The following is a 119,984-nucleotide window of genomic DNA, read 5'->3' on the forward strand; positions in this document are numbered from 1 at the left end:
ATTATCGTTGTAGAATATCTACAAAATATTATATTTTAATTTGTTTAATAATTTATTATTTTTAAATAATTATCATTGTAAAATATCTCAAAAATATCATTAAGAAATTCATAAACATGAAATTAACATAAACTAAAATTAAAAAGAAAAGAAAAGAAAAAAACTAGATGATCAATCCACAGCCTCCTTAGCCTCCTCTCTCAGTCCAGATATCCAAGAATGCCTTCTTCCCTCTCAATTACCGTCATTTAAACCTAATTAGTGTTTTGTTAAACATGAAATGACTAAAACGCCCTTAATTAAAAATCTGCGTTTTTCTCCTTTTCACACACATCCTGCGGTTGTAGGACACTATTCTTGCGGTCGCAGGAATGCTCTAGAAATGCAAAACTCCTCTGAAGCTGCGGCCGCAAGACACACTTCCTGCGGTCGCAGGAAGTACTCCGAAACACATTTTCCACCACTTTTTGTCATTTTGTTGATTTTTCCACCATGTTTCCACACCTAAGTCACCTAAGTCCTTCGACACCTGAAAGCATACAAAAACAAACGTAAAATAGAACAAAACAAATCAAAACACCTAATACTTTACCTGAAAAACACATAGATAAATGAGTCTAAAACTCATTTATCAAACTTCCCCAAACTTAACATTTGCTTGCCCTCGAGCAAAGAAAACAAAACTTAAGAAAAACTAAACAAACAAACAAAAACACTAAACAAATGAATCAAGATACCCACAATTTTTAAAGCCTCAAAATTAATGAATGACAAGCATATATAATTTTCGAACAATAACTGACAAGTAATCCAGATTTTCAATCCAACCACTTCTTCAACTTACCTTAACCCATTGGTCTGTTTGTCTATTCAATCATGAACAGTAAATAAATCATATTTTAAATAATTTACACATGCTGAACTCTCACCATCAATCCATCAAATCCCAAATTTCCATATGCTTGCTAACTTATTATTCTCCACTAATATAAATCAATGCATGTTCAAGAATCAAGAGGTCTTTTAAAGCTTGTATTGAGAGGCTTAGGTACCGGTAGATAAAATAGTCATTTAGGCTCATATATACCATAAGCATATAATCCAAACAAACCACACCTGATATCCACTTTGTAATCCAAACAACCCCAAATTTCCCTTTATTTTCCAAGATTGAGAAGAATTCACACTGATTGTATCTTCTTCTTTTTTTTCCTTTTTTTTTCCAACTACACTTCCCCAAACTTATGTTTTTCAATGTGAACAAACAAAAGAAGTGTAATTTATTTTCAATCTTTTTTTTTTTCTGAATTTTCCTCTCAATCTTTTATTTTTCTATTGTCACAACCAAATCAAACAATAACACCAATTACAATTCAATCCCCATTTATACAGGATCTTTATTTATTTTCATGTATATCTAATATTAAACAAATTAATACGAGATAGCCTAAAACATGTTTCTAAAATTGAATTCATAGAGAAACAAATAATATAATACTTACAGTATACGCAACAGAATTAAGAGTCATTCCTTCAGTTTCTCTAACTCTTGTATCCTTTCTATCGCAGAGTATTATCAAGAAACTGAACGATCTTCTATTTTCTTCACAATCTTCCAATGTATCATTAGAACCACCTAGATTAGTGTAGGCAATTCTCAACATATGAGATAAATATAGAGAGAAGAAGAGAAAATAACAAAGAGGCTTAGAAAATGACTTGTGTTTAGAGAGAATCTAAAACTATCCGAAAATCTGACTTGTGACTTATCAAACTTCTGTTTTGACTTCTCTATAAGCATTCCTTTTATAGACTCAATTAGGTCATTTTATTTAATTAAAAAATCAATAAAATAACAGCCATTTTGAAGCCCTAGGTCGAAATTATCATGGGCTATAGGCCTGTGAAATTTCTCATTTGATTATAAGCCCATTGGACTTAAAATCAAGGCCAGTATTATTTTCTATTGATTTAATTAATTAAATAATTATTTAAATCATTTATCAAATTAATTATTTATAATTTGAACCTTGATTTAAACTTATTTATTAATTTAGATACCAATTTATCTTAATTAATAAATCTGCCATAATTTCTCTTTTCTTCTCAAAATTACACAACTCTGTGAAACTATCCAAAATTGACCTGGTCAACTTTGATAATTCTAATTGATGATTAAATCAATTAATTGAGACTATCTAGATGATTTTATGCAAGGTACAATGGGGACCATGGGCCTATGAAATCAAGCTCCAATAAGTTATCATAAATCTAACAAATAAATTTACTAACTTATTAATTCCTCGTGATTCCACTATAGACTTGGAATTGCACTATTGAATTCATAGAATGCTCTATAACAAATATATATACGCTATTAATTATCCATTGTTACAACCATAATTGTCACTCAATCCTCTATAGGCGGTCTACAATGAGATAGGACTAAAATACCGTTTTACCCATCATTGTATTTTATCCTTAAAACACTTAGTTCCTTGTAAATGATATTTCAGTAAACTAATTTAATTACTGAAATGAGATCTCTATCATTTAACACCTTCAACCAAACTAAAAGGAAACCATCGTTTCACTTCTTCATCAGAAGCTATAGATGTTCATATCTATGATTAACACTCCCACTCAATTGTACTACCGAGTTCCCAAGATGTAAGTATGGGCTAGTCCGTAGGGTAAGCTGGTAACGAACAAGTCAAAGAACTCAAATAATACAATCAGTTAGAATACTAACTACTCAGAATTGAGATTGAATTGAACTATTGTCAACTATATGATATGACTAGAATAGATAATAACGGTATGTTTACTTATCTTATCAACTGTCAATATCGGTCATGTCCGATGTAACAAATACATCCGATCTTATCTACTTTGCTAATGTTCTAGAAAGAACATAACACTGTAATGTGTAAGTAGATCATATCGTAGATTGACAAGTCAGTGTAAATCCGGTGCACTGACTAATCTTAGGACTAACTTATTTTGAACATATAATCATATTTATATTCAACTGTGATTACGTCACTATAAATAAGATTAGCTATATGCTCGGGATTTAATAGAAGTTTATATTAAACAAATAATCATAAAAATAAAACGTGTGAGCAAAGTGATTGACCAAGTCAAAAAATGATTTCTATTCTTTTATTGATAATAAAATGAGATTACAAAGAATTTGAGTTTTAATTAGGGCATAAAACCCCAACACAGGCCAGACCAAGGACCTTAACCTCAAGCTTCTACTCTGACTCTCCTTGAGTTTCTTCTCCAAAAGACCTCAAGAACTGATGGAGAAAAGCCTAAACCGACCTTGGAAAATGCCTTGTTTTCCTTTCCCTCTTTCCTTCTCTTCTTTCTTTTCTTTTATTTCCTTCAGACTCTAGACTTTTCCCACTAAGGCATAAAGCCTGATAACACTTATCCTATAAAAGCCAAATGACCAATCTGTCCTCCCCTAAATTCTAAGCCTTTAAATGCACCTAGGGGCATTTTGGTAATTTCACCAAATTCCCGCTAATTCTTCAAATGTCTCTATTATTTACCGCTTAGGTCCCAATACCTATCTAGTTCCCAATTATATTTCTCAATATCAAATAATCTCTGATATATTACCTAAATTCCCATAAATACCCCTAGGCTCGCCCCGAGCCGGGTATAAATCCCCGACGTGACTTTTTCGCTAACTCGCTCACTAGGATCGCCTTGAGTCACAGATTATAAATATATCCACATAATGATGTGGTCTCATCAATTTATCACAAATATTTACATTTATGCCATCGACGGGCCAAAATTACGAAAATGCCCTTCTAACCTAATTAGGGCCTACATGCATACTAATACGCATAGTCATGCATTTACTTCATTTAAATTACATATAATCCCAGTATGCCCTCCCGGCACACTAATCAAGACCCTTAAGCCTTATTAGCAAATTTGGGTCATTACAATATTATTCAAGTACATTTTGGTTACCTCCAAAACTCATTTGTAGACATCACAATATAGCAATTAGTTATTTTTATATTATATTATGATATTTTATTTTTTTAAGATACATTTTGGTAACTTGTGAAACTCGTGAACCCTTAGTTCATCCTGAAACTGGTGAAACTCGTGAACCCTTAGTTCATTTATCACAGTTCTTGGGATTTTACATCAATAAGAACACTAAGTGGACGTAGGTTATTACCATTTATTGGGGCTGAACTGCAACGCCCTACTACCTAGGGACCGTTACGGTGTGCATTTAAAACAATGCTAAACTCGCTAATCGAGTCATTTGGGCATAATCGTGTAACTAAGTATGATTATCAGTTTAGGGTTAATTTTTTTTGGTTAAGATACAACGTTTCACTAAAACGTTTACTGTATATATTGGGATCCCAAAAATGAAATTTAAAGGTTAATTACAACAAAAGATTTACAACCAGCCGACCTAAGCGGCAAAATAGGGTTTAACCCTTGTTCCTCTTTAAACCCTCGGCCGTGGTGGTCGAGTAGCCGCATATGTACACATTATCACCTAAGCTCTCCATCTCAAGGATGATCCAACTTTCCTTTGCCTTTACTTGCACCACATAGCACCCGTGAGCTGAAGCTTAGCAAGAAAACTTAATATGCTCATTAACAAGTAATAACATGTTACTAAATCATAATAGACATGCTTAGCAGTAATAACCCTACTCATGCATGCAAGCAGGTACAAATAAATGTTTGTGGAGTCCTGCGCTTTGAGTAGATAACTAATAAGTCTCTCGCTCTGAGGTAGATGACTAATAAGTCTCTCTGAATAGTTGACTAATAAGTCACTCTCTAAATAGATGACTAATAAATCTATCTCTGTATAGATGACAGATAAGTCTATCTCTGTTAGATGACTAATAAGTCTGTCTGAATAGTTGACTAATAAGTCACTCTGAATAGTTGACTAATAAGTCACTCTCTAAATAAATGACTAATAAGTCTATCTCTGTTAGATGACTGATAAGTCTATCCCGGTCAGATGACTGATAAGTCTTTCTCGGTTAGCTCGAACAAATCCACATTATAATGTAGTCTTATTCATAATTCACCAACATGCATGAAATACACAATTACGCCCTCAACGGGCCAAATTACCAAAATGCCCTTACGACTAAAAATGGACCCATATGCATGCATTTATCATCATATAATAATATAATTCACATAAACATGCATATAATCTTTTAATGGCATAATAAATCAATTATGGCCCTCCCAGCCTCCTAATCAAGGTTCTAAACCTTATTAGGAAATTTGGGTCATTATACGAAGCACTACAAATATTTTTGTGTCATTTATCTTTTTGTCTTGATTTCTTCTAATTTATATCGTTTTACTTGACTTTGTGTTGTTGACCAATTCAGTGGTCAACAAATACCATATGATATCTTTTAAATGTAAAATAAGAATATAAATTTTGGTATATTAATTTTTTTTTAAGTTTATAGTTTAGTTACTTTTCGGTTTACATAATATGAAAAAGAAACTAAAAATTTGCTTTTTTATTATGATCATCTTCTCCAGTGATGACGAAAAAATATATGCTTACCACATATTAAAATGACTATCTTGAATAGTAGGTCGCGATTGTACCACTCTTGAGCCCAACCGATTAGTAGTGTGATCGGAACAAATTTTGAAGTTAAAAAGAAGAAAGAGAAAGAAATAAAGCTGGAAAAAAAAAAACTGACAAAAAAGTACCTGATAAAAAACAGTATAAATGTAAATTAAATTAAGGACGGTATTTTTGTAATTAAATTATAAAAAATGATATAGAGTGTAAATTGTGTTTGGTAACTTTTATTTTTATTTTTCGTTTAAAAACTAAAAATAAAAAAAACATGTTTGGTAATTCATGTTTTTATTTTTTATTTTATAAACTCAAATAAAAAAAATATATTTTGTGATTATTATTTGGTAATTTAAAGATTTTTTTTTATATAAAAAAATGATTTATTCTATGTTTTCTCTTTTACATTTTCTCTCCAGATTTTGAAATTATAAATATACAAATTTTATTACAAAAATTTATATAATAATATGGCACAGGTAGTGTAAAAAGATGACTTTTGGGTTTGTAGTAAAAAGATGTAAAAAAAAAATGGAATTTGGTAAAAGGAGACCAAGTAATACCTGCTGAGTTTGGACATTGTGCACACGGGCTTGATGTGTGATTGAGTTTGCAGAAGTTAGGGGCTGGGTCGCTGATCACACGCATGGGCCGCATGAGAGAAGGCACGGAGCTGGGCCGAGGAAGGGAGCAAAGGAGCCAAGCGGGTTGTGTGCCTGGGAAGCAGGGAAAAGGGCCTAGCGGTATTGGGCTAAAACTTGCAGGAAGGGATCACTTGCTGGGCTGTGTGGAGGCTACGTTCGTGGGCCGCACGAGTTTTCTGGGCCGAAGGAGGGAGCTCGCAGGCTGGTCCGCAACTGGAAAAACGGGCCATGCGCAAAAAGAAGGGAATTTTTAAAAAATATGGCTTTTATACCATTAATGTACAAAAATATGAGTGTTATATTTTTCTTAATTTATATGGGAAATTTATTAAAGAAAAAGTTAAAGTATGGGAAACACAATTAGTAGCTAACTAAAATATAGAAATGTCATATTTTTTTTTATCATAATTATGTTTTATTTGATTTTGAAAGTAATTTTTTTTTTCTATTTTTTTTTTCCTTACTTGTTTTTTCTTCCATTTATTCCTTTTTTTTTTTTTCTACAAATTTTTTCCTTCATCTTTTTTTCTTTCCATTTTTCATTATTCTTCTTTCATTTGTATTGTTTTTTTTTCTTCATATTTTTTCAGTTTTTCTTTTCATTCTATTTTTTCTTCATTTTTGCATTTATTATTTTCTCCTTTCATTTTTTTCTTTTTTCACACATATGAGCTTTTTTTCTTCTTCCATTTTTTTTTCATTTTTTTCTACCAATTTTTTCATTCATTTTTTTTTCTATTCATTTTTCCATTATTTTTCTTCTTCTTCTTTTCATTCTTATTTATTCATCTATTTTTTTTTCATTCATCAATTCTTTTGTTTTTTTTTTCATATATTTTTTTTTCATTTTTATACTTATTCTTTTCTCATTCTGTTTCTTTTTTTTCATACATATATTTTAACATTATATAATTATTCTACTATTTTATTTATTTATTATCTTTTATTATTGTAATTTTTTTATAATTTTTTCCACTATATGTAAAAAAAATTCAAATCAATTTTTTCAGCATTTTCTTTTTACTGTAACACTTATAGGAATACCAAAATTTGGAAAAAAAACTAATAAAAATATGAAAACGTGAATAAGTAACTCGTTACCTTCACATTTTTTGTGTGTATATTTCTGAGGGTAACTGGTTACTTTCACGTTCTGGTGTGTGTATATTTATGGTTTCTTTATGGTAACTAGTTACTTATGTTACTAAAATCATAGTTACTTCTTCTTCCTTTTTTAATGAAGTGTTCTTCCATTTTTTTCCTTTAAATTTGATGTTTTTTTTTCATATTTAATATTAGTAACTCGTCACCCCTCTTAGGTAACTGGTTACCCCTCTTAAGAAAGAAAGTTACTCATCTCAGGATAACTGGTTACCCCTTCTGTTGCATGTTATTTATCCTAGCTCTAAGATTTTTTTTTAAGATCAATCAAGTAACTGGTTACGCTACCCAGGATTTGAAAAAAAAAACGTACAATCTTAAAAAAAACATGTTTATAATAAATAAATAATAATTATTAAAAACAATTCATATTAAAAAAAAATTGCAAAACAACCAAAGAAAAATTTAATATAAAATTAGTAATATAAAAACAATATTAAAAAACAAATAACCTAAAAAAATAATATTCAAATTACAAACATACCCTTTCAAATTTGATTAAGAGTAAAACTATGGTATAAACCAATTTTTATACAAAAATATGAGAAAATAAACTCATAAAAGTGAAAATTCTTAAAAAAAAAAAGTCATATTTTTGAACATTCTATTAAAAATAATTTCCTCCAAAAAGAAAAAGAAGGCCGACGGCCCTGTTGAGTATCACTTTTTAATTTTTCTTTTCTTTATTTTTTCCACTTTTCCTCCTCTCAAGTGCAAAAAAAAATGAAATTTATTTACTATAGATCAATTCTATTCAAACATGACGATGACGATGAGTAGCACTGCTAGTTGTACCACTTCTGCAAATAATAATAGTACTGTACTGATGTTATGACAAGTGATACACAACGAGGGCTGCTCAACCTCGACCTCTCCATTGTCTTTCGCCAATAGACAGAGGCAGAGTACCTTTTCAAGCATGAGTTAGTCAAGCATGTCTTTTCGGATAGATAATAAGATTATTATAGTCTATCACATTGAATCTAGAGAGATTTTTAAATTAGGATAAATATATTAATTTATATATGTAATTAATACTGATTCTATAATACTTTGTGATTTTATACTGAGCTTTATTTGTGATTTTATACTGAGCTTTACTGAGAAGTGGATCCTACGTAGATTTTTGGTGGCTTTTTAACAAAAATTGCCAAAATTGCCACTACTTGGCAATGATGCTCGTTGTTTTAAAAAAAAATAAAAAATTGTGATTAGCTACTTTTAATAAAAAATTAATATATAATTTTAAGAAGTAATTATCATCGATATGGTCTAATATGAACTAATGGAAACTGACTTGCATGAAACAATGTGCAAGTGCCATATTAAATTGCCCTTAGCAATGATTCCTACTTTAATCTGACTTTTAAGTCTTATTTGAATTTTAATGAATTTTTTTATTATAAAAAAGATATAAAAGATTATAAAATATAAATATATTTAAAAGTAGAATTACTAAAATACCATCAACGTTCCTACTTTAATATGTTTAAATTTAGTCTATAATTTTTATTACTAAGAATTTTTTTTATTTAAAGTTATATAAATAAAAATTATACATAGAATTGAAGAGAAAAACAAAGAAAGAAATTTGTTATAAAATTATATATAAAAAAAGTATTACATGTCAACGTATTTCAGATATAATTTTTAACATTATATACTATTTTATATTATTTTGACAGCTACGAAATGTTATTACAAGTAAATAATAAACAAAATTTAAAACAATATAATTTTAATAAAATAACATATTTAAATAGTTACTACTAACTAGATATATGATAGAACTTTTTTATATTCACGTACTCTTAATCCAACACATTATTGAATCTTCTTTGTATATTTTTCTTTCAATCTAAAAATCTAAGTGGGAATTCTTGTCCACAACTCAATGATCGATGTATAACATATTATATATAAATAAAAAAAACATACATAAAATGTACGTACGTAAGATCTATCAAGAGTTTGTCAATTTGTCAAAATAAAAGCCAAAAAAGATACATCATATACCCTATGTATATATTATTAAACACTTTATTATATATATATATATCGCTTCATTAACTTCAGTGAACAATAATACAGAATATATGATATATATTTGTCAATGTATTATATTATATATATATATATATGTTTAGAGACATTAATAATGCTGATTAATTCCATAAAATATATGCCAACACCATTACATTAACCAGATATATAGAGATCGATAAATAGAGAAGAGAAAAACAGCTTTATTACTATTATTCTACTAATTATATATTTCAACATTGCTAGCTATAGCTTTCCAAATCTTCTCCTCCTCAACAATATCATCATCATCATCAACATCACCATATATATCATCAGATCTAAAGCACAGAAGAAATTTGATGATGAAGCAAAACCAAAAACAGTAAAGAAGATCAAACACACCTTATATATATATATATAACTTCATTGAGTAGCATGATGAAGAGGAAATGGAGGAGGATCATGAGCACTACTTGTTTTTCCCCTTGCGTTCCCCTACAAACACTTGTTGAGCTGTTGGCCACTTGTTCTCCTGATGATTCTGATGATTCTTCTTTTTATTTTTATTTTGTTTCTTCTCATCACCATCACCACCACCTCCATTATTTTTTTCTGACCCTAATATATCTTTTGGATCATGAGAAGGGTATGTAGACATTTTCGATACTCCTTAGGGTTGGGTTAGGCCGAACTAAAAATGTTAGTGAAGAGAGAAGAGTAAGCTAGCTATATATATATATATATATTGTTTAAATATGGCTAGCTAGGGCAATTGATAGAAATAGAAATAGATTTTTTTTTACAAAAGATGTAGACATAAAGAAAAGAAAAGATAACACAATAACAAAAACAGAAGAAGAGAACCCAATCTTAGATGGGTTTTTCTCAAAACAGAAAATCTAAAAATGGGCAGTGAGAGATTTGAGGTGTTAGAAAATAGAGAAAGAAGAAGAAGAAGAAGAAGAAGAAGTTGTGATGAAATGGAAAATGGGATAAGAAACTAACTTGGATTGAGTTGTTATATATAACACAAATAATAATAATCGAAGATGTAACATGTAGTATATGATATGTTATGTAATATGTAGTATATGATATGTTATGTAATATGTAGTGACATTGACAATATCACTACATATTACATAACATATCATATGTAGTATATGGCATATTATTTTGCCTATGACAATGACTTTTTTTTTTTTTTGTAAGCGTGGCCACTGCCACTGCCACTGACATTGACACTGACACTGCCGCCACCGGTGAGATAGGCTTTATGTAATATGTAGTATATGATATGTTATGTAATATGTGGTATGTAGATGATTGTAAGCATCGTCACTGCCAGTGACATTGACACTGACTGCCGCTAACGGCGTGAGATAGGCCGCTTTGGATCGCGTATTTCCCTAATACATCTTTCGGATCATGAGAAGGATACGTAGACAATATCGATACTACTTAGGGTTGGGTTAAGGAAGCGCCGAACTAAAAATGTCAGTGAAGAGAGAAGAGTAAGCTAGCTATATATATAAGGTTTAAATATGGCTAGCTAGGGCAATTGATAGAAATTGAAATAGAAATAGAATTTTTTTTACAAAAGATGTAGAAATAATGATTATTATTATTATTATTATTATTATTATTATTAGTAGGTAATACATGTGAGGTGAGAGAAAAGACATACTGCATATTACATGTGAGATGTGAGAGTGTGAAAAGGAAAGATGACATTTCTCTCGTCTCATTCCCCCCGCGACGTAATGACGTTCGAATTGTGGTCGTTGAGAGCTTGAGCGAAAACTTATTTATTTATTTGGAATGGAAGCAAATACTAAATTATTTTATCATATTTGTTAAAACTTTAATAGGAAAATTATAAAATTAACCAAATTATTAATCCCTATATAAATTCAATTATCATTTTAAAACGTAACCATTATTTTTTTATATCTTTGCCTTAATCTAATTTATGACCTACTAATAAAATTGATAGACAAATAAACCTGAAAGAACATATATATATAAATATATAGATGATTGTAAATATTAAAATTAAAAATGATCAAATTGAGACTAAATTCAAATTATAATTACTTTTTCAAGAATAAAGTGACGTTGTCGAAATGCATTTTATTGACTCGTTTTGTTTTAACAATATAATTATAAGTTAAATGGATTCGGTTTAAAGAGTTAATATAGTGGAGTCATATGGGCTGCTTTTTACTTTTCATCACGAGTTTAAAAATAATACATGTGTTGTGATTTGAGAATATATATATATATATATATTCTTTACGTTTTTAATATTTCGCTTGAGCCTAACATCAGCCATGAATGACTCAGTTTTAAAAAAGATGGTGCATTGTCGTTACCTCATTATATATATATATATATATTTTCCTTCTTTCTCTAATAAATTAAACCAGTTAAGATGATTAATATAATTATCGAACGGCATTACGTCAGCCAACGGCTTGAAATGGCAATACATGTGTTGTGATTTGAGAATATATATATATATCCAGTAAAATCTCTCGATAATAATAATAATAATAATAATAATAATAATAATAATAATAATAATAATAATAATGTTGGGACCAACATATTTTATTGAGTAATGATATATACACTCAAACATTATCCAGAGTGACGTGTCATTGCTTTTTAAAATAGTAGGTCCCATTTTTAATAAATGTGATTGGCTAGAGAAATCAGTCATGTACGTCACTGTGTGTAATGTTTAGGTACATATTTTTGGTCCACATATCATTACTCTATTTTATTACTGTTATCCCCGTTTCTTCCTACATGTACGAGTCCACACTGTAAGTCCATGGCCCGCTTTGCTGAGAGTTAAGGCCCAGTCCGGGCCCATTAGGCGAGGGGAAGACGGGTATTGGCAGCCCAAGTCACGGAAAGGCCCAAAGGGTTACCGGGAGAGTAAGCTGAGACCATTGTCACGGCAGGTTGTATAAACCCGGGACTGTATACTGAGATGTTCCCTGAGGTACGGTAAAGGAGGTCGCGGCTACCAAATCCAAGATTGGGCCGGGATCTCCGTGGATGAACCCGGGTCCTGGTAAATGAAACGGGAACCTTGGTAAACGGACTGGGATGGGTTGTCCGAGTTTGGCGAGATAAAGTGTCCGAGATACTGACATCGTCCCATGAAGCGTGGGGTGTTGTCCCCACGCTTCACCTGCAGAAGAGACTACCTCGAGATTGTACGCCGTTGGTTCAGAACTGCGCCGCCACTACTCTGACTGATCTTGTCTCCCAAATCTTCCTCGTAGCCCATAACACCCAAACTGAAACACCAGTCTGTCGCGTGTCTTAGAATAAGATAGTATTTGGGCTGGCCCAATGGGCTTTGATTAATATATGTTTCATATTTCAATCATTTGTATTGAACTCCCATGAGAGAAGCCAATGGTATTTACACCCTTATTGGGCCTTGATTAGCCCGGCCCAAGCCCAGTGCACTCATGTGCCTATAAATACGAATAGTGGTGCACTGAGGAGGGGATCATATATTTTGATGATAAGCAGTTACTCTGCTCAAACTTGTAAAATTGTCAAAAGTTCTCTAAGCTCTAATACAACTGTCTCGTGGAATAAGGCTCATTAACACTCCAACCACGTAAAAAAAAACGCTGTTTGTATGGAAATATAATATTTGAGTGTTAATTTTTTAGATTGGATTAAATAATTTGAGTGTTAGATTATTAGATTGGGTTAATAAAATTTGATTATTAGAGTGTGTTTTGTTTCTTTTAAATTGAATTTTGTTGTTGTTGTTGTTGTTCTTATTTTTTTTATTCTTAGTGTTGATGAATATTGATACTTTGTTGTTAGTTTTTAGTAAAATTATGATATTTTGAATAAAAAATTGAATAATTAATAAAATTAAGACTAATAGTTATAAATTATATAGTCATTTGTAATATATATGTATTGCTTTGTATATGTTCTCGGACTGGATATTTTTTTTATGTGTTATTTGCAGGTTTTTAAATTTTGAGATATATGAAAATACAGTTATTATGCTGCCAAATTTTTTATAGAATTAAAAGTACTCAATAAAATTTATAATTTAATAAATAGTGAATTGATAAGTAAAATAATATATTTTTAATTATGATTAAATAAAATTAACAATAACATTAGGCAACCAAATTTTTATAAAAATAAACATTAATCTTGAATATTAATTAAATAAGTAATAAATCCTAAAGTAATTAAATAACTTTTAACCAAATCTTAGAATTTTTGTGTAAATTAATAAAACTATTCAATAAAGCATAAGTACAATATGTAATTTAATAAATACTGAATTAATATGTAAAAAATAATATTTGTTAGTTCTGATTAAATAAAATCAAAAAATATAGTATTAGAAAACCAATTTTAAATATAATATTAATAATTATTAAAATTAATTTAATTGTAAAAGATTAACCATTAATTGTAATTAAAATTAAAATTAATATTTGAAGTTAGAAAAAAAATGTCAAATTTAAATAATTTTAATAATATTTAGACTCAAATATATATTATACTTAGATATCATAAAACAACATAATTAACTTCAAAGAACATAAGACATTATAAAAACAATATTTATTTTTATTTGTTTTTCTTTGGTAATAAGAAATTATTACCAAATATACGATAGTGTGTTATTATCACCTAGTGATAATTTTTTTATTTTATTATTGTTCATCACAAGAAGCCTTAGACCCGTTCGGAGAGGGTGAGTCATTAAAGACTCTTATACCCGATTCTCTTATTGGTAAGCATGAAAGATATGGTGGCCAAAAAAGAAAGCATACAAAAGAGTAAGTTGGTTGACGAAAAAAAATATATATTTTTTGAGCTCCCATATTAGGCCAACATAATGTTGCGACACAATCTAGATGTTATAGTGATTATTTAAGTGGTAATTTTATAATATGTTGAAGTAATTAATTTTAACAATAATTGATTATTATAGTTATTATGTTTAGTATAAATGTAATTTTAATATCGATTAATTTGACAGATATGACTGATGTTATTGCTCAATCTCACAGGGGTGATGGTGGAGATAAGTACCAAATGCCACAAAATCGTTATAGTGGTTGCACAGATACGTAGTGGCAAAAAGCCATTGAATTTTTTCGACGCCCATAAATTATAGTATTAATTTCTTGCTAAACTTAACTCTTTTAATTAAATATATTACTAATAGAAATTTTTGCAGAAACGTTCTGGGGTCAACAAGTAAAATAGGAAGAAACTAAAAGAGCTTAGTTACGGAGGTTCTCACTCAATTACAGTGTTGCGCTATAAAAATGTTAGTTAATTAATTCTTTTTAAGTTAGTTTTTCTTATTTACATTTAATTATTATTTTTATAGAAATATATGTACGTGACAGTACAATTTAGAGACTGGGCAACTTGAGCCTATCCTGGATAGCTAGATGGATACTCACCAAAAATCAGGTCAGGCACAGGGTGGGGCTAATTTATGAGCTGGGTTTCGAGGGTTTTGCTTTGGCTTGGAGAGCTCTGCTTGGTACTTGTGAGGGTTGTACGGATTTGAAGCTAGCAAAGATTGCAGCTGCAAAAGTGATAGAGTTGGAGGGTGACAAGGGTTATGCCTACATTGTTATTTCTAACATGTATGCATCTTATGGCAAATGGGACGATGTTAAGGCAGTGAGGAAGTTGACAAGGGAGGAAGGAGCAAGAAAAGAAGCTTTTTATAGTTGGATCGAGGTTGTCCCTTACTCACCTTCATAATAATGAAACAATTACAAGAAATAGTCATAGGAGTTTTTAAGAATTAGTGAAATTGTTACTTAAAACCATTTTTACTAATTTACCATACATGCCAAGCCTGGATGTAGCATACAATTGAGAAGCCAATCGCTCCCATCACCACCATAAGAAAAAAAAGCATTGTAAAAACCAGTTTCGGAGAAAAGAAAGGTTGTTTATTCAATTAGTAGTAAAATTGAACAGCACAAACTGAAACATTATTTCTCAATCACAAAATATCATGTGTTAGATGAATTTTGAGCTGGAATCATTGTAGCTACATGGTAAAAAGCTGGAGTTTTACTAAGTAAAAACTATAAGAATCTTTTCTTCTAGTTCATCATTATAGCTTCTTGTCATAGTGAGTCTTCTTCACGCAAGTCACCTTGGAACCGACAAACTAAGCTCTGATCAACACAGAATGATTTGAGTCAGAACACAAGAATTAAAACACTGTTATAATGCAACATTATGCATATTACAGAGGTCACGAATCAATCTCAGTAAGAAAATAATGTAAATCTTGTCGTTTCTCCATGATATGTTCTAAACATTTTTTTAAAAGTAAAAATAAACCCTTTGGATCTACAGCAATCGACAGTGCCATCAATTTTAGTCCAATATGAAGCGTAGATGACAGTGTTCACCTCCAAACACACACATGTCTCACGTGCCATTAATTTCATCTGGGGAAAACTCTATTCACTAACAACTGAATCACTCTTTAGTGCTAAATGTAAGCCAAAAATCTGTAGCAAATGTATGATTTTGTTTAGTCCTCAAATTAGATTCACCTTGCTGCATCAGCTTAAAACTTGTTCTAACTAACTAGTTATTTGTCTTGACTTATTATACTAAAATGACATTTGCAAAAAACTTTCTATTAAACATTCGATCAAGCTATAACCTCAATGAACAGAATATTATTAGAACCCTCAAAAAATACCTACTGATGTCTATCATTATGCTAATCCTATACTAGTTTGTTCGAAGTTCTAATATCCAATTCATGGAAACTAACAGGGCAATGTTGAAAAATGTATATTTGTTAACATTATAAGAATAGTAAGGGATTCAAAAATAAAGAGAAAAGAAAGCACATGAAAAACACCTTTCTGGATTTTCAAATATTTGGCAAGAAGCATTATAGTCCATTTTGAATTTATTTTTTTAGTGAATACAGAAATATTTTGATAAGTTATGGATTCGAGGTTATTTTCACTGTTACATCAGCTAAGCTCTCTGGCAAGGGTCGGTCATGTCACAACCTGAAAATTTTGTTCAACAGGTTGAAAACAGAGCTGAAAAAAACTCTCTTTTACAAACTTTCATTTCATTGGGAACGTTTTTTTGCTTGATCTATGGAAGATTTTGCTATGCTTTCTTTAATATGGTTATTTCTGAATTATTATAGCTTAAATTAAATTGTTTGAATGCAGGTGGTGATGGCTTTCGTTGGAGAAACTAGAGGTATTCAAAAGTGATAGAGTTGGAGGGCGACAAGGGTTATGCCTACATTGTCCCCTATTCACCCCCATAAAATGAAACAATTACAAGAAATCGGAAAAGGAGTTACTAAGAATTAGTGAAATTGTTACTCAAAAAACATTTTTGCGAATTTACCATATATGCCAAGCTCGGATGTAGTATACAATTGAGGAGCCAATCGCTCCCATCACCACCAAAAGAAAAAAAAAGCACCAAGATCTTAAGTTGTAGTGGCAAGAATCAAAGATAGGAAAGATTGTTTTTTCAATTAGTAAAAAAATTGAACAGCACAAACTGAAACATTATTTCTCAATCACAATATCATGTGTTGGATGAAATTTGAGTTGGAATCATTGTAGCTACATAGTAAAAAGCTGGAGTTTTAATAAGTAAAAACTATAAGAATCTTTTCTTCCAGTTCATCAAAATAGCTTCTTGTTATAGCGAGTCTTCTTCACGCAAGTCACCTTGGAACCGACAAACCAAGCTCTGAATCAATACGGAATGATTTGAGTCAGAACACAAGAATTAAAACACTGTTATGATGCAACATTATGCATATTGCAAAGTTCATGAATCAATCTCAAAAAGAAAATACATCATCCATATGAATTTGAAAAAATAATGTAAATCTTGTCACTTCTCTCAATGATATGTTATAAACATTTTCATCAAGTAAAAATAAACCCTGTGCCTCTACAGCAATCGACTAGCTTTCACTAGATAGTTAGACACGGACTCCATTAGCAGACGAGACACATTATCTAAAGCAGTTTGGTTGGCCGAATGTTTTTAATCCAATATGAAGCATAGATGACAGTGCCCACCTCCAAACACATCACACATGTCTCACGTGCCATCAATTGCATCTGGGGAAAAGGAGCAACTATGTTATTAGGGTGTAGTGTACTCTATTCACTAACAACTGAATCACTCTTAAGTGTAAAATTAAGCCAAAAACTTGTAGCAGATGTATGATTTTGTTTACTCCTCAAATTTGAGTCACCTTGCAGCCTTGCTACATCAGCTTTGTTCTAACTAGTTATGTGTCTTGACTTATTACCAGAATGGCACTAGGAAAAAGCTTTCTATTAAACATTCTGTCAAGCAACAACCTCAATGAACAGAATATGAGAACCCTCCAAAAAAACCTATTGCTTTCTATCATTATACTATCCTATACTAGTTTGTTCAAAGTTCTAATATTCAGCTCGTGGAAACTAACAGGGTAATGTTGAAAAATGTCATATTTATTAACTTTAAGAATAGAAAGGGATTCAAAAGTAAAGGGGAAAGAAAGCACACGGCAAACAAAAGCAATAGTAGGTCGTGCAAACAATGAAAGTGCCAGTACAACTGTACAACAAGGAATCATTTTTTCAATCAAGAGATAGGAACGAATAAAAATTTCCAAACTAGCATGAGTTAACTAATTCTAAGGTTTCTAAGGGAGAAATCATCGATTCATACTTGATAATGATGCAGTGGGACATTTCTAGCAGGTCTGGTAAAATCCCAAATTTTTTCTTTAAGGCCTATAGGTATTATGTGCCTGCAGGAACAAATAATCCAGTCAGATAGAATACACATTTATCCCGGTATCACATTGCCTAAACTTATGCTAATGTCAAAACACAAGGTTGTTGAAAATTCACAGAGGCCCACTAGCACTAAGAAATATTAGGCTTTTAGAGGAAAAAAGGGTTAAAGAAAGAGTCTTTTCAGGACTAATAGGTTCTAATATATAGGTGCCTGAACAAAGACACTTATAATAGGAACTATTACCCAAGTTTGCGCACCAAATAAACTATCTTCTTCTTCAATTTCAAACATAAATTAAGAATTGTTCATATTTTTATTCTATTATATATGTGCTCGACTAAAGATACCATCTTTAGAGTTGAAATATTACCCAAGTTTACGAACCAAACACACTCTTTTCTTAGTCAATTTCAAACATAATTGAAGGGTTTCAAATAATTTGATTCTAATTTCATTTTTTGATTGAAAGGGGTGAAAATTAAGCTAAAGGAAAAATGTTTAGAAGGAACAAGGATATGCATAAAATGCGTTTATGGGCAAGTGTATGTGTATGTATCCACTCACAGTTAAAAGAAAGAAAAATGTGATATTAGAGGCCGGGATAGGTGCAGCAGAGTGTACCCTGTGAGAGAGCACGGCAGCTCCGGGAGGTTGTGCTGAGACATGCCGTCAATCTGGCCGCCGCGACCGCGCTGTGGAATGGCAAAAGTGACTGCACGCATCCCAGTTGCGCTGGAGGCCTATTGGGACAATGAAATTGATTAGAAAAATGAAGAAAGATAGAAGAAAAGAACCATAATTTGATATTAGAACAAAGAAAGACCTGGATAGAGAGAAGCGGTTGAGAGGAGTGGTAGAAGAGGTAGGGAGAGAGGAAGAGGGAGGTTTGCGGTTGAATGGAGTTGATCTTATGGCGGCTCTAATGGACGAAAAGGATGCTCTGTTCGCCAATCGGTTGCAGGCTGAGGCCATTACTGTCAGAAACGCGAAGACGAAGACGAAGACGAAGGAGCAGCCGAGATCTCAATTCTCTGTCTCAAAGGAAAGAGATGAATTGAAAGGGTTTTGGGTTTTGGTAGCTTCGGCTTTACTACATATCCACACCCACTTAATTGGGCCTATTGTTTTGGGCTTCCTGTTGGGCTGGGCTCCACTTTTACAAGTGATATAAATCCATTTAAATAACAATAGTTGTATAATTCAATTTAGTTAATTTATTGAGGAAAGATTACATAACTATGCGTTGTAGTGTGACATTTCTCATTGAAACGTGAGTCTTTGGGCACTACTGGTGCCCAATATTACAACATTTGAATTGAAAGGTTCTCACACATTTGAATTGAATAAGTATTGTGATGTATTACTAACTAATCATATGGTGTCACCTCATGCGGTGTTAGGCACCTTAAGGTGCCAAATCGCAACACTCGTATTAATATGTATTGAAATATTAAGTGGTGTTATTTGGCACCCTATGATTGGTTAGCAATATCCTATAATATTTATTAATTTTAAATGTGTGGGACCTGATATTGGATTGCACCAATAGCGATACACCACTTTCTTGTGGTGTGGGCGCCAATAATGTCCCTTAACAATTCTCCTAAAATATTACATATAATAATGTGGTAATGCTTTCTAAAACAACTAATCTTGTTGAATTTTTTTTTCACATGATTGCGTGTAAAATTTTGGTGCATATTTGAGTAAGAGAGAAGATAGAAGTTGGAATCACTGAGTTTAATAAAGTACTTGTGAGAATCCAACAAATCTTAGTTCTCAAGTTCTAAATGTTAGCAAGATTCAACATTACTTGATAAAGGTTTAATCTTTTCATAAGAGGAGATATCAACTCCATCATGTTTCTTCCCTAAGAGTGTTACTATTTGGCACCTTAAGGTGCCTAACAACACATGAGGTGGCACCTCAGGATTGGTTAACGATACCCTATAATACTTATTAAATTCAAATAAGTGGGACCCAATATTAAATTGCACTAATAGCAGTATGCCACGTACTTGTAGTGTTGGGCACCGGTGGTACCCCTTAGCAATTCTCTAACCAGAATGAAGAAGGAATATCACGCCTCCTTTTTAGCGAGAATTTTTAAAAATCCTTGCTAATAACCCGAGCAATAGCGAGAATTTATGTCTCTCTTACCTTCTTTGTTGTAGTGAAAATATAATTAGAGCTAGATATGTATTATAATGTGTTTAAATAAAATAGATATAAATTAAAGTCTATAGCTTTGACTTCATCAAATTTGTGTGAGGAATGAATATAAAGAAATAACAAGAAAGACTGAAGTTAAATTTGTTTACTAATTAATTAAGTTTACTATAAAATTTGGGGGAATGATACAAAAAAGAGAGAGAATCCCATGAGGAAGAAGTACTAGTACTGTTAATAGAATTAGAACCTCCAAAGAAGGTAGCTGCGTCATCAAATTGTTGTTCCTGATGTTGATGATGGTGGTGAATATCATTTTTGTCATAAGTAATTGCTGAAGGATACTGCACCATCATCATCATTTCTTCTTCTGAATCTATAGACAAATTATTATTATTATTAATGCTAAGCACTGATGGTGATGATGATAAATTCGAGGCATGATGATGATGATCGGATGATGATGATGTAGCCTTGACATGATGAGTAGTGTTGTTATCAGTACTATGGCTGCTGACGATGGTCGACGGCGGTGGTTTGTTGCTGGACCAGACCCCACTCCACGATGAATTATGATCACCGTGCAGTTGATCATGACCCTGCTGCCCACCATGGCCTGCAAGGCCATGATTATGATCATCCAACACCACACTTAGTTGATCATCAGCCGTATTAACATTATTACTCATCATATATTGATTCTGATGAGGTGGTTTGGCCGTGAAAGGGAAGAGTAGGGCGGCGGCCTTGGTGGTGGGCTTGGCTTCACCATTACTATCCAACAACTTGGCTTTAAGGGCTCCTAGTAAGCCCTCTGAGGCTGCAGAGCTAGTAGGCGCACACACTTGCTCGAAAGAAAAGGGCTCCAAGTTGTTGTGATCTTGATCATCTTGGTTAGAAGACGAGGCAGGCAATTGGAAGTTGGTGCGTGCGTTGGCCCCACGCAAGGCGCGCGCAGCATCGTCGTACGCGCGCGCGGCGTCCTCGGCTGTGTCGAAGGTGCCGAGCCAAAGTCTGACCTTCTGTAGAGAGTCCTTTATCTCCGCCACCCATCTGCCGGAAGGTCTCTGCCGAACTCCGACGAATTTTTGGTGGCCTCTGGTGGTGCTGCTCGATGATTTTCTTCTCAAACCAGTTGTCACCATTGGCGTATACAGAGATCAAAGTGGCTAGAGTTGTGTACATATATGCATATATACTTATAGGAAGGCTTTCCATATAGGCATATATTATTCTAGTATATATGTTAAGGTATCTGCAGTTCTTTGCAAATGGACAAACCACAAAATACAAACTCAGAGAGAGACTTTTTGTTATTAAATTAGCAGGCCTTGGCCTTCACGTTATTGTTTGTCATCAGCTGTAAATATTTTAATTAGAGATATTTTTGGGACGAAAGTAACTAAATTATTATGTTTGTAACAATTAAGTATCTAAGTTATTTTTTTTACGATAAAAGTATTTTTTGTTCGTCCAATTTAGTGCACTTGGTTATTTTGAGCCTATGTGTTGGGAAATTTATTTATAAAGTACTGCAAAAATTTCTTAAATTGGTTATTTTTGCTGCAAATATATATTTAATTGGGTAATTTTCCTACAAATATTTATTTAATTGAGTACTTTCGCTGTAAATACATATTTAATTAGGTATTTTTGCCTACATGTTACAATCGAACTTAACGGTCAGAATTGACGGTTATACAAATTGCACCAAAATATGAACGAAATATCCTTTTGTCGACAAAAAAATAACTTAAATACTCTTATATACTTTCACCGCAAATATTTCTTTAAATTATTAACAAACAAAATATATACAACTCTTTGTATACGTATATATGATAATGAAACAAAAACATCATTGACCATGGATAATTTTACTAGTATATATATATCATGTCATATTAATAGTTTATTTTGTCATCATCCCTAAGCCGCACGATTAATATATTGCATTATTTAATTGATCGATGTTTCGTATATCTTCTATAATTGATCATAATTTATTTAGAATATGTAAGAAGTAATTATGTTATTGTCATCATACTTTACTTAATTATCTACTCCCCTAAGCTATTAATTTTCTTAATACCAACCACTCCACTAAAATTTTACAATTTCGTATTGTTAATCATTTTTAAGAGTATATATCTTTTTTTTATATATATATATAACATTACAAAAATATATTAACTATATTAAAAAATCTACACACAAGATTGTTTCTCACACCACATATAATATATATTTTTTTTTTAAAAATGAACCACAAATATAATTAAAAGAAGAAAAAGTCTAACTATATTGGAGCTAAGAGCATATAGTCATAATTAGTAGCTTAAAAAATGATTTATTTCAACAATCAATCGATAATAACATAAGAAAAGTACTAGGAAAATGACCCTTTTCACAGTTAATATCTACCAAGTGATGATTGTTATTGTTTTTGGAATATTACCTAAGCTTATTAAGTATTTATATATATATATTGCAAAATTTGTAAAAAAGGAAAAAAAGAAAAGAAAAAGGTTAGTGTGGCAATAGTGTTATTATTGCATTGATGCATATAATAATTGGCTCAATATATGTAGAATTATTAAGAAGTGGATGGGATTTATTGATTGTATGGTTGAGAGTAAATTAAATTATAATAAGAGTTGTATGTATATGTGTAGTGCTTTGTTTGGATCTTATTCACTGCGCGTGTGAATGATAGAGATGTTTTCCAAACTATTATTATATATGGTATTTTAATTGGAAGTACATAATCACACTTGTTAATTTTTTCCCTGAATCTTCTCTCCCAATCAAAATCCCTACTAATATTAATATAAAGAGACTCACGTACTCATGAGTTTTCACTACTACAAAAATATTTTTTTATGACACTTTTTAAGACACTCATACAGATGCGAGTCCTAAAAATTTGATTTATTTTTTTAATATACACATCTTGAACTTTTTAGGATTTCCGTTGTGAGTTCTTAAAAAAATTTCTTTAGTTTTAAGACTCTCAAATAGAAAATTTGTGCTCCATAAGTCTTAAAAACTTTTTTAGAGTACGCAAATCCTAAAAGTCTTTTTTTTTAGTAGTATTTGTCTGTTGTTTTCTTAAACTATAATACCATATTATAATCACATGGATCATTTGAATGGAAACCTTTGTGATCAGACTTTGTCAACCCCAAAAACTAAAAAGAATGGTAAAGGTGACTTTGTTGGAAAGATAATTGAACCATATAGTATACCATATTCTTAGATAGTAAGCAATATATTGGTTCTATTCCAAATGTTCAGGTTTAGCATATTCTCTTGATTAAATTTGTAAGGCCAATATGATTGGCTAATAGGGTTTAGTGAATCTGAATATATTTCAAGCACTAGAATTTAATACCTCAGCTTATTTTGTTGATTTATCCATTGACCCAAAACCCCACCTTTTGATTTTTCTTTTCCCTTCTTCCCTTTTCATTAGTTTTTTATTCTCCTATTTGAAAATTCCACAAAAGACAATACTTTTGGTCTTTGAAAGTGGCTAATACGTTTCACTATTTCTTATGTCAAATTTTTTCAATACAAAAGGCCTAAACATATACTTATACTGCCAAAAATACATAAAAGAATTTCCTTTACTTTCTTTGACTGTAAATATGAATAATTTTGAGTATATAATCATCAATGTGAAAAAGATGAAAAGAAAAATAAGTATTGTTGTAAGTAAGAAAAAGAGAGTAAAAATAATAAAGAGAGCTTAGAGAGAGTGATTTTGGATGAAAAAGACTGATTATAAGAGTTATTGTCATCAGACTGTAAAAAAGAGCTGAGCTTGAAATTTGGATTGGAGCCATACAAGGCCTGAACTCCCTCAACATCATCCATTTTCAGATCAATCTTCTTACTCCGAGGACTCAAGCTCGGATACATAACAGCCTCTTTCACCTTCGAATGCCCTAACCCTAACAAGTGCCCAATCTCATGAGTCGCCACTGACTCCAAATCGATCGCTGACTTTGACTTTTCCCTCTGAAAATCAACGCTCCACGACTCCGCCGCGTCCAGGTGGAACCTCCCGTTCTCCGGTGAGAAAGCGTGGGCCAACACTCCCAACACCCCATCGAACGGCTCTCCGTCCCCGTGATCGCCTCTGTAAAACCCTATCTTTATATCGGCCGAGTAGTAATCCTCGATTTCCGTGAAGTTCACCGGAATCACCGCCGACCACCGGCTGAAAGCTCGTCTGAAGACGGTGCGGACTTCGGTGGAGCTCAGGGATTTGAGCATGGCGTTTGGGGAGAAGCCGTAGGAGAGCGTCACCGGAGACGTCCTCTGCCATCTCGGCTTGCCGTAGAAGTAAGCGAAGTGGCGGGTCTGGTGTAGGGAGACGGCGGCGCTGGGGTTGGTGTCGTCGGCGACGCCGCACCTGGGGGACATGATGGTGTGGATGGTGTCGGAGTCGAGGTTACCGGTGACCGGCAAACCCAGGTTTTTCTGGTAGAGGATTATGGCGGATTGTAGCTGGGGATCGAAGGTGTCGTCGCTGCAGTTGTGGGCGGCGGTCAGGTAACCGAAACGCTGCAAGTACTTTTTGAGGTCGGACATGCCGCTGACGTGGCTGCCCTTTTGGGCGTCGAGGAACCTGGAGAAATCATGCCACGTGGCGTTGAGTGTGTCGGCGGTTATTACCGTTACATGGTCCGGTAGAGTTCTGGCGGGAGAAGATGGAGGAGGAGCCAGGACGAGGAGGAATAAGAATAGCGTCAAGACATGGCGGTTATAATTATAACTGAAAAAAAAGGGAATCATAGCTTTGAATTTGTTTTGTTGTGTTTTGGCAGTTGCAAAATTCTTTGAATATAAATATTGTATTTGGGCATATGGGCAGGAAAGGGAAACATTCAAACTACATATGTTGGAGGATTTGATTTTTTGAAATTATTTTTTTTTGCTTCTTTATAAACAAAAAAGGGAAACTAGTATGACATAATCAAAAAAAATAAAAAAATGATTATTAATTACTAAAGAGTGGAAGATTGATTTGGGGAAGTGAAATTGAAATAGATGAGAAAGGCTAAAAGGGGTGAGGAAAGCAATGAAGATTCTGGCGTGCCTGCCTTTCATTTGGGGATTCTGACTCTTATTTGGTCACCTAAGCAAAGCTAATAATAAATCATGTTAAATTGTAATGTTTGGTTGATTTGGTGGGCAAACCACTTAAACATAACACATAGTTATATATATATATATATAAATTTATGTGTGTGTGTTCTACTTCCATCTAATTATGAACCAGAAAACTAATATGGACATATGTGCTCTGTTTCGTATTTGTTGACCAAAACCAAGTTTAATACATGTTAGACTACAAACACACCGTGTTTGAAACTCCCACGCCTCAGTCTACGTCAATTGCTCTGCTAAATACGTAAACATGAGAAAGAAACATCTTATATAATATGTGTATAGCGACTGTTAAGGTCCAAATCATGTGTGATTTCACTTTCGAAAGACCTCATCAACTTATCCAGATGACCAATCATATACATATTCATATGTGTGATGTGTCATCATATATAGGATCAACCAGTTTGCCTGATTCCTTTCATTATGTACAGTTCGTTGTTAGCAGTAGCAGTAACTGATAATATTGACTGGAAAAAAAGATGTGAAGTTTTGAAAAGGGTAACATGAAAGTATTGGGTTAAGTATTATTAATTACATCGAAAAAGAATTAGATGATGACAAGTTAGTAAGTTGTTTATTGTGGTTGGAATATTTAGTTGACTGAGAAATTGACCCAGTTGGAATACTAAGTTGAATTCATTAATGGAGCTTCTCCAATTTTGATGTTAAGTTACCAACCCATAATCTGGAAAGTGCTTATTCATTCATTCATGGGAAAGTACTCTATATATATATATATTCCATGTTATTTAATACTTGAATTAATGGCTAGTTGAACTGGTCAACTATGTATAAATATAATTATTTTGATATAATAGAAAAGTGATTTAGCAAGAAAGGAAGTTCAACTTCTTCACCAATATTTCAAACAAGCTTAAGCTAATTTACGTAATTGTTTTGTCTTTGTAACATTAGGTAGTTTTATGTTTTAATAATCAAGTTTTAATATATGGACATAGTTACAAAGACAAATTAATATAATGGTATCAAAAAATTAAGACCTTTTCTTAATTTCAAACCATACAAGCCTAAAACAACTTAATAATATCAGAATCAGCTCACGACTAATAGCATCAGTACAATTCTATTGACAACCCAATTCTATTATTATTATTATTATTTCATTCAAAAAGAAAAGAAACAAAATTGTCCCAGCAGCAGCTGATACAAGTGAAAATGGTTGAATTCTGATTCAATTCGGAAACAATAAACTGTTTAACAACGACAAAAAGGTTAAAAAAAAAAAACGATGATAATGCATAAACACGACAATAATTTAAAAAAACGACAAAAATATCAAAAAAAGGACGATAATGTATAAAACGACAAAATTTAAAAAACAACAAGAAATTATTAAACGACGAAACTGATAAAAACGACAAACATCATAATAAAACGACGATAGTATATCAAACGACAATAATTTTAAAAAACGACAAAACTATCATAAACGACGACGGTGCGTAAAACGACAATAATTTCAAAAAACGTCGACAATATAAAAACGACAAAATTATAAAAAAACGACGATAATACATAAAACGACAACTTTTTTTTTGCAGAAAAAAACGACAATAATTTTGAAAGCCACAAAACTATCAAAAAAACGACGATAATATTTAAAACGACAACAATGTATATAACGACAAAACTATTAGAAAGAATAGAAGAAAGTAAAAAAACGAAAACGACTACTGTTAAACCGACATAACTGTATAAAAAGGACAGAACTGAGAAACAATAATTTATTTTAAAAATGACAAAACTGTTAGAAAAAAAGAAGAGAGAATTAAGTAAAAACGATGAAACTATTTATAAACGACAATGAGAAAAAACAAGAATGAAATTAAAACGACCAAAGCTCTAAAAGCGACAATTTTGGATACGATGAATAGAATTTAGAGAACTAAATCTAAGTTTGAGATGTGGTCATCAACTTATAATAATTAATTAGTTATCATTTCTTCAATCAAAGGCATAGAATATTTTTTTTTACTTATTATATATAAAACACTATGTATATACATATAATTCTCCAAATGACTTTATTATGATGTTAATATTATTAAATATATATATATACATAGGTTTTAGGTGGGAACAAAATTGGTATGCTCGTGATGACCACCCCATCCACCATTAAAAGCAAAAAGGTAACCGCACATTCCATGGATATTGTTGTTCAAGACAAGCAGAAAACGACGACGTTCAGAAAATCCAACTACTATTCTAATATATATATTTTTGATTATTAAAGAATCTAACAACGTAGATATTATACACACATATATATATATATATATATGCATATTCTCTTCTCATGAGATCTCACGTGCAAATTAATAGTTATAGTAACATACTAACAGTTGGTTGTGCTGTGGTCTCCACATGTTAGACTATTCTAGACCTCTCTCTCTCTCTCTCTCTCTATATATATATATATAGACACACACACTAAAACGGTTTGTATATAATTATATCACAGTCCTGAGCCACTGGCCCAGGTGAACCATCTCAATAATATATGTAATCATAATTTTTTTTTTTAAAAATAGAGTGGAAATAAGTAAATAATTATGAACTGATGTGAGTATGAAATGAAATGAACTGTCATGGACAAGAGCATATACTTATGAATATATATATATATATATATATAAAGATAATGTATAATGTACTTATGAGGTGTTAGTTGGGGTTGGTAAGTTGATATTATATGATATGTAGTATAAGAAGTTTGTGTATATCTTATTCATATATTTATTGTCAATTATTGAAAAGTCAATTAAAATAGATGGAGTAAGATTCATAGAAGTAGATATAACTCTTCGTGTATATATATATATGGGTATTACTAGTGAATATTTTTAATTATTAACTATAGCTATTTTTGGTACATAAATAAAGTGAATATTTTTAATTATTAACTATAGCTATTTTTGGTACATAAATAAATGTAACAAGATAGTGTATAATATAATTACGTTTTGAACTTCTCACAATTTTTTTTTGGAAATATTGAATAATTTAGGATTTTGTTGCATGCGTGTTTATTTCAATATTTATACATGCGTGCACTAAGTTATTTAAATCTTGATTTTGACATCCTAAATTATCTAAAATTTCTTTAAAATTTATGAGAAATCTTCTGTAACTATATTATACATTATCATGTGAAAAAATAAAATTACAATCTATTTATATACCACAAAAAATATTAAAAATACTTATCGGTAGTGATTAAAAGCCGTTACTATCTAAAAGTTTTCCGATATTTATATATTTGATCAATGATACAAATATAAAAAAGGAGGAAATGTGGTGGTCCAAGCCAAAGAAGCCAAGAACTCACTAACACAATGAGATTTAGAGCAAGGAAAAGGAAATCTAAGGAGCTGTATTCCACCTTTTGCTTTCCATATCTTCATGGCCAAACTACAAAAGAAGACACTTATATACATACAATATATATATATATATGTATATATAATTTTAAGGCCAACTTGAGCGTTGACATTAATACACACAATTTTATAAAACCCAATCTCATGATGTGTGAAGACAAATGAATAATTCTATTAATACCCAAATCTTGAAGTGTTGTTGGTCATTAGTCATTAGTATATATAAACAATTATTCTGACACATTCAATATAGAATGGGTCTATTTATTATATGTATGAAAAGAGTACACGTGGAGAGTAATAGGAGTATTTATTAGTGAAATTTTTTTGATAGGCTGCAGGGGTAGAATGGGAAAGACAGAGCTGGATTTGGGACTCGAAAACCCCCACCGACCGTCCCTGTCAAGCAAAAAGTTTCATTGTTTTGTTTTGAGTTTCAAACCAAATACTGAAATACCCATTTTACCCTCATTTTTATTCCAATATTCCCAAATTGACCCCAACTTCTCTTAATAATACCGTAATACTTGCTAACTTCTCCACAAACGGAGAATAGAACAGATCTCGTTCTTTCTCTTTTTCTCTATACGAAAATATTCTTAACTTCCATTTCTCAAAATTATATATATATACATGTATTCTCGTATAAATTTCAACTTTTTCCTTTACGAAAATGGAAAATATTTAATTAATAATTTATAAATAAAAAAATAACAATCCGAAGAAGACGACCGACTCTCTCTCTCTCCTTCTTCGTTCGACCTTTTTTTCTGTTTTGCAGAGACTCAGAGCAAGAAAATGTGATGAAAATGGGAGTAGCAAAGGCTTGGAGGTTTAGCTTCATATCGCCCAACCTGGCTGTTCTCCACACCCAAAAACCTCACAATGCCACTGCCACCGACACCGCCACTCCCAAGCCCCTCGCCTGCTATAGATCCCCCAATCCCTCGCCCTCCTCGTCTTGGTCACTCGTCTGTGGCCTTATGCTCTTCGGCCTGGGCTTGATTTCTCTCTTCACCGGTCATGTCGCTTCTCATCTCGAATGGTACTCCAATCGCCTTGGCAAGCCCTCTATCTACTCCAAACTGGTATAACTGTTTATTATTGTCGTTGTTGTTCCTTTCTTGTTGTTTAAAAATCACTACTTTACTAATATTTTCTACTGATTTTGTAGGATTTCGGACGTAGGGCGGCGCCCATTGATATCTGGAAATCAAAATACTCCAACCATTTCTATGGATGCAGTGAAAGAGGCCCTCGTTTCGCTCGTGAGTTCTTCTAATCTTATTGTATTGCCAAACAATTGAAATTTCTGTACTTTGTTTGGCTGCAAAGATTGTTCGATTTTAAATGCTGTACTGTGCTAACAAACAGTCAACATCACGATTGTGTATTGTTATGCAGCCGCTACTCGCCAACGATTCTCCAATGGCTATTTACTTATTGCAACTAGTGGAGGGCTGAATCAACAAAGAACAGGAGTAAGTGAAGATTTTTATTGATGGGGTTGGGCTTTAGTCAAATTTTCCATACAGATTATTCATAGAATTATCTTCATTGTACTCTCAGATAACAGATGCTGTGGTTGTTGCGCGAATTCTTAATGCTACATTAGTTGTGCCAGAGTTGGATCATCATTCCTTTTGGAAGGATGATAGGTGATTGATTGAATTCATTCTAAATCTATAGCATTATGGTTCAAATGTTTTAAAGCGTGATTTTTTTCACAATTGCTTCACAAATTTCTTTGCTTGCAGTGACTTTGTTGACATTTTTGATGTCAATTGGTTCATTGCTTCTCTTGCTAAAGATGTCACCATTGTTAAGAGAGTTCCTGATAAAGTTATGCGGTCAATGGAAAAACCTCCATACACTATGCGCGTTCCTAGGAAATCTGCCCCTGATTATTATCTTGAACAAGTGCTGCCAATACTTTTGAGGAGACGGGTAAAGCTACTTTGCCACAAACATTTGAATATTTGCAAAGACATCTCAATATTAGCAAACCCTTTTGTATTTTAATTGCATTAAATTCCTAGTTAATAATACATGTATTTATGCACAATGAAATTTTGTCTTGATTTGTTTCTAGTTTCTTGAGAACCTTCAATTAACACTAGGAGATTTGCAGGTTGTGCAATTGACCAAGTTTGATTACAGACTTGCAAATGACCTTGAAGAAGAACTGCAAAAGCTGCGCTGTCGTGTCAACCATCATGCTTTAAAATTTACAAAACCTATACAAGAACTTGGTCACAAACTTGTCAAGAGAATGCGAAAGATGGCAGGACGCTTCATTGCGGTTCACTTAAGTTATGTCAAACTGCTGGCATATATATACACTGCATGTGTCAATACATAGTATGCTGACAAGTACGCATATAGGTAGTTGGGATGAATGTAACTGACACCCTTTTTTCCACAGGTTTGAACCTGATATGTTAGCATTTTCTGGATGTTATTATGGTGGGGGTGACAAAGAGAGAGGTGAACTTGGTGAAATCAGAAAGCGCTGGGAAACATTACCTGTGAGTTACTATCCTTTTCTAGTTCTGACCTCTAAGCAAGTGAAAAGAATAATAAGATCGTAATATGATGCGTATAATTCCTAGTTTCTTTTATAGAAGTATTCATTTTGTGTTTTTCTGCATTTGCACGATCAACATATTTGGAATGCCATGCTTGTAAGGCAGTAAAATTTATACCATTATGTGTATCTAAATTGATGTCCTATTACTTTTTCTCTTTATGCAGGAGTTAAGCGCTGATGGAGAACGAAAGCGAGGAAAATGTCCACTTACCCCTCATGAAGTTGGTTTGATGTTGCGAGCACTTGGTTTCGCAAATGACACATTTCTCTATGTTGCTTCTGGTGAAATATATGGTGGGGAAGAAACTTTACGTCCTCTAAGGGAACTCTTTCCCAACTTTTACACAAAGGAGATGCTTGCAAATGAAGAGCTTAAACCTTTTCTTCCTTTCTCTTCACGATTAGCTGCCATTGACTACATCGTCAGCGATGAGAGTGATGTATTTGTCACCAATAACAATGGAAATATGGCTAAAATTCTGGCGGGTCGAAGGTTAGTCATCTGGTCTATTTGCTTATTTCCTTTTTGTTATAGAGAGAACTATTACTTGTTGATTTCTTTCATGGGTACACTACACAGGCGGTATATGGGTCATAAGAGGACCATCAGACCAAATGCAAAGAAACTTAGTGCTCTGTTCATGGCAAGGGATAAGATGGGCTGGGATACTTTCTCAAAAAAGGTAAGGTCTTGCCAGAGAGGATTCATGGGCGAACCAGATGAGATGAAACCAGGGCGTGGTGAGTTTCATGAATATCCACACAATTGTGTTTGTGAGAAACCGTTCAAGGATTTTGAGGACAGGGACCATGTAGATAGCTCAGTTCACGTTGGAATAGGTTCAACAACAAAAGTTGAAACTAGACATAATGGAGATGGAGTCAAGGTGACAATGGGTTAAAAATGCTAAAAAGTGTGAAGTTGGGGTCTCTGAAAGGGAACAAGGAGATGGGGTGTTTTTTTTTTTATTTTCTTTTGTTAATTTATTTTTTACCTGGTACAAAAAGCATCATGAAATGGTGGCTAGACTCATATCTATAGAGTGATTGGAAATGATGGTGAGGTTGCACCTTTAGTTTTGGCAATCCTTCATCACACGAGCTTGAAATTTGGAACAGCTCGACATTTTGAAGCATTACCAGGTTGCTGCTTGGTGGTGTTGATTAAGTTGATAAAGGATAGAATTGGACCTTGTATAGGAAAGGCACTTTACTTAGTTGCAATTGTTCATAATAGTTTTTGCTAGATAAATAGCTGTGTAGAAACTATGTTTGAAGCTTGTAAGTCGAACAAATCTAATTTAATTGTGTGATTACTGTTGTTGTAGCCTGTACTTTATATTTAGGTCACATTTTCATGTGGTAAGTATGCCACGGCTGATTTAAAACAAATGAGATGAAATCTGTATCATCTAATTTAAGTTTACTTAGGTGATATAGTGTATATATGTATGGCTCATGTTTACAGGAAAAAGGTAAGTACCTCTGATCAAATATCTTATTAGTTTGAATTTGATTCAAAGGACCCTTAAAAAACTACATTAACATGACCCACTTAAAGAATATTAGAGAGCTTCTCCAACTTAAGATGTAGAGGACAGTGGGAACTGCTTGTATTATTGAGGCATTGGAAATGTGCAAGTTGATTCATGTGCATTTACAGTGCTGCTTTTGGATTTAAGAATGGCGTGAGTCACTGGAAACTGTGATAGCCTGTAATTGTGGCTCCGGTATCTTGTTCTCTTCAGCTTCTTGTGCTAATTTGTCAGCAAAATTCTGCATTTCTTTCTTTTTACCCCAGAGAAGGATATATAACCCGATGATTACAACAACAGATCCTATCAAGCTGTTGAAACCATAGGAACAATAAAACAGTGTTTGTTAGTTTGGAGGGCTAAGAAGTAGAACTGTAGAGTAATGGGGAAGATGAAGAAGTGACTGACTTTCCAAGGTAGAATCTCTCATGCAAAATGGGGATATCTATCATGGCAGCCATAATCTGAACAAGTGGACTGAAGGCAGCTGTAAAGACTGGACCCCTTTTCTTTACACACCATGACATGGTGACAAACCCCAACCCTGATCCTACCATCCCCTGAAATTGAATCACTTTGGTTGATAGTCTTGTTTGATTTGAGTCCTTTGAACACTGAAAGCTAAAATACGAAGGGGAATACTTACAGCGAACACGACGGTTATAATTTGCAGCTGCCCTTTTAGAATCCACACCGAGAGGTTACCGCCGGTGCACAAGCTCAAGATGGTGGACTGAATGGCACCAAGGAAGGACATGATGGCGGTGCTCGAATACTGGTATGGATATCTCTTCCCTATGTTTGATTGCAAAAGAAACCAGGAAGACCATGACAGAGTTCCCATCACTAGAGCTATTGACCCAAGCATCCATCTCTCTGTCTTCTTAGACGAGCTGAGTTTAGTAATGGCCCTATCTACGGCAGCATGTGTGTGGTTGTTGCTATCGAACAAAGACACTCCTTTGTACAGTAGTAAAGTAACCCCACCTCCTATGCACACCAATGTTCCTACTATTTTGGCTCTCCCACTATTGCATTTGATGTTCACTGCCTCCAATCTGAGCAAATTATTAAACACATAACCATATCATCAATCATCATTGATATGCATGCTTACAAAAGCAATACTCGTATCATGTTACATACTACGTACCCAAATGGTAAGGCCATTAGGAATGTGGTGACAGGCACCATGTTCACAAAGGCACATGCGAAAGTGGCTGATGTGTATTGAATTCCAATGAGGAACAGGTACTGCGTTAGAGATGCCCTGCAAAGCAAGTACATCGACACGTGAGAATATACTGTTCATTTCAATGGAGGGAAAAAAGAAAGAGTAACTGAGGTAACTCACTAACCCAACAATGGCACTTAGGAATAGGTAGCATAAGATGCGAACTGTAAGCTTTGGTCTAGCATCCCTGCAAGCAGCAAGCAAAGCAAGCTTTAATATATAATAGTACTAGTAAGTACAAAAGTCTAAGGTTGATCATTCTAGGCTGAGGTGATGAACTCAGGGCATGGCATGGCATGGCCAGGGGGCTGCCGCCGAGACTTGGAGATTAATACGAGTATGAGTGTGGATAAAGTAGTTTTCGAAAAATAGAAAGTGGGAAAAAACCAATATCAATGGATATATATAGTTGGTTATTATGCGTACCTTTCCCAAAAGTAGCTAATTGGGGCCAAGAAAATGGCAGATATGGACAACCGGTACGTGACAAGAACCAAATGATCCATTCCTTCGTCTAACACTTTCTTTAGAAGAATATTCAGCACGGCGAAGGCAAAGTCGACTACTACCATTGCCATAAAAGGCTTCCACTCTTCACACCCACCACTCATCTTCACCTCTTCACCCATTCTTTTCTATGTGATGATGATGATGATGATGATATATATATATGTATATGTATATGTATATATTCACACCACTCTATAGCTAGTACTCCTTGATACTCTCTCTATATATTAGCTAGTAATGAGCTCTTTTTTAAACAACACATTAGGCTTTGCTTCTCTAACAGGTAAAGCAAGATCAGCAGCCCGTATCTAACTATATATATATATTCTTTGTGATATATATATATATATATATATTTATATAGTTGAGATTTGGGATTTTGAGAACTGGTATGGTAGTTTCTTCTGATTTACAGATGATCTATTCTATCTTAGCTTATATGATCTGTTGGTCTAAATAGAAGTTGGCCCCAGAATAAGTGGGGAGAAAGAAAGATTAAATTCTTCAAATCACATCAAATGCTTTAAGCAACCGCCTTTGCCATATATTACTTATATTATTCTATCTCCTCACTTTTTTTCTGCTTTCTTTTTTTTGACTATCGTATCATTTTTCATTGCATGGAAAGTATTATATTGGGAATCGTTTCAGGAGTCTCTCTGAGTCGTCATCAAGAATCAAATGCATAAATATTTGTATATCATATATATATATTATCTTGTTTCTCCCACAAGTTGTGGTCGAGTAGTCTTGGATCTTTTCTTGGCCTTGTGTTTTCCATTTTTCATGACCATTATCCCTAGCTATATAGCTAGATTATTTGTTTGTGATGTATAATGATCTTGATCACGTGTCATGTCCCTCTTATACATACAATTCTTTTACAGGCTTCACTTTAAGTCTTACGACTCTCGGTATTTCTCGACCCGTGAACAGTTTTTGGCACGAATTTTTATTTATAATCGTGTATATTATAGCTATTTAGAGCATCCTGCAAATTTTTAGAAAATTTTGAATAATTTACAGTACCGAAAACTAGGTTCAAATATGTTATTTTCCATCTAATTTTTGGTACTGTAGATTATTCAGAATTTTCTGAAAATTTGCGGGATGCTCTAAATAGTTACAATATACAAGATCATGAGTTATAAATACTGAAAGCCTTAGTAAGGCTTACAATAAAGCCTATTAGAGAATTCCTATATATATATATATATAGAGTAGCTAGGCATCTATCTGAATAAAGTTGTGATATTATTATAGTAGTGTCAAGTGTGTGTATGAGATACTATATATATATATAAAAATATTATAAATATATATAGTAATGGAGTAGTAGTGCGTACGTGCATGGCAATTGGCACACATGGCATCTAATCCTTGTCATAGGTACGAAGAGAATGAATGGATGACATGGCAGAGCATCCATGCCCTGAGAATTCTTCTATAGGAATTAACTTTAAGCTTTATCGGTACGGTTTTTCACTGTTCTCGACTTATGAATAATTTTCGGCGCGATTTTTTTTAATGACCGTGTATATTGTAGTTGTTTAGACCATCTTGCAAATTTTCATAAAATTCTGAATCATTTACAGTACCAAAAATTAAGTTCAAATATGTTGCTTTCTACGCGCATAAAAAAATTAATCATGCGTGCAACATATTTAAACCTAATTTTCGGTACCGTAAATTATTCAAAATTTTCTAAAAATTGTATTGATGCTCTAAATAGCTACAATATATACAGTCATAAAAAAATTGCGCCAAAAATTGTTTAAAGGCGGAGAACACTCAAAATTATTCTATTTATATGTGTATTTACAACGTTGGTATACTGTAGCTTTACCTGGAATAAGGTTTCAAATCTATGATCGATGAAACATCTTCTCACCATCATATCACAAAGTACATGACAACATTTACATAACTTAATTGAAATGAAAGCTTCCAAACACTACACTTTGTTTTGTGCCGGAATGGGAATGGGAATGAGAATGCGAATGATAATCTTCCATACTCTTGAAAATTATTACCATAGAAATGAGATTATTCCATGAACCTTTTTAGATTCATATATAATACAATAGATTCCACGTATAATTAATTTTAAATTAAATTTGTCAAAATATTCAATTAACAGGAATTTACGACACACAGTTTACAAGTTTCTTATATATCCTCCAAATAATCTAATAATGATAATAATAATAGAAAATCAAATAATTCTGGTCCATTGGTTGGTTCATTCTGAAGAATTCATAGGCATATATGCTATCATATATCATATCATGCATGCATATCAATCACCTCTATATATACATATATATATACACATAATAATATTCACCTCTAAATTAAAACCGTGGTTTTATTGTTTGAGCATATATTCCCTATAAGCCTACCTATATATACAAATATTTTCAATTTCAGAATATATTCACCTTTATCGCATATATATATATAAATATTTATATATATATATATATTATTGCTGCTTTCTTTTTATATTGTAGGATTTTAGAGTCAACGTGCATAAATAGATACCACCAATGATTTATTTATTCATTTCATTTTTTTTTTGCTTGAATTCTTTCTAATAATAACATCCATAATTTCCAAGAAAAAAGATGAAGAGAGAGCACCAATCATTTAACACAATAAAATTAATACTTTTGGTCAATTATATATAATTTGTTGCATTAATACATATAATGGTGTAATTGGTGAGGTGCATCATGACACTAATATACGAAAATATCTTAAGAGTAATAATATGTGCATTTAAAATATATTTTCAAATATTATATACAGTGATGTAATAATTTGACCTAGCCAATCACATTTATTAAAACTATGACTCACTATTTAAAAAGCAGTGACACGTCATTGTGTTTAATATTTAAGTGCATATTTCGGGTGCACATATCATTACTTATAACTTAATGTTATAAGTAGATTTTGGCATGTGTTTTGACTATTAATGTTATAAGTACTCTTTGTTTGGATATAGAGATGGAGTGGGTTAAGGATGAATTGTATATGAGTTCTGGAAAAATAAAAGGAGACGATGGATTGAGTGTTTACTTAAAACTTGTTTGGTAAGTTCGAAGGCAGAAAAAATGTATTAAAAAAAATAATGAATAGCTATTAGTATATTTACAATATTATCCCTATTAATATTTTTTTTTTTATTGTTTAGTTTCAAAGGCAAAAAAGAAACACATACTAGATGTATACTTTTCTTTTTCAATCCTTAGTTTTTTTGTGGGCCAATTAGATTGACAATCCATACCATTTCCCACTCCTTCAATCTTTACTCCCTATGAAACAAATGAACATTTTTACTTGAAAATGTTTTTTTTTTTACAAGAAGTTACAAATTTCTTGTAAAAATACTTTTATTAAGCCTAAAAGTCAAAGGAGGAATTTTTAACCTATATCCACCTAAAGAGCATGTAGACAACTAATCTAAAAATATATAGATGATGGACATTCTTGGAAAAGTGAACACCAAAACTCAATACATATAACTAATGAAGATCCAAATAATTGAAATACAAGAATCTTAATCATCACTAAAGTGTGAGTCAACCATATGTACTAAGAAAGTCAAAGTGCCAAGTCCAAAACAATTCCATATTTGGAGAATAAAAGAACCAAAAGCCACACACAACAATTATTTCTGGATGACTGAAAAAACAAATTTGACCAAAATCGGGCTCATGATATTATTTTATTTTATTTTGTAAAATATAAGGTCTAAATTATTATTTAACAAAATATAGGATCCGATCGATAATTTTTACAAAAAAATAAGATCTAAAATGATATTTACTCATTTAAAAATAGTATAAAAAGATTGAAGAAGTGAAATGCATATTCAATCTTCTATGAGTAAGATTTTAATTAATTGCATACATGGAGAGTGTAAATATTCAATAATGCCTACTAAATTGTTGTCCTACTATTGGAGAAAGAATGATTAATGTAATGTTTTTTTTTAGAAAAAGAAATTTTAATTTGTAAGTGCATAAATTTATATGCCCCTTTATTTTTTTGTTTTAAAAAAAATCTATACATTTATATATGCTCTATAAATAGAAAATTAAGCCCCCTCTTCAATGATTCTGCCTCCGAAATGTACCATTAATTGATCATGTTCAAACCAAAATATGGTTTATAATTTTTTATTATGTATATATATGATAATTTTTTTCAAATATAAATACTAATTTTTTTAATAAAAATTAAGATTATATATTATATATTATATATTATTGTTATAATGATATTTTATAATATTTAAATTTATATTAATATAAATATTAAATATTCACTTATTTTTGTTCAGTAAGTACATAATTTGTTTTAAAATTCAAACTTGATTTGACAGTAAATTCATTAATTAAGTGCAAAAAAAAAATAGTTTCTTTTTTCAATGATTTTTTATCAATTTTTTCTAATTTATTTTTTGCTTTGTTTAAATTCTAAATAATTTATAATAAAAAGGAGATTATGAATTTTATTTATCCAACCTCTTTCTATGTTATTTTTTTTGGCAATTTTATTTTGGATTGAAAGTGAAAATAATTTTTTGATTTGTCCGCAGTAGGCTCCATTTAAAAAAGGATTATATATTTTTGGTAAGTATTTTTTTTTTATTAATATCATTGTACAATCTAGTTCTTTGTTCGAATCCATCCAGAATAAATGATTTATTATTTAAAGTTTTGTCTAGAGCCTTAACTCTATTTATAAATTTGTTGCTTAGATTTTTTATTTTTTATTCATTATTATAGTTTTATATTAATATTATAATATTTGAATTCATATTAATATAATATATTATTATCACAATAATATTTTATAACATTTGAATTTGTATTAATATAATTATTAAATATCTAGTTTTTAATTATGTATTATTATATTAATGATATTTTATATTTGAAATTGAATTTGAATTTATATTAATATGATTAGTAAAGATATTCTATTAAAATTAACAAAAAAAAAACATCAATTTGAAATAATAATTTTTGTTATCTATATATTCTTTGTATAAATAGATATATATATATATATATGATTTTCGTGATGAAAAAAAAGAAGAAGAAAATTCATTATTTCCTTTAAATTAGGAGAAGAGAAGGTGCTTTGATTCGAAGATATGATATGATATTGAAAAAGAGGTAGAAAACGACGGTTTGTATTTACATACGACACAAAAAGAAGGGAGTGGTACGGGTGTCGTTTTGGGGATTTAGAAGATGAGATGAATGAAAAAAACGACAGAGCGTTTTGAGTGGGCTTGGTTTCAACGCAACGCGATGGTGGAGGAAATAATAGAGGGTCGTGTTAGGGAAACGACATAACGATTGTTTCGGCTTACTTTGAACGCTACAGAGAAAGAGAAGGAGAAGAGAAAAGAGTGTCTCATATAAAAGCCCCAAAAGCTACAGCCAATTGTTTTCCTCTGATTTCCAATAGAGAAACGAAGCTAAGCGAAGAACAGAGTTGTTGTTCCAATATGGTTTGCTGTGGTGCAGCGTAGGGTAACTTACGGTGGGGATTCTCTTCATTCTGTGATTCAGAGATTCCGATTCCGATTCAGATTGTTCCTCTTCCACACTGCAAACCTACCCCTTTCCCGATCCACGGTCAGTCTCTCTTTCGAAAACCCTAACTGACACCATTTCCGTTTCATTCTTCTTCTATTATCTGGAACTGGCCAATATTATATGTATATCCTACCTTGGCATTGCTTTCCGCCTTGTGTATCTTTGTGTTTGATTTTCAACTTCCGTATTGAGATCCCCAAATCCAATTTTCTTACGCCTTTTTTTGATTTGATCTTTCTTTTACAGGTGTAGATATATATTTATATATTTCATCTTCGACTTAGTGCTCTCTTAATAGTTTCAGCCCTCTCAGCGAATTCACTACAGCGACCATGTTTGGTTCTACTAACCGTAAGTGTACTTGTAGACTTACATGTTAAATAATTAAGTTGTATTGATTGGAATAAAGTAGTGAAGTTATTGGGAGTTGGCGTTTTTTTTCCTGATGATATGTTTTCCATATTTATTGTTCTTGATTTTATTTCTTTTTAAAGATGAATTGTGAATTACAGAGTTTGTTGTTGTGCTTTCTTTGTGGCCAAATTGTGCTTGTTATTGCTGTTTTGTAGTGTTTGAAATATTCTAATGAATTAAAATTGTATATCAGCTTTTGGGCAATCATCTAGTAGCCCATTTGGCTCCCCATCAGTTTTTGGGCAGAACAACAATGCCGGTAACAATCCTTTTGCTCCCAAACCCTTTGGTAGTACAACTCCCTTTGGCGCCCAAACAGGGAGTTCTATTTTTGGGGGCACTTCCACGGGTGTTTTTGGTGCTGCTACCCAATCTTCACCCTTTTCTTCCACCACTGCCTTTGGTGCTTCATCTTCACCAGCTTTTGGAAGTTCAACACCAGCTTTTGGAGCGTCTTCTACACCCGCGTTTGGTGCTTCATCGTCGTCATTTGGCGGTACGTACTCTTAACTCAACTTATTAAGTTTTTGTATGTATTTGGTCTCTGCGATCTGTCTTGTCATGTCAATTATTCTTGATCCATAGCTTATGACATGTCATATTTATGGGCTCAATTTTTGGCAGCTGCTATGTGTTGCCCAGGAAAGACTAAGACTTGTTTTCTGGGTTCTTTGCAATGTGTGTTGTATATGACATTGCTGAAGATGACCTTTTGTTTAAGTTGCAGAGATGTTAATTATCTGGTTAATCTTGTTCCTTGATTGATGGTACTGTTTTAGCAGGATCTTCTGTATTCGGTCAAAAGCCTTCTTTTGGAGCATTTGGGTCAACTCCTACTCAAACAAGTCCTTTCGGAAGCACATCTCAACCGTCGCAGCCTGCATTTGGGAGCAGTTTATTTGGTTCCTCCACACCTTTTGGTGGTTCCAGTCAACCTGCGTTCGGTTCTACGAGCACCCCTGCGTTTGCTTCTAGCACGCCTGCATTTGGTGCTACTAGTACACCTGCTTTTGGCGCCACCAGTAGCACCCCAGCCTTTGGTGCTGCTAGTGCCCCAGCCTTTGGTGCTACAAGCACTCCAGCCTTTGGTGCTACGAGTACCCCAGCATTTGGTGCTACATCTAGTCCGGCATTTGGTAGCACTGGATCTTCTTTTGGTGTTTCAAGTACGCCTTTGTTTGGATCTGGGGGTGCCTTTGGTGCTTCAAGCACTCCGGCCTTTGGTGCTTCGAGCACTCCTGCATTTGGTGCCTCAAGCACTCCTGCCTTTGGTGCTTCAACCACGCCTGCCTTTGGGGCTTCTAGTGGTCAGTCCTTCAGCTTTGCTTCCTCACCTGCTTTTGGCCAATCGACTTCTGCCTTTGGTAGCAGCCCTTTTGGTGCCTCTACTTCTCCTTTTGGTGCCCAGAGTTCAGCGTTTGGTGAGTGTTCTTTGATGCCAGCTTGTTATGCCTTTTCTTTGTTCAAGATGCCTACTTGTATTTATATATATTTTGTATTATGTATATTTACAACTGTTATGTGAAACAGGAGCCCAGTCAACAACACCAACATTTGGGAGCTCTGGCTTTGGGCAAACAGCCTTTGGGGGTCAACAAGTGGGGAGTAGAGTTGCTCCTTATACACCAACACCTGAACCAGATAATAGCAGTAGCGGTACCAATGCAACAGTTGGAAAATTAGAGTCAATATCAGCTATGTCTGTTTACAAGGACAAAAGCCATGAAGAACTGAGATGGGAAGACTATCAGAAGGGAGATAAAGGTATTGTTTATTACAGCATTTCCAGAACTTTAAATTTTCCTACTCTTTCTAATGGAATTGATGAAATTTTTTATTTATTTAATTTCAGGTGGACCTCTTTCTGCTGCCTCTCAGCCTCCTGGGATGAACTTCAGCACTCCTACTTCACAGCCAAGCCCTTTGGCTCCTTCACCATTTGGCCAATCATCTTCTAGTCTGTTTTCTACTTCAAATTCTACCAACATGTTTGGTTCAAAAGCACCAGCCTTTAATAATACAGGTTTTACAACCTCATCTAACACGTTCAGCTCATCACCCAACCTATTCACCTCAACTTCGACAACACCTTCTGTGTTTGGAACGACATCTTCTCTATTTGCACCCAATTCATCCCCATCTTTGTTTTCATCAAGCACACCTGCTTTTACGCCATCTACTTTTGCTACTCAAGGTCAAGCAACAGCTCCAACATTTAATAATGGCCTGTTTAATTCTACTCCATCTGTTCAAACAGGCCCTGGTTTTGGACAGTCTACCCCATCTTTTGGCCAGAATACAACTCCTGCCTTTCCACAGACAAACATGTTCAATAATCAGTCCACTGGGTTTTCTAATGCCTTCCCAACCACACCTGCAACCTCAACAAACACTTTGGGTTTCGCTCAAACAGCTGTAAGTACTTGTTGTCCTAATCGAGCATGTGTCCTTTGGATTAATTATACATTTAATATTTCAACTGTCTGTAAGCCTGCTTCTACACCATATTCAAACCCTTGTCTGCACTATAGCTATGTCAAATCTTTCCCAACTTTTAAATTCCATGAAATGTCTCAGCTGTAAGTTGGTTCAGCTTTGATAATGCTGAGGGAAATTATTGTATGTGAAAGAAATCTTTCATTGTGGATAATGAAGATGCGGTATATGTCTCTAGATTATCATATTGGGACTATTTGTAGTTTCAGGGTTTTTTGAAGACGATTGAGTTCAGTGTCAATGCATTTCTTTTAAACAGTTAATTTGTTGTTTTTTTTTATAAGAAGAGCTGGCTTGTTCGGATTTATAAATTATTATGATATTGTTCCCCTTTTGTTTCATTCTTCCTGCTTACTTTTTTGTGTTTGTACCTGCAGCCATCTTTCCCTGCGCCTTTTTCATTAAATCAACCACCTCAGCAAGCTAATTCTGGAGGGTTTGGTGCCTTTCCTATGATGCAGCCACGTAAGTTCAATGTATATTTTTTTATTTTACACTTAATATTTTTTATAGTACTGCTAACTTATCTGTCTTTGTTGTAGCCAATGCAAACACTGGGGGAATCTTGGGGAATAACACCGCAAATTTGTAAGTCCATATATTACTCTTGATCTTCTACTTGGCATTACATCTTAATAGGTTTTGAAAATTTATACGTGTCGGGCTCCGGTTCCTTTAAGAAAGTGATGAATGGTGTCAATGTGATAGTTGTCAGATATGGGATTTATATCTTAGCAAAAAGAAGAAAAAGGGAAAAGAAATGAGGCCTGTTTTTAATTTCAACTGTAGTTTTTGAGTTAAAACACTTTCCAACAGAATTTCTCACTTTGCCAAAGTATATATATTTTATATGTAGTTTTGTCTACTCTAGTTTTGTACCCTTTGTTTGAGCATCTTTGTTTTTGTAGTAGACGAGTTATGGCTTTGCTGTTAATAATTGTTGGTCATTAATTTCTGTGAATCGGGAAAGTTGTTGTATTGTTTTTTCAAAGAATAAATTTGATTGGTTTTCACGTATTCTTTTTTTTCCCAGGCCTGCCCCTCAAAGCTCCGCCATTGTTCAATCAGCACCCACTTCAAATCCCTTTGGAACACTTCCTGCATTGCCTCAAATGTCAATCGGTCATGGAGGAACCTCACCATCAGTTCAATATGGAATATCTAGCATGCCTGTAAACACAAATAATTTATAATCTAATTTATTTTCAGTAATTCGAGTCCATTTATCTGTCTGTTTAATCTGTTGGAGTTTGCTTTCCTATGTGGAGGATGTTGCCGAAAACCTATTTGTGATGATATGAAAGACAGTGCTTATGGAGTTTTTCCTTTTTTAGGTACTAGACAAACCTGCTCCTGTTAGAATATCGTCGTTACTGACTACTCGACACTTATCACAAAGGCGTATCAGGTTGCCTGCTAGAAAATATCATCCAAAGATTGATGGTTTGAAGGTGCGATGTTTATCATCTAAACTTCATCTGAATTGCATTGTTGAGTCTTGTGATCTCTATTTGTTAAAGACGTTTGTTCTGTTTCCTGCAGGTCCCATTTTTTAGTGATGATGAAGAAACCGTCAGCACACCAAAAGCAGACGCTTTATTCGTTCCAAGGGACAACCCCAGAGCACTTGTTATTCGACCTGCAGAGCAGTGGCCTTTGAAGTCTAGCGCTGATAAAGCATTCGCATTGAAGGATACATCCACAGTACACGGGAACGGTAAATTATTTTGCTTTGCACATGAGTTCTATTAGCTAGTAGAAAATGGAGTAGCATGCCGAGTTTATTTTAGTAGTAGTTACTGGTAGCGAGTTATTTTATTTTCTTGTAAGCTGGTTTCTGTTCATAACTTGTTGAAGAGCTTGTAAACTTAGCTTTAAATTTAAAGGAGCTTTAGCCTGTAAAGTTGTAAACAAAAGCTGGTTTCTCTCTCTCTCTCTCTCTCTAGCGAAGCATTTTTTGTTTGGCTAGTTGACTCTTCAGTTTGGTTTTTTATTCTCCCCTCCATTCCACATCCATGATATGTGGTTAGTGATGTGAGTAGATACTTACCCTTGTTCCATCTACTGACTATAAGGTGTTTAAATTTTTGCTTGAATTTTAAATGTTCCGTGCCTCTTGCATGTTGGTTTCCATTTGCAGTCTTGCTTTCTTTGCCTTAATTATTTCACTTAGAAATTTTAGTTGCAGTCTTGTTATCGTATCAACATACCATAGAATTCATAGAGAGATTGTCAATATTGTCTTTTTTATTTTTTGAAAAATAATATTCCCTGCCAAGAAAATTTGGTTAATTTGTTCATTTCTCACCCTAAATATATTGTTCGTTCAGGGAAATTATCTGAGGAGGCATGTCATGCACCCAGCTCCAACTTTGAGAATAAAAATAGTATGTGTTTAACTTTCTTCTGGGAAACGAAATTATGATTTCATTGCAATTAGTCATTTCGTGCCATTCTCAGCATTTAGCTTGTTATTGTGGTTGGTTTCTATATATATAATCAAATAAGCCTTTTCAATCTATATTCCTTTTCATATAAAATATCATATCGGTTTGGTATGAGCTACATTTCTAGTGTAGCTGGCATCAATTTATAAGTTGAGGTATCATTACCCCTTGGATATATTTGTCCTGATTGACTCAATTTCTAGAATTTTAAAACAGTCTTGGTGGCCAATGGATGATTACTGCTTCCCCTATTAGTTTATGTTCTGAAATATTGAAATGAAAACCAATTATTTGTTCATTATTTTTATTGTTACAGAAGAGTCCGTGGAAAACAGTCCTTCTCCTGCCCAGGAGAAAGCCAAAGTCAGGAGCCTGAAACCAAACGGAGTGCACGATGAACATTCTACTCACAAGGGGGATTCTTATATGACGCTTAGTGGGCACAGAGCTGGTGAGGCTGCTATTGTATACGAGCACGGTGCAGATATTGAGGCTCAAATGCCAAAGCTCAGACGCTCTGATTACTACACAGAGCCACGAATTCAAGAACTTGCTGCCAAGGAAAGGGCCGAGCCAGGATTCTGCTGCCGTGTCAAGGATTTTGTTGTTGGACGGCATGGTTATGGTAGCATCAAATTTTTGGGCGAGACAGATGTGCGGCGGCTTGATCTTGAGTCCCTAGTTCAGTTCAACAATCGGGAGGTGATTGTTTATATGGATGAGAGCAAGAAACCTCCTGTGGGGCAAGGTCTTAATAAGCCTGCTGAGGTAACACTTCTTAACATTAAGTGCTTTGACAAAAAGACTGGGCACCAGTATACTGAAGGCCCGAGGATTGAGAAATACAAAGAGATGCTTAAGAGAAAGGCGGAGGATCAAGGAGCTGAGTTTTTATCTTATGATCCTGTAAAAGGAGAGTGGAAGTTTCGGGTGAGTCACTTCAGTGAATACAAGTTGGAGGAGGAAGACGAAGATGAAGATGGCGTTTATGTGCACGGTAGCTCTGAATTTTGATAGGTGGAGTCCAAGATGGCTTTGCTTAGATGTTTGGAGATTTCAGTGGGTGTGTTTTTTGTGCTTGTGGATAAAAACTAGTAGTACGGGCATTGTCTTGGCTGAGGATTGATTGCTTTGAATATGTATAGAATTTAGGGAGACTGACTTGCTTCAGCCGTAGCAGCAGCACTGTGTATCTCAAGCATTGTTGTGTTTTAGAGTTTTGGGTTTTCCTTTTCTTTTTTGCCCATTTTCTGGGTCGTTACTTGTTCTAGGTGGTGCGTTTCAATTTCAACTTCAACTTCAGGCGCATGATGAGCCAGAAAGGGAATATGATGTTCAACTGTACCTGTGAAATTTTGTTTGGAAAGTGTCCCATTAATGTTAAATTCGATATTCTTTCTTGTAGGCAAGAAATTGAAGATGTGTGTGATTTGCTTCTCACATGGTTCTTAGTTCTACCTTATATTTTTTAATAATATTTAAATTGTTCCTTTCCTAATAAGTTTATGTAAATAATAGAGTGTTAATTTTTCTATCTTCTATTTTATTTTTCTTTGTCATATTACGAATTTAAAATATATTATCTTAAGACCATCTCCTTACTATGTGATATACTTGGCATAATAAAATAAGTTAAAAATGCTAACAGTTAATTTAATAGTGATAGATAAAGATAATTATAAAATTATAAAAATAACGTAAAAGTAAATAAAAAAGGGTAGTATTTATTATGCAAAATATATATATTGTGTGCTAAATTTGGCACTATTGAAGTAACTTTTTTTGTCATGTGAGTTATATTTTAGCAATACATCACTAATTTTAGACTCCATTGGAGATGGTCTAAGATCTCCAATAGATGATGCAAATATTGTTATAAATTTAGTACAAACAAAATTAACATTATATTTGACACAACATTTGTAATTCTACTACAATACATATAGATGAAATTATGTTCATTTAATGTTTATTGAAAACTTATAAAAAAAAGTTAATTAATTTTCAATCCAAAATAATTAAAAATTCTCTAAGATGTAGAAAATTATAATTAATGACAATAATGTAAATAAAAAATGATCATTTATTGCTATATCAGAACTGACACAAATGTTTAGGGCCTAATGAGTTTGGATGGAAGATATTTGTGCTTGGGTGCAGGAATCTAGTAGAGGACTATTTGTAGGCTTTATGTACCTATTTGTAGTGTGTTTTTGCGCTTGTTTGTAAGCCTGAATATGTCTGTTTGTAGGCTTGCCAGTGTCGGACTGTAGGCTTGCTTCTATTGGATTGTAGGATGGTTTGTGTCTGTTTGTAGGTTTAACGGTGTCTGTTTGTAGGCTTGTCTGTGCCTGTTTGTAAGAACCCTAACCAAGGGAATTTCTCTTGGGTTATGGTTATTGTGTTTTGACTGTGATCTTACTTAAATTCTCTCTTTTATGATTTTATTCTTATAGGTTGGTTTGTCATGCAGGTGTCTTATTAGCTCTTCAAGTAGAAGTTTTTGCGCTACTAGTGACACTTGACTGGACTCAAAGATTAGGACTTCAATTTGTTGTAATTTTTTCTGATATAAAAACTTTATTGTCTAATTCTTCGAAGACATCTCTATCTCATATTGATTGTAAGTTAAACTTGGTGGCCCATATCTAGAGAATGAGTTTTGTTGGTTTGAGAAAATTTCTCTTCCAATTTCTACTCTGAAACCATTGCAATCAGAATAAAAATAAAATCTATTATTGAAAAATAAATTGACACAAATATTTAGCCAAGCATTTTTTTTCTTTCTAAAAGTGCTAATATATAGAGGTTTTAAGGTTCTAAAGAAATTATTCTTGTAAACTATGCTTTGAATTGACCACATTTATTGCAACATTCGATAGATTCTCCATTGATGTCAACTAATAACACTTGTATCTATGCAGTACTCGTATCAATGGACCAATTTTTTCTGTCATGGTTTCAGTCTACTAACCACTTATTTGTGGTAATATTCTCAGTCCTTTGGAATCAAAGATAGAGAGTATGCTTTCTCTACGTCAAGTCTTTGAGAACATCAAATGGGTATAGAAAAGCAGCAAAAACAGCTGAGTACTGGTCAGTGGAGTGGACTTGTTGAAAACAAGTTGGGGTTGGTGGATTTGTCAAGTATTTTATTATACTATTACCATCCATGGTAGTTGGTATGCTAAAACCTTCAATTCTTCAAAGGTAAACCAATAAAAGCAAACGTTGAAATAGAACACAATTGAGTCCAACACAGCACTCCAAATTCCGTCCAAATCACACACAACATACCACTGTTATTCAGCCACTTGACATAGTGTTTTTGAGTTGGTTTGAGATGCCTTCAGCATCAGGCAGGGTCTCATTAGAGAGAGTTTTCGATATCAATGACAAACCGGTGCTTGACATCACTTTTTATTAGCCTCTCGAGAGCTTCATTTGCATACTGAATTGGAATCACCTCTATATTGGGTTGTATTCCTTTGGCAGCACAGAATTCCAACATTTCTTGTATCTCTCTTGTACCACCTACTAGGCTCCCACAAATGGTTTTATTACCTGTCACCACAGACCAACACACACACACACACTTGATTAAGCACATACTTTTCTACAGTAGTTGAAACAGACAGACAAAACTACTAAATTTCACAAGGAGCTGATGTATTGTATAGATCATGTACCCAAAACAAGGTTTACAGGACTCAGTTTGATTTCGCTTGGGAACCCCACCAAGACGAAGACACCGAATTTTTTCAACAGTGCCATGTATGGATCAAATGGATGATCTCCAGATGCAGTGTCAATCATGAAGTCAAAAGAATTGGCCAGAGCCTGGATACAAGGTAAACTCTGATCAGAAAGCAAGAACATAACAAGTAGACTACTAAATACCAACCTGATCTTTTCTTATCTATACCTTCATCTGTTCTTGGTCAGATGATACTACAAATTTGTCTGCACCAAGCACAGTCAGAGCTTCCTCTTTCTTGGAAATGCTTGTGCTGAAAACTGTTACATTCAAGCCAAATGCCTTTCCAAACTTCACTGCCATGTGGCCAAGACCACCAAGCCCAATGACGCCAAAAGATTTCCCGGGTTGTTGGTTCATCTTATGGCGAACCATGGGAGAATAAACGGTAATTCCAGCACAAAGAAGAGGTGCTGCTGAGGCTAGTGGATAGCCATCAGGTATCTTGAAGCAGTATCTGTAGTTCAAAAGACCAGAACTAAGATAAGATATTTTTCACCAAGCATAGAAGAGGTGTTGCTGCCTTACAGTCTTTTCATTAACAAGCAAAGAGTTTACAATAAAAAATTAGACAATTCAAATTCAAGTCATTACCCATTGCAGTATCAACATCTATGAACAATCCAATTGCAGCATTACTCAATTTTGGTGTTGCTGGGATGTCTCAGCAAGATTATGTTATTATGTGAGGGGATAAGCATAAATGAGAGATGAGAGAAAGGGTTAACCTTTGATGGACAACAATGAAAGAGGAATAGCCTCCTTTGGTGATGGTGCCATCCGCATCAACATGATTGAAAGTGAATACTGATCCTTTTAGGCAATGATTTTCAAGGCCTTCGCTACAATAGTGGCAATCTCTGCAAGAGTTGACGTATGTTCCCACTCCAACATGGTCGCCTACTTTGAAACGACCAACGCCCGAGCCAACAGCTTTCACAACCCCAACAATCTCATGTCTGCCAAGCCAAAGCCAACACATATTGATAATAATCTCATGAATGAAACCTCAGATTCAGTCAAACTCAAAAAGTCAAATGAATTGAATGGAATCAAATCTTTCTCACCCGGGCACCAGAGGATATTTGGAATCTCCATGTTTGTTTCTGGTCCAGACTACGTCCGCATAGCAAACTCCACAGTGAGTAATGGTTATTGAGACATCGTCACTCCCAACAGCCCTGTCGTTAGCGTTGTTGTTACCCCTTTTGTTTAATATTCAAAAGAAAACGAAAAAGGGATATTGAGATTGATACAAAACAATTCATACCTGCGATTGAATGTATATGGAGAAACAATACCAGATGGATCTCTGGCTGCCCAACCGAGGCACTCGTGATCATCATTGGCAGAACTCATAGTGTTCCAGCAAGTGTAAAAAGTTTAAAATGTAATCAGATGAATGAATCTGATTCAAATCAAAGTGTGTTGTGTTGTGTGTGCCTTCCTTAAATTTGATACTGGTCTTCTGGTGGTAGTTGCAGCTGGTAAAGTCATCCTATCATCCTTGTTTTTGTTCGATGCATCGCGTTCTCTCTCGTATTTTTTTAAGCTGTGCTCGATGCTCACCCTTATTATTAAGTATTCTCTTTACCATTGGTAAAGCTTTCAAACTTATTTTATTTTTATTTTTTAAAACAATTTCTGTTTTGTCAAAATGCTTATGGCAGCAGCCCTTTAATTCGGTTTGGTTGACATTATTATAGCACACTACCACAAGGAAAGAATAACAATTCCAAAACAATTTCAGCTCTATTCAGTGTATTCATCTATGTCACTTTTACCTTAAATTTTTAGAGCATTATCCATAACATTCACATCCCCATCAGACATTTTTCTCTCAAGAAGGACAAAAGAAAAGAAAAAAGACACTGGTTGGCATCCATTTTGGGAAGGACTACAAAATTGCCAATCACACAAAAACTTGAATCTCCAATCATATGTTGGAATCTAAAACAACATATTATTTTGATGATCCAAAGTCTTTGGCTCATCATATGATATAATATTGAACTTAACATGACAATCAACAAATCTTCGACGCTCCATGTAATATGTATCAGCCATGTCCTAATATTGTAAAGGCAACGCAGCAAGTCCCAGATTCAAATTTTTATCTGGTTTTCTTTTTCCCTTTACTCGAAGAAGGCTTTTTGGATTGCACTTTCACTTCCATTTCGCTCCTTATTTGCGTAACTTTCGGATCTTCAGGTAAAGTAGAGAGCAGGAATTTCTTGCTGGAGCCAACCCCACTGCTCCACAGCCTTAGCATTTTCCTTCCCCTCATCCATTTCAGTAGCAACTTCATGTGTGTTTTGCTACTCAATCCGCCAACGCCAGAATCCTGAAATACCAAACAGACATATATAGTTACATAAGAGGCAATTGACAAGAACTTTTTTCTTACTTTTATCTTCATTTTGCATATTTGGAAATGTTCAACTCAGAAGCAAAGCGGATGAATACCACAAACAACTAATGACATGAGCTAAAATTCCACTCAACTTCTGAAGTAGACAAAATCTACAAAAGGCTACAGATACAAACCAGTGCCTGTATAGACTAGAAAGCACCATATACTTGATATGAGCATATCAATACAATAACATTTACAGTAAAAGTACCAATTATCAAAGATGCCACGCTTAATACCATACGCCTAAACGAGGTTAAGGGGGCCAAAGCATTGTCATAAATAAATGTTATGTGGACCTCTTGCATTTTTTATACATCTTGGGTTTGTGTTAGACAAAAACATCACCTAATGGTACACAAATTTGTATAATTGTTGCTGTTTAAGAATCATTAACATCAAATCAAATGGGCAAGTCACGATTTTTATCCATGGGAGAAAAAAAAATGAACACACTTGGTCAAGTCAAGAAAAGCAAACAAAGAACACCTATTTTCCAAATCTGTATCTCCTATAACTATAACTATAACCACCAGTCTGCTAAGAAAGATAATATGAGCCAAGTTTCAAAATTTGACATTACGAGAAATGGAAGAAGCTATTTTATTAACGAAATAGATTAAATGGTTGGATTGAACCAAGCTAGAAGAAGCTTGCTTATATGCACTCACTATAAAAAACTAAATATCTATCTTTTTTCATTTGAAAGTTTTAAGAATTCTCATCACAGATCAGATAGCAACAAATATATGATCAACTATCTTATAAAGGAAGTTGAAGAAGAAAAAAGGGAGGACCTTGGCGTGAACCCAAGCACTGGGGACGGTAAGGGGGCCGTGTTCCTTGATGACATCGTATAGATTGCGAGCAATGGTAGAAGCCTCTTGAGGACTCACCCTTGGATTGATCTTTCTCACATTCTCGGCGCGTTTTCTCGAGAAATATCTGACGAAAGCACTGGCACCGGCGCCGGCACTGCCATTGAATCTAGCTCCAACATTGCTGAACCACATATTAACTAATACAATCAAAACCCACCACCTCCTTCGGCGGCGCCACTCTCTCCTTTCCTGAGCTCTGATCCTAACTCTCAACTTCAAAGTTCAAAGCCTAAACCCCTCTCGATCGAGTCTTGAGTCTCTCTCTCTCTCTCTCTCTCTTTGGTACAGAGAGTAGCAGTACCAAAGCCCAACACTAGTGGGCCCAAAGGCCCATTTCTCTCACTCTCACTCTCTCTCTCTCTCTCTTTTTTACAAATAACAATTATATAATAGTTTTTAATAAAAAACTTTATTTATTAGCAGGAATAGTTTTGGTAGGTACCCTATGTCAATTCTTAGTGTTGAACCTCAATCAGTCTTCATAAAGAGTTGAGATAGAGAGTTTGAATAGAGTAGTTCTACAACTTAGTCAAGACCTCTCTAATCTCTATTTATGTTTTAATTTATTAATTGTATACTTGTGTTGATTTTCATCAACTTTGTGGATTTCTAATAATTGTTGATCATAGATATTAGGATCCTATAAATTATTGTTCATTGTTTATTATCTATAATTTGAAAGTTAATATAAAATAGTACCTTATATTTGTAACAAGTCCTCAAGACTCTAGAATTTAAAAATTAGTATAAAATGATGCAAGTTATTCATAAGAATATGCATATCCCGTACTCTAAATTTGTTACTAAATTTAAGTCCAAAGTACTAAAATAATACTTGTTATTCATAACTTATTTGGTACTCTAAAATTGGTGACCAAATTTAAGTCCAAAGTTATATTTAGTGACTAAATTTAAGTACAAAGTAACATTCTATACCAATTTTGTAAATTTAAGTTAGCTATGAGTACAACCCTTTATTAGTATAGAGCAGAAGAATCTTTTTTTCTTCTTTTTTTTTTCCTTTAATCATTCTAAAAGCACAATATAGTGTTTGGTGAATGTCAACTTGGCAAGTGTTGTTTCACTTTTAAGCTCTATAATTTGCAGAGCAGCAAAGGCAATTCTTTCTTAGGAAGAAAAAGAAAAAGAAGGCAATTCTTTCTTTTTTTTCTCATTCTCTCTCTCTCTCTGTTTCTCTTCTTATCTCAGTTGAAGTTGGCTGGGTAAGCTTCTCAATTTCCATACTACTAGTTTGTGTGTGTGATTTATCATCATATGTGTTTGTTTTAACTTGTACATCCTTTTTTTCAATTCATGTAGATCACTTTAATTTCCATCTTCCAAAAGCTGATTCTTTGTTAAACACTGCTTTCCTTTTTTCTTTTTTGGGTTGATTACATATATAATGGATTCTAGAGTTGGTTACTGTTATTCAAATCATCATTTGGTAGCTTAAAGCCAAAAGAGAACTACTTTATCATAAGTTTCTTTTAAAAAGTAGTAGTTCTTTTAACTTTCCAGTTATTGCTCTGTCTGTGAATATTAATTGCTCTTGATCACTGCACAGGGCAATTACTAGGCATGGCAGAAAGTGAGGATATTCAGCCTCTGGTTTGTGATAATGGTACTGGAATGGTCAAGGTAAGCAATCGTGATTCTCTTCAATCTCTCTCACAGTTACATTGATGATATCCAATTAGAGACCATTTGAACAGTTAGATTTTTCATAGGCCGGTTTTGCTGGGGACGATGCTCCAAGAGCTGTGTTCCCCAGCATTGTGGGGAGGCCAAGGCATGCGGGTGTGATGGTGGGAATGGGGCAGAAGGATGCCTATGTTGGAGACGAGGCTCAATCCAAGAGAGGCATTCTCACCCTCAAATACCCAATTGAACATGGAATTGTAAGCAACTGGGACGATATGGAAAAGATTTGGCACCACACTTTCTACAATGAGCTTCGCGTGGCTCCTGAAGAACACCCTGTGCTCCTCACTGAAGCACCTCTTAATCCGAAGGCCAACCGTGAAAAGATGACTCAGATCATGTTTGAAACCTTCAATGTTCCTGCCATGTATGTTGCCATCCAAGCAGTTCTCTCCCTCTATGCCAGTGGCCGCACCACAGGTTTGTGTCTGTGCTTGCTGAGCGTGTGTTACTCCATTCATCGCCCATTAGTTTTGATTTGGAACATCATATATTCTCAGGTATTGTGCTGGATTCTGGTGATGGTGTAAGCCATACTGTCCCCATCTACGAAGGCTATGCGCTTCCGCACGCCATCCTTCGTCTGGACCTGGCTGGAAGAGACTTGACAGATGCCTTGATGAAGATCCTGACGGAGAGAGGGTACACGTTCACCACAACTGCCGAGCGGGAAATAGTACGTGACATCAAGGAGAAGCTTGCCTATGTGGCGCTGGACTTTGAGCAGGAGCTCGAGACTGCTAGAAGCAGCTCGTCCATTGAGAAGAGCTATGAGCTGCCGGATGGACAGGTGATCACCATTGCAGCCGAGCGTTTTCGCTGCCCCGAGGTGATGTTTCAGCCATCTCTCATTGGAATGGAAGCGCCTGGCATCCATGAGACCACCTATAACTCCATTATGAAGTGTGATGTTGACATAAGAAAAGACTTGTATGGTAATATTGTGCTTAGTGGAGGTTCCACCATGTTCCCTGGGATAGCTGATCGTATGAGCAAGGAGATCACAGCCCTTGCGCCAAGCACTGTGAAAATCAAGGTGGTAGCTCCTCCTGAGAGAAAATACAGCGTTTGGATTGGAGGGTCTATCTTGGCTTCACTCAGCACATTCCAGCAGGTATTTTTCTCCTTCTATTTGTCCATTAGCCGAATATCTAACAACACATGTTGAATTGATATTTATGTAAATATTGAATTGACTGCAGATGTGGATTTCAAAGGCAGAGTATGATGAATCTGGTCCATCCATTGTTCACAGGAAGTGCTTCTAGCCATATCATATATACATATATATATTTATATTTATATTTATAGAGAGAGTTGATGTCATGATAATATGGTGTGCTTTGGGTTTGTCAGTGATTGAGAGTGTGTGTCTGTTTGTTTATTGCTTTTTCAGTGTATAAATAGTAGTTCTTCTGGGGATGTTGTTGCTTCTTGCTTGTTTTCCTGGGTTGAGTGTTGAAGTTATAACATGAGAATTGGATGAATGATATGATTTTTCCCATACTTTATCATGATATGATACTCTTTTCCTTTTCCTTTTCTTCTAATTATAATCGGATTGCCTAGACTAGAGAAAAAGGCTGGCCAAATCAAGACGAAACTGAAGCCCAAAATCAACATCTAAACACAACCACACGGCCTTTGCTATGCTGAAATGTAAAATCTCACAACTCTCTCAACCAATTGAACTAAAGATAGATCATAGATGGAGCCTAGAGTGGCAATTATAGATGAATATTTACATATTATTAGTACCAAAGTCAAGGCAGATAAAGATAGTGAAGAAGAAAATATATGGGAGAAGAAATACCAGATCAGATTCACAATAGAACTTGTATTTGCTTGTTTGTACAGAATACTAGTAGAGAAACATAGAGAGAAAGAAAAAGAGTTACTAAAAGTCATTCCCTTTGGGAACTGCAATTCTCGATGGTATGGTGCGGTGTCAACGGAGAAGGAGGGAGACAAGTGCTACGGCAAGTGGGACAAGAGGAGTGGGAAGACAGCCACTGGTGGATGCATTGGTCATGAAAGCCATGGTTACATCTGGCCATGAGCCGAACCCCCTGCCCCTCCTCGAATTCCGACAAGCAAATGGCGCACTCTGTCTCGGCCCCCGCCAGCTTAGTCTTCACTTCGGCCGAGTACACCAGCGCCGGAACCCCCTCCAGCGCAGCTGCAGCTACGCCTGCATTGCTTTTCTGCTGCTGCTGCTGCTGTTGTTGCAGCCTGCCTTGGGCTGCGTCGGGCCGGTGGTGTTGCTGGTGGCCTCGAAGGAAGCAGCGTATGGCTGTGTTGAGAGCCAGCGCACATATGAGTGCGCACAGCAGAATGATGAGGATCATGGCAGCATTTGCTTCGAAATGTCCAGTGCCTGAGTAAGGCCGCCACTGGCAACCAGGGCCATCGCATGATGTTGTTGTTGTGGATGATGCTACTGGTGGGGAGAGGTGGATCTTATAGGCAGGCGGCGCTATGGTTGCTCTCATTTGGTTGAGTTTTGAGGAGTCAGTGGCCTTGGTTTTGGCCTCCTTGGCCTTGGTCTTGTCCGTTTTCCGATGTGCTATGAATGATAAGGCAGTTGGTTACGAGAGAGAGATTGCGTGGGGTTTGAGATTAAGATGATTTTATAGTAAGAGGGAAGGAAGGGAGCACGGAATGAAGTGAAATGAAATGCATACGTGCACTAGAGGTTTATTTTTACAAAGTTTTCTCATGTGTGTACGCTGGTTTAAGAACCTCTTTTTTCTCTAATAATTTTCTTACATAATAATTTATACATTCCTTTTTCACTTTACATGTCTTTTTAATATTCTTTCCTTACATTTCTATTTTTTTTAATTAATGAGCTTAGGAGAGCATGCATTGCATTGATTGTTCTCAACTACAAAAAGATAGACTTGTGCCAAGTTACATATAATATATATATATATATATTTATATTATATATGAGTATGACATGGTTGTGTTGTGTTACGTACGTAACTAATGCATTTCTTACATCAAACTCCAACTAATTTCATTAATAACACTTACATTTATGAGATTTTGATAACAAATGAAAATGAGGAAAAAGAGATAACAAAACTATTAGTACAAAAAGAAAGGGTAAAAGGGTAAAAGGCAAAAAGGTAAAAGCCATGCAAGAGAGGGAGTGGTGAGAGTGAAGTGTCTTTTAGAGGATTATACAGTAAAAACCAGATAAGAGAAGAGAAGAGTGTGTTTGGCTGTATTATCAGATCTTGCCTCTAAAGCCTGTACCTTTATCCATAGATTAGAGATAGAGAATAGACTGACAACACAAGGACAAGTAGACAAGACTAGCAAATCAATGCACATCAACTCATCAATGTGGCCATTTTTCCTTTTGTTTATTTGCTTATTTTTAAACACCAAAGGTGACCCATCTAGAGGAATCGGCAGAATACAAGCCACACAAGTCAGGAAGAGTTTATATTTATTTATGGTGAAATATAATAATAAGTAGTACATGAGTTTCCTGATGAGGAAGCAACTGACTTACACAGCCCTCTGCATAGAGTGTATATCCATTCAATTCCAATACCAAAAATAATAGAAGAAAAAAAACAGGGTAATTGCCTGCAACGCAGGGCATTCTGAAGAAATGGAGAAAATGGGGACCATTATTGTCACTTGGAGTTATATATATACACGTACACATTGGATGGCAATGAAAATAGAGCAGTGGTGGTTGGTTGGTTGGCTCATTAATCATATAATGTTGTATTGAGAATTGCTAAGGGACATAGTGCTAAAATTACTTATCGCTGTTGTTATAATTTAATATTAAGTTCTACTTAATTGAATTTAAAAAATATTATAAAATATCGCCAACTACGAGGTGATTGATCGGTGTGTTGTTGGACACTTAAGTTGCAAAACTCTATTGTATCAGTAATATGCATGCTTTAGTTTGAGTCCATGAGTTGTGCTCCAGTGGAAATGAAAAGAAACAGGCCAGGCCTGAACTGGGCTGGACTTAAAATACTAGACAGCTTTTGATGGAGTTGAGGCCCAAGAAAGAGGACCCCAAAAAAAAAATCCAATACAAAGTGAGTTTCTCGTCTTGTTGGGGACAAATAAATGAATATATTTGGCTAGTTAATGATTTGTTCCTGCCCACTTGTCCCAAGTATTGGGTATTTATGAATTATGATGTGTGGCCATCTTTATCCCATTTTCATTCCCTCCCATGCATATTTGAATGAGACATTACTACATATATATTATGTTGAGTTGAGGCCTTATATTTATGAAGAAAATAAAGTTGAGTATGATTATTTTATATGGACATTTTGTTGAAACTAATAAGCTTATGCAACAACACTAATAACAATTGGGTGTGGTTATAAACTCATTTTAATTTGCTAACATAACATGGGCATATATAATTAGGGTTTATATATCATCATCATCATAATAGACATTGAGAAGAGAAGGGATGAGGGATTGTATATATATATATATATATATATACACATATATAGTGGGACAGGGTCATTCTCTAGTTTGACTTTGACTATGTATACTAGTCTGTCTATAGATACTATACATAAATAGAGAAGAGTTAATAAAAGAAAGGCTGGTGGTCCAACTCAACTGATTTTGAATTTCTTTTGTTTGTTTATATTACTATCATTATATCTATCAATGTCTTTCGTTCTTTCCCTTTCTCTAAAGTCTTGAAACATTCTTCTCTTGCCTCCCCTGGTCATCTTGAATTGAATTGCATGCCCATTACATTACCAACTCAATTGGTTTCAAGGAATATTTTGTTAATTATTGTCATTTATTTGTCTTCTTTTTACTTTTTAGAAAGAAGAATAATAGTCAATTTTTCATAATTACATGACCATAAAAGAGAAAAGGGAAAGTTGCACACATACAGTTTTTACTAATGGTCTAATATCCAATATTTACTTACTTGTATATGTACATAGGCTACTACTATAATAGAGAAAGCAAAATCCCCTTATTTAAAATCATACAATGAACGATATAACCATTTTAATAAAATAAAGCTCAACTGAGACTATAGTCCTTTATATCTTTAAAGCAAGAGCAACTTGATTTGTTTATTTATTTCTTTTTTATTATTATTATATATCTTTTTATCAACAGAAAGCTTCATATAAAAGTAAGTATATAATTTCTAAAGTTTATCACAACAAAAAGTTGGATTACATGAAATATAAAACTATATAACATAAATTTGGTCAAGAAATATTAGTAGTATTTATTAAAGATTGGGAATAGAAACTTTGAAAATAGAATTAGATAGAGGAGAGAGAATGAGTGGATCATCAATCCAAGTCCAACCAGTGAAGAGAAAACTAACACAAACGTAAGAAGCAAAGCAATCTATTTTAATCATTTATTCTTGGTATTTTGCATATTACAATACATAGTCCAAAATACTCTGATGCTCCTACCACTTTTAGACATGTGGATTAGGAATTTACATTTAATACTAAGAGAGAGAGAGAGAGAGAGAGAGAGAGAGAGAGAGAGAGAGAGTAAATTGAGGCTGATCAGTCTCCTGGGGGAGGCTGAGATTGTGCCATTCCCATATCAATGACCAAGTCCTTCTTTTAGGCCTTAAAACAACTCCTCTAATGGCGGAGCTTCTCAACCTCAGCCTTTCATCCTCTTTTTTCTCTTTTCCTATTCATTTCATTTACTAGCCCTTCTTCTCCCTTGGCTTTTTCTCTCTTTTCTTTCTTTTCTAACCATAACCATAATCATGGTTTCCTTCACATAAAAGTAACTCTTTTTAGAACCCTCACAAACTGTTAGCTGAGAATCGTTTTCAAGGTATGCTTTTTTCTTGTCTTACCTTCTTATCTGTTGTTTTTTTCTTCTTAGGGAAAAAAAGATAGCATCTTTCACCACCCCAGAACAAAAAATCACTCAAGAAACAGTGATTTTCAAATGTTATCCAGATTAACAGAGAAGAAAAGGAGGGCCTTTTCTAGTAATTTTTCTATTTTTTTTTAAGAAATGAGAAAGATTAAAGCTTGATGTTCTGCTGGTAGCCTAGAAAGTGGGAAATAGTACGTTTGTTATTGCAGTGCTGTTGTTATTATTATTATTATTTAAAAAAATTTCAAGTGTCTCTGTCTTGAATGGGCACAGAGATTTGTGGGTCTGACATCTAATTAAGTAGTTTTGGCCACTTTGGGAATTATTTAAATTTAAAACTCCAGGCATCTGGGTGTGGACTGGACTGGACACCTAGTGTTGAGAGGGATGGATAGCTGTCCCGTGGCGTTTTCGAATGAAAAGTCCGATCTTGGATTTTGCCTTATATATCATTATTACCATTTTTATTCTCATTAATCTTTTCTTGCTAATTCTACCTCTTTTGAACAAAGATTCAAATTCAAAATACCAACCTTCTCCTCTGCTCATGCTTGCTTTCCTTTCCCTTCCTTATATTTCTTTCTTTTTCCTTTTGTTGTTTTTAGTTTCGTTCTAGTTGTAAAATGGAGTCTGTTTTTTTTGTCGTTCTATGCTTTTCCTAAGTTGTTTTATGTTTGGTGTTTAAGGAGTGACTTCTCCTGAGCTGAAACTGGAAAGAGCATAGTAGTAAAACAAGTTTTGAAAATGGCACGGGACTACAATGGATCGCCAAAGCATCACCATCTAGAGTCCAAAAGGAAGCGCCTCACTTGGATTTTTGGAGTTAGTGGGCTGTGCATATTATCTTACGTTTTGGGAGCCTGGCAAAACTCTAATCCTCCAACCTCTCCATCTGGGGGTGTCTCCAATAAGATTGGTTGTGAAGTTGGGCCCTCTCCAGGGGATATCAAATCATCATCATCAACACCCTCTTCCTCTTCCTTTTCATCGCCTGCTTTGGACTTCGAAAGCCATCACACAGTGGACATCAACAAAACGAATGATGTATCACGCAAGCTGCCGCCATGTGACATGTCCCTGAGCGAGTACACTCCATGCCAACATCCTCCGAGGGGGAGGAAGTTCGACCGTGACATGCTCAAGTATAGAGAGCGGCATTGCCCCACCAAGGAGGAACTCCTCCTTTGCCTCATACCTGCTCCTCCTAAGTACAAGACCCCTTTCAAGTGGCCTCAGAGCCGAGACTACGCCTGGTATGATAACATTCCTCATAGAGAGCTCAGCATAGAGAAAGCTGTGCAGAACTGGATTCAAGTGGAGGGTGACAGGTTCAGATTCCCTGGTGGTGGCACCATGTTCCCTCGTGGAGCTGATGCCTACATCGATGACATTAATGAACTCATCCCTCTTACAAGCGGAGCTATAAGAACAGCCATTGACACGGGCTGTGGTGTAAGTAGCACTGTTTTATTACCTTGTAACAACACCTACTACTAGTACTATAGAATTGCTAACGCTTTTCCCCTTTGCTCTCTCCTGGCTCTTTGTGTGTAAGGTAGCAAGTTGGGGAGCATATTTGTTAAGGAGGAACATAGTTACTATGTCTTTTGCGCCAAGGGACACTCACGAAGCACAAGTCCAGTTTGCATTGGAGCGAGGAGTTCCTGCAATGATTGGAATTATGGCTTCCCAGAGGCTTCCCTATCCAGCCAGGGCTTTCGATATGGCCCACTGTTCTCGTTGCTTAATACCTTGGAATCAGTATGGTAAGCTTTTTTTTTTTCTTGAAGTTTAAGGATTCCTTTCTTGGTCATAACAGAAGGTCTTACTCCACATTACCTAACTTGTTATGCAGATGGTATGTACCTGATTGAAGTGGACAGAGTTCTGAGGCCCGGTGGCTACTGGATTCTATCTGGGCCACCAATTAACTGGAAAAAGTACTGGAGAGGGTGGGAAAGAAGCCAAGAGGACTTGAAACGAGAGCAAGACTCCACTGAGGATGTTGCAAAGCGGCTTTGTTGGAAGAAAGTAGTCGAGAAAAACGATCTTTCGATTTGGCAAAAGCCCATCAACCATGTGGAGTGTGTGAAGAACAGGAAGGTATACAAAACACCACACTTGTGCAAATCTGAGAATCCAGACGCGAGTTGGTATAGGAACATGGAAACTTGCATCACCCCAATGCCTGATGTTAGCAGTCCAGCAGAAGTGGCTGGTGGGAAGCTGGAGAACTGGCCTGAGCGTGCATTTGCCACCCCTCCAAGAATCAGCAGCGGTTCGATACCAGGCATCTCTGCTGAGAAATTCAGAGAGGACAATCAAGTATGGAAAGAGCGGTTGACGCACTACAAGCGAATCCTACCTCTGCAACAAGGGCGTTACAGGAACATCATGGACATGAACGCTCATCTGGGTGGATTTGCAGCCGCCTTGGCTAAGTATCCGGTGTGGGTTATGAATGTGGTGCCTGCCAACTCGGATTTGGACACACTTGGCGTGATTTATGAGCGTGGTTTCATTGGAGCATACCAGGATTGGTGCGAGGCATTCTCAACATATCCAAGAACGTACGATCTTATTCATGCAGGTGGCGTTTTCAGCATATACCAGGACAGGTAAAGAAAAAGAAGTCATCTTCATTAAGATCATTATGTACATTATGATTATACATACATACATACATACTTATAATGAGTGAGTGTTGTGTTGTGTTCTTGTGAAGGTGTGACATCACATACGTTCTGCTAGAGATGGATAGAATTCTGAGGCCAGAAGGAACGGTGATATTCAGAGACACAGTAGAGATCTTGGTAAAGATTCAGAGCATTGCAAAGGAGATGAGATGGAAGACCCAAATCATGGACCATGAAAGCGGTCCCTTCAATCCTGAGAAAATTCTTGTTGCTGTCAAAACTTATTGGACTGGTGAAGCTCCCCAGAAAGAACACTAGCTAGCTAGCTGTAGTGTGAGTACGTATGATGTGGTAGTTGTAGTAGTAACACTCAAACACGCACAACAAATGAGCAAGACTTTACTTGGGTTTTGGCTATTTTTGATTGTTTGACTATTTATTATATATTATGATGACAGAGCTGAGCTGAGCCAAGATAGTTTTGGTTTGGTGGTAATAAAAAGAAGACTGGCGGGGCGGCAACGGCAATGAAATGCAAATGCAAATGATGATGAGCTGTATTTTTGGTATTTGGATATTGGTAATGTATCAATGAAGATGTGATTAATTCTCATGTATACAACCTTACCTAACCTTCCATATTTTGTACATCATAATGTTTACATCTACACAACAAATTTTAAAGTTCATTCCCTCCTTATAAGGACTCAAGAAAGCACAACAAAATAGTCATAATAAATATTTACATTAAGAAGAGTAATATAGGGGTGTGCACGGTGTGGTTTGAGCGATTTGAATACTTTTTAATAAATCACACCACAAGTGCGATGTAGTAGCTAGAACACACCGTGCGGTGTGATTTCGTTGCACCAAACCAAACCATTTTTTGCGATGTGGTTTGGGTGGTTTTCCACGGTGTAAGTGTGTTAAAAAATATGTGTGAGATAGAGAGGTGATAGGGAGGAGGTGCAAATGAGATGAGAGAGAAATGAGTTGTTGTCGTGTATGATGTGTTAGAGAATAAAATTTTACCCTAATTTAAGTGGGCTCCTAATTTTAGATTGGGTTACTAAAAAATGGTATATATGTAAAATTTATTTTTTTTATCATATTTGTAAGTATATGGTGCGGTGTGGTGCAAACCAAAATTTCACACCGCCAAACCACGCACTGCACCGCACTGCGCGGTTTAGCTAAGATACAAACCATACAGAACCATTCCACTTTTGACACCGCGGTTTGCGGTGTAGTGTGGTGCGGTGCGGTCGGTCGCCGCAATTTGCCGGTTTAGATGCTCACCCCTAAGTAATATGATAACTTCAACAATTAATTTCTTTACCATCCTTCTAATTTTACTTTTAATACTAATATTAAATACCATAAGAGTTACTAATCCATCATCATATTCAGGGTTGGTTCTGGATTAAGGTGGGGCATGCTCACGCTTAGTATTCCTCTTAAATATAATAAATTAATTATTTAAAAAAAAAAAAAACTACATAGTCCCACCAAAATTTTAGCCCTAATAATAATTTGACTAGGGAAGGGATATTCTCCATCAATCTTATACTTTCATTCCTTCTCTCCAAACATAGTTCATTCACCACTACAAAAAATGTCATTTGTGACAGTTCCTAACTGCCACAATTGATTTTTTGCGTCAGTTTTGAAACTGACGCAGAATCCCATGACGCAAACTAGCCTGAACTGTCACTGTCACAAATGTCACGTTTGTGACAGTTGGGCATTGACGCAAATGCTATATTAAAAAAAACGCTATGAATCCCGACCCTATGTATCTAGCCCCCAGCCACCCTATGCGAGCCCAGTCCCCCTGTAGCCCCAGTTCCCAGCCACCTACATGACCCCGCGAACCCAGCCAGAGAAAAAAATCAAGAGGAGGGTTTTTAGGTTTTGGATTTTCAAACAATAATCTTCAAAATAAAAAATCTATATAAAAAAAAAAACTATGTATAAGGTTCATAAACAAATTGTATTAATCAATTTATCCTTAAAATTAAAAAAAAAAACTCACCAAAATGGGTCTAGAAAGTCGGAGGCACCACTGGTTGTTGGGAGAAAACCCAAGTTTTCAAATTTGGGAGAATGAGGGGCTCGGGGACGATGGCTGTGATTTAATACTGGACGCACCATCTGCGTCAGTGGGCAACTGACGCTAACGACGCACTGACGCAAACACATCGTTAGCGTCAGTTGCCCACTAACGCGAACAGTGTGTTAACGGTGTCAGTTGGCCACTGACGTAAACTTCGCTAATTAACAGTGTTAGTGTTATCACTAACGCAAATAGCCATGCATTTGTGACATTGCTCAACTGCCACAAATGTTGATTCTCGATTAACGACGTCAATCAACTGCGTTAACCGGTGCGTTTGACTGATACAAAATGAGTATTTTGGTGTGTTGAATGTGTGCAAGGAAGTACAAATATTAAATAATAGTAGTAAGAATGGAATGTCTAGAAGTAGAAGTAGGAGTAGGAGTAGGTTATAGTATTTGACGTATCATAATTTAACACAACAGTAAACAGTTGAGCTAATAAGTAAGATTGGTAGACATAATAATATGATGACATGAGTAGCTAATGATTATGAAAATCAAACAAACCAACCATAGGAAAGGAAGGTATGAAAAAGGACTGAAGTGAAGAGTGAGTGAGTGAGTGAGTGATAATCAAAATTGCACCTAAAGAGTTGGAGTGTTTGGTATTGAATTTGGTAATTGGGCTTTTTGGGTTGGGTTGGGTTGGGTTGTTGGGTCGGGTTAGACTAATCTAGACTAGACTGGGTATGGTTTATGGTTTATGGTTTATGGTTTATGGTTTGGCAGTTAACAAACAAAAAAAAACCAAAAAAAAAAAGTGAACATCATTAATCAACATGTGTGGGTGTGGCTTTGATTGAGTCGGTAGTAGCTAGCTGTTTTTAGGCCTTAGCAGCTTTAGATAGGGAATAGAAGAGAGACTGTGAGACACAGAGTATTTGGTATTTATATCTACAAATAATAATAATAATAAAAAAAAGATTATATAAATAGGCTGCCTCTCCAGGCTCTTCTCTTCTTTTCTCTTTTTGCTGAACTGCTTTCTCTGCTCACTGTTCTATAATCATATCATATCGTATCATATCATCTCTCCCCAATCCAAATTCGATTCGATTCAATCCAATTTCAATTTCATAGAAGAACAAAGGTGAAGCGGAGATGGGGGATGAGAAATCCATAGAAGAACAAATAGGGAAAGCAGTGGAAGAGGCCAAGGACTTGCATGACGCCGCTGTCTCCTTCGTCTCCAAGACTTCCACCGACGAACAATCCCTTCGCCACCGTGCTCAATCGCTCGACTCTTCCTTTCGCCGCCTTCGCTCTTCCCTTTCGTCCGTCACTCATTCCGATCCCAAGCTCGCTGAAAAGGCAATTCCTTTTTTCCTTTCTTCTCTTTTTCCAATCCAATCCATGCAAGATTGCCACTATTAAAAATCCCCCCTTTTCTCTGTTTTTCACTTGCGTGTGTTTACAGCTCGAAGAAGATTTGCACCGCGCTAGATGTCTCCTCGCCGATGGAGACGCCGCTTCTTTTCTTCCTGCCAAAGCTCACGGTCAGCCCCTTTTCTCTTTTCTTTACTCTAGAAAGTTTTAGCTTATTGATTCAAATCTATTGTTCCATACTTCATTTCAGGTCGCTTTCTGAGAATGTTTCTGGGTCCTATTAATGTCCGTGCCTCTCGCAAAGACATTCAGTTGAAGGTCAAAGAGGAGTACAACAGCTATAGGGTATGCTTTAGTTTCTTTTGAAATGCATTTTTAAGTTTGCATGAAAATGAATATTCATGCCATTGTTTAGATGTATGAAAACGAACCTATCTCAACCCAATGTCTACCAACCACTCCTGCTGTGGCTTTTCTCGATTGCTTGTTGATACTACTGTCAATTACAACTTCACTAGCTATATTATCTCATTGAACAGGATAAAACTGCCCTCCTGTTTCTTCTATTCCCATCCCTTCTGCTTATTTTAAGATCTTGGATTTGGGATGGATGCTTGCCAGCATTCCCAGTTCAGCTATACCAGGTGTATAATCTCATACTGTCGTATTGTCTTTAAAGTTTTGGTGGTACTGCTAATTCATATTCTGATACTTGATTCTCATTTCATTTGAGTTGACGTATGAGTCTACAATTTTTCAGGCATGGCTATTGTTCCTATACACAGGTCTGGCATTGCGTGAAAACATACTTAGAGCGAATGGAAGTGACATTCGTCCATGGTAAAAGCATATGGTTTTACTGAGTCATTATAGTTACTCATCAACACTCTTTTCGATTAGGGGATTCTGCAACATATACTGCTTCCTCATTTGAGTAAAAGTTGTCTCCAATGCCTATTTGGTCAATCCCACAGTTATATGCACCACATTTTTCTGCCTTTTCCTTAAAAACAACTCCCAATTTCTGATATGAAATTCATATTCATTTCATTCTTTTATACGTGTCATGGTATCTTCCTATGCAATTTCTTTACAAAATACTCATTATAATCTGTTACTCAAGGCTTTCTACTTTAGCTCAACTTGGGATCATGTAAAGATGACCAAAGATTTGCCTTCTTTGTGTGATTGGCTTTTGAGGTGTGCCGTCAGTGATTTTGGTTTGTTTTATTTAAAAATATTTATTTGCTGTTCCGAAATACTTGGTTCTAGTTGGCATTGACTGTTAAGCACAAAATGTACTTTTGGTTTTCCTGTCCATATGTAGGTTACTAATTTCAAAATAAAAATTTACCAAACAGGGAACATTAATTTCCCATAAAGTTAGGAAATCCTAAAGAAAAACAGAAAAATTAAAAATGGAACCACCAAAACTGTCCTACCTACCAGCTCCCAGACCCTCAATATTTAAGAAACAGTCACACTTTAAAACTCTTTAACACTTCATTCAAAGCGCCACCCAAAACAACTCCTTCCCGGATAAATATTGAACACCTTTACACTCTTCTATCAAAGTGCCACCCCAAAATAACTCGTTTACAGGTATCTTCTCACCTGAAGACACTGAGTCTTAAAAATTCTTTGATTTCTCTCAATTCAAACAGCCCCAAAAAATAGCCTAAAAAGCTCTATGCATTAATTCCATAGTCTACAAAAAGTGGTTCTTAATGCCAATTCAGAATCTCATATATTAGAATCAAGACCATATATCTAATGGCAATCTTCTACGATGATCTTCACAAACACTTATAAATCAAGTTTAGACCAGATTTCTAATGCCCAAAATTCCTTTGGATTTAGAACGAATGTCTCCTCTCATGCCACAAGGTGATCAGATTTTTGATATCTTGCTCATTTCACAAAATATATTTTATTAATCTTTCTATCTTGTTAGCTACATGTATAGGAACCTGAAACAAAGATAGACAAAAAAAAGGTTGGTAAAGCTGAAAGAATTGATTCAATCGTCGTTAGAAATGTCCCCGAATTGAGTCTCTTGGCCACCTTTCTCACCACTGGCTTTGAAAATGTGAACTGAGAGGGTTATGTCAAACATACTTCAATGGCCTCTGCTGTTCATAAATTCCCATTGAACCTGCCCACTTCGCTAATGAATCCTGCTTCATATTGATTCCTAGCAGACAGCAATTGGCTTTGGAACATATTAATCAAAGCCCTGAAATCTAGCAGAACATCTTTAGCATCTATTTTGGAAGAATCCTGTAACAAAATAGCTTTAGATTTATCACATTAGCTTGCAGGCTGGATGCTTGGTTCATGTTAACGTGGGTATGTTTTCTTCATGTCTTTTGTTGTTTCTGAATACTTGATTTAGGTTTGTGTGGACTTTTAAGCATGTCTTCTCGTTTTGGATGCCTGTAAACAGTATGTATATACTGCATATGAACTGCTTGTTTTATCACATTTCTAGTTTTTCGATGCCTATTGCCTATTAACTGTAGTTTCAAAGCTGTTTGCCAAATGCTTGGTTCATGTTAATATGTATTTTTACATGTCTACATGAAGTGCACTTTTACATGTCTATGATGTTTTGCAAATTAGTTATAGAATCTTGCGTTTTCTAGACCACTTTTATGTGTGTGCGAGTTATGAATTTATTTTACATATTATGCCAGAGTGGCATGACCATTTAGGGAGAGAGAGAGAGAGAGAGAGAGAGACCAAAAACGGCAATGGTTGTAATGAATGGATACTTGTTATGGAAAAGAAAAAAAACAGACACTGAGGGGTGAAGCAAAGAATGGCAGTTGGTGGGGAAAGAAAGAAAGGAAGAGAAACATTGTTGTCAAGTATCCAGGGTTTCAAATGAACTCCGAAAGGTTTCAATGGTTGTAATGAGTGGAAACTTGTTATGGAAAAGAAGAAAAAAAAAGACAGAGGGGTGAAGCAATGAATGGCAGTTGGTGGGGAAAGAAAGAAAGGAAGAGAAACATTGTTGTCAAGTATCCAGGGTTTCAAATGAACTCCGAAAAAGTTTTAATATCCAACAATTTACTGACTATTTTCCTCGTAGTTTTACTGGACCAGCGTCTTTCTGAAACAAACCAAAATCTGAGTATAGTAACAAGAACTTGAATAACCAAGTATTACACACAATTTGATTTATACAAACTATTTTCTTGTGAAAGCTTTACACATGCTGTTACTTCTCTAGGCCAAAGTCCCATTCCTTTTTCTTTGAGATAGGAAAATATTTTGACCCAGAAAGAACCTATCTTTTGCATTTTGGGGTTTGGCTGAGTGATTGGTGGCTCACTTATAACCTAGTCAAAGTGGTTGATGATTCAGAGACACTGTTGTCTATTGGATAATAATTGTTTTTACAATTGAAATATTAGCACTAAGCCTTTATATTGTGCAAGCAACATCTAGTATTTGTTCTTGTCAGATTAGCTGACTGGAAGATGGTATTTGTCAGACTGTTCATAAATGCATATTATTTATTATGTGTTTAGTATTGTCTCTTGTGATAAACCACAACATACTTTGGCAGGTGGATATACCATCACTATTGTGCTATGCTCATGGCCCTTGTTAGTCTCACTTGGGAGATTAAAGGACAGCCAAATTGTTCTCAGAAACAGGTAGGTTTTATCTGATTCCATATTCATATGCTAATGTTGTAGTTTGCAGTTGATTAAATTAGTTCATTCTTGTACAGAGAGGTGTGCAACTTTTCCTACAATGGGCCATGATGCAAGGAGTAGCTATGCTTTTACAAAATAGATATCAACGCCAGAGACTCTATACTCGTATTGCATTGGGAAAGGTATCATTTCCACTAACTTTTCACTTAATAAATTGATGCATGTGCTGGTAGTGTGTAAAACTTATTGCTTCATCTTTTTAGAGTGATTTCAATTAGATTTAATAAAGTTAGTTTTACATATGTATAGAATATAAAAATATACTACATTCTACTTATAATGATTATAATGATATGTTAGGATAACTGCCTCCCTCTCTCTCAATAGCATTTTCTGTTTAACTACGAATATTCTTTTTATCATTAGTCAAATTATAATACATTCTTTATAATTATTAGTTCATTTTGCTCAAAGTAAGTTATTAATTAATTTGTTTATTTTTTTGAAGGCTAAGAGGATGGATGTCGTTTGGGGAGAGACTGCCGGTGTAGATGGCCAGTTGTGGGTGCTCTGTCCTATACTTTTTATTTTGCAGGTAATTAGACCATGACTTGACCATTTATGTTAAACAAATAAAAATCATGTAACTATAAGCTTGGAACTGATTATTATTCTTTTGAGCCATAAGCATTACTGATGTAGAGATATTGGTATGGTACCTGTTTTATGTTTTTGCTTATTATCATATAGTAAGTTTTTAAGAATTCTATTTTTTCTAGTGTCCTGGGCGTATTAGTTTAACTAAAACAAACAGTATTTTGGTAAAAATTTGGGGGGAAGGAGTTTAATAGATTCAGGATTCTTTAGTGCACTGTGCCATGGTATCAGTTAAAACTATTTTACTTGAATTAGGACCAAAGTCTATTAACCCAATAATTTCCCTCTAAACTCAGCGACAGGAGTATATACTAAGCTGAATTTATTCCTTTTTCATCAGATATCTATCTGCATTGGCTTAGTTGTGATGCCATCAACATCTATAGTTGATAAGGCAATAAATGTACTCTGATCTGTGATATTCTTTGTTCATTAACAATGATATCTTTGAAAGATAATTTTGTGCATATCTTCATTAGATTAGATGCCATGTGATGCTAAAAGCGATTGGTAGTGGATTCTGGTATATAAGGCATTTTGAAGATACAACACTTGTCAAGGTGTAATGGTAGTTTTTCTTCTTTTGTCTTACTCTTAGGGTTTTGAAGCGTATGTTGGACTACTGTTGCTCAGAACCGCATTGGATGGGGTTGTTTCTGAATGGCAGGTAATGTTTAAAGTCTACTCAAGTAGTTCACCTGGTCACTGTTTTTTTCCTCAAGTAAAATATGAGAGTGAAAGTGAAGACATATTTAATACTGAATGTGGAAAACTATTGTTTGCAGGTGATATTTTGTGGGATCCTTTTGGTGCTAATGGCAGTTGGCAACTTTGTAAATACCGTACAGACACTGATGACAAAATCAAGGTTCAAGGCAAAGATGAAAAGAAGCAAGAGCAAGCATGAATTATAGTATTATTATTGTTATTATTATAGTAGGGCATTCATTCTCCAATCCAATCCAATCCAAGTTGTTAGAATCAGTCGAACTCAGAGCTTTATACAATCTTCCAACTTTTTTGTGTTGATCAGACAAGTTGTCAAAAGCCTCCAAAGCCAGTGGAAGTGTCTTTTTTATAAAAAAGAAAAAGAAAATATGTTCATTCTGACATTAATACGGATGTATGATCGATGATCTGATCTGAGCCATTTACATGCTCTTGCATGAAGTAGTAGTTTTCTGATAGCTGAGGTTTTATTTACTGTTTAAGTAGAGTTGGTTAATTACTACTAGAAATGCTATTTTGCTTTAGTGTTTTAGACATAATAATATCAAGCTCAACCCACTTTTAATTATGATTGCGGTCCTATTATAACACTATTAGATTACGTAACTCCTTCAAGTAAAGGACTAGAGTTAGATACTATACTAGTAAGAAAAAACAACCAGTTTCCAAGTCTCAAGTCACTTTAAACGGTTGCAGATGTTCCAACTTATATAACTTCTCATCTAAATGATGCTTACATCAAATTGGGTTTTTTTTTTACTGGAAAAGAGTATTTACTATTTAGTGAGCTCACATTTGGTTTTGTCAGAAATGTGTATATATATATATATAAATGAAGTATTTTGTCTAAGCATTTTGGGCAACAACAAAAGAAAAAAGTATAGTTTGTTAAGGCAACTTTTTTACCGCCTTGAGTGAGAGTCAGTCGGCCTTTCCTGGCAGACAACCCATGTGGTGAGTGGTATAATAAAGGTTAAAGATGGAAGACAACAAGTTATACATACATAGTTCCCATGGCCCCCCATATCATATCATATTATATATATATATTATGCCATATATACCCACCCATATATTGTTGTAATTACAAACCAATCACTATTAATCACTGCCAAGTATTAGTGGTGGTTGTTTTAGCATGGTAGAGTCATGGCATGGGATCAGATGCATAACGTTTTCCCTTGTAAAATTCTCATTTTGCATAAATATATACAATATAATATATGCTTTTTTCACTTTTGGTACAGAGAATATATATATATATATATGTATATAAAAATCCAAGTCCCAAGTACGTAGTACGTAGTACAGGCTGTGAGCATTAATCTTAAGTAATAATTAAGTTCAAATATGAATATGATCTGACACCCTAACAAGGGTACTCTTTACTTGGGTCCATGTGCTCTACAGTCTACACTTAGATATCATATTAGTTTATTTCGTACAAACAAAAAACAATACAATCGATAAAAGTAATACATATAGTACTTTCTCAGTCCTCATACAATTATATAAGATTACACAAATGCACATGCGTGTTTGCCATATATATATATTTATGTACATAAAAACTGCTTGTGATAATGGGCAGGCCAGTTATAATGGATGTGTATGTAGTTTGTGATCACTGTAATGTAATTAATAACAATTTTTTTTATTTTTTATTTTTTTTTTAAAAAAGGTAGAAACATGTATCATAAGAAGGCACATGGTAGGGCATGTCCTAAAACAAGAGGGGTCACTGAAAATATTAGAGAGAAGAGTAGGTTAGTTGGATTACTATTTGGATTAGCTAGGGATCCCACCTTCCTCTTCATATATTGATCATCCATCGTACGTGTCAGTGGATTTAATAATGGCCATTCTCCATTTTCCATTTTCCATTTTCCATTTCTTTCTTATATATACAGCAACCTACTATACACATATGCATATCTTTTGTATTACTTTTGGTGGTGTGATTTTTTTTATGACTATGTTTATTCTAGTAATTTAGAGTATTATGTAAATTTTTAGAAAATTATAAATAATTTATAGTACTAAAAACAATGTATTGCAAGCATAATTAACTTTTTTTATACGTTTGGAAAACAAGTTGTTTGAACTTAGCTTTCGGCACGGTAAATTATTCAGAATTTTCTAAAATTTACAACAAGTATAATATACACGGTTATAAAAAATCGTGCAAAAAACTATTTATTATAGCAAAATACAAAAAAAAATCATCAGTATAACTTTTTTTCTAGCCCTCTATATATATATATATAGGACAATTTTTCTATGGGGACTTTATTTTAAGCCCTACCAGTGGGGCTCTCTGTGTTTCTTGACCCGTGAACAGTTTTCGGCACGATTTTTTTTATGGCCATGTATATTGTAGCTATTTACTACATCATGCAAATTTTTAGAAAATTCCGAAGAGTTTACAGTACCGAAAACTAGGTTCAAACATGTTGTTTTCCACGCGCATAAAAAAATTAGTCACGCGTGCAACAACATGTTTGAACTTAGTTTTCGATATTGTAAATTATTCAGAATTTTTGAAAATTTGTAGAATGTTCTAAATAGCTACAAAATCATACCGAAAACTACTCACAGGTCAAGAATATTGATAGCCCGTAAGGAAGCACCAATAAAAAAAATTTCATTTATATATATATATATATGCTACTACTATACTCTATTCCATTTTTTTAGACTTTTTATTATTAAAAAAAGATGATCATTATTACTTTTGCTTCACAACAAACGGTTGGATTCCTTTTAGTTTTTCCAATGAGATTCATAATAAGATTCTCGGCGCATGAGTCTACAGTGTTTGCAGTTAAAACTATAATTTGTTTTATTTGTATATTAAAAATAATTGTGTCTATATATTTATAGATATATATTGCTAAGCTAGCTAGTTTGTTTTGCAGGTTACACATTATTATAAAAAGAAAGTTTGAGAAATTAATTGCAGTGTCGACGATGTAGTTAGTCACCAGATATATATATATAATGCCACTGCCACGTGGTACTGAAATATATGTATATATATATCTCACCAAGAGTACTGCTTCTTCTGTATATATTATATATCATAATAAATGACAATGAATTAGATCATCAAATAGTGTTACTACTGTACTCCCGCTGACTTTGTAACTTTTTTGTATTATTGCCTACTCTAAATAGTTTAATCATACTTATAACTTAATTAAAAATACACTAATCTTATGTCATCTTTATTAATTTAGCCATGGAGAGATATATTGATTATTATTCATGCTGTAATTCCTTTCCTTAATTCCCATGCTCATCAAAGTAAGAAAATAGAAGAGAATTGATGATCATATATATATATATTTGTGATTGAATAAATAGAAAAAGTCAATAAAATAAATGAAAGGTCAAAAAGAAAAATACACTGTTAGAATTAATAATTATTAAAACAACGAAAGCGACAGTGCAACCGAACCATGCATATTACAATTTGATTAACTAAGAGAGAGAATTGAACAGTGAGTAATTTTCATTATTCGTTCGAACAAAGCAAATATAATAACTGTCATTCTAACTCGAAATAAATTATTGCTCAGAAGAAAATGATGACAAAATTCCATAAGGAAAAAAAATAAGAAGAGAGAGATACTGAAAATATTATCTGTTTCTGAAACTGTGTTTGAACAAGTATAGCTGCTGCTTATTTTCCGTGCATGCATGCATGCATTATATATATACATACATATATATATATATATATGCATGCTTATAAATCTCTTACTTAATTCAATCCCTTTCCCTCCGTTTGGCCTTCTCAAACGGCTGGTTTTATTATTCACCAACAAATAAATCAATCAATCAATTAGAAGAAAATCTCAAACTACAAGCTTTGGCCGCCGTACGTACGTCCAAATATATATATATCATCATCATCATCATCAGCAAAGCTAGCTACTCATATCTATAGTACCGATCTTGAAGGAACAAAAACAAGAATTGCAAAAAAAGGAAGAAGAAGAAGAAGAAGTTGAGGATGCTTGGGCACGAGTATTCTTGTATATACCCAAAAAAAGAGACAGGAGAGGAGTGGTGCGTAGTTCCAAAGGTATAGAAAGAATGAGTATTTAGGATGGAATTGTTAGTGTTACGAGATCGAGGGATTTCAAGTAGTGATGATATCTGGAAATGGGCATGGCATGGGTGTTAGAATTTTCTCATAGATAGATAGATACATAGTAGTATATATATATATATATGGTACAAGAATGGATGATGATATCATTATTGAACCATGGGCATGGCCAAGAAGGAAGATGGTGACTCATTTCCAGTACCCCCATTGGAAGGCCCTGTACTTTGTCTCTGGAATTGCATTTTATAATTAGCCATTTTCCTCTCTACGTCATCAGCACGATCAATAATAATGTCTTCTTCTTCTTCATCTTCGTCTTCTTCGTCATCTTGATCATCATCGTCGTCGTCGTCATCCTCATTCTCGCTGTCTACCAGTTCCTCAAGCCTATCGTAATCATTCACTAGAGGAACTAGCACTGCTTGTGTTCCTCCACCACATTTCTCCTGTTCATGAACTTTCATCAACTCCATCACAATGTCTTCTGGCTTCATATACAAAACAATAATCAGCAAAGAAAGAGTATCTCTACACACACACACATATATATATATGAACTTGTACGTAAATATATGTATATATATGATGCATAAAGAAGGGATTAAATTTACCTTCCCCGTTGCTTGTCCGAAGCCGCTGGTGGCAGCCACAGAGCTTTTGTTTTCTGTTCCTATGTTGGCTGCTGCAGCCGGCTGTGCTGTTTTTGGTGCTTGATTATCAACCGCTGCAACAGTAGCTCTTCGAAAATCGCTCTGGGGCTCCTGCGGCGGTTGTGGCTGGGGCAGCTGTGCTGCTGGTGTAATGCTGCCGCTGCCAATAATCTTCTTGCGGTAGAGGGCATCAAGTTCGTGAAAGTACGGGCAGGTTTTGGCATCCTCTGGGCGTTGCTTGTTGCTCTCCTTGACCTTCTTGAAGTACTTATTGATGTTCTCCCATTTCTCTTTGCATCTCTTGGGGCTCCTCTTGTATCCCATCCGCTGCATCTCTGCCGAAATTTCTTCCCAAAGAGGTCCCTTTGGACCTGCCTCTTGATACTTGGATTCCAGCCCACTTCTCAACTTTATGAGAGCCAGAACTTCTGGCTTCGGCCATCGTGACGACGCTGCTCCCCCAGTAAACGTCTGATCCTGTTGTTGCTGTTGCGGCTGCTGCTGCTGCGGTTGTTGGCTGATAGATCTGCTAGGTGTTTGATATCGATCAGCACTAGGCGATTGGCGGCGCTCAATCACTAGTTGTTGTTGATCGTGGTGCTGCTGCGTTATAACAGGTGGGACTGCCGCCGCAACCACCGGTGCAGGCGCTGGAGGAGGCACAGTAGGGGTTGGAACATGAATAGTAACATTGGGATTGATGCCAGTGGTGGTGTTCAGAGGTGGTGGGGGCGGGGGAGGATCAGGCAAGTGGATTGTCTGGCCGGTAATCTTCTGCAGAAAAGAGATAATGGCAGCATCCCTGGATGCCGAAATGGTGCGCTCCTGAGCCATGAGTTCGTGCTCTCGACTCAGTCGAGCCATCTCTTGTCTTTTCCAAGCCTCATCTCTTATCATCCTGTCCTGTTCTCTCTTTTCAATCACCTCCAAGAATCTCTGCTGCATTGCCTCTTGTTTTTGCATAACCTGTTTCATTAGATTCTCAAAAAACTCCATCGTACTAGCACCATGCCGGCTCGACCAATCTCTTTTTCGTTTGCGGCTGCTTCCTACAACGGCTGGGTTCGACGGCCCACCTTCGAAAACATCATCATCGTCATCGTCCTCGTCGTCTTCTGAGCCGGGAGATGAGGAAGAGCTGTTAGAGGAGAAACTGATGGCGGCCACAGGAGCTGCCGTAATGGGCTGCTGCGAGGGCGGTGGTGCCGGTGTGGACGTTGGCGGCATGGTGGAGTAAGTTGGAGGAGTAATGTTGATATTAGCTGGGAACGAGGAAATGGGCATTGGGTTGCTGATGCCAACTCCGAGAGAGGGAGGAGGGGGGAGGTGGTGAGGAGGTTGGGGGGCGGCGGTGGCGGTGGCGGTGGCGATGGCGGTGGTGGCATGAAGAGCCTCGAGCTCGGTGAAAAACTTGTAGGTTTTGCCATCTTGACGACCGGCGCGGCCTTCTTTGGTTCGTTTGTAGTATTTGTGAACGTTTTCAAATTTTTCTTTGCATTTTTTGCCACTCCTGTTGTATCCCAGCTCTGCTAGTTTCCTGCACACAACAACAAAAACTAATGCAAATGACTAATTTGTCTTAATCATCATAAACCAACAATTATAATATTATTATTATTCTCATTTTACATTTTACATTTCCATAAAGACAAAATAAAAATAAGTAATTAATGCGGTGAGTGCTTCCATCTCCATACGAAAACATCTAGAAAACGATAGCATAAAAATGGAAATAAATAAATAATGATGATAATAATTGAGGGAGAGAGGAAGAGATGGAGCGCGTGTGTTTAGACGCTTAATAAATTAATATTATTGGGGGGTTTAGAAGAAAAGAAATCCTCTCGGGATTTGGAATTTGCACAAAAATAAATAAAATACAATGAATGATTCTTTTGATTAAAATAATTAATTAAGATAATTGAGGAGCTAGGGAATGAAATAGTAGGCGAGTTATTGGTTACAACTCATGCTATATCTGGATCTGGGACTGGGACTGGGACTGGGAGCTGGGACTACTCTACTCTACTCTACTCTATACTAGCATGGGAAGAAGGATTATGATTGATGCCTTTGGCTTTGCCTTTGCCTTTGCTTCTCATCTTCTCATGTCCTTAGCTAGCCTATCCTATATTCTCTCTCTTTCCTTAAAATAATGAAAGGATAAAGAAAAAAGAAAGAAAGATGCGCAACTAAACAAAACTAAACTCTCGTGAAGTGTGATGGAAAGGGATAGAAGAGAGGAGAGAAGGCATGTCATGTGCACTGCTGCACTGCCTCACAATGAACGAATGAATGAAAAGAAAGGAAAGGAATGATTGATGATTATATGTGTGATGCTGATTAGATTAGACCAGACCAGACAACACACAACACAAAACAAAATCAACTCTTTTTTTCCTTTTTATTAATTCGTCTATATAAGATAATATAAAGATGATGATGATGATGATGATGAAGGTAATACCTGGACACATCTTCCCAGAGTGGACCCTTGAGTGAGGCATCGCGGAACACCGTGTCCATCTCCGACCTAATTCTGAGAAGAGCCAATGTTTCTTGGCGAGGCCATCGATTCCCACCACCTCCGCCTCCTCCGCCCGACGACATCGCCATGTACTCGTCTAAATTCACTGAAGACGCTGCAGGTGGTCGGCTGCTGATGGGAGACGCCGCTTCTACTGGCAGCTGCTGCCCACCTTGCTCCATCGACTCACCCGTTCCGCCACCACCGGTATCCTCTGTCGACGACACTCCTCCTCCTCCTCCTCCTCCGCCTACTTCTAGTCCGTGCTGCATATCCTTCTAATTAATAATAATTGAAATAATAATCCTCCGCCTATCAATTAAGCTCAATTGATTTTCCAAATTCTCTGTCTGTACGAGATCGAGAGAAAGAGACCCGACCAGAAAGAGAATCCCGCTAGAGATGGGGGGCTTGGGTTTGGCTTAATAATTTGCCTGTGTCCACTGGAAGAAGAAAAAAAGGATGAAATGGAATGAAACGCATGGAATATTATAGGGTGAGAGAGAGATCCATCGATCGAGTCCAGTCCACTCCAGTCGAGTGGAGTTTTTTAAAATCTTCTTTTAAGGAAAAGCAGCAGTAAAGAAGATAGAGATAGAGAGAGAGAGAGAGAGAATGAGGAGGAGCGAAGCTAGGGAGAAGTAGAAGTAGAAGTAGTAGTAAGAGAGAGCATAATATTCATCCTCATCATCATCAAGTACTGCACTACTGTCTCGTTCTGAGGCCTTCTTCTCTCTCCTCTCTGCTGTTTACTGCTACCGCCCACTTTTATTTTTATTTTTTAAAAAAATAAAATAAAATAAAAATTATGACACAAAAATGAAAATGACTGTGGGAAAGGTACCCAGCGAGGTTGCTACGGCAAAGAGAGATAGATAGCAGCAACAGATGATGGGCTGTGGGGAAGACAGAGATAAATGTAGAGAGAGAGAATGAAAGATGACGATTATGAGGATGATGATGATGATTAAGAAAGAGAAAAGAAAAGAGAGAGAAAGTGGTATATATATATATATAAGTATAGGAGTAGTAAAGAGTAAAAAGATGAGAGAGAGAGAGATAATAATAATAATAATAATAATAATAAGATGCTGTGGTGTCAGGGGCTCTCACTTTGCTGCATCTAATAATTGCCATTAACCATTTTTACCCCATTTTCAATATTTTAATGCCTTTTTCCTATAAACAAACTTATTACGGCTGTGAGACTGTGTATGTATGTGTGTATTTAATAATTAATTAATTAAAAAAGAGAAAAATAAAAAAGAATACTCTACTCTACAACATCACATAACATAACATATAACATGCAAGAGGGATGGGCAAATGATGAGTGTGGGGTGTCTCTACACAACAACAACAACAACAACTATACATACACAAAGTACACTTTCTTCCTTCCTCTACTTCTCTCTCTCTCTCTCTTTTTTTTCTTATTAGTTTTCCATATTTTCTCTCTTAAAACTCTCCTAATATTATTATTGTTATTCTAAACTCCCACACCTTTGCCTTGATCTCTTTTTTTTTCATTTCATCATTAGAATAATTAATTACCTTATCAATCCCACTTTCTCCTACCCCCACAACCACAATATAATACTATATTTCTATGATGATTAATTAGCTGTTTCATTTTTACAGTTTTAATAGTAACCATACAGAATACATAGGAAAAAAAAAAGGTTTTTGTTGAAGGTAGCTAAGCTAGACTTAGATTGAATAATATTTAAGGAGGAGAAAGAAAAGGAGTAAGAGAAAGAGGTTATTTAGGGCTGGGAAGGGAAGGGAAGGGATCGATAGTGTCAGATGACTTTAGTTTAACAGAGTTGTCGGCCCCAACTCCATCTGACATGCTTAATAAGTCCCATGTGATTGGAGCCGTAGGAAAGTAAAAAAATAAATAAAAAAAAAAGAATTATATAATAAAATACCACTCAAAATTCAAAAGCCATTTTCATTAATTAAAAGCCAAAAACTCACATTCTATTAATTGACAGCGAACAATTCCTGTACCACTTAATAATTTTAATTTTTTATAATTAAGAGGTATATTAGGAGAGAAGAGCTAGCTAGGTAGAACTCAACTCCTTCCTTCTATGGATGTTTATTTTTATTATTATTATTATTATTATTTAATTAAATCACATTAAAACAACGTGGGACACCTTGGAGTCTCAACCTTTTATATTTGCTTAGCTGTTGGGATGGGATGATAATGTCCTCTTTAAACCAATTAAACTTATCTCTCTCTCTCTCTCTCTCTCTCTCTGATCACATCCACCATAATTTTTCACCATTTATTTCTTTTATTAATACGCTTTAATGTCTACCATGACATTCAGACGCCTATATAAATATATACTTACAAACAACTTTTTTTTTCTTTTTTCTTTTTTTTAAAAAAAAAAAGAATATATATATATTATGAAAAGGAATAATTAAGGTGAATGCATGATATTAGAAAACACGTTTGAAAGTAAAGTAACAGAGAAGTATGCTTGCTTAATAAGTTAGTTATGTATATGAATGAGGAGAGAGAAAGAAGTTTCAAATATATTAGAGCATTGATCATCATATTAATTAGTAATGATTCATAACAGTGGTAGTAGTAGTTGTCTAACACACACTTAATAATCCTGATTCTGATGGATCATACATTTGCTTTTGTTTGTCTCTATAGCTATATATTTCTTTTTGTACGTATATATATATATATATATTTATATGAACATTTACTCTCTCTCTCTCTATATATATATATATATACAGCTAATAAGTATTTGGTGAGTAAATATATAGGTGGCGATGAAGAAGAAGAAGAAGAAGAAGAAGAAGAAGAAGGTATTATTTATTGTGTGTATTGTATTGTTGAAAAGGAGCTATAGCTAGGGTAGGAGTAATTAATAATTAAGGAGATTATTTGTGATGGTAATTAATTATATATGTGTGGCAGTGGCAGTGGCAAATCATAATCATGATCATCATCGATGAATGAATTAAAGAGAATGTCAGCCATTAATAATAATAATAATAATATAAGTATAGAGAGACTATATAGTATAGGATGATATGTAGGAGATGAGGAGTATAGACAGAAGGGTTTGGAGAAGAAGAATTTAACTTACTTCAAATGATTGGAGTTCAATTCATTAAGAATACTGATAATAATAAATGAATAAATGAATGACGTGGCAGTGAAGAATGGACAAGGAAATAACAGATTGGTACAGCTGTAGCTGGTTGTGTGCGTGGACAAACCAACTCCACTGGGCCGATTATATGTTGGGCCGAGTATTTGGGCCTTGTTGATTGATGCGTGAGTGAGTGAGTGAGTCTCTGATTATAGGATTATATAGTACATTACATTACGTGATTATTAAGGTAAGTTTAAAATGAGGAGGAGGAGGAGTAACTAGAGTGAGTGCACGCAATGAATCAAATTGGTAACTGTTATAATCACATGTAATTCATGTGAAGCTTTGCACATTTAATGCGTCTCCCACATGATTCCTTTCCAAAATTATTAGGCATTGTCTTCATTCTAGTACACCAATAGTGTCTGTCTAGTCTAATGACTTACTCGTATAATAATAATAATAATATAACCTTGTGATTCCAAGTCCAATAGCAGGAAGGAATTGGCTTGAGTCAACACTCAACAACAACATTCGATATATATGTGTCAAAAGAAAAAAAAAAAGAATTTGACTGACAAGTGAAGATGAAGACGTTTATGATTCACTGACTGTCAGTACGAACATTTATATTTATTAACATAACATGGCAATGGCAATGGCAATGGCAATGGCATACTCAACAATCAATTCCAATGAAGTTACTTTCCACTCCTTTCTACATCAGCCATCACCAAACACATGCACTTCATTTTCAGCCCACAAATCCAACACAACCCAACCCAACCCAACCTACCAGACCATAATACCATACCATACCATACCATACCATACCATTCTCACTTATATAAACATACAACAAAACAAAAAACACGAGCAGAATCAGAAGAAAGAACTTCATTGCAATTCCTATTGAACAAAATGAATGTCACTGCTAGTTTTCATATCAATTTTAACAACTATATCACTCTACGCTATCTGCAATTCAGAACATATTCTCAATCTATTTTCTTTTGAAAGGGTCAGAGTAAATATAGCAGAGATATATGATGATTTTCACATGGAATCAGCAACAGAACCCGAAGATCCTTTTCTACACTGCCCTACTCTAAGGGTTAATATTTCTTCACTGTCTTGGTTCACTTTGCAGCATAACCTGCGCGGTACCTGTCCAAGTTCAAATTCAAGGACATTAACTTATTAGGAATAGTAATAATATGATCATTTTACACATTGTTCGAATTACTTTTCCTACTAGTTTAGTTTGTTTGCCTATCTATATAAACTCCTATGATCACTATTAGTCTATTTTTGTTTTGTTTCTTTTAGAAATCTCATTTATTCTACTCTCTTTAAATTCCTCACCTTCACTCTCTCTCTATTCTTCTCCACATTTTGATTCTCTCTCAATCTCCCAATCAATTCTCTTCCATGACTCCCGGGACTAGTTTTCTTATGTGTCTTATGCAAAGAAAGTGGTTGGATTGTCAGGCTTAAGATCATACTACCTCTCATGCAAGCATCAAGACTTGAGTTGGAAATGTTTACTGAAGTTTTAACTATCCAAGGTCAAGTTCTAGAACAGCAAGATTCTTGACAGTATATAAATTATTATTATTTGATGCATTAGTATCATTTGTAATAATCTTCAGGATTTTTATCTAGTTTTGAGGAATAAAGATTATTCTATTCATTTGTAGTTTTATACTTAGAAAGCCTAGAGATTAAAAAAAAAAGGAACAAGATCGTACCAAATGCCACTTCTTGGTTAGCGGATGCCCCAACACATGAATTCTTTGCACATGGCGAAAATCAAGCAAGTGAGGAAAGCAGAGAAACTTCCTCTTTAAATCATCTTTGCCTCTGGCACGAGCATATGAACCTATCGAAAAATTACCTTCCCTTCCAACATCTTTTAAGAAAAAAAGGATAGGCTTCTTACAAATAGATTTGTAGGGATCTCTGGTGTCAAAATCAAACTCATTCCTATGACTTATGCCATTCCAAGCAGAAAAAGTTTGCTCAGAGCGCTCTAACTCACGAGGAAGCACAATGTTGGGGAACACTTGAACAACATAACCAAGCGAGACTGCAAAAGTAAGGTGGCGACCATGATCATAGCAAATTGATCGTTGTAAGAAGCTATTGGGGTCAACTTTCATTGCCTTTGTAAACAGTTTCAAACTCTCCAAAGAGCTCAAGCCAGGGTAGAAAGGGTCGACTGCTTCAACATGATGAACTGATAGAAATGGTGCAATGGGATGAGAGGATAAAAGACCGTGTGCACTGCCTCTAATATCCCACTGGCTCCGAAAGAATTCAAAAAAATAGCAAAACAAAACCAAATTCAAGACTTCCATCATAAAGTAGTGCAAAACAAAACACATAACACAACTCAACTTAAATAAAAAGAAAAATGGATGGCAGATATGTACCTGGTGGAATCCAAGTTCTCTAGTTAAAGGTATTCCCAGCTCGGTGATGCATGCATGAAGCCTATCATCACTCCCATAGAGCTTTGGATATCTCTCTAAACAATCATCTTGAATGCGGGAAAGCGCTTTGGCCAAAGGGTAGCTAATAGCAACTCCTCCTCCCCCAAAAGCCATGGAATGACTGAAGTAAGAATTGGCTGAATGACTCTCGGAAGGGTTGCCTATGTAAACCATCTCAGAAGGATCGTACTTGCGAAGAACAGTGACGAGGTTGTCAACATTAAAGACGGTATCATCGTCAGACAAAACAAACCAACGGACATGAGGCAAGTTGAGGCGAAAGCACTCAGTCACAATCCGAGAGATTCTGAGTCCAGAAGGGTGGCCGGTGGGGTTGGTGTAACGAAAGCGAGAGATGTCTTCAGATACCATAATTGGGGGCAATAAATCATCACTGTCCTCAGAGGGCACTGCCTCTTCCAACCATACATGGCCACGCATATCGTTGGGACGCCACCAGAGCCTCACGTATTCCTTGCGACGTTTCCAGAGTTGCGATGAACCAGCAATGCCAAAGACAATGTGCTTAAGGGTGAGTTCTGGATACGGAGGAGGTGGAGGTGGGGATGGCAGTAGAGGCGGAGGCAATAGAGACATTACATCATAATGTCGTTTGTTCCAAAGAAGAGAATGAGGGGTGGCTTCCCAGTCCTTCAAGCGGTGCCAACAGCGGGTGGTGGTACCAGAGAAGACAAGAGAAAGCCAAGCAGTGGTGGCAATTAGGAGTGCTGCAACAGCCACGACAGCAGTGCCCATGCTGCTCTGGCGCCATCGACGACTTCTGGACCTTAAGAAGCTATGATCATGTTTAATGCTTGTAGGTGTGGTCGTCATATTCATCACCATCAGCTTTCATACTACAAAAAAAAAAAGCAAATAGAAGTAGATTAAGAAGCAACTTTAGCTATACTTCTAGTATCAAATTCATTACAAGCAACTTAAAAATTCGTGGGAATACAAGAAGTTGCTCATTTAACCAGATTTCAAAGTGCACTTTTAAAGCCAATTATGAAAAACCCACATTGAAAATATACTTATAAAGTCGATTTTCTAACAATCATCGTTAAAAAGCGCACTTCAGAATCAGAAGCAGATTTTAGATTTTCTAACAATCCCAACTCGCAAGATAGAAAAGTAACCAGACATGAGAGGAAAAAAAAGAACTGTGGATGTGTAATTTTAGTTCTCACAAAATATAAAACGAAACTAACAAATTAGAATACATGTGAACAAAACACATACATAAATATATATTCGAAGAATGAGTATGATAATAAAACGAAATAAGAGGTTGATGACCAAATGAATATATAGTACACGACAAGTTGATCAACTAGGAGTGGTATGCAACTCTTCACAGAGGTTGATTGATTTGACCATGTAAATATGTAATGTATTACTGTTTACTGTCAGTAGTAAGTTAAGGCAAGAAAACGAAAAAGAAACATATGCATGCATATATAGAGGGATGTTTGTGGAGAGGAAATGCACCTATTTGTTACAGTTTGGAACAACAGCAAGAGCTAATGTCTCTAAGCTGAGTTGTTGTTAGACTTAGACACAATTCATATTCATAGCTCTCTCCTCTCCATCATAAGTAAGAGTCAAATCCAAGTGTAGTAATTTCCTTCATTTTCTATAATCTATTACACAAAAGCATGAAAGAATCAGTGAGTAACTCGTATAGAATTAAAACCAAACTCTAAAAAGCATAACAAAGCTGAGTTGAATCGAATGAATTTAGTAACAATAAAATAATAAAAAACCCATCTTTCATTTAACAATTTTAAAAACAATAATAGCAGGTGAAAACGTGAGCATGCATAAAAGAATAAAGATAGTGCTATAAACAATGTTATCCATGGAGTCTTGAGAAAGTAATGCAACAACATACTGCGAGTCTTGTTATTCATGGACTTTGGGAGCTGAGAGTGCGATGGCCTGGGCGGCGGGTAGGAGTTTGTTTGGGGTAAGCCGCTAAGGCAAAGGGGGTCAGTGGTTAGGCTTAGGATATGGGGAAATCTGGGATTTTTACTTAGTTTTGAGAAATTGAAAATGAAAAAAGTGATAGTGACGAAAGAGAAAGGTTTACCTTTTCAGTGAAAATGATTTGGGAGTTGGGACAACCGAAGCAACCCCACTCCCCTCCCCGTCGGAAATACAAAACAGACGGTGCCTTGCCTTCTTCCGGTGGCGGTGGCTCAAATCTATTGGTCCATTTCCAAAGGCCACCGAAGACAGTTTTTTTTCTTTTCTTTTTCAGTTACATGGCTTTCCCTCTTCCTCAATAAGCCCATTTGATTTAAATTTCATTCTAAATGGGCTCTTATCCATTATAGGAAATTACAAAAATACTTAAAAAAAAATTAAATATATAGATTTGTTCTTTTTTTACAAAAATAGGGTGGAAAAAAAATAATATAAAAAAATTGTGAATTGGAACTGTAGAAATAATCAAGTAGTACTCCTCATAATTTTGATCAAGAGTATGCTCCTATCTATGGATTAAAAACGATTTGATGAAGAAGAAATTAGGGTGAAAAATTCCTACCGAAATAAGCAGAAGTTTCAACTAATAAGATTCTTAGTTATTTTATTTATTTATTGAATAAGTGGTGATCCAACGATTCTTACTTAAGGAAATTTTTTGGACTTAGTTTGGAAATATTTTTTTTAACTCATCGTGGTTCTAGTATGATTAATTTTTTATTATTATTATTCCTATGATAAATTTCCGAAGGAAATACATTAGTTACGTATATAAATGAAAAATCGAGATCTAGATGTGTGACAAAATTAACCCTTTACCTTCTAGGTGGAGTTGTTACAACATGGGCATTCTTCTTAGTAATAATTATTGTAGCATTGGGATAATGGTTAGGAAGATTTGAAATGCATTATGACATTTATTATTTGGACCATATTTGCAATTTATTAACATACTAGATCAAATAAAATATTTGAAAGTGTAAATTTCACAATTGTAACCTAAAAAAGTAAAAGGGTCAAAATGTCAGATTTTACTACATTTACTTAAAATGCAGTTAGATAACATCCTTTTAGATTAGGTATGAAAATGTTTGTCGAACCAATCATAGATTTTGTTGAAATATGTAAGCTAAAAAGATTCACTTTCTTAGAATGCGGTCAAACTTATTCTAATTCAATAAGCATTCTCAAAATTCAATATTATGCCTTAAAGAATACTTGAACCTCTATATATTATCCACAATGGTAGTAAACATGTTAGTAATACGACCTTCTTTAAAAAGGTCTAAGGGATAAACTACTTATAACTATCTAATATGCTTTTGAACTATTAAATTGAAGTAAATGATAGTGTTTTGTGTGATAATTGTGCTAGTTCAAGTTTTATTGTATTTTATTTTTGTATAATTGTTTTTTGTTGTTTTTGTGTTCATTGTTGCTGAAGAAAGATGGGAAATACTTTGAGAATGTTAAGAAATTATTTTGTGTATGTTAAAGATATTTTTGATTGGAAGTTAACAACTAATTAAGTGTGAAATTTTTGTGATAGAAACCCAGTTTTTGCTGCAGCATAATTTTCATAACAAAGCTGCATTTGGTGTAAATTTAAATGATGTGGCTGAGTGAGAATTTTCTTTAAATGAGGTGGAGTTGCTTAATCAATCCATTCACTTTACCAAGATTAGGTCATGTGCAAGGGGCAAGAGAAGAAAATGGGTATTTTTCCTAATTGAGAAAAAAAAAACTCTAAGAAAGAGAATCATCTTCATCAATACACACTTTCAAACCCAAATAGATAGGGAAATTTGAGTTTTTATGCTTAATGGGGTGGTGTAATTCAAAATTATGCTAGGCATTTTTATCATTTCAAAATAATGCCAATTCTTTTTAGCATACCGAAAATACCCCTATCACAACTCTCTCATCTATTTCCTCTTCTCTTCCTTCTTCTCGTTTCTTCCTCACTCTCTTTCACTCACCTCTCCTCACACCGCCACTAAGAGCACCACAGTAGAGATCCTAGCACTACCAAAAGTCGAGCAACCCCCTACGAAGGAAGCCATTTGTAGATATCAAGACCAAAGTAAGGGTCGGGGAATCTTGGAGAAAAATCTTATGGGTAAGCAATTTTTTCTTAAATACTTAGATTAGTGATGTTTCCTTTAAACTTTTTGGGCATTTCGAATAGATCTAAGCAATATTTGCACATATTTTTTTGTTTTTTGTCGATCTGTGTTTTCTGGAAATTTTTTGGGATTGAGTTGTGCTCGATGGTTGCTCGATGCCTGCTCGATGCAGGCTCGATGGCACATCATTTTTTCTAGTTGCATGTTGTGCTCAATGGTTACTCGATACCTACTCGATGGTAATGTGCATTCTCACTATTTCATGTAGGCTAGATGGCACATCATTTATTACGATTGCATGCTTGCTCGATTGTTACTCGATACTTGCTCAATGCAAGCTCGATGGTAATGTGCATTCTCACTATTTCGTGCATGCTCGATGCCTGCTCGATGTAGGCTCGATGGCCCATCATTTTTTACGGTTGCATGTTTGCTCAATGGTTACTCAATACCTGCTCGATGCAAGCTCGATGGTAATGTGCATTCTAACTATTTCATGCATGATCGATGTTATTCAATGCCTACTCGATGGTTATGTGCATTCTCACAATTCATACTCGATGGCATCCTCGACACATGCTTGTTGATTTTTTTTTCTAGTTTTTCAGCTAATTGTATTTGTGTTTTTTTCTAGTTTGGTTTATCGCATGCCATGTTAATGAGTTAATGACCATTAATATTGTAGTCCTATATGGTATATGTTTTGTAGTGTATGCTTATGATATATGGTATATGTTTTATAGTTTATGTTTATGATGTAGTTTTATACTTATGATATATGATGTATGTTATTAGTAGGTTTTCCTTGCTGGGCATTAGGCTCATTCCTTTATTTTTTAGTGTGATGCAAGAAAATGATATATGGAAGGCGGAAGGATTCTTGGTAGCTTGACTTGTGTGTTGAGGATGGATGGAATGTGTGGACTACGTGTCGACCGAGGATGAAGTTATTTATTTTTAGTCTTTTAAATCATGTTTTTTCCGCATTTAGTTTTGTAAATAATTTTCTTTAGTTTAAAATTATGTTTTATGTTTTAAACAATGAGTACCCATGCCATATTTTTTATTATTATGTAGTTGATACAATATTTTGAGATTTAATAAAGTTATATTATTTCTTATGTACCTTTCCCAAATAGTAGCTATGTATAGTAGATCTAATGGTCCAAGGTCTTAGAAATAGTTGGGTCATTACACTTTCTTTCCTGGAAAACGATACAATATAATGACAAGAATCTATGCTGAAAGCTTCAACATCAAGACCAAGGATGCAAGAACCTTTCCAATTACATTTTTTTTGGAATTCATTCAGTTCACACTACAGTCTTGGTTTTCTGAACGACGTAGTGTGACAGAGAAGACTACCACCAAATTATCCACCCTGATGGAGGCAGATGTATCGAACAATGCAGCCAAAAGAAGGTTCATGAATGTCTATGCCCTTGGCCAATTCGAGTTTCATGTAACTGGTGTAGACAGCGATGCTGAGGTGAATTTGATGACGAAATCATGCTCATGTGGGGTATTTCAGCTCATAGGCACACCTTGTACCCATGTAGCTGCAGCAGCTATAGAGCGTGGGGTGATTCTTTACTCTTTGTGTTAATTGTTTTACACCATTGAGATCATGGAGGATTTGTACAATATAATTAAAAAATAAAAAGATAAAATTATGAGGTAGCCGGGGGGTCCTGTGGCGATTTCTTTTGCTGCTGATCGACTGTATCTCCAGCCTCTTCTCAAGCGCCCTCGATACCGGTTGCTAAAGAAATCTCTGGAGACCTTGGAATTGTTTCTTCTTCCATACGAGAAACACACCTAGCTAGCTCTGCCTCCCTGATATGGTCTGGAAGATAGGAGAAAGTAGCATTGGGGTTGTTTTTTCATAACAAGTAAAAGCACTCGAATGCCGCCCCTTCGTAGTCTTCAAGATTGCGGGCATTCTCATCCTCCAGTGCAGTAACTTCTTTGCGGCTTATCTCCAACTCAGCTTGAAGCTTGTGGGCTTCTCGGTAATTTATGAGCGAGGTATCCTTGTACTGCTCCTTAGATGCAGTGATCTTGGCAATACTCGCCTCCTTCTTTTTCAACTCTTCTTCAAGAGAAGCGAGCTTGGCCTCGATCACTTGCAGCACCTCGAGGTGCTTCGCCTCAGCTTCCTTAAGGGCCTCGGTGTGCTTCGCCTCAGCTTCCTTAAGAGCCTTAGAATGCTTTACCTCAACTACCTTCAGCTACTCGGCATGAGTAGCTTCAGTCGCCTTGAGTTGCTCAGGGTATCGAGCCTCAGCAGCACTAAGCTGATCGCTAAGCCTCTTTTCGAATTGAGCGGTCAGCGTCTGCGAGCATCGCCAGCCAGAAGTCATGGTAAGAACTCCCTGCGATCAGAAAGAGATAAAGCTATTAGTAGGGTCGAATTGGCGAGAAAATTCATAAAGTACAATAAAGAAAGAAACTTACGGCAAGCACTTCATTCAGTGCGATGTTGAAGACTTGATCAATCGCCATAGAGCCAGTCTCCTGAATCGCCTCCCAGCTACGATGGTGCTTTGTTATTCTGGATACCCTATCTTTGGCTGAATTAAGCACCACACCCGTGAGGTCATCTCCTGAGGCTTCTTCTCGGCGACCAGCCGGCTGCTGGACAGTGGACGTTGGAGGCGTAAGGTCGGCTGAAGCTGGTGGAGGAGTCTGTCCGACCGGAGACGGGGGGTCTAGATTTATTGGAGGCGGCAGAGTTGCATCTCTGGCAGGTCCTGGTGGAGGAGTTGTCTCTTATGTGGGAGTAGGCGCATGAGGGTCTTCTGTTTGAGATTTCTTTGCGGGGGGATTGCTACAGCCCTCCCCAGACTGGCGCTTATGGGATTTTTTCTTGTTCGCTGATTTGGCGTATAAGTCAAAAGCTCATTCGGTAGGCATGTCTGCAAAGAAGAAACAAGCGAATAATCAGGCAATATAATAAAATGAGCTTGCTAAGTTTAGGAAACAAGGGCAGAGAAATTAAAAGTATAATACCCGAGCTATAATTACTGGTGGCTACATTATTTACTTTACTAGTGCTACACTCACTCTCTGCCTGAAGAAGTCTGAATTTAAAGCAGGTGTGTATTTAAAGTTGCCATCCCCGTCGAAAAGGTGACAGGGAATAGGTAGACTATCTGAAAGCGAAAAATCAGTATCGTTCTCATCCGACGACTCAAGAATAGGCTCTGAGGCCTTCTTCTTGCCTTTCCCTGGAGGGGCCAATGCAGCAATAGGTCGCGGGGCACCGGTTGGTTCGTTGATGGTCACACATGTTGCCCTCCTCATTGGAGGTTGTGACACATCTTGTTGTTGCTCGGAGAATTCAGTGCCGGTGGCACTCCCCGCGGTAGATTCCCTCATATCCTGGTGAGGTGCCAGAAGGTCGACCAGCCTTAGATTGGCCTCTGTGACTAGTTGTTTGACGCTTTTCTCTATGTCAGTCATGCTGGCAGGAGGGCTGATCGGACTTCCATGTCTGGAGTAGGAGCTAGTCGCAGCCATGGGCCTGAAATGCATTAAATCTCTAAGGGAAATGCAGGAAGAATCAAAAGAAAATAATAAACGACCAGGGGTGCAAAGATATTACCTCCTTGTGTGAAGGTCAGGTTGTTAGCGATCATATTGGTAGTCAGAAAGTACTCTAGATGGTACTTCCCCACGTTAGATATAAAAGTGGTGTCACTCAGGAAAGTGTGGGTCGTTTCCTGGTGGTAGAAATGGAAGAACCCCGTGTTTTCTTGGTTGGGGTTGGATTTTAGGTCGAACAGGTAGTTGACCTCATGTGGCATGGGGACCGACCACTTCTTATGACTATAAAGGATATAGAGTGCAGAGAGCATTTTATACCCATTTGGGGTTATTTGGAAAGGAGCAACCCCAAAATAATTGGCCACTCCTTGGAAGAAAGGATGGAGAGGCAGGATCGCTCTTGCCTCGATGTGATACCTCGACCAGGCGCTATATGCGCCTCCAGGCAGATTCGCCCGTTGGTCTCTGGTGGGTTGGACTAGCATCACCCCAGGAAGCCCGTACTTCTTGATATAATTGGTAATCATCCTAGTCGTTACTCGACTAGGAGGGGCGACGTACTATTCGACATCTGGTCGAATGACATTTCTGAGTTGGGCTTGAGCTTGGATTCCTGGCTCGAGAGTAGTCTTAGCTCTACCGCTGGTCGAGGGAATTTCCGCATGAGAAGTAGGTTGGTTTGCAGAAGGTTTTGATGATTTCTTTTTCTAGGCAATGGATTTTACTCTACCCATGTCTGAAGGGTTTGAGTGAGGTCTGTTAGGTGGAATTCGAGAAAAAGGGATGCCTGGAATAAGTAATGACAGCTGTTCTTCGTCCATGAGCAGTTGTGCGAGCAGGTCGTCGTCAATTGGTCTCTCACCTCCCCACGGATCTTGCATGAAAATCTGCGAACAGAAAAGGGGAGATGAGAACTTGGAGCCTAGAAACTTGTGTTGAAAGTGAGAATAACGTTGCTCGCGTATAGAAGTTAAGGTTTTATACGGCCAACAACATTTTAGCAAAAACACTAAGTTTCTTACGAGCAGTTTGAGAAACAGATTAAAAAGCGAAAGTAAAAAGTTTTTTAAAGAAAACTTTTTCGACTTCGAGAGGGCGAGAAAAACCCAGTTTTTCAGCTAGCTTAAAAATCGAATTTAATTCGATTTTACGCCCTAAATCTACAATCTCGACTATCAAACTGACTCCTAACTCCTATGAAACTTTATTTCACTACCCTGTCAAACATCGATCAAAATGCCCATTTACCCCACGACGGTTTCGATCAAGAACAGTCAAGAACTCAGATACAAAACAAATAAAAAACGATTTTGCATGGCAACTCAAATGACAAAAAGGTTCGAAAAGCTTACTTGGATGAAAGGTGGAGTATGAACACGAACATTTGGAGTGTCTGAGCGAAAGCTCCTTAGATCAGTAGCGGGAGCTTATGGGATTTTCTTGGCTCTGATGGTCGAAGTTCTTCAGAGTTCTTAAAGAAGAGAAGGCGAGTGAAAAGTAAAAAGTAAAAATGTGATCTTTATGTATTATTTTAAAGTGACTGTGACACCATAAAAGAGGCAATCATGGAATTATTTTTCAAAGTATGGGGAAGTGTAATAGCCGTCAGACAAGTTTTTGGGAAACCGAAAAGACTTGATTAGACATGATTAATTACCTTTTTCGAGAAGGCACGGGCGGCTCTGACAGATTTGGTGGGGCATGTGAAGGATTAGTTTCTTAAGTTTACTTTATGCTGGTCGCAGTAAAGTAAACTTGTGGGGCAAATGTTTACCCAAAAATGGCTACTGATGACGTGACAGAGTCGAAATAAGGAGATGATGTTCGACTATCGACCAGCTACACATTGTTTCGTCAAACCTCATGATTAGATACGACCAGACTGGTCGTATGATTCAGTTTATTTCCGTAAAAGATTGTAATCTTGTAATAACTACGTTGATTATTTCCTCTTTATTGCCTTGATACACGGATATTAAGGATAGTTAAGACCCAATACCCCATGTAACCCCATTGTGCCTATAAATATGCATGAAAGAGCTCAATGAATGGACTTTTGACCTTTTAATCTTTTTCCTGAATACTGAGAGAGAGAGAGAGAGAGAGAGAGAGAGAGAGAGAGAGAGAGAGAGAGAGAGAGAGAGAGAGAGAGAGAGATTATCCACCAAAAAATTGTAATTCTCCTAAGGCTTGTGAAACTCAAAAACCATAGTTCTTTGATCACGGCAGTGAGATTCAATATTAATAATAGCACTAAGTGGACGTAGGTCATTACCATTCATTGGGGCCGAACCACTATAAATCGTCTGTGTTTATTCTTTACCATTAGATTAAACTCTTGGTTATTATCTCATTTGCCAAATCGAGGGTCAACACCATACTAATCCATACATTAACAAACCAGATTCGAACCCAAAACTAGACACAAACAATCCTAAAATATAACACTACAAACACAAATTGAATGTAATAAAAAATAAGAGGTTACCTTTGTAATGTCAAACGAGAGGGACAAGATGAGCTCGTGGAGAGGGAGAAACTCGAACCCAGAGGCCCTGGGTTTTGGTAGATATTAAGAGCCGAGGGACGGCGAGCGAGAGACGTCGAGAGGGAGACAAGGGACAAGGGACGGCGAGAGGCGAGAGGCGAGAGGGAGAATCTTTGAGCGAGATTGAGAGATGAGGGACAGGGGGCTTCGACGGTGGCAACACGGGGGCTTCGACGGGGTTTCGATGCACCCTGGGTTTTGGTTAGTCAGGCGGGGGGGAGATGAACCGAGAGAGTGATAGAGAGAAAGGAGAAGCAAAAGGAATTGGGGGGATTGTGGCAGAGGCATTTTGGGTAGTCAAAACTTTTGGCATCATTTTGAAATGATAAAAATGCCTAGTATTTTTTTTTGAATTACACCACCCCATTAAGCATAAAAACTCAATTTCCCAATAGATAAAGGTGTGACTGGTGATGAGAATAATCAATAGTTGACAACCATTTTTGGAAGAAAGAAGCTCACAACACAAGGGAGAAGGAGATAATACTACATAGACGAATGAAAGAGGATGACCAATATGAGACATCATTTGGCTTGATTCTTTTACCTTTTCTTTCCTTGTTTTTGAACCTTTGCCTTTTGTATTGTGCTTAACCATGGCTGAACTCTTGATTGCTAAGATAAACTCTATTTAAGTTGAAGTTATCCATGAACCCTAATATGTAGTTGTGGGTATTTATGCAAAGATGTTATTATTAATCAAAACTTTGTTTATCCAAATGACTATATTGTTTATGCTTGCTTTTGTTTGGCCATGAGATGTGAGTGATTAATTTGCTATTAATTATGAAAATATTGATATCATTGGACAAGAATTTGGATAATGCTTCTTTCAATTTTGAAATAATGATGATATAGGAATGTATAGTCACCCAGCATAAAAAAAAAAATGAATTGAGCTTAATTGGATATTCTTGAAATTAATTGGGCATGGGAATATGTTAGTCAATTTAGAGAATCAAATCATAAAAACTATGGAAAAAAACTTAAAGAAATAAAATTCCTAGTTGACAAAGTCAATTTTGTAATAGCATTTTGTCTAGAATTGCATATATTAGAAGGATTAGTGACTCTTTCACGGTCAACTGTTTCATCACTTAATTGCTCTAATTCCATTTAGTCTTTCTTGCCATTTTTATTTTCCTTTATTTTATTGGTGATACGTAGTTCAATTAATGAAAAGTTAATCCGACAACTTTTATGAACAATGTTGAATATTCTGTCCAGATTCAATTCTAGGATAAACAATTTCCCAAAATAAGCCCCAGCTTGTAGAAAAATAATCAGAATAATTAAAAAATAATTTATTTCAATAAAACCTTTTATTTCATACCAAAATTATTTTTCTAAGTAAGGAAAGATTCAATCTTTACTCATGGATCATATAGAGCAAAAAATAGATTGATCTTACCAACAATCAATCTACCAGCCATATCAAACCTTTCACATATAAGAAACTCCATAATTTAATTAAAAAAATATTATAATAAAGTAAAAAGATTTGACTTTTCACAATTAATTAAAAATATATTTGTCTAATATAAATTTGTCAAATATGAATTTTACAAATTGATTGATTTTGATTATTACCTTTGTTAGCTTAAACAATTCATGAGAATACGATTTTTATTTAGTATTTTTACTATACTATATTACTTGTTTGTCGATGGTGTACGTTTGCACACATATTATTATTTAGATAGATCTCTTATTATAATTTTTTTACTCAATAATTTATTAGTTTATTATTTCTCTTGTGTTTTATCTTGTTTTTTTGACATATTTTATATATTGTTGTATGATTATGTTTAAAACTATATTTAGATTGTGAGAATTATTACTCAAGAGTAAAAAAGTAATATTATTCGAGTCTTGTAAAAAAAAATAGGCATTTTAGAGTAAAAGTATAGATCTTTCATAACCTTATAATTTTCATAATATTAATTGTTAACGAAATACAAACTCCTAGTGAAGTGTTTGAGTGAGTGAGGCTAAATGATAACACTACACAACCTAATTATATTATGTCATAATTTGGCTTATTAATCCACAAAAAGACAGCTGATTTTGTAGCATATTAATTAAGATATTGTGTTGGCTTTAATTGGAAGGAAAGGTAATGTTAATGTATTATAAGAGTCTCAAGTCTATAGTGTGTGAAGCATCTACTTTAAATTGAAACGCACATTTTTCTTTAGGGTGAATTAGACTAGTTTTCCATCCAAATCACTATCATATTATATATATGAATAGGAATATGAATAATTAAAGATAAACGTGAGCATCGGTATGTGGTAGGAAGTTGCTAATACAGCGGTTGTATGAATACTAATCCATAGAAAAAGCTACAAAAAAAAACAAAGATGATTGTGAAACAAAAAAGTCAATGTCATATCATTAGGTGTAACTAACACTAATCAATAATTTAATTTAAAGATTAAAGATTTGAAGTTAATTACAAAGATTTATGACAAAGATGTTGCGCCTGCTTAATCAATCAATTAAAAACAAACCCCCACGCATGATTCAAAGCATTGGGTTTTAAGTACTTCTTCTCTTCACTTAGGCACATAATATTAAAATCGCACTGTGGTTGGTGAATGAGCACAAGTTATTTGATACTAATAACACAAACCAAACCAAACCCCATTATATTATATGTTTATGTGACCATGTCCCTTGTCCAATTCAACCTATCTATTTATTAATTAATTAATTAATTCCTTCTTTAATATATACATTTATTTTGCTCGTGTTAAAAATAGAAAGTAAAATGCCGAAAGCTAATAAAATATTACAGTAATGAATGAAAAAGTGTTGTTTTCTCCATGACCTTACTCTGTTATTCTTTTTTTTTGGATGGTTTTGTGGATTTGGTTTGGTGCTGTCGTTTGATTGTTAGATTTTTAAAATGCATTCATTCTCGTTGTGAGCCTGGTCAGGTGTAGATTGGTTTTCTTTGGGGTTTGGTTATGAGTTTGTTCTTTTGGGGCTTAGACCATGTTTTTACAACTATGTTTGAATATATCTATATAATAAGTGTGTAGATATCAGAAATTCTTATATTTAACAGTTTTTTATTTTTTTCGTTAACTTTACCGGAATATTCTTATATTTAACAGAATATTCTTATATTTAATTGTAGATTGTAAAATTAAATAACTAAACAAATTAAAATAAGATATTTTTTTAAATATTTTACAATAATGATTATTTAAAAATAACAAAACCATATATTTTATAACTGATAAAATTTAATTAAACTTAAACTTAACATTATATTAAACATATAATATATAATCTTTTGTTGTCACTCCCAAATTTAAAAATTAGAACAAATATAAACTTAAACGAAAATTAATTAATTAATTAATTGAAAAATGATATTTTAAAGATATTTTATGATAATTTAAATAATTAAATCATATTTATTTAAAAATAATAAAGGCATATATAATTTTTTTTATCTTATAAATTTGTGTGATAGTTTATTTTTTATCAAGTGATTGTAGCTCTTTTTCTTCATCAAATTCAACAAAGGACATTGTGAGATACATTAGATACTAAAATAATTATGCGTGTATACTAGTATGTCTACACTATGACTTTTTGTATTCTTATTTAATTTTTATTATTAATTTCTTTTTAAATATTATTGTATTTTATATATATGTCATGTAGCCATGTAAATATATATTTATGTAAATGATGTGTTTAGAAGTCATATATGTAGAGATTATTGATATAAATATTTATATATATTATAGAATTATAATTCATTCTATTATATATATTTTTACAAAAACAGTAAATCAATTTTTATTAAAATTATAGACAATATTTAAAATTTTAAAACTAAATAAACGTGCTATATATATAAAATTGAAAGAATTTCAATTAATCATAATTTAATATTTATTAAAAATACTAAAAAAAAATTACATTTACATTTAATATCAATAATAAGTTAAGCACTTAAAATAATCATTAATAGTAAAAAATAATAAAAAAGTAAGTAATTGATCATGCTATATTTTACGCTAAATTTAACACAAATTTTAGCATGTGTCAAATTAACACATGTCAAATTTGATAGAACTTTTAGCACACCATTAGAATAATTATTTTTTGAAGCATTTTGTATTTTAGCAATACATCAAAAATAAAATTTAGGACTACTCTTAGTATTGTTCATTTTACAATTGTTCCATATTTGTAAAGAGTAATGATATGTGCACCCAAAATATACACACAAATATTACACACAGTAATGTGACAGATTAACCTAGCTAATCACATTTATGTAACACGTCACTGTGTGTAATGTTTTGGTGCATATTTTGGGTGCACATATCACTACTCTATTTGTAAAAATCTTGGTTTGGTAGATTTAGATGATGTCTGTCGTAAGATTTGTGCATTTTTAATTCTGCTTAACCTATAGACGGTGACAGTTGAACTTTCAAAGTTCTTCCCCATAAAAGAAAAAAGAATGAAGTAAAATGAGTTTGTTCTTTATGGGCTTAGACCACTTCTAATATGAGATAAAAATATTGTGTTAAATTTAGCACAAAAATTCATTAAATAATATATTTGGACAACTTTTACAAATATGATAAATATATATAAAATTGAAACAATTTTAATTAATGATAATTTAATATTTATTGAAAATATATAAAATAATTTACATTTACATTTAATATCAATAATAAATTAGACACTTAAAATAATCATTAATAGTAGAAAATAATAAAAAAGTAAGTAATTGATCATGTTATATTTTATGCCAAATTTGACACAATTGTTACAATGTGTAAAGTGATCTAGACGTAGAATAATAGAAATGGTATAAAGCATGAGGTTCCATCTCAAAACTAATTAGTAGTGAGTGGAATAACTTATGCTCTTAAATTTACCCATATATTTTTCATGTAAGATATTTTTCTACAGTAATTGTCATCATTTTTAGCATACCAATAGAGCAATTATTTTTTGAAGTGTTATGTATTTTAGCAACACATAAAAAATTTGTGACTACATTAGAAATGGTCTTAGTATTGTTGATTTAACAATTGCTGTATATTTGTAAAAATCTTGGTTTGGTAGATTTAGATGATGTCTATTGGTAGATTTCTGCTTAACCTATAGAAGACGGTGTCGGTTGAACTTTTAAAGTTCTTCCCCACAAAAGAAAAAAAATGAATGAAAAAGAAGCCATAGTTATTGATAAAGTCCAAGCTTGAAGCGAGAAGAAAAAAAATAAACTTAAAGGGAAAAAAAAAAGAGAGAGAATAATTATTACTTAAATAAAAAGAGTAGCAATAAGGAGGAGAGGTCCACGTGTTACATTGTAAAAGAAGTTAAATATGATTGAGTTGAGGAGGGCTGAGGAAGAGGACAATCGAAACAAAAGGCAGGCAGTGAAGAGAGGGACCACATGGTTATGGATGGGCATCTTAAATTGACTGCATTATTCTATATTATTATTCATATATTTTTATAAAAGGAATAAAGAAACCACAATTGAATTGATTTTGTAATCAATTGTTTCTACTTTTATAATAATATGCATTTATATTATTGTATATTTTAGCAATTCAATTGGAGGTTTGAAATCCGCGTTTAGAACTTGGAAAACATTGAGAGATGAGAAAAGCATAATTAGAATTAGACCAAGTTCAGATTGTGGTCTCTGGTGGGAGTGGTTGAGGGAAGCTTCATCGGAGCGGTGCCTATGGATTTGTGTCAGATTGTGCCTCCCAATCCTCACAGAATCTAAATCTAACCCAAAAGATTAGACATTTCCATTGCACGGACGTTCTTTTGTCTGCGGGCGGGTTCATCTCTTCTTCTCTTCCTAATCCAAAATCACAAAAAAAAAAAAAAAAAAAAAAAAATTCATTACTTTTCTTCCTTCCTTCCAGTCCAGTTATAAATTATATATATATATATTTCTTTGTTTTTTGTCTCTATATATAAGTTTGTACAACTTAGTTGGAGTCATTACTTGTTATATCGATCTTAAGTGTCTGGATCTAGATCTGGATTGGATCTTCATTTTATCTGAATATTGATCATTTATATATTAATTTATTCATATGGGGTTTGAATTTCTCAAGTTCAATTGTCTTGGATTGGGCCGACGAGCCAATAAACGGAAACAAATACATAATAGTAATAGCTCTACTGGTTCTGCAACTGGGAATAATGGGAATGGGAATGGGAATGATGATCATATTATGGTGGAAGACCAACATTATTCTAGTTCTCCAATTAGGAAATTTAGCTGGGATGAAATTAAGAGGTTCACCATGAATTTTTCTAGCTCTAGAGTCATTGGATCTGGTGGTTTCAGCACTGTTTACTTGGCTGATCTCACCTCTTCATCTATGACTACTAGTACTAGTAAAACTCATCATCATCATCATCAAATTGCTTCTGTAAAGATGAGTAATGGCAGCCGAAGCGTTTTCAAACAGGAATTGGACATCTTACGCCACCTTCACCATCGCAACATCGTCAACCTAATCGGATATTGTGACGATCAAGGTACCTTAACTTACCTTAATGGACTATAGAGAGAGAGAGAGCTTGGATTGTTTATGTATGAGTAATTGATATTTATGTGTATGTATTAATTGTGCTTAATTACATTGATTGAAACAGAGGACGAGGTAAGCGGTGGTGCCCTTGTATTGGAGTACGTCTCCAACGGCAGCTTGCAAGAGAAGCTCCATGGAAAAAGGCATGGGACAAATGATAACAAGACCTTAATACCGTGGAGAAAGCGCATGGCCATAGCTGCCCAGCTTGGGGAGGCACTGGAGTACCTTCACGACAAGTGCGGCACCAGTTTGCCAGTCGTTCATGGTGACATCAAAGCTTCCAATGTTCTTCTGGACCATAATCTCAATGTCAAGCTCTGTGATTTTGGGTCTGCCAAGATGGGTTTTTCTTCCACTGTAGTACTCAGCAGGAATACTCGACCTCGAGTGTTGATGGGCTCCCCTGGCTACACCGATCCTCACTATCTCAGAACCGGCATACCTTCAAAGAAGAACGACGTCTATAGTTTCGGAGTCATACTTCTCGAGCTGGTCACTGGGTTGGAGCCATTTTCCTCTGAGAGACCGACCCAACTGTTGACCTCTCTGCTGGGGCCCATGCTCCTCGACGATGCCGCCGACGATGACCATGCTCGAGTGGTCGACCCCCGCCTTGGCCGAGACTTTGACCAGGAAGAGGCCAAGGTTTTGCTTGCACTGTCGGCTGAGTGCCTCCGTCACCCGCCCACTCTCAGGCCTTCCGCCGCTCAGATCTTGGAAACAATAAACAACCATGTCTCTATTCACGAGGATGACAAAGAGAAGAAACCTAGTCACCACTAGTCACACAACCCAATGAGCTTCATGATATCACTCAAAAGTCAAAACATCATTGTAAATTATTCACCATTCCAGAAGCTGCAAATTTTATTTTCACTATTTAAAAAATTACTTGAAACTCTTATACTTGTACACATAGCACAGTTACGTACGTCCACTTGTTCAAAGTAATAAAATAGTGTTGCCACTTGTAAATTGATTTTGGATTTTAAAGTAGCCAGATATATCTAGGTGTGTCGCAGGCTTATTTTTAGGCCACCAATTGTTCGAGTAACAAATATAGGTATGTTTTGTTGCCTCTTTGTGTGTGCGTCGCGCATATTATTTTCACTAGTAGGACATGTCTCTTCAAATTATGCTCTTAAAAAAGCCAAAAATGTGGAGCCATGTGCCTAGGCTAGGCTAAGGCCCAATTATTTGAAACTGTTCGAATCACTCCCAACTGCACCAAGGACTTCCTCTCATCCATATGATCTAAAATCATTAAGGTACCATGTCTCCACGCAAGCCAGAATGCTCTGGAGATTGTCTGCTTGACGGTGGCATACCTAAAACCTCTATCTTAACCATGCACGTGTTGATATCTTAATAAATGAACACCAACAACATCTCCTCTTGGTCATTGTGCACCACAACATTTGAGGTGTAGATCACACGTTCCAAGCTAGTGGGATAGGTTATCTAAGAGGAACACACTCATAAAGCTTAGGAAGAGAACTACACTGTCCATCAAATAATGTTAGTCTTACTCAAGGAAACATTCAAGTCCCTGAGTAGTCCTTATATTAGCCCTACATGGACCATAGTAGTGGTTAACGTGACATCTTTAAGCTAGCTGTGGAGACCTCACACCAGGCATTTCTCTTAATATAATTATCATTGGTTATTAGCCTTATACCACAAAAATATATGACTTTAGCTTTAGAGATGTTATATCCAAAACATGTAGTATAGGTTGGATGGTGAGCATTATCGCTCATGCCAAATTCATGGCAAATATGGGAAAACTGTAACGACTCAAACTTACTAATAAGGCTTAAGGGTCTTGATTAGTGTGCCGAGAGGGCATAACTGGATTATATGTGATTTAATGATGAAACACATGTTATATGATTATTTGAATATCTGAGATGCATGACTGTGTACTAGTATGCATGTAGGCCCTGATTAGGTTAGAATGGCATAATCGTAATTTTGGCCCCTTTAGGGCATAACTGTATATATATGTGATAAATTGTTGAGACCACATTATTATGTGGATATATTTGTAATTTGTGATTCGAGGCGAACCCAGTGAGCGGTTTAGCGAAAAAGTCACAGCGGAGATTTATACATGGCTCGGGGTGAGCCTGAGGGTATTTCTGGGAATCTAGAGAATATATTGGAGTCTATTTTGACATTGAGGAATATAATTGGTTATTAGTTAAGTGTCGGGAAGTAAGTGGTAAATATTAGAGACACTCGAGAAATTAGCGGGAATTGAGTGAAATGACCAAAATGCCCCTAGGTGGATTAAAAGGCTCTGGAATTATGGGAGGGTATTGTGGTCATTTGGCTTATAAGGGATAAATGTTATTAGGCTTTATACTTAGTGGATTGTGTAGAAAGGGCTGGAATTTTGAGGAAAAGAAAGGAAAGAAAAGAAAGAAGAGAAGGAAAGAAAGGGAATTAGGAGTCTACCTTTCTCTCTCTCGGCTCAAGCTTTTCTTCACCATTTCTTGAGGTCTTTTGGGGCAGAAACTTAGGGAAAAGTTAGAGTAGAAGCTTGAGACAAGATTCCTTGGTCAAGAATTGGCAAGGATTTAGCAAGAGCAATCCATTCACTTGAGGTAAGGTTCAAGGTAGTTTTCAGTTTCTAGTTTTGGTATCGTTATGGATTTTGAGCAGAGTCTTGGTGGGTAAATTTTAAGGAAGTTGAAGCTGAGCTTTGAGGAGGTGAAGGCCAAGCTGGTGAGGAGGATAGCCTAGGCTAAGCTCATCCAAAAAAGGTAAGGAGTTCTAGTTTAAGGTCTGTGGTTTCAGTGGCTGTTTTGTTGAGTTTCTGAGTTTTAGGTCCAACTATGGTGAATTCTTTGTAACGACCTCCTTTCTTAACATACATATATATTGTAAAAACAAATTTTAACCTGAATACGGCAATACTGAAATTTTGAATTTACAAAAACTTTATTAAACAATACATAAACTAATGTTCATAACTTCAAACCATACAAATCCACAAACTAAATAAAAACTTTATCTTGCATATTGTTGACGCGGTTCTTCGCCAACAGGTAATTAAGAAAATAAGAGGAAGAGATTAATGCTTAATAATGAACCGAAATAGATAAATGATCTTTTAGTGGACTGATGACACAACTACGTTTTTAGGTGGTTCAAAGGTTAAAATCATTCTACTCCACCAGCCAATATTATTGTTATATTTATGATATTCTTTATAGGATATTTCGTTACATAATCGAATCCAACCCCTTGCAACTCCCAGGGTCTCCATATTTATAGGAGAGGGCACTTGGGAGTTGGTAAGGGGGGTCATCCCGTGACCTTCTTACCTGTCATGTCACTTCTGTGACATTCATGATTAATTCCTAAAACCTGACAAATGAAGTGTGGTCTAATCAATAGGTAAGGGGGATAATGGGTCGCACGACCCAACCCAGTCGTGGGTGCCTGAATACGCACGTTCATGCTGCGTGTCCGAGAATTCAGGGATATATCAGACACGTGATGTCTGATATATGCACGTTTACATTGCGTGGTTGACTTTATAAAAGGTCATAGCTTCCACATCTAGCTCGTATCCCGAGCTGGATGCCTTCTCGATTTGCGGCCTTCATAGTCCTGACTCAGCCCTTGAAGAATCTTGGCGAACCCCTGGCTACCTCGAGCTAAAGAGGTAAGACCTGACGACGGCAGCTTCGGGCATGGGGTATCCACGTGGCTAATATAATTAGGCCATATCTCAGCTCGCTAATAGTCCGTTGGAAAATCAGGGCGTACATTTGCCCCCCAAGCCCTTGCTCCTGGTGCACGACGTTGTGCAGGGCCACAGTAGGGGCTTTTAGGCTTCTCCATGGACTCTCCATATTCCACCTTTTACGCAGGCGCCGAATACGTGGAACATCGTGGTTGGTGATGGTACGTCTTCCGAGAACCGCATTAAATGGCATAGCCTATACCCAGCTGTCGTTTCGCCTTTCGAGTGGAGAGCCTCGGATCCCACATCAGGGCAATCCAACAGCCCTCCTCACGTGGCCTTTCACGTATATAAAAGGGGTGGCCACCTTACGCATGGGCCACTCGTTCATTTGAAAATTTTCTGAATTTCCCTTCTTCTTCTCTCTTCTCACCCTCAAGAAACCCTATTTTTCTTCCGGTTACCATTCCCAGCGTTCCAGAAGTTCAGGTGCAAGGGCTCCCCTGAGGCTTTGGAATCAGCTACTCCGACGAGGCCCCAACCCAGACGACCCCTTCGTCCCCTTCTCAACCAGAATACTCCGTAAGTCTCCTGACTGTGCATGTTTTGAATTTCTTTTTCACTGTAGCCTAGGCAAATAATTCCTGTAGCTGCATGCAAGGTTTTGTTGGTTTTTTTGTGGGTATGAAGGGAAAAAGCTTTTAGGTTAGGGTATCGCTTGTAGAAGAAAACCATTTAGGAGCATGGTTTATAGGGTGCATTTTCTGGGGAAATCTTCTGGGTAGGATTTTTGGTAAATATCCAGTACTTTGGGTGCAAAACCGGGTAGCTTAGGAGACACGCTTCACAGGCAGTTTTGCACCTCTTGCCTACTGAAACTTTCCTTCCAAGGAAAATTTTTATTCTGACCCTCCTGACACACGAATTCTGAGTAATCGGGGATCTGTTGGGAGCACAGGCGCGTGTTCATAGAACCACGCGGTCTCACTCTCTACGGGCTGAGGTTCTCCCTTGTGCTTAGGTCGCCTTTTCTGAAATTTATTCTTTTGTTCGCTAGGCGACCAGATGGGACCCAAGAAGAACGCTCCCAAGAAGACCGCAGGCAGCTCGTCCTCCCAACAGTCCAAAGGAAAGGAGGTGATGACAGACTCCCCAATCCCCGCCTTCGGGCCGACTGTGGAGCGGGAGCTCGAGGTGGCGCCCGATGCTTTCTTCGAGGCCGAGAGGATCGTCTCGAAGATCACTGACCAGGGGAAAGTGAATAAAATATTCCTTTCCCACAACATCGAACTGGGGAGGGGCGCCCTGATCGCCTGACCTCCCGTAGAAGGTGAGCGGAGTTGCGCCCCGCTCGACGAGGAGTTCGCGGCCTGGAGTGACGAGCACATCAAGGCTGGGGCTTTCCTCCCGCTGGACCAATACTTCGCCGACTTCCTCAACTACGTGAGGTTGGCTCCTTTCCAGCTCCCCCCCAACTCCTATCGTTTGTTGGCGGGGTTGAGATATCTGTTCTTGAAACAGGAGTGGGAGGTCCCCACTCCAGCAAATATCCTATATTTTTTCTACCTCAAGGCCAGCCCAGAGCAGCGGGGGCGAGGCGACGGGTTCTATTACTTGACCCGATTTCCAAATACGGCTGCGGTCATCGAGCTGCCCAGCCACCCCAACGACTTCAAAGACCAGTTCTTTATGTCCAAGGGGTTTCGCAACTGCGAACTGCACTACTTCAACCGTCCTCGTAAGTACCTTTTACCCTTAGCTCGTAAGTTAAGTATCGAGTAGCTCTCTTTTATTAGTTTCTGACTTGGAACAATTCTGCAGCCATTTTCGCGAGGACAGATAAGTCTGTGATCCTCGGGAGTCAGTACGAGACACTGGCGGGCTTGCCCCCTAGTGAAAAGGACTATTGCCAGATCGTGACAGACAAGACGATGCTGGCATGCAAGTTGATCTCTCTAGGCTAGACTTTGGCCCTTAGGAGGCCCCGGGGGCTTCCCCCAGCTCGCGAGATGAGGCCCATCCTCGAGGAGGAGGCCGTGAGGGAAGGAGAGGACGAGGTGCCCCTCGTGAGGAGGGGGAGGAAGCGGGCGCTGGAGGTCGCCCAAAGAACGGACGAGGAGAGGATCCGGTCCGGAGCAGCCGCAGGTCCCTCTGGACAAGGTAATCCTTACATGTTCAGGGGCTTAGATAGGGCCACCGCCGATCCTCCGCTAGCTAGGTTTAATCCCAATCAGCCCATCCAATGCCATCAAAACAACCTCGACCTCGACGTAGCCCTACTCCAATGTGTCGACTGGCTCGTGCTGGATTACGAGAGTAGTTGTCCTAGGGGTACTGTAGTCGTAGACAACACTTTAGCCTTTAGGTCGGCCTTATTTGAGGAGTATGGGACCAATCTTCGGTCGTGGCCTTCGCTCCGGGAGGGTATCGTAGCTCCGGGTCTTAGGCAGTACGTAGAAGAGTCTAGTCCCGAGCCAGTTTCGGACCCAGAACCCGTACCAGCCCACGAAGTCATTGTCTTAGATTCCCCCGCAGAAGCTCCGGGGCCGATGGTCATGACCATAGATTCCTCTTCTAGCTCGGGGGGTAGGATTCCTTTCAATATATATACTTGAGTTTCGCTTTTTCCCCTTTATTTTTGTTCTTGCATAAATGCTTACTCGTATATTAATGTTGTCTTTGTTTTGCCAGAGGAAATGTCTCAGCCCGGGAGCAGAGACCTGCGAGCTATGTTCGCCGGAGGGAACTCCACTGCTGGGGCCTCTGGGCCCAAAATGAAGAAGCTCCGGGTGGCGAAGAAAGCTGCTGGGACCCCGACCAAGTCCCCTGCAAAGGGGAAAGACCAGCCCCCAGCTGCCCAGGCCAAGGTACCTCCACCTCCTGCCGCAGTGGAGAAGATGCCCCCGCCCCCTCCACGAGCTCCGGCCTTTGTTCGGGATACGGGAGCGGAGCCCAAGATTTTGGCCACCGCACCCCCCGAGGTGCGCATTGAGGTGGATCCTCAGGCCCTGGAGAAAATTCCCGACGTCTTTCGGGGGACGGTGTATGAGACGGCGACCTACACCGTCGACCACTACTACGGCGCCACCGAAAGGGATCTGTGGGCGATCGAAACAAGGAGCCCGGAGAGCGTGATGGAGTCTTCACTGGGAATGGCTCTAACGGTATGCTGGCTTTACATTTAGTACCCTTTTGGTTATCATGCATCGCACGTTATTTTCTTTTTTCTTTTCTAAGGCAGTTGCCTCTTTGCTTTGTAGGGTGCCTTGGCTCTCACCAGAGCATATCCAGGTCTAAGGCTCGCCTCGAGGACATGAGGGGCGAGCATCAGGCGGTTCTGGCCGCCCAGCAGACTACTTTGGCTGCCCTGAAGACTGCCCAAAGGCAGGAACAGGAGGCCAAGGATGCCTTGGCGGCTACGCGGGCCGAGCTGGATGCGTCCCGCCCCAAGCTGGAAGAGGCCGAGGCTAACAAGGCCGCCTTAGCCGCTGCGACAGCCGAACTCGAGGAGGCCAGGACTGCCCGGGCCGCACTGGACTCTGCAAAAAACGAGGCCGAGGAGGCCAAGGCCGCCCTTGAAAAAGAGAAGGCGGCCTCCAGCTCCGCCATGGAGGACATGTCATACCACTGCTGGGTCTTCAACCTTGATGGCGATTTTTCCTTTCTGGGAGCGGACATCTGGGAGCCCTTCCTGGAGGGGTTTAAAGCTCGTCTTCAGCAGGAGGTGCCCTCTGAGACTGCGGAGGCTTCCACAGTGGCCGAGCAGGAGGGCGAGACGGCGACCTCAACGGAGCAACCCGGTGGAGCCTAGGGCCTTTCTTTTTCGAACCCATATGTTATTATCATCATTTTTTTTTGTAACTTTTGTATGAGGTTTTTCCACCTCAAGACAATTGGTTTTATCAATTTTTACTTTTAATTGGTTTATTTCCTTTTGCCTCTACGCATTTTGGTCATTGCTTTGAAATACTTAGTTCGTGTTAATTCTTGACTGATATTTTGTGCTTTTTAAGAAAAACACCGATTAATCAATTTGAATTAACTTCTAAGTTTTTAGGACCTGGTTATATCCAGGACGTTAATTTGAAAACTTAGTTCGTGTTAATTCTTGACTAATATCTTGTGCTTTTTAAGAAAAACACCGATAAATCAATTTGAATTAACTTATAAGTTTTTAGGACCTGGTTATATCCACGACGTTAATTTGAAAACTTAGTTCGTGTTAATTCTTGACTAATATCTTGTGCTTTTTAAGAAAAACACTGATCAATCAATTTGAATTAACTTCTAAGTTTTTAGGACCTGGTTATATCCAGGACGTTAATTTGAAAACTTAGTTCGTGTTAATTCTTGACTAATATCTTGTGCTTTTTAAGAAAAACACCGATCAATCAGTTTGAATTAACTTCTAAGTTTTGAACCGACCTGGTTATATCCAGGGTGGAGCTTAGTTCGCGTTAATCCTGAATCAATATCTCGTGTTTTTTTTTTAAGAAAAACAACGATCAATCGATTTGAATCAACTTCTAAGCCTTTAAGGTGACCTGGTTATATCCAGGCACCATATGCCCCCTAAGTAACTAGGAAAGGGTCTTTCGTGGTCACTTGAGATTATACCCACAAATATACACAATAATAAACAAAGATTTAATTCTCATTGCTTAAAAAAAGAAAATGGCTTTTAAGCCTTACAAGGGTGCTACTGATAATATTTCTTCAAATGAATAGCGTTCCAGGTTCGTGGGACTGTCCTCGGTGATTTGATATGGCCCTTCCCAGTTTGGTCCCAATACTCCATCTTTGGGATCCTTACCGGCCAAGAAGACCCTCCTGAGGACCAGGTCGCCAATGCTAAAGGCGCGTTTTTTGACCTTTGAGTTGAAATAACGAGTGATTTTTTGCTGGTAATGCGTGAGCTGAAGCTGCGAATCTTCTCGTCTTTCATCAATCAGGTCGAGGGAGGCACCAAGTAGTTTGTGGTTGTGGTTCTGGTCATATGTCTGGACTCGATGCGACGATACCTTAATCTCGACAGGGAGGACTGCCTCACTCCCAAAAGTCAGAGAGAAAGGAATATGACTCGTAGGAGTCCGATGCGAGGTCCGGTATGCCCACAAAACCTGGGGGAGCTGTTCTGGCCAGACCCCCTTGGCTTCGTCTAGTCTTTTCTTAAGGCTTGCCTTTAGCGTCTTATTGACAGCTTCGACCTGGCCGTTCACCTGAGGATAGGCCACGGAGGAGAAACTTTTCACGATTCCGTACCTTTCACAAAATTCGGTAAAGAGGTCACTGTCGAACTAAGTCCCATTGTCGGATATTATTTTCTTCAGTAGCCCGAACCGGCAGATAATGCTCTTGACCACGAAGTCGAGGACTTTCTTGGAAGTTATTGTTGCTAAAGGTTCAGCCTTAGCCCACTTCGTGAAGTAGTCGATAGCTACCATGACGTAGCGGACCCCGCCCTTCCCAGTAGGGAGGGCGCCAACCAAGTTGATTCCCCATACCGCAAATGTCCATGGGGACGAAATCATCCTCAGCTCGACTGGGGGAGCATGGGCAACTGTGGCGAACCGCTGGCACTTGTTACATTTCTTGACGTATGAGATCGAGTCCTTCGACAGAGTGGGCCAGTAATACCCTTGTCTTAAGACTTTTAGGGCCAGGCTTTGCCCCCCAGTGTGATCCCCGCAAAAACCTTCGTGCACTTCCTGTAGGATGGCCTTTGCTTCGCCTGGCAGAACACATCGTAGGAGGGGTAGGGAATGCCCTCGTCGGTATAGCACCCCATCTACCATCGTATACCTTGGAGCTTGGTACAGTACCTGCCGTGCGTCATTACGCCCTTCAGGTAACTTTCCTTTAGTGAGGTACTCGAGGATGGGAGTCATCCAGGTCGGTCTGGCGTTAATCATCTCGACCTTCGCCCCGACCTTTTCTATACTTGGTTTTTCCAGGAACTCCACCGGTACTAACCCCAGCGTCTCCGTCTCCCCAGAGGTAGCGAGCTTGGTGAGGGCGTCTGCGTTGGCGTTCTGCTCCCAAGGTATCTGCTTGATTGAGCCCCGCCCAAACACGGACAGTTCGACTTTTACCTTAGCCAGGTAAGCAGCCATCTTGGCTCCTCGTGCTTGATATTCACCTAGCACCTGGTTTACCACGAGCTGGGAGTCGCTGAAGCACTGGACGGAGCTCGCCTTCAGCTCCTGGGCTACCCTCAGCCCGGCCAACAAAGCTTCGTATTCGGCCTCGTTGTTGGAGGCTTTGAATCCGAATCTCAGCACCGAGTGGAATCTATGTCCCTCTGGGGATATCAAAATGATCCCAGCTCATTCTCATTGGATGAGCCGTCCACGAAGATCATACAAGACGTCTGGGGCGAGGTGACCTGGGGTGAGTCTTCCACAAGATCCTCCCTGAATCCTGTGCACTCTGCCACAAAATCGGCCAGGGCCTGAATTTTTATAGCAGTTCGTGGGGTGTACAAAATCTCAAACTGACTGAGTTCGATAGCCCACTTTAACAGACGTCCCGATGCTTCAGGTTTTTACAAAACCTGCCTTAAAGGCTGATTGGTCATGACGTGTATTGAGTGGGATTAGAAATACGGCCTGAGCTTTTTGGAGGCCGTGATAAGACAGAACGCTAATTTCTCCATCAACGGATACCGAGATTCAGCCCCGAGAAGTCTCTTCCTGATGTAATAGACCGGTTTCTGAACCCAGTCTTCTTCTCGGACCAATACAGCACTAGCTGCATCCTCTGTGACAGCTAGATAGAGAAAAAGGGGCTCTCCCGCCTTTGGTTTGGACAATACGGGCGGCTCGGCCAGATGTGCCTTCAGGTCGAGGAAAGCACCTTCGCACTCCTCTGTCCATTCGAATTTCTTATTTCCTTGGAGAAGGTTGTAGAATGGCAGACACTTGTCCGTGGATTTTGAAATAAACCGATTTAGGGCTGCCACCCTTCCTGTCAGGCCTTGGACGTCTTTACGCGACCTGGGTGAGGGAAGCTCGAGCAATGACCTGATCTTATCGGGGTTCGCCTCGATTCCTTTAGTGTTGACAATGAAACCCAAGAATTTTCCAGACGCGACCCCGAAAGTGCACTTCTGAGGGTTAAGCCTCATGCCGTATTCTCTTAGTATCTTGAAGCATTCTTCCAGGTCGAAAACATGGTTGTTGGCAGTCTTTAACTTGACCAGCATGTCATCAACGTACACTTCCATGTTCTTCCCGATCCGGTTGGCGAACATTCTATTCACTAATCTCTGGTATGTAGCGCCGACGTTCTTCAGCCCGAATGGCATGACCTTGTAACAATAGACATTAGTCGGGGTCATGAAGCTGGTGTGTTCCTGGTCCGCCGAATTCATGGCAATCTGATTATGGCCTGAGTACGCGTCCATAAAGGACATGAGCTCGTGCCCCGCCGTGGCATCCACCAACTGATCAATCCTTGGCAAGGGAAAACAATCTTTGGGGCAGGCTTTATTCAGGTCGGAGAAGTCGATGCATGTCCACCATTTCCCATTGGGCTTCGGGACCAGAACGGGGTTGGCGACCCAAACCAGAAACTTGGCTTCACGGATAAAGCCGCATTTCTTGAGCCGGGCTACTTCTTCTTCTAAGGCCTCAGCCCGAGTTGTTCCCAGGCGCCTCTGCTTCTGGGACTTTGCAGGAATGCTCTTATCCAAATGAAGGGTGTGCATGATGACATTTGGACTGATTCCCACCAGGTCCTAGTGTGACCATGCAAACACATCTAGGTTATCCTGCAAAAATTTGATCAGCTCTGCTTTCCTCTTGCTACAGAGGTTTTTCTCGAGCTTGACCATCCGGTGTTTACTTCCTCGAGCTCTTCAATAGCTTGGAGCTCAGACTTGTCCTCGCCTATTCGGGGGTCGATATCCTCACTTAGGATGATACTTTCCCCTTCGGCGCTCTAAGGTTTTTCAATCTCAGGATTAGTTAAAGGTTCCTGAGATTCCTCTCCTCCACCTTGGATGGCCATCGTTAGCTGCCCATGTTTTGATTTTCCCTTCATGGAAATGCTGTAGCATTCCCTGGCAGCCAGCTGATCGCCACAGACCGTGCATATCCCCGTGGAAGAAGGGAATTTCAGCGCGAGATGGCGAACGAAGGTGATGGCTTCAAAAGCTATAAGTGTGGGTCGGCCCAAAATAGCATTGTATGCAGCGGGGCAGTCGATGACCACGAACTCGAGGAGTTTTGAGACTGTCTGAGGTCCCTCTCCTAAGGTGATCACCAGCTCGATCGTCCCTATAGCCGCTGATCCTTTTCCCGAAAAACCATACAGCATCATGGAGGTCGCCTTCAGCTCGGCGACAGTCAAACCCATCTTCTCCAGTGTGGACCGGAATAGAAGGTTTACCGAGCTCCCATTATCGATCAGCACTCTCCTAACCCTTCAATTAGCGAGCTGCACTGCTACGACCAGGGGGTCGTTATGAGGGAACTGAACATGACCAGCATCTTCTTCCGTAAAAATGACTGGTTGCCTCTCCAATCGCTGTTGCTTTGGCAGATGCTGCTCCGGGACGAACTCTACTCCATTGTGCGCCTTGAGTTCGTTTACATACCTCTTTTGGGCACCCCTGCTCGTACCGACCAAATGCGGACCTCCCAAGATTGTGGATATCTCTCCTTCTATCATTGGAGGAGGGACGTCTTGATCGACCCGAGACCCGGGCTGACTGACCGGGACTTCCGGAGCAGGCCGGCTTGTTGGGACCCTGTTCCGCACGTACTGAGCCAAGGGCCCGGCTCTGATGAGAGTTTCGATCTCATCTTTCAAATGCCTACAATCATCGGTATTGTGGCCAACGTCGTTATGGAAACGACAAAACTTGGAGGTGTCTCTCTTCCCCTTCTGGTGTTTTAACGGCTCCGGCTTCTTCCGGGGGAGGCGAGCAGAGTTCGCTAGGAAGATGTTCTCCCTAGAGTGGGTGAGCTCTGTATAAGTCGCGTAGACTGGCTTAAATTTGTCTACAGAATTATTCTTCTTTGGGCCGTGCTGGTTGCCCTCGCCGCTCCCCTTTCTTTTGCCTCCACCGAACTGGTTATTCTGTGTAACGTTCTGGGCCGCTGTCATGACCTCCGTTCCCACTCCAGCGGGCTGATCAGGGACCTGGTTGGTTCCTGCAGCTGAGGCTTGCGCTTCCTCCAAGTTGATCCATCCTTGGGCCCTATTCAGGAATTCGTTTACTTAGCTGACTCCCTTCCTTTGTATTTCATTCCAGAGTCCCCCTCCGACGAGGATTCCAATTCTCAGAGCCATGAGCTTGGAGCTGTCATCTGCGTCTCTGGCCCGAGTAGCAATGTTCGCGAACCTGCTCAGGTAAGCCTTCAAAGACTCGTCGGGTTGTTGCCTCACGTTAGCTAGGGAGTCAGCCTTGACGCGGGCAGCCTGGGAGGCTCGGAATACCCTTTTGAAGTCAGCAGAGAAAGTTTTCCAGGAGCTGATTGATTATTTCTTGCTTTGTTTGAACCACTGTCTGGCTGGTCCAGTCAGTATGGAGGGAAATATCAGACACCTCAGCTTAGGGCCGATGTTGTGGGCCATCATCAGGGTATTGAACATCCCCAGATGATTCGACGGATCTCCGTCTCCGTTGAATTTGGACAGGTGCGGCATACGGAAACCAGGTGGGTATGCCGTTGCTGCTATGCTGGGGGCGAAGAGCTCAAGCTCGTCCCCCGAATCATATTCATCTTTCTCTTTCTCCGATAGGAGCTTCCTCATTAGCTCCTCCATCTGAGCCAGGCGCTCAAGGGTTTTGTCCTGATTTCCTTGGTTACTCCGGGGCTGTTCAACAACTCCGGATCCATTGTATACGTTTGGTGGGTTATTGCCCCTCCTATCTTGAGATAGGTTATTTGGGGCATTCCCGCCGTTACGTACCTCGGACAGGTCTCCCCCTGAGCGAGCATGGTTGCCACCTCCTACCGGGTCCCCCCTATGAGAGTTAAGGCGATCTCTTAGGTCGCTTCTCGGGGTGGCTTGAGGACTTTGCGTCGAGCTTAGGCGTTGGCGTAGGTCTCCACCAGAAAGGTCACTCCGGCGACTGCCGGTCCAGTAGCTCCCGTTAGAGAAGCTCGGAGTTCGCCTCTGGGTGTGAGGATCCGGGCTCCCTCTGGGCGCCCTGCTACGACGGGAAGGTCCTGCGGATGGCGGGTTTCTCCTGCTGCTTCCATAAGCTGGAATATCTCGGATAGGCCGAGGAGGAGATGGATATCTTGTTGGTGACGGAGGATGCCTGACCGGGGATGCAATCTTGGTTCCGTCAGGACGGATAAAGTTAGGTGGGGGCCTTTAGGCCCTGCCAACCTGCGGGCCCCGCGCTTGGCGATCTGGACGAGGCGCAGGACGACTGACGGGGATGGGCTGGTGCTGTGAGCCCTCCCCGGACCTCCTTCTAGAATTCCCTCGAGCCCTCCTGGGCGCGCTCGAGGCTGGTAGTGAGCTGGGAGTTGAAGTTCGGACCGAGCGGCTATACTGTTGTTTGGCTCTGGGTATTTCTTCGAAGTTTGCCTCTTGACGGTGCGATGGGGGAATAGAGTTGGACGTCGGAGGTCTGTCCGAGCGGCTAGGCCTGGACCGATTACCCCAGCGGGACTTACGAGTCTCGCCTTGCCTCTTTCCGACGTTATCGTCAGTTGTAAGAGGGGGTAACCGGGCCAACACCTCCTTAATCTGCTGACTAGCTTTCGCCAGTTGGCTCCTCAGCTGAGCGTTCTCCATCTCTACCGCCGTGTAAAAATCCGGGTTCGGATTAGGTGGCCGGGGTGCCGAACTTTCAGGGTCATCCTGGCCTATCGGCTGCTTGCCTAGCCGCTGCTGGACTTCAGGATTTTGCTCACCGGAGATGGAGGCATGATGAGCCTCCTGCCCATCATGTTGTTCCGCCTCATTACTGTGTCTTGATCGAGTGGTCACCATAGTTGGATGTTTGCGATAGCACCAATCTAACTAGCTCTCAATGAAAGCACCAAACTGTTGACGCGGTTCTTCGCCAACAGGTAATTAAGAAAATAAGAGGAAGAGATTAATGCTTAATAATGAACCGAAATAGATAAATGATCTTTTAGTGGACTGATGACACAACTACATTTTTAGGTGGTTCAAAGGTTAAAATCGTTCTACTCCACCAGCCAATATTATTGCTATATTTATGATATTCTTTACAGGATATTTCGTTACATAATCGAATCCAACCCCTTGCAACTCCCTGGATCTCCATATTTATAGGAGAGGGCACCTGGGAGTTGGTAAGGGGGGTCATCTCGTGACCTTCTTACCTGTCATGTCACTTCTGTGACATTCATGATTAATTCCTAAAACCTGACAAATGAAGTGTGGTCTAATCAATAGGTAAGGGGGATAATGGGTCGCACGACCCAACCCAGTCGTGGGTACCTGAATACGCACGTTCATGCTGCGTGTCCGAGAATTCAGGGATATATCAGACACGTGATGTCTGATATATGCACGTTTACATTGCGTGGTTGACTTTATAAAAGGTCATAGCTTCCACATCCAGCTCGTATCCTGAGCTGGATGCCTTCTCGATCTGCGGCCTTCATAGTCCTGACTCGGCCCTTGAGTAATCTTGGCGAACCCCTGGCTACCTCGAGCTAAAGAGGTAGGACCTGACAATGGCAACTCTGGGCATGGGGTATCCACGTGGCTAATATAATTAGGCCATATCTCAGCTCGCTAATAGTCCGTTGGAAAATCAGGGCGTACACATACAAATCTTAATACTTTTATAAATAATTTTTTTCGTGGCGTTACTACACCTTAACGTAGAATTAGAGATGTATCCAATCGATAAATTTAAAAGCTTTATGTAAATTACAACGTTTATGAAATATTTTTAAAGCTTTATGTAAATTATAAAGTTCACAAAGTACTTTTTATGAAATATAAATATAAAATCAAGTTTCTTGTTTATTTATAAAATAGCATAGCAGAACTCCACTCCCTTCAGGTCAGCCCCATATGTACAGTCATGTTGGCTCCACGTATACTCATCAACAATTTATATTTGGGGCATCTTACCTACAATACAAAACATTATCTGATGAGCTAAGGCTCAGTAAGCAGAATAACTACCTCATATGCATTAAAATAAACGTGCAACATGTTATGTATTTTATTTCTTTCACTTTCCTTTCTTTTGGGCCCTGAGGATGCTGCTGCCGGCATTACATAGGGAATCACATTCCCACCTGAACATAAACATGATAATAGAGAATTTCTCCCTCGTAAACATTCATTATATAGGGAGGTACATCTCCCTCCTTACATTTTTGGGACTTAGGTCTCCCAAGCAGCACCTCTACTTTAACGCTTTCAATAACTTGTTTGTGAACATTAAGCGTGCTTATGCATAAGAAATATAACATTCTTAAAAATAACTTATGCATAACAACATGGCAGGATAACATATAAAGCATATAAATGCACATAAGACACATAAAAAACTTGTATTGTAGATGAGGATTCTACTTACCTTGCGTCTTGATAAAACAACCGAAATTGTTAGCTTCCTGATAAAAACACAAACTATTAACTTACATAAAATCTACATGATGTAATTTTAGTTTATAGTTGTTGTTATTCTATTTTTTTTCTTATTTTATTGTTTATTTTATGTCCAAGCATATGGTCATACTATAATTTTCCATGGGAAGATCCCGGTCTAAAAGTCGTGGTCATGGTCATGGTCATACGGAAATGTCCAGGTCATAGTATTAATCCATAATAATAGGGAATAAGGTCATATAATAAAAGTCCAAATAGTCCAAAGTGTGACCATAGCCTATATAAGTTTAGTATTATAACGATACATAAAAAAAAATAGTGTAATCAATTGTTAATATCTATATGCATTATTGTGTTTTTTTGCTGGGCTTTGGCTCATGGGTGCTATGTGGTGCAGGTAAAGGAAAAGAAAAGCTCACCCAACCTTGAGTGGAGAGCTTAGGTGATGATGTGTACATATGCGGCCGCTTAACCACCACGGCCAATGAGTTCTCAGAGGAACTGAGGGGTTTACCCTATTTTTGCTGCTTAGGTCGGCGAGTTTGTAAATTTGAAACAGTAATGACCATTTTGAGTTGTAAATAACTTGTAAAAGTTTTTGATGGGCCCATGAACAGTTTTATGTACTTAATAAAATATATAATTTCCTTTTGATTGGTTTTCCACCTTAGCCTGTTAATAACACTAGAAGCACGTTTTTTAACCAAAGGACTCGGGTAACGAGTCAAATTTCCGGTTCACCGTAACTGTTCTGGGGTAACCAGGGCATTACAGTTCAGCTACCGAAACCACCTCTACTTTCACCAATCTCCCATGCATAGGTCCCGTGCAATTTTCCCATACTCTTTCGATTTGACTTGATGAACACAACTATCTACCATGGAAGCTCCAGGTTTTTCATGCTATCTGTGGAAATCGTCTACAAAAGTTCTTAGATGAAGATAATGTTTCGGCGAAGTTTCATTCTGACGTTGATTGAACTACAAACAAAATCAATCTCGAGTATCAAGACTGGGAACAATAAAACTCTCTTCTCTATTCTTGGATTCTTTCTTCCATGTCCGAGAAAATGACAAACCGTATGATTGGTCGTGATACCACAACTCAGATCTAACGTGGTCTTTCTGCCTACTATACAACCCATAATCGAGCAAAGATTGGTCAATTTCAAACTCTTCTTCGAAACACTCGTATGGTTGGTTCTTTGAGTGAATATCTATTGAAAATCAAAAGTATTGTTGATACTCTATCTTCTATTGGACATATAATCTTTGAACAAGATCACATAGAAGCCATTTTTAATGGCTTGAGCAAAGATTATGAAGTTTTCATTACATTTGTTAACACCCGAACAAATCCGTAAACTGTAGCTGAAATTGAAGCCCTTTTAATGGCTCAAGAAGTTCGAATTGAGAAAGGGGCAAAGGAACTCAATATTTTGATGGCTGAAGCCAATCTCGCTTCTCAATCTCACTACATTGGTTCTCATGGGACATACTACAACATTGCTCGGGGATGTTATTCTCGAGGAAACTACCCGAACTATCCTCCCACTGCTTCTCAATATGGTGACCCCACTCTGTTCAACAACCATGGTGGTGGTGGATCTCGCCTAGCTCCCAGTCGTGGATCTTTTCAGCCTCAATTTGGTACTCCAAGAGGCAACTCAAATGCTGCTCGTGGTTCATACACTCCATGGGGTTAGAAAACTTAATTCCCCATCTCTCACAAGCAAGGTCACTCTGTGAAGACTGTTTTTAGAGGTTTGATAAGTCTTTCTATGGCCTGGAAACTTTTCGCTCCTTCTCACCCAACAATTCCACTAGAGAGATGCAAGCTATGTTGGCAACACTAGAAACAGTCAGTGATAGTAGTCGATACCTCGATTCCAGAGTGACCCATCATCTCACTCTCAATCCCAACAATCTATTGACCGCTTCTAAATATTATGGAGATGAACAGATTTGCATGGGTAATGGTACATATTTGGAAATTAAACATGTTGGACAATCTACTTTTTCATCCCCTTTTCATTCAAAACCCCTTGTTTTACGTAATCTTCTTCATGTTCATGCTATAACTGAAAAATCTGCTTAGTATCTCAACACTTGCTGAAGATAATGATGTGTCTTTTGAGTTTCACCCTCATTTTTGTTGTGTGAAGGAATTGGGTACAGGGAAGGCCTTGCTGGTTGGGAGACGCCACAAGGGTCTCTACATATTTGACCCTACTCAGCTTACTCTTCTGTCCAAGTCTCACAGTTCGGGTCCTCCATCTGACTCATCTCTTCCTCCCTCGACCAATGTTCACAC

At 36.7% G+C, this 119,984-nt stretch overlaps 15 protein-coding genes across 24 annotated transcripts; 6 read left to right on the top strand and 9 right to left on the bottom strand.

Moving 5' to 3' along the window:
• Positions 1 to 16,988: 16,988 nt before the first annotated feature.
• On the bottom strand, positions 16,989 to 19,346 carry LOC133778750 (protein NONRESPONDING TO OXYLIPINS 2, mitochondrial-like). Of its 5 annotated transcripts, none has more exons than XR_009869133.1 (4): positions 19,109 to 19,346; positions 18,907 to 19,025; positions 18,214 to 18,295; positions 16,989 to 17,232 (listed from the first exon to the last, which is right to left on the bottom strand). XR_009869133.1 is itself a non-coding variant. In XM_062218769.1 (4 exons), the coding sequence occupies exons 1-3, from the start codon at positions 19,255 to 19,257 to the stop codon at positions 17,593 to 17,595; spliced, it is 288 nt and encodes a 95-aa protein (XP_062074753.1). In that variant the 5' UTR covers positions 19,258 to 19,346; the 3' UTR covers positions 16,989 to 17,232; positions 17,571 to 17,592. The 5 variants fall into 5 exon arrangements, 3 of the variants coding, with proteins under 3 accessions (XP_062074753.1, XP_062074752.1, XP_062074750.1); XM_062218769.1 differs by lacking the exon at positions 18,214 to 18,295 and adding an exon at positions 17,571 to 17,612; XR_009869134.1 differs by lacking the exon at positions 16,989 to 17,232 and adding an exon at positions 17,565 to 17,612.
• Positions 19,347 to 20,587: 1,241 nt separating this feature from the next.
• Positions 20,588 to 21,690, bottom strand: LOC133834131 (ethylene-responsive transcription factor 3-like). Its single transcript, XM_062263627.1, has one exon. It carries the CDS (start codon positions 21,597 to 21,599, stop codon positions 20,610 to 20,612), a length of 990 nt encoding a protein of 329 aa, XP_062119611.1. The 5' UTR covers positions 21,600 to 21,690; the 3' UTR covers positions 20,588 to 20,609.
• Positions 21,691 to 23,970: 2,280 nt separating this feature from the next.
• Positions 23,971 to 25,697, bottom strand: LOC133778751 (metalloendoproteinase 1-MMP-like). The gene has a single exon (XM_062218770.1). It carries the CDS (start codon positions 25,255 to 25,257, stop codon positions 24,130 to 24,132), a length of 1,128 nt encoding a protein of 375 aa, XP_062074754.1. The 5' UTR covers positions 25,258 to 25,697; the 3' UTR covers positions 23,971 to 24,129.
• Positions 25,698 to 29,583: 3,886 nt separating this feature from the next.
• LOC133778752 (O-fucosyltransferase 29) lies at positions 29,584 to 32,952 on the top strand. Its single transcript, XM_062218771.1, has 9 exons — positions 29,584 to 30,127; positions 30,214 to 30,307; positions 30,444 to 30,520; positions 30,609 to 30,697; positions 30,797 to 30,986; positions 31,171 to 31,350; positions 31,463 to 31,567; positions 31,794 to 32,122; positions 32,210 to 32,952. Exons 1-9 carry the CDS (start codon positions 29,843 to 29,845, stop codon positions 32,529 to 32,531), a joined length of 1,671 nt encoding a protein of 556 aa, XP_062074755.1. The 5' UTR covers positions 29,584 to 29,842; the 3' UTR covers positions 32,532 to 32,952.
• A 171-nt stretch (positions 32,953 to 33,123) lies between these two features.
• Positions 33,124 to 35,221, bottom strand: LOC133778753 (WAT1-related protein At3g30340-like). Its single transcript, XM_062218772.1, has 6 exons — positions 34,825 to 35,221; positions 34,523 to 34,585; positions 34,318 to 34,434; positions 33,811 to 34,222; positions 33,573 to 33,724; positions 33,124 to 33,475 (listed from the first exon to the last, which is right to left on the bottom strand). Exons 1-6 carry the CDS (start codon positions 35,025 to 35,027, stop codon positions 33,307 to 33,309), a joined length of 1,116 nt encoding a protein of 371 aa, XP_062074756.1. The 5' UTR covers positions 35,028 to 35,221; the 3' UTR covers positions 33,124 to 33,306.
• A 5,085-nt stretch (positions 35,222 to 40,306) lies between these two features.
• LOC133778754 (nuclear pore complex protein NUP98A) lies at positions 40,307 to 47,299 on the top strand. Of its 2 annotated transcripts, XM_062218773.1 has the most exons (13): positions 40,309 to 40,568; positions 40,776 to 40,880; positions 41,137 to 41,439; positions 41,726 to 42,364; positions 42,474 to 42,707; positions 42,796 to 43,358; positions 43,817 to 43,904; positions 43,982 to 44,027; positions 44,473 to 44,611; positions 44,774 to 44,890; positions 44,982 to 45,156; positions 45,770 to 45,826; positions 46,203 to 47,299. In XM_062218773.1, the coding sequence occupies exons 2-13, from the start codon at positions 40,862 to 40,864 to the stop codon at positions 46,898 to 46,900; spliced, it is 3,078 nt and encodes a 1,025-aa protein (XP_062074757.1). In that variant the 5' UTR covers positions 40,309 to 40,568; positions 40,776 to 40,861; the 3' UTR covers positions 46,901 to 47,299. The 2 variants fall into 2 exon arrangements, with proteins under 2 accessions (XP_062074758.1, XP_062074757.1); XM_062218774.1 differs by lacking the exon at positions 45,770 to 45,826 and having other exon boundaries at positions 40,307 to 40,568.
• Positions 47,300 to 49,017: 1,718 nt separating this feature from the next.
• On the bottom strand, positions 49,018 to 51,235 carry LOC133778756 (probable cinnamyl alcohol dehydrogenase 1). The gene is made up of 6 exons (XM_062218775.1): positions 50,914 to 51,235; positions 50,711 to 50,824; positions 50,372 to 50,602; positions 49,812 to 50,100; positions 49,576 to 49,726; positions 49,018 to 49,450 (listed from the first exon to the last, which is right to left on the bottom strand). The coding sequence occupies exons 1-6, from the start codon at positions 51,000 to 51,002 to the stop codon at positions 49,257 to 49,259; spliced, it is 1,068 nt and encodes a 355-aa protein (XP_062074759.1). The 5' UTR covers positions 51,003 to 51,235; the 3' UTR covers positions 49,018 to 49,256.
• Positions 51,236 to 51,503: 268 nt separating this feature from the next.
• On the bottom strand, positions 51,504 to 53,196 carry LOC133778757 (uncharacterized). Its single transcript, XM_062218776.1, has 2 exons — positions 52,854 to 53,196; positions 51,504 to 51,987 (listed from the first exon to the last, which is right to left on the bottom strand). Exons 1-2 carry the CDS (start codon positions 53,067 to 53,069, stop codon positions 51,757 to 51,759), a joined length of 447 nt encoding a protein of 148 aa, XP_062074760.1. The 5' UTR covers positions 53,070 to 53,196; the 3' UTR covers positions 51,504 to 51,756.
• Positions 53,197 to 54,003: 807 nt separating this feature from the next.
• On the top strand, positions 54,004 to 56,160 carry LOC133778758 (actin-7-like). Its single transcript, XM_062218777.1, has 5 exons — positions 54,004 to 54,160; positions 54,505 to 54,578; positions 54,668 to 55,061; positions 55,142 to 55,755; positions 55,844 to 56,160. The coding sequence occupies exons 2-5, from the start codon at positions 54,519 to 54,521 to the stop codon at positions 55,907 to 55,909; spliced, it is 1,134 nt and encodes a 377-aa protein (XP_062074761.1). The 5' UTR covers positions 54,004 to 54,160; positions 54,505 to 54,518; the 3' UTR covers positions 55,910 to 56,160.
• Positions 56,161 to 56,461: 301 nt separating this feature from the next.
• Positions 56,462 to 57,386, bottom strand: LOC133778759 (RING-H2 finger protein ATL79-like). The gene has a single exon (XM_062218779.1). The coding sequence runs from the start codon at positions 57,131 to 57,133 to the stop codon at positions 56,546 to 56,548; it is 588 nt and encodes a 195-aa protein (XP_062074763.1). The 5' UTR covers positions 57,134 to 57,386; the 3' UTR covers positions 56,462 to 56,545.
• A 2,765-nt stretch (positions 57,387 to 60,151) lies between these two features.
• Positions 60,152 to 63,811, top strand: LOC133778760 (probable methyltransferase PMT18). The gene is made up of 5 exons (XM_062218780.1): positions 60,152 to 60,479; positions 61,214 to 61,979; positions 62,083 to 62,293; positions 62,383 to 63,145; positions 63,253 to 63,811. The coding sequence occupies exons 2-5, from the start codon at positions 61,272 to 61,274 to the stop codon at positions 63,479 to 63,481; spliced, it is 1,911 nt and encodes a 636-aa protein (XP_062074764.1). The 5' UTR covers positions 60,152 to 60,479; positions 61,214 to 61,271; the 3' UTR covers positions 63,482 to 63,811.
• A 2,284-nt stretch (positions 63,812 to 66,095) lies between these two features.
• LOC133778761 (uncharacterized) lies at positions 66,096 to 72,122 on the top strand. Its single transcript, XM_062218781.1, has 10 exons — positions 66,096 to 66,595; positions 66,702 to 66,780; positions 66,861 to 66,955; positions 67,150 to 67,254; positions 67,371 to 67,450; positions 70,185 to 70,275; positions 70,353 to 70,460; positions 70,787 to 70,873; positions 71,534 to 71,602; positions 71,721 to 72,122. Exons 1-10 carry the CDS (start codon positions 66,386 to 66,388, stop codon positions 71,847 to 71,849), a joined length of 1,053 nt encoding a protein of 350 aa, XP_062074765.1. The 5' UTR covers positions 66,096 to 66,385; the 3' UTR covers positions 71,850 to 72,122.
• Positions 72,123 to 75,234: 3,112 nt separating this feature from the next.
• Positions 75,235 to 80,084, bottom strand: LOC133778762 (trihelix transcription factor GTL1). 2 transcript variants are annotated; one of them, XM_062218782.1, is made up of 3 exons: positions 78,899 to 80,071; positions 76,393 to 77,968; positions 75,235 to 76,269 (listed from the first exon to the last, which is right to left on the bottom strand). In XM_062218782.1, exons 1-3 carry the CDS (start codon positions 79,228 to 79,230, stop codon positions 75,931 to 75,933), a joined length of 2,247 nt encoding a protein of 748 aa, XP_062074766.1. In that variant the 5' UTR covers positions 79,231 to 80,071; the 3' UTR covers positions 75,235 to 75,930. The 2 variants fall into 2 exon arrangements, with proteins under 2 accessions (XP_062074766.1, XP_062074767.1); XM_062218783.1 differs by having other exon boundaries at positions 75,969 to 76,265; positions 78,899 to 80,084.
• Positions 80,085 to 82,704: 2,620 nt separating this feature from the next.
• On the bottom strand, positions 82,705 to 86,859 carry LOC133778763 (uncharacterized). Of its 4 annotated transcripts, XM_062218785.1 has the most exons (6): positions 86,680 to 86,859; positions 86,482 to 86,564; positions 86,079 to 86,230; positions 84,528 to 85,444; positions 83,844 to 84,395; positions 82,705 to 83,259 (listed from the first exon to the last, which is right to left on the bottom strand). In XM_062218785.1, exons 4-6 carry the CDS (start codon positions 85,431 to 85,433, stop codon positions 83,149 to 83,151), a joined length of 1,569 nt encoding a protein of 522 aa, XP_062074769.1. In that variant the 5' UTR covers positions 85,434 to 85,444; positions 86,079 to 86,230; positions 86,482 to 86,564; positions 86,680 to 86,859; the 3' UTR covers positions 82,705 to 83,148. The 4 variants fall into 4 exon arrangements, with proteins under 4 accessions (XP_062074769.1, XP_062074768.1, XP_062074771.1 ...); XM_062218784.1 differs by lacking the exon at positions 86,482 to 86,564; XM_062218787.1 differs by lacking the exon at positions 86,079 to 86,230.
• Positions 86,860 to 100,286: 13,427 nt separating this feature from the next.
• Positions 100,287 to 102,382, top strand: LOC133778765 (probable receptor-like protein kinase At1g33260). Its single transcript, XM_062218788.1, has 2 exons — positions 100,287 to 101,351; positions 101,469 to 102,382. The coding sequence occupies exons 1-2, from the start codon at positions 100,901 to 100,903 to the stop codon at positions 102,188 to 102,190; spliced, it is 1,173 nt and encodes a 390-aa protein (XP_062074772.1). The 5' UTR covers positions 100,287 to 100,900; the 3' UTR covers positions 102,191 to 102,382.
• The last annotated feature ends 17,602 nt before the right edge of the window (positions 102,383 to 119,984 follow it).

Source organism: Humulus lupulus, chromosome 5, assembly GCF_963169125.1.
Source record: "Humulus lupulus chromosome 5, drHumLupu1.1, whole genome shotgun sequence".
In the NCBI taxonomy this organism is placed as follows: Eukaryota; Viridiplantae; Streptophyta; class Magnoliopsida; order Rosales; family Cannabaceae; genus Humulus; species Humulus lupulus.

Coding starts and splice junctions, on each gene's coding strand:
- LOC133778763 (XM_062218786.1), bottom strand. CDS start 85,433: ATGGTGATGAATATGACGACCACACCTACAAGCATTAAACATGATCAT. Junction 84,396..84,527: donor GAGAACTTGGATTCCACCAG/GTACATATCTGC, acceptor TTTCGGAGCCAG/TGGGATATTAGAGGCAGTGC. Junction 83,260..83,843: donor TAACCAAGAAGTGGCATTTG/GTACGATCTTGT, acceptor GAACTTGGACAG/GTACCGCGCAGGTTATGCTG.
- LOC133778756 (XM_062218775.1), bottom strand. CDS start 51,002: ATGAGTTCTGCCAATGATGATCACGAGTGCCTCGGTTGGGCAGCCAGA. Junction 50,825..50,913: donor CCATATACATTCAATCGCAG/GTATGAATTGTT, acceptor CGCTAACGACAG/GGCTGTTGGGAGTGACGATG. Junction 50,101..50,371: donor TTCATTGTTGTCCATCAAAG/GTTAACCCTTTC, acceptor TTTGAACTACAG/ATACTGCTTCAAGATACCTG.
- LOC133778750 (XM_062218766.1), bottom strand. CDS start 19,257: ATGGCCTCAGCCTGCAACCGATTGGCGAACAGAGCATCCTTTTCGTCC. Junction 19,026..19,108: donor AACCGCTTCTCTCTATCCAG/GTCTTTCTTTGT, acceptor TTGTCCCAATAG/GCCTCCAGCGCAACTGGGAT.
- LOC133834131 (XM_062263627.1), bottom strand. CDS start 21,599: ATGGTGACAACTGGTTTGAGAAGAAAATCATCGAGCAGCACCACCAGA.
- LOC133778754 (XM_062218773.1), top strand. Junction 42,365..42,473: donor TGCCCAGAGTTCAGCGTTTG/GTGAGTGTTCTT, acceptor TATGTGAAACAG/GAGCCCAGTCAACAACACCA. Junction 45,827..46,202: donor CAACTTTGAGAATAAAAATA/GTATGTGTTTAA, acceptor TTATTGTTACAG/AAGAGTCCGTGGAAAACAGT.
- LOC133778762 (XM_062218782.1), bottom strand. CDS start 79,230: ATGCAGCACGGACTAGAAGTAGGCGGAGGAGGAGGAGGAGGAGGAGTG. Junction 77,969..78,898: donor CTCTGGGAAGATGTGTCCAG/GTATTACCTTCA, acceptor TGTTGTGTGCAG/GAAACTAGCAGAGCTGGGAT. Junction 76,270..76,392: donor TCGGACAAGCAACGGGGAAG/GTAAATTTAATC, acceptor TTGTATATGAAG/CCAGAAGACATTGTGATGGA.
- LOC133778753 (XM_062218772.1), bottom strand. CDS start 35,027: ATGGGTGAAGAGGTGAAGATGAGTGGTGGGTGTGAAGAGTGGAAGCCT. Junction 34,586..34,824: donor ATTAGCTACTTTTGGGAAAG/GTACGCATAATA, acceptor TGCTGCTTGCAG/GGATGCTAGACCAAAGCTTA. Junction 33,725..33,810: donor TTATAACCGTCGTGTTCGCT/GTAAGTATTCCC, acceptor ATTCAATTTCAG/GGGATGGTAGGATCAGGGTT.
- LOC133778760 (XM_062218780.1), top strand. CDS start 61,272: ATGGCACGGGACTACAATGGATCGCCAAAGCATCACCATCTAGAGTCC. Junction 62,294..62,382: donor AATACCTTGGAATCAGTATG/GTAAGCTTTTTT, acceptor CTTGTTATGCAG/ATGGTATGTACCTGATTGAA. Junction 63,146..63,252: donor TTCAGCATATACCAGGACAG/GTAAAGAAAAAG, acceptor GTTCTTGTGAAG/GTGTGACATCACATACGTTC.
- LOC133778757 (XM_062218776.1), bottom strand. CDS start 53,069: ATGTGGTTCAGCAATGTTGGAGCTAGATTCAATGGCAGTGCCGGCGCC. Junction 51,988..52,853: donor GTGCTTGGGTTCACGCCAAG/GTCCTCCCTTTT, acceptor TTGGTATTTCAG/GATTCTGGCGTTGGCGGATT.
- LOC133778759 (XM_062218779.1), bottom strand. CDS start 57,133: ATGAGAGCAACCATAGCGCCGCCTGCCTATAAGATCCACCTCTCCCCA.
- LOC133778761 (XM_062218781.1), top strand. CDS start 66,386: ATGGGGGATGAGAAATCCATAGAAGAACAAATAGGGAAAGCAGTGGAA. Junction 67,255..67,370: donor TCCCAGTTCAGCTATACCAG/GTGTATAATCTC, acceptor ACAATTTTTCAG/GCATGGCTATTGTTCCTATA. Junction 71,603..71,720: donor GGGTTGTTTCTGAATGGCAG/GTAATGTTTAAA, acceptor TATTGTTTGCAG/GTGATATTTTGTGGGATCCT.
- LOC133778765 (XM_062218788.1), top strand. CDS start 100,901: ATGGGGTTTGAATTTCTCAAGTTCAATTGTCTTGGATTGGGCCGACGA. Junction 101,352..101,468: donor CGGATATTGTGACGATCAAG/GTACCTTAACTT, acceptor TGATTGAAACAG/AGGACGAGGTAAGCGGTGGT.
- LOC133778751 (XM_062218770.1), bottom strand. CDS start 25,257: ATGATTCCCTTTTTTTTCAGTTATAATTATAACCGCCATGTCTTGACG.
- LOC133778752 (XM_062218771.1), top strand. CDS start 29,843: ATGAAAATGGGAGTAGCAAAGGCTTGGAGGTTTAGCTTCATATCGCCC. Junction 30,308..30,443: donor AAGAGGCCCTCGTTTCGCTC/GTGAGTTCTTCT, acceptor ATTGTTATGCAG/CCGCTACTCGCCAACGATTC. Junction 30,987..31,170: donor CAATACTTTTGAGGAGACGG/GTAAAGCTACTT, acceptor GGAGATTTGCAG/GTTGTGCAATTGACCAAGTT.
- LOC133778758 (XM_062218777.1), top strand. CDS start 54,519: ATGGCAGAAAGTGAGGATATTCAGCCTCTGGTTTGTGATAATGGTACT. Junction 55,062..55,141: donor TGCCAGTGGCCGCACCACAG/GTTTGTGTCTGT, acceptor ATATATTCTCAG/GTATTGTGCTGGATTCTGGT. Junction 55,756..55,843: donor CACTCAGCACATTCCAGCAG/GTATTTTTCTCC, acceptor AATTGACTGCAG/ATGTGGATTTCAAAGGCAGA.